Genomic DNA, 144179 nt, shown 5'->3' on the forward strand with positions numbered 1-144179 from the left:
TGTATGTGTAGTTTGGCAACATGAATGCAGTTCTTCATGGCTTATAATCTCTATTGTGCATGAAGTCCATGGTTGTGTATGTATTTGGGCAGGTTGCTCCCCCCAACGGGCCGTCAATGCCTGCTGAGGGTGTGTCTCCTGTGCGCAGCTCGGCCTTCTGTTTCCTGATCCTGTGTCAGTCATCTTTGGTGATTGTTCATCCATTTTCTCTGGGTGAGCCATGAGTAACCTGACACTCCTTCCTTTACATACGCCTGTTGCAGTTGTCCTTTCTAACATCCTTGTCTTTGTGTGCTACTTTTGGCCTAGTTTCCAGTACATGCCGCCTGCTGCTGCGCCCCTGCGGCAAGGGCCCACCAAGTTCCCGGATTCTGCAACCCACACGCCTCCAAGATGCTCCTCCCTTCCTCCCTCCACCCATTCATTAGGCTGTCATCAGCTTGTCTGTGCCACTGTTGCGCCACGCGGTGCCAAAGGCAGGACCGTCAGCGCATGCAACGTGCACATTGCATGACCCTCATGTCCTTGCATGACACACATCACACAACAGGCTCATGTTGCAGCCACCCTCCAAGCAATGTCCAACCGAAAATCAACCGCATGCTCTCAGGCATACCCTAAGCGCACACACGACACCTTCGCATGCTGAGTGTGCAACTCCAACTGCCTACACAGCGCTGCCCCCCCTTCCAGGCCCTGTCACACCAACCAGGTCATGTCCCTCCTACTCCACACCGGCTCCGTCCACCAGCACGCCATTGGACTCTGTTACCTCCTCAACACAACAGGCCCACACATCACCTTCATGACAGTGACCTGGATGAAAGCATCCTCAGCACACAACTTCTTCATTGCCATCTCAGACAGATACAAGAGCACCCGCAGGGACGGCACTAACAATACCGGAGGATGAATTGATATCTATTCCCAAGTACGCACTAAGGGTCACAAATCCGGTTTGGCACAACCCCCCTGCACACCCTCAGAGTAACACTCATCTACAGATCTCCAAGCCTACATCCACAATTCCGCAAAGCCATCAACACGTCCATCGTCACGCACGCACTCACATCCACAGGATACATGTGGCTGTGGGCCAGGAACTTCTGGCTGGATGAGAACCACACCAGCATCCATCATTGGTCCATCCACATTAGCATCCACGTCTCCGACGAGCAACACACTGCCACACACCCCGCTACCAATCCCTCATCCGCATCGTGAGTGCACTGACATCAGCTCTCCATCCAAAAGACACCCCACCCTTGCAAGGCTGAGCCAATGCCTTGCAACTTTCTACCACTGCAAGAACATGGACATACACGCAAGCCTTGGCACACAGAGGCATATTATACGCGGGACCAACCCCCCTCAGGTTTTGGACTTCCATCATCAGCAGATACGACACCCGGCTCATGTGCAACATCCCCTGGGGATCTCCATCAGGCCCCTTCCCACACAACATCTCAACCACATCATTCCCCATCCTTGTAGCCCCCGTCCAGCATGTCATGTATGTATCATTGGAGTTAGCCACATTCCATGGTAGATAGAGGCATGCAGTGACCCAGGCCCTTCTTAGACAATGGACGGCAGGAACGCTGGCTCTCAAGGAACATCACCGTGCTTCCCTAGCCAGCAAATGTCATCAGGAAGACAGTCAACGAGCAACTGACAAACTTCCTCCACGCAAGTGTGTCCCACCCGCCAGGGCACTGCACCAGCACCCAGTGGCCATGCACACAAGATGGTGTGCATCATGGACTCGTCGCTCACAATTGCCATGCAACTCACCAGCATCTGTACCTCATGCTGCAACACTCTCCGCATGATGCACATGATCCACAGATAGATCCACTCCAAGGCAAGACAGACCGTCCCCCAGGTCCATGACACCAGCTGTGTCAACTACAGCCCCGCCCTCTATGGAGCAAGTACAGCCAAACTGCACACCTCAGCTTCAACATCCCGCGCCCCAGCCACATCACCGTCCACCTGAGATAGCTGCAATGGATCACTGTCTGCTGCAGGATGACCTTCACACTCCTCACCCATACTCAGGAGACAGTCCACAACCCCAGACCCCAAACCAACCTTGGACGTCTGTCATCCAAGACCCCGTTGGGCCAACTCCATGCATCCAACCTTGCCCTGGCCACCATTCTTCACATCCACCGAACTCCAGCATGCAGGACATAGTTCTCCCACCTGGCCAAACATACCTGGGACTCCCTCCCTGGGAACCTGCACATGAGCCATGACCTCTACGCCTTAATGATACTCTTCCAAATTGGTCTGTCCGCACAGTATTGCAAGCCCCCCTCAGCAGCTTGAGGCCATCACAGGTGAGTATTGTGCTCCATGTCTGTATTGGATGATACATTGTGACCCATGTGTGTCCTGTACCAGACTCAGATCCCAGGGTATGGATGGCTGGAGTTAGTTCAACACTCAGGCATAGTTTGACATTTCCCCACACGTATGTTGTGTACTCATGCAAAATGTCTGCAACATCTAATTGAAGAAATTTAGTTTTATTCTCGGTGGGGGGGCGTGTTTTGTGGGGAAAAATAGGTGCTATACAGTGTGCCTAGAATCCAAAGTTCACTGGGGGAGATGGGATCCTTGGCATTTGAAGTCATCAGAGTCCAGAACACAGTGTTTGTCATCATTGGTCAGACTGTGACCAGCAAGTCCATGTGGCAGAGAATGTCAGTGAATAAGGTGATGCTGTTGTGCATGAAGGCCAGGTGCCAGGCCACGTGACCTGGGAGATGTGGATGGTCCGCTGCCTCTGACGGTCTTTTCCATGGACGACCCACCTTCCTCGCAGGACCCTCAGATGCAGGCCTTGACGATGTTTGGGACGAATCCTCCTCCTCCTCCCTCCCTGTGGCTGGTGGTGGTCTTCGCCTGGTGGCACAGGGAGAGTTGCCCATGTTGTCGGCGATCCGACGGAGTGAACGGCTTATGTCCGTATGCACCGCCAGGAGCTCAGACAGTCTGGCCTCCATCCGTCCTTGGTGTTCTTGTTGACTGGCATGTTGCTCGGCCTGCTGGTTCTTAATCTCTGTGAGGGTCTCCACTACCTGGCTGATGGCCCTGGTGTCACGCCGGTATGCGTCCATGATGTTGCGTATGTGTGACATACCGGTCCCTTCAGCTGGCTGGTCAGGTTCTCGCCTCCTCCTGCCTCCACTCCCACCACCCCTGCCCACACAAGCCTGGCTTGCCGTTGTGGGCACATCGGGTCTACGGGAACCCTGAGGGATGGCAGTTGCGGGGTTGTCTGCCTCCTCCTGGGTGCCCGGCAAACCTTGTCCCTCCAGGTCAGACTGGCTCAGTTGTTCAGTGCGGGCAGGGCTCCTGGGTGTCTCCTGGGATGTGGCAGGAATGGGGGTGGTGGTTGGCACAGATGTACCTGAAGCAGGTGCTGCAGGGGCTTGGACACCAGAGGGTCCAGGTGGGTTGGGGTAATCCACGGAGTGTTGAGAGGCGTTGCTGCCAGTGGGATCAGGTTCCTCCCAAGCCTGGGACTGTGATTCTTCCCCCCATTGTTGGGGGGAGATCCATGAGGTTGCCCTGTGTGTGAGAGAGAGACAATGTGAATGCTGTTTCATGCGACATCCATGTTTCATACATATTCAAGTTGGCACAGTTCCTCCAGGTAGTTGTATGTGCCTAGCATTCCCCTCAATGTTCACTTGTGGATGGGTATGTTGCGGGGGACAGATTGATATGTTCTCCTGAGTGTTTGACATGTAGATTTTTGGCTAGGATGCTTCTTTGGCTATGGATTGATCTTGTTGTGTCACATGTCCATTGTGAGAGTGGGTAAATCCATTGCCTGCCCCGGGGGTGTGTGCTTGTGTAAGGAGTGTGTGTGACAGGGCCTGCTGGTGGGTGTAGTGTGATTTGGCAGTGGGTCTCCCAGGTGATGTTTCTGTCCCCTCATGGAGCATGCTGCCATGACAGTGAGTGTGAGTTCCTGTCCTAGATATCTGAGCTTGTGGTGTTGGTGTTTGAGTTTACAGTGGTCACAGGAGGGCCTTGTGCTGCCTACAGCAGGGCCAAGTGTCAGCTACCTTGTCAGTACTTTGCCAGTCCCTGTTCATTGAGCATGGAGCATGGGTATGTACCTGGGCCATATGGGCTGAGGGCAATGGTGTCTGATTCTGAGTTAAAAATATGTGTTTTGTGAGCCCCACCCTCCCAGCATCCCGGACAACCAGTCTTGGGTTTGTGCTTCGTGTAGCCTGGGACATGGCATGGCCTTGCTTTGTGAATGGGGCATACACATGTTAGTGGCATGAGCGTTGTTTTTGAGTGTGGTTGTGGCCGGTGAGGGCTTGGGGGTAGTTGCGTGCATTTGGTGTAGTTGGGGTGTGGATGCCATTACCCCCATGTTACGTAAGTTGTTTGTGTACTCACCAGGCTCTGCAACTCCTTTGACTCCGTGTACTCCCACTGGTGGAAGCAGGGCCATCACCTTCTCCTCCCAGGGATGGTAATGTACTGGTCTGCGGGGCAGCCCACCTACTGTGATGTTGCTCTGGGCGTAGTCCTCGTTCATTTTCCGCTTGACTGCCCTCCGCAGATCGTACCACCTGGCTTGGCATTCATTCCTGGTCCTTCTGATGGGTGCAACAGCATTCACCCTATCGACGATCCTCTGCCGCAGGCGCGATTTTTCGGCTATGCTGATCTGTCTGACCAATGTTCCAAAGAGCTGTGGCTTGACTCTGATGACTTCGTTGACAAGGATGTCCAGCTCCTCCTTTGTGAACTTTGGATTCTTGTCTGTGGGCATGGTGTGGGGTGAGGGTGTGGATGGTTGTGGGTGTGTGGGTGTGAATGTGAAGGTGTGTGTGGGAATGTGAAGAGGGGGTATGTGTGAAGGAGTTTGTGTGAAGGTATATGTGTTAAGGTGTATGGGTGCAGTTGTTGGGGTGTGCTCTGTAGCTGCAGTGAGTCTGTTGCAAAGGCTCATGGTTTGTGTGTGTGGGCCCTTTTTATTGGTCCATTTGTGGGTGTGCCTGAGTTTGAAATTTTGGTGGGTGTGTTGTAAGAGGTGGTTGGGAGTTTGGGCCTCTGTTTGCCTGTTTGGATGTGCCAGGTCAGTCATTTTGATGTATTTTCTACTGTAGACGTGTTTTGTGGTGTTGTGCGAGTCGAATTGACCCTCCTTGTGCTGTTTAACAGTGTTTTCGCGTATGTAAGTACACGATTTTGTTGTACCGTGCTCGCATACGCAATGTTGTTGTAAGGTCCGTACATAAGCGATGCTGGGGTATGGTGCGTCCAAGTACGGGGCTGGGGTACGGGGCTGGGGTACGGTGCGTCCAAGTACGGGGCTGGGGTACGGTGCGTACAAGTACGGTGCTGGGGTACGGTGCTGGGGTACGGTGCATCCAAGTAAAGGGCTGGGGTACGGTGCTGGGGTACGGTGCGTCCAAGTACGGGGCCAGGGTACGGTGCAGACATGGGGGGGCTACGGTGCTGACATATTGGGGGTACAGTGCTGACATGCGGGGGTACGTGCGGACATAAGCGGGGGGGCTGTACAACTCGTATCCCGGGCACAAGTTTACCCGGGATACAAGTGGTACAGAGTTCGCTCCGTACGGGACGTTTTACATATGCTTGTGTATTTGGAAGGGCGGTACGGATCGTACTTGTGCGCTCAGACTTCAGTTTTACGATTTGTACGTAAAACTGTCTGGGTACGTCTTGTAGACCTTTTCCCGATGCGATTCGTATGTATTTTTCAAGTACGAATTGTACTTCACCGGTGGGACGGGACTTGTACGATTCGTACGTAAAAATATACGGATACGAGTCGTACCGGAATCGGCACCTTGTTAATTAAATCTGTTTATATTGTGAATAATGTTTTTTTAAATTAGTTTTTATATGTGGGGTGTGGGGATTATTGGGTTAAAGGGTGGCAAGTAATGTAATTTAATTGTAATGAATTGTTAATTATCTGTTAATTAATGCTAATTATTTAATTCATCATTAATTATGGTAATATTGTTAGCTAATTATTAATATTTTTATGAGTGGGTTGTGGAATTTATGGATGTACAGGGTTGGCAGGTATTTAACTGCAAATATATTTTTTTAACATGAATTATTTAATTGATAATTAAGTTAATTTTGTAAATTATTATTTTTGTATTTTAGGTGCGGCTTATGGGGTTTATAGAGGTATGAGGTGGGAACTAAATCAATTTCAAGTTTTAAATATTTTAAAAAAAAGAAATAATGATTTATTTTATATTTAATGTGTTAATTGTGTATTAAATGTATTAATATATTTTAGGTGTATAGTGTATATTTTGTGGAGGTATGTTGTGGAAAGTTAAATAAATGTAGATGCATATTTAATAATTTGTAATTAAATATATGATTTTTTTGCTAATACATATTTATGTTAATATTACAAAATATGCATGTTTTTTTAGTGATAGGTTTTGGTTCTAAGTTGTGTAGGGGTAGATGGTGAGAGAGAATTATAAATACATTTATTTTATAGATTTAATTTAATAATACATATTTTTTTCAGAATTCTTTTATATGTGAAATAATATTGCATTTAATTTTCAATATTGTTTGTAAGATTATTATGATGTTTTTCATTTTCAGAAATGTTTTAAATGTAATTGTTTGTTTACAGTTAATATTTTAGATTTCAAATATTTATTTTTAACATTTTTATTTTGTTTTAATATTTGTTTTTGGAGATATTTTATTTGTTTGTAAGATAGTACCATCTGTAGTGGGAATAATATATGTTTTTTTAATTTTAAAATCCAACACATTTCCTATTGTTGCACTGACTGGATTGGGAATAGTAAATTGTACCCCTCTGCAATCCAACCCTTTTCCTACTGTTGTTATGACTGGAGTGGGAATAGTACATTTTACCCCTCTGCAATCCAACACTTGCCCTCCATTTGCACTGACTGGAGTGGGAATAGTAAATTTTACCCCTCTGCAATCCAACACTTTCCCTACTTTTTGCACTGACTGGAGTGGGAATAGTAAATTTTACCGCTCCGCAATCCAACATTTTCCCTACTTTTGCAGTGACTGGAGTGGGAATAGTAAATTTTAACTCCTCAGCAATCCAACAATTTCCCTACTTTTGCACTGATTGGAGTGTGAATAGTCAATTTTACTCCTCTGCAATCCAGAACTTTCCCTATGTTTGCACTGGCTGGAGTGCGAATTGTACATTTTACCACTCTGCAATTCAACACTTTCCCTATTGTTGCATTCGGTGTAGTGGGACATTTTTGGGGGTTAAATATTTATATTATTGTTATGTTAATTGGAGTGGGAATAGTAAATTGTAGTATTGTGCACTGTTATATTTTATGCAATTTTATTTTTATTGTAGTTAGAGTTGTAAATATAATTTTTCGTGATTTAAAAAACATTTTCACTGTTGTGTTGTGTTAGGTAGGAGTACTTATTTTTATATTTATTTTGTATAAATATTTTTCATTTAATGTAGTGGGACATTTCTATATATTTATTTTAATTTTTAAATATTTTATTTAATGTTATAAATATTTTTTTGAATTATGTGTTTAATTTATTATAATAATAATATTTATAATTTACAATCTTTTTTGTTTGTATATTATATTTAATTAAATTATAAGAAACGTGTGTTGTTTAATTTTTATTCACATTTGATTTGGTTTCCTTTTTGTAATATTTTATGTTTTGGTATGTTTAAATATGTATACATATATTTTGTATAATATATTATTTATGATTTTTTTTAATATAATAATATTTAAACTATTAGTTTATTTATTTGTTTTATATTTATCTATGTATATATACATATATCTATGTGTTTACATTTTTAAAAGGAAGCTTATTTGTTGTATTTGTTAAAAAATACATTTAACTATTTTTTTCTATAGATTAATGTTTGTATTTACTATAAGTTGTTTTAATATTGTACATTATATATATTTTAAAATCGATATTTAATACAACTATATTATTGCTAACAATATTCTTTTTTCGATATTTATATACTTAGCTTTTTAAGTATAGGAAGTCAATATTTTTGCATTCTGTATTTTTCCCTTGATATTTTTTATGTCTATTTTTTTGTGGTTGATATTCTGTCAGTGAACTATGGGAATGTTCACAACCCCATATCCGACTAAACTTTCCATTTCAGGTTATGATGAAGCACATTCTGTTTGATACAAAACATCTATTTGCATATGCCAGAATATGCCTTTTATCATTTGGGTGTCCGCTCTGCTCTGCAAGGATAGCCCCTAACCTGACTAGGCCAGCGGTAACAACAACCGCTGTATGATACTTCGGATTGAAGTATGCCACTTAAGTAGCATTCTCAATGGCTTGTTTGATTTTCTTAAAACTTTTCTTACAATCATGTGAGCAATGAAATGAAACATTCCTTTTCATAAAGTCTCTCAATAGAGCACTTACAGTGGCAAAGCCTTGTATGTATCTGGAACAGTAACTGGCCATACAAAGGTAGGAACCCACTATAGAAGCATCTTGTGGGGATCAGTATTTGACAGCGCTGTACTTAAGCAGGTTGTGGTATAATTTCCTCATCAGAAAATATATGGCCAAAGAACTTTAGCTTCTTCATAGGAAACACACACTTGAATGTTTTCAAAGTTAAACCTGCTTCCGCAAGTAAACAACATACTTGTGTGAGGGCTTTGTCATGTGCCTTTTGTTTAGCTTTGAAAACAATATGTCATCGCTGAAATTGAACGCATTCATGACGGGTTGTATGATACGTCGAAGGATGTCTTGAAACAGTGCTGCAGCAGATGATACACCAATACTTAATCTTTTGGATCAAAATAAACCAACATGTGTAGAAGAGGTTGTAATGTACCTTTAACATTCTAAGTGATGATATCCTTTATTTAAATTAAGGCGAAGGAAGACCTTTGCATTATTCAATTGTGTTATCATGTCAGCAATGTGTGGACCTGGATGGCGCTCTCTTTCAATTGCCCTGTTTGCCGAATGCATGTTGACCCATATGTGTAGAGCTCCTTCACTGTTTGTTTTTAGGCACTACTTCAGTCTTTTGTTTTGGCTTACTTTTAACTCTCATGATGGATTCAATCTTGGCACCTTCAGGCCAGCATATCAGCAGCTTGTGCTCTATTTCTCTGGCAGCTGTTAACACTCGCTCCAGACTAAGGGCCTCATGTAGGTAGCTAAATACCGGTCGGTAACGGCCGAAATTCGGTAAATATCCCGTTACCGACCGGTATTTAGTCAAGTGAGATGTAGGAGGCCAAAAACCATTTTCGGTAAATATGAAGCGGTAAATACCGATTCATATTTACCGAATTCTAAAATACCACTTCATATTTACCGAATACATATTTTCCGATTCGGTAAATATGAAGTGGTAAAACGGGAAAAGATATGTAGGTAAATTTGGTAATTAAGAAATCCATGAAATTCGATAATTAAGAGTCGGTAATTAACACAGATTGAAAGCAGGTGGTAAGCATCAACAGTGCATATAAGCAATCCCAAAATGCAACAGCGTGGACAATATGGCCGCTCTGTATGTCATTGCAAGGCGCCTACGTCTACAGGCAGCAGGACTGAGGATTTGGAGACGGGAGGAACGCATTTACAGACAGCGAATCACACTCTTTCAACTGACTGACGCTGAGATACATGAAAGGTACAGGCTACACCCCCAAACCATCATGGACCTGATAAGGGACCTGCACCCACTCCTGGACCAGCCAACAAGAAGGGCGCATGCCATACCACCACATGTGCAGGTGCTCTGCAGCCTACACCTACTCGCATCTGGCAGTTACCAGGGGGTTACAGCTGCGGTGGGCGGTGTATCCCAGAGTTGCCTGTCCCGTTTCTTCAGGAAGTTCCTGGATGCCATGATGCAGAGAATGCACCACTACATCAGCTTCCCAAACACACAGGCTGAACTGCAGAAAACTAAAACTGACTTTCATCACATGGAACAGTTCCCCCATGTCATTGGCTGTATTGATGGCACACACATCCCAATCTGCCCACCAGCTGCCACTGAGCACATTTACAGGAACAGAAAGTCCACCCACTCCATCAATGCGCAGGTAATCTGCGATGCAGGGAACATCATCACTGATATTGTTGCGAAGTTCCCTGGGAGCACCCATGACTCCTACATCTTCCAGAACAGTGGGATCTACACACGACTGCTTGCGGGAGAATTTGGAGAAGGATACCTGCTAGGTAAGTAACAGTGACGCTCCATAGTACTCAGTGCAAATCATAGTGTATTGAGTCATGTGACTGATGTTTCCCTTTTACTCACCTAGGCGACAGTGCATATGCCGTGCGGTCATTCATCCTCACTCCCTACCTACACCCATCAACCCAGAGTGAGAGACAATATAATGTGGCACACAAATCTACACGCAATGTGGTGGAGCGCACGTTCGGACTATTGAAGAGCAGGTTCCGCTGCCTCCATAAAAGCGGAGGTGCACGCCAGTACACACCCATCCTCTGCTGCAAGATAATTGCCACTTGTGCAATGCTGCACAACCTTGCCACGAAGAGAGGTACAGAGGTCGAAATTACATATATTGAGGACAATGATGATGAGTCTGCACAGCCAGAGGCCAACGCAGCAGGAGTGCCAGCAGCAACAGATGGGAGAGTGAGACGGGCAGAGATCACATGCAACTATTTCTGAATGAGTAAGGGGACACAGCCAGTAGTCGGATGCCATAACGTAGTTTAATCAGGCAGCACTACGCCACGACACAAAGGGAAACCTATTCCATCAACATTAAGAAATAAACTTATGTCAGTTAAGGGTTACTTCACCCAATAGTGTCATTGTTTTTCCTGATGCATTAATGTTTGCGCCCACGTGCACCAGTGCGGGATGGCATTGAGTGAGCGTCCTCACTGGCTGGGGTACCAGTGGCACCACCTTGCCGCCTGCTGCTCCGACGTGTGTCTGGGACAGGGGGGGTTATGCTGCTCCTGCTGGTCGTGTCTTCTGTGTCACCAGCATCCAAAGCGCCAGTTGATGCAGACTGGCTGGTGAGCAGCACTTCTAGTGCACTCGTGACCCTCACCATCCCCCTGGACACATCTGTGCTGCAGTGCGCAAGGACCTCCTGCATCGCCACAGAGCACCTGCAGAGCAGAGAAGTGGCAGTCGCCAGCCGGTTCACTGCCCTTGAGGTCAGATCCTTTCTCTGATGTCCCCTGCGCCGTGCTGCCCTGTCCTCATCATACTTTGAGCACAGCAGCATGATGGACTGGGACATGTCCCGCATGCCTGCTGCCATCTCAGCCATTCCCCCTGCCATGGCGCTGATGCCCTTGTCAATGTTTACAAAAGTCTCATTGAGGCCACGCATTTGTCGCTGTACGGACACCATTGCCCTTGCCTGGATGCGTTGGATTTTCACCATGGTGGCCTCAAGCCCTGAGGAGACTCCATGGCCCAGCCCTAGGGGAGGTGGACTCTGCGGCCGAGCCCTGCGGCGCCGTCTGCCACCTGTGTGTGCTCCCTCAGAGTCGGAAGGCACACTGGCATGGGTTACATCCTGGGGTACAGTGGACGTTTCCGCCCCCCTCGAGTCTGTCACATCCAACCTGGCAGCAGGACGCCTCCTCAACCTGTGCAATGCAGGTGGTGAAGATGGTGGTGACACCTGCAGGAGTGGGGATGCTGGCTGGAGCGGCGATGCTGGCTGGGGTGGTGTGACTGCCTGTGATGCCGTTCCCTGGGCAGTACTGGTGGTGGCCTTCTCCGTGCTGTGTTTGTGGTGTGCCCTCTCTCCCTTGTCATGGGCAGTTCTGTGCGCAGTAGTGCCTGTGGACAGAAAAGCGACATCAGCTAAGTGTACCTGAAGCATTGATTTGCTGACATGACAAAACATTTTCTAAACAGTATCTCAATGTCCTCTGCCTGCTTCTCGCTACTGTGTGTCACATGCCCTGTTATTCTGTGCTAATCGTATCATGTTTGGGCTTTCAGGGACTACATCTCCCATGATGCATTGCTAGCATGCACTAACACCTGTACTGGAGTGGGATTCTCATTGCACATTTGGGGAGTTGGGATAGGGGTGGGGGGGCACATTGCTGTGCAAGCGTCTTACCTTGTTTGGAGGTGTTATGTTATGTTATGTTATTATGTTTATAAAGCGCTCAAATCACCCAGGGTCATCTCGGCGCTGCCTAGTAGACTAACAACTTTAACACAGAAAACAAACCAGCAGAGAGGACAAGAGAGGGTTCAAAACAAAAATGCTTTTAACTTTTTTTTAAAAAGTTCAAATCTAGGTGTTGCTCTCAATGCAAACGGAAGTTGGTTCCAATATTTTGGGCCTAGGTAAGAAAAAGATCTGCCTCCTGTCCGAGATAATCGGAAGCGAGGAACCTGTAGTAAACCCTGAGAGCTAGATCTAAGATGTCTTACAGGGCAATATTTAAAGAGTTTTTGTTGTAGGTAGACAGGGCCACCTTTGTTCAGAGCTAAATAAGTCAGACAGCAAATCTTGAAAAAAGCTCTTTTTTTCACCGTTAACCAGTGAAGTTCTTTGAGTAGTGGTCGAGAGGGGGTACCTGAAGGTTGATTTAAGATCATCCTTGCAGCCGTATTCTGAACTACCTGCAGCTTGGCTAGGTAGGTTTCACCTACCTCTGCCATTAGTGCATTGCCATAATCCAACCGACTGGTGACTAGGGCTTGTACCAGAGTCCTGCGATGGTGGGTAGGCATATAGGGCAACATTTTTCTCAAGAGCCGAAGGTTGTAGTAGCAGGAAGCGGAGGTAGCCATAATATGTTCTTTCATGGACAGAGCCTTGTCTATTTTTATACCCAGGTTATTAACTGAAACCTTAGGGATAGGGGCCATGCCCAATGTAGTTGGCCACCAATCACTTGACCAAACATCAGTTGCTTTTCCCAGAAGCATGATTTCTGATTTATCTGGATTAAGTTGTAGAAAATTTGCTGTCATCCAGTCGTAGATTGTCATCAAACCATTTGCAAAACGGATTTTCTCCTCCTCTACGTTACCCCTAATAGTGAACACGAGCTGCGTGTCATCCGCATAAGAGATGACCTCGAAACCCAGTTGTTCAACTATCCTTGCCAAAGGAGACATGTACATGTTGAAGAGGGTTGGGCTCAAACAAGAACCTTGCGGAACACCTCTCTTCAAGGGCATCTTTGGCGAGGCGTAGGGGCCCAAGATGACTGTTTGGGATCTGTCCACCAGGAAGTGTTTAAGCCATTTCAAGGCCATTCCCTTTATACCCCCCGAGACTAGTCTCTCCGCAAGCTTAGAATGTGAGATGGTATCAAAAGCTGCGGAGAGATCTAAAAGGATCAGTATAACTGCACCCCCTGCATCAACTGTTCGTCTTAGCGAGTCAGTTACTGCCAGCACAGCTGTTTCTGTACTGAATCCTTTCCGAAAACCCGATTGAGAGGGGTCAAGGATTCCATTTTGTTCAAGGTAGGAGCAGAGTTGTTTATTTACAGAACCTTCCAACAGTTTGCCCAAAAGAGGCAAAAGGGAGATAGGCCGATAGTTCGAGAGGACAGCTGGGTCCGCTGAGGGTTTTTTCAAAATGGGATGGACGGAGGCCTCTTTCCAGGCTGTTGGAATAATGCCTGTGATTAAGGAGGAGTTAAAGATGTCTCTAATGGCCGGGGCACAACTGCTGGCTAAAAGGGCCATAATTTTCGGAGGACATATTTCCTTGGGCGAGCCTGATTTTGCCTTGGACAGGCCCTTTATAATCTCCTCAATGGTAATTAATTCAAAGTGCTCCAGAGATTCCTTGCCCCTTGGAGCTTCAACATTCAATTCAGATAACAGATCTGAAACCAATACATTTTCTGGAGGAAAGTTATTGTAAATTGTCGAGATCTTATCCTTAAAAAACAATGCCAGAGAGTTACATAGGTCCTGAGATTCAATGAGTGGTTGGGCACAGGCTCTGGGAGAAGAAAAATCTTTAACAATGGAGAATAAGACTTTAGAAGAGTTGCTAGCTTGTTCTATCTGATTGATAGTGAAAGCGCGTCTCGCTATTTTCAGATTTATGTGATAAGTGGCCAAAGCTTGTCTAAACAAAAGTTTAGATTCATGTTCCTTATTCCCTCTCCAATTTCTCTCAAGACGCCTGCAGTTTGCCTTTTCCCTCTTTAGATCCTCAGTATACCAAGGACTAGAATTACGTCTTCTCACTGCATTCTGTTTGACTGGTATAATAGCATCGAACGCAGTAAGAAGGGCCATATTGAAGGCTTCTAATTTTTCGGCGGGCTTATTTAGATCACTATCCCCAGAAGGAAGAAAGATGTTATTGAAAGCTTCTGGCGATAGATTTCGCCATACTCTATGATGTCCCAAAGTTATTCTCTTCTGTGGATCGTCTTTTTTTTCCCGCACTATGTTAAATGTGAAGGAAATCATCGAGTGATCCGACCAAATTAAAGGGTAGGGAGGGTCACAGATCAGTTGGTCATCATTGGCAAAAACTAGGTCTAATGAGTGGCCTGCTTGATGTGTTGGGCCGGTCACCCGTTGTGTAAGACCTATTGAGTTCAAAGCGGCAAACAGTTTGTCTACCTCTGGGTTCGTGATATCTTCAGCATGATAATTAAAATCCCCTAGAAGGAGAAAAAAATTAGCTGCGAGCACATGCAGTGCAATGAGTTCGACCAAAAGGTTAGAGAAATTAGCTTTAAAACCAGGGGGTCTATACAGTAGTGCACCATACCAGGAATCCGTAGGAGACACAACAACCTTAAAAATGCCCAATTCCAGCCAGTCATTTTGTATTGAGAAAATCCAATTAACTCGCAAGTGCTTCAAAAAAGCAATGGCGATGCCGCCACCTACTTTCCCTTCCCTATTTAAATGTATGAATTGATAATCATCTGGGATTGCCAGATGAATTTGGGGAAGGTTCGTAGAATTTAACCAGGTTTCAGTAAAAAAGCATAGGTCAGGGGTATTTGAGGTGATAAGATCCCAGATTTCAAATGGGTGTTTAGCCATGGACCTGACATTACAAAGAATGCTTCTTGAAGCCACGGTGGAGGTGGTTGAAAACCCTGGAGGTAAATCCCCTATCTGACATCCCATGGAGAATAGGCAATGCTGACAGGCCGCCGGACCCTCCAAAGCCATAGGAAAGGTCTGAGTACAAATGATGAACTTATGCCTCATATCGACCCCTGTCTGCCTTATAGCCCATAAGGATTCAGCGGAATAGGTGATATGGCTTGCGCAATCACTTGCCTGGGGGGAAGCAGCATCTCCAGCCACCAGTCGCGTCAGGGCGCAGACGGGCGCAGACGGGCTTGCCTTTAGCGCGCCTTCGGCGCGCTGTCGGCGCGCCCGCTGCGCTCGTCCGCTGCGCGCACGCGCTGTCATCGCCTTATATAGCAGGGAAGACCGATGATTATCGTGCTGTGCGTGATCCCTACCCAAAATGTCAGCCGTTCCTAATGGGGGAGAGGGTGCAAATGGACCGGCACCTTACATATGCAGCAATTTATTTCATGTGACAAACGCAAGAGCATCACAGATACAAAGGCATATTAACACCAGAAAGGCAGAGTGATTTTTAAAAACACGAACAAGGTTAAAACACAAGCGATTACCACACGCTAACAGTATCCTTCTCCCGGCTTCCGCCTCAGGAGCTAGTCTACAGGAGTGCGCGCACGCGCTGTCCTCGCCTTATATAGCAGGGAAGACCGATGATTATCGTGCTGTGCGTGATCCCTACCCAAAATGTCAGCCGTTCCTAATGGGGGAGAGGGTGCAAATGGACCGGCACCTTACATATGCAGCAATTTATTTCATGTGACAAACGCGAGAGCATCACAGATACAAAGGCATATTAACACCAGAAAGGTGCCTCTGCGGGAGCTGTCAGCGTCCCCAATCCCCACGATGCTTTCTGGCTCAATGGTTGTCTCCACTAGCTCCTCCAGTTCTGTCAGGGCTGGTGCCCTGTTGCGTCCACCTCCTGTCTGGCTGGCCTCTTTTTTCAATTCTGCCACCTTCCTCTTCGTGATGATACGGATGTCGTACCACCGCTTCTTGAGGACATCGATGTCCCGGGGGGTCACTCCTATGGCATTCACCTGTGCCTGGATTCCAAGCCAGATCTTACGTTTCTCTGACTCAGGCACTTGCTGTGACAGTTTGCCAAAAAGCTTCTGGTGCTGCTTCACGACCTCCTCCACCAGTACTTGCAGCTCCTTTTGGCTGAATTTCAGCTTTCGCTTCCTCTCCCCTCCTTCCCTCTCTGTGTCCTGGCTGGCCATTGTAGCAGTTTCCAGGGCTGAATCAGGCAGTTGCTCTGTTCCTCTCCTCAGCACTCCCAGCCTCTCCAGAGTCTGCTGATTGTGTGCACCTGCCTGGGTGTGGCCACTTCCTGGTTGGGTGGGGTTTAGGTGGCACAGGATTGGCTGATTCAAGTCATGTGTTTTTGAACTACCGATTCGGTATTTACCGATTCGGTAATTACCGATTCGGTAAATACCACCTCGGTATTTACCGATTCGGAAAATACCACTTCGGTATTTACCGAATCGGTAAATTCCGATTCATGTTTACCGAATATTACCGAATCGGTAATGTTTACCGAATGTTGACCTACATATAACTTACCGATTCTTAAATACCGATTCGGTAAAATTCGGTATTTATGAATCGGTAAAAATTATTTACCTACATATGGCCCTAAGAGTTTCTCTCAGCATTCATCTTCTGAATCAATCTTATAAGCATCCGTAAATAACTGACACATAGCTTCTTCATCATTGAATACATTGAACATACAAAATCTCTAAGGAGTGTGTTGAGTCGCTCAACGAACTCATCAATAGTCCCACCAACTTTTTGGTGTTCTTGGTTGAGACTTCAGATTCAACACTTCGTTAATACAGTGATAAGTGACTTCATCAGTTTACAGCGTTTTCTTTATGACTTTTTCTATACCATCATCAGCAAGATTTTTGAGATACTTGATAATTGTGTTTAGGCCAAGGAGAAGTTTGCGTATTCTCGCTATGTGGAAACTCTGCAAAGTAGTAAAAGAACTCTGTAGTGCTGTGAAGAGTTCTGCAAGGTGGTGGAATTTGTCGCCGCACCTGTTTGCACGCTATAAGTAACACGTAGTAGTGTGTTTTCATGCCGGAAATCACGTTTGAATGCCACCAAACAGTTCACATGGGCATGACCATTTTCTTTTTGCTCTGTCTATGGTGCTCAGTCCTACTTTATGAATCCCTCTTAATCTATCTAATCCTACCTTTCTGAATTATATCTACTCCTCATTTTTATTTATTACCATACCCTGTGTCTGTGCTTTTGTATTTTATGTGTTTTCTAACTTTTCAGGTGCCGATTCCGATCCGGGTCGGAAAGCACTCCGACTGAGCAGGATCCGGAGTGTTTTCCGACCGAGCCGGAGTCCTGCACTCTGACTGAGCGAGTACGATGCGGCCGTATGCTGTCGGACTCGGTTCGGTCAGACACGCATAGAAGTCAATGGGAGACGGTCGTACGACACATACATGGGCTCCCATTTACTGACTGGGTACGTCGCGGACAAGTGCGCCCCCTACAGTGAGTACGCGTCAGTACCATCCGCACAGTACATGCCTGTGTTGGGGGGACCCTTGGGTCTCCCCCTGTGTCCGAGTCGTAGGGCTGCGGGTGACAGGGGGTCCGACGCAGACCCCCAAAGGCAACCACCCGGACGACTTGCGAGCCGGACCCTCCGGCTCGCACAGGCTGTCCGACGCTTGCATTGTACTGGCTCGGTCATGAATTGCATCCATTGCACGCCACGGTTAGCTTACGACCCAGACGTACGGAGCGGTTCGGACCCGGAAACGACTCGGCCGGTGAATTTCATGTAGCTCACATCGTACTTGCTCGCTCGTACAGCTGTATGAGTCGGGCGGAAAACACGCGTACGGCTCGTAGTTTTTTCGGCCGGATCGCGTTTGATGCCCTTCCGACCCGGATCGGAATCGGCCCCTCAGTGTTTTTGCGTGACTTTTGTAATTTTTTTATTTATCACTTTACTTTCTTATTTCCTTCCTGTTGCTACTTTCTTCTCTTCCCCCCACCCAGGTGCCATGGCAGAGCCGTGGAGCGGCAGTGTCACGCATGCCCTGAACCAGCTCCATGGAGGTGAGATAGAGGTGGCTGTGCTAGTTTTGTATGTGCAGCACCTCCTCCCCTACACCCTGGCAGCAGGCCTGGCAGTAAGTACACCCTCCTGGAACGTAGACAGTGGTGGGAGAGGGTGTGCCGGGCTATGTGCCATTGCTCAGGGGTCCGGTGCACCCAACAACAGCTTACACACCGATGGGCTGACATCCTGAGTAGGGACCAGGACCTGCTTGACATGCTGGGTGTGGAAGTTGCGGGGCTTGGTGAGTAATAACTATTTATTTGTTGAGTTCTAGCTATGCTAATAATTTTTCCCAAATAGCAAGCATGCTGCTCAAACTCAGGTAATCCAAGTTTATGTTGCAATATTATGTGATCATAGAGTAGACAGGTGCTCAGCGGCGCTACCTAATTCTACCCTCGCTTGGGCTGTTTATATAAGTAGTCATGCACAGACTCCTCTGTCCTGTCACTAAGATAGTGGTAGTCATTTGTGTTAGTGAGTTAGCACAGTCTCTCACATCCTTGCCATTATTTTTTGTAGCTTGTACAGTCCCATCCCCAAGCAATTTCCCAGTGATGTGTAGTATGCATGTATCTATCTATGCATTAAAAAAAATAATTCAGACTGAGTTGCCCGTCAAAGGGGGTAACTTGAGACTGAGAGATTGAGAATTAAATGAGAAGCAAAGATTATTTGTTGCAATTTATTAGTATTTCCAAAATGTAGTTTAAGAAATTTGGCATAGAGTTAGGTTTAAGAAATTAGGAAGAGGTCCACTAAGCTAGTAGATCTATAGGAGGAAATCTGATTTAGAAAAGTAAATTGTTACTGAGTTTGCCTTTCAGTGTCAAAATATTTTTCTGCAGATTAATATTACTGTACCTCTAATATTATTTTATGTATTTCTTGCATTATCACCCAGGGGCAAGAAGAGAGATGGGCCTGGTGGATCCAGCGAGGTTGGCAAGGATGCTGGAGGTGCCACTGCCTCCACAAGTCCCTCGGCTGATGGCTCTACTGGCCCAAGTACGTCCTCCTGTTGTTAATATTATTAGGTTTTTTCCCAATTTTTGTCCGCTCCGCATTTAAAATTATTTTTCATTTTGCTGTGCCGTCTCTTAATTTTTTTCCAACTCCTCTTGAACCTATTTGTTTGTTTTTCTGAATTCTTCTCCTCCCTGATTTATACTAATTACTTATTTTCTATAGTTCAAGTTACTGTACTTGAAATCAAACTGTCTGTACTAGTCTGTCTGTTCTGTAGCTTCTTTTCTTCTGTTTTTTCAGTAAGCTTTCCCTCTTGCCTTATATATCTTGTGGATTGGTGGTATTGTAAGAATCTGGAACCCTTTTTAGGTTAGTTACTACTACTATACTGTGAAGATTGCATGCCCAAGCAAGGTATTACACACATTTCTTTTGGGAACGCTTTATTTTTCTTGCTAATGCTCAAACAGTAAAACTAGAGAGTGCCCATGGTCATTGTGGACCCCCCCAATGTTGAACATGTATTATAATTATAGTATATCAGCAGTTGATGACAGTGCAGCATGGCTCGAAGTATGAGGACGGCCGTATTGTATTTGCCAACTCAGACCATATGACATCAGTTGATCAATTATTCCACCCTTTCACTGCGCTTTATTGCCTCAAATTCATCTCCGTTCTATCCCTCCATTACAAAAAGGTTTTTGGTGGCTTGACTACCTGGCTTTTCAAAAATTACCAACCAACAAAATATCCAGAATGATATTTTGAATTTTATACAGTAACAGAACTGTAGTGATGTACTGTAGTTGTATTTTGCTAAAAATGAAATAATGGGGGAGGTGCATTTGTTAGAAAAATAAATGATAAAGTGTGGTAGAGGGTGAGGCCAGGTAGTAAAGTGGTACTAAGTAACTTCCTTTATTTTTGTGCATGGGATAGTCTGTGACAAAAGTGTCAAATTCAGTCTATATCCCATTTTTTAATCCTTTCCCTGTACGGCAATGTCTCACTTTTTCCATCGTCTACTTATGGCAGACCGGATATCCGCATGATTGATACGTGACATGTATCAATATTCATCTGCCTTGTAGTCAGGTTAAGATTGAAAGGCATTGTGTAGCGGAGCAGGGAGATTGGAATAAGGTATTTGTTTATTACAGCTGCCCCAGCTGCAGACTGCAAAGAGTCGCAAAGTATGATTAGAGACAATGAGTACAACTAAGGTGTCTGCTGAGCTAGAATGCCTCAATTAATTTAGCACAACAAGAGAAGGAACACTTGTACTCCATTGTGCATAATGCCTTACTCATTAATGAGAGGTAATTGTTTTTTTATTTTTCCACATAAACTGTCTGTTTAGTTTCTTTTGACTTGAAAATCATCAAAAAGAAAGGGAAAAAACAGTGTTTAAAACTGGGGCTCTGTGTTTATATGCTGCCTTGATCCCTTTCAGAAAGTTAGTACATTTGCCATTTGCCTTTATTTTTATGTCACACATGTGTAGGTAATGGCTGTCACCCTAATCACCTCAAATCGAATGGCCCTAGGGGAAAGCAATAGAATACTACTGTGCCACCCACTACGTAAGTGTTTTGCACAGAGCATTGTTTACAATTTCTCTTTTTTTTTTCTAGATACTCCTGCTGTCAGTGGTGGTCATCCAAATTGGCAGGATGTAGCAGCCCAGCTGTGGCAGCAGAAGCTGGAGTGAATATAGGACAAGTGCTGATGGTCGGTGGCCCAGGAAGAGGAGGAGGCCGCTGCTCAGTGTCCTAGCCAGTCCTCAGCGCCTCCAACCTGGTAGCTGCCTGCTGGCATTCCATTGCTGCTGCCCCCCTCAATTTCTGAGCTCATCTTCCACCGCATCATGCCGGGACAAGACCTGATGGAAGCCAGGCAGATTAAGATGGAGGGGCACCTCAAAAACCTCCAGGCCTGCCATTAGTGCCCTCTTCTGCCCTTTTTTTAACTTTTGTTTTGGTGGGTGTGACTGAGTCTTGTTGAAGGTGGGATGGAAGTTGGGTTGCAGTTTGGACTTTAGTTTTACTTTTTTAGGACATTTTGATCATTGGTTGGGAACTGGGAGAATTGATGGGGGAGAGGGGTGGGACAGTTTATGGTAGAATGGTTGGGGTTATATTGTTGCTGTTAGGTTAATACATATAGTTGTTACCCTTCAAATCTTTTTTGGGGTGTTTTACTTTGCACTGCTGCCAGTTTTAGCTCAGCAGCAGCCTGTTTTTAAAATCTTCTGATGGTGTATATTAGTTATGTGGTACCCGTGTCATACTACTACTACTTTTCTAGTCACTGCAGTCTGCAACTGACCACTAAGGGGAGGTGCCTATATTGCCTACAATAATGCGCTCCATAGTTCTCTTACCTGAATAGACAAAGCTAGGGCTGCATCGTTTCCCAAGGTGTCATGGTGGTGGTAGTGGCTAGTGCACTAACAGTGAAGGAGAAGCGAGGTCCCACTCCCACCTAGGTGAACTTCAACTGTAGGATTAATCGGGAAGATTATTCATCGCATGCCACTAAATAAATTTAAATAGTAACAGAGTTAATGGGTTATATACATTTACGATATCATAGCTTTGCAAACAATTGAGACCAGACTATTATACAACAAAGAATATCTGGTAGTAAAAATATAACATGCAGTGCTAAAATATTCAGAGCAATGGTGACCTAGTATTTTAATGAAAACTAAAGCAGTAAATACTCAAATCATGAAAGGGACAAGGTTAAGCGTTTATGCAACACCATACCTGAATGGCGATGCGGATGAATGATGTTCCATATCTAAATTATCGATCACTTTTATGTGTGGGTGGGTAAGTGTGGCAGTGTGGGCTATTGTTTCGCTAATAGAAGTAGAACCAAAGATTCTCCACCGAGTTGGTGTCACTCACCATAACCACTCAAAGAAGTGTGTTATCAATTAATGGGTCCCATGCTCACTATGCCACTGGAGTCAAGCTATCTTGGCTGAAGAGGGGTGAAACCCCGAAACCTGTCCTAGGATGCTTGATTCCGGTCCAGGGAAGACATGGCTTGGCAGTTCGGGCTGGACTGTTCCCATGAGGCACAGGGTCAAGACTGATTTGCATATGGCCATGTCTGAACTGGGGTGGCGTGGTGAGCAAAATAACAATGGATTAAACCCAGATCTGTGACTGGGGGTGAATGTTTTGCCATTGTGCAACATTCCGTCCATCATCTTGTGTGTTTTGCTGTACACCCTATGTGGGAAGTGTACGCCCAGACGTGGGTCCCGTGCTCACTACGCCACTGGAGTCAAGCTACCTTGGCTGAAGAGGGGTGAAACCCCTAAACTGGTCCTAGGATGCTTGATTCCGGTCAAGGGAAGACATGGCTTGGCAGTTCAGGCTGGACTGATCCCATGAGGCACAGGGTCAAGACTGATTTGCATATGGCCATGTCTGAACTGGGGTGGAGTGGTGAGCAAAATAACAATGGATTAAACCCAGATCTGTGACTGGGGGTGAATGTTTTGCCATTGTGCAACATTCCGTCCATCATCTTGTGTGTTTTGCTGTAAATTATAAAGTCACATCTCAATAAATAACACAGCCAGGGGGAAGAGGGTTAGGAATTTGATGAATGGATGGGAAAAGGGATTTGGGGAAAGGTGTGACAAAGACAAACACTACACAAAGACAATATTCATATGGGGAATGGTCAGGCAACCATCATCAATCTGTTGAGGGAGGAGAAGGAAATGAAGGACACAGTTAACTTAAATCAATGCAGTGCAACCCAAACAGTAAGTCAGCCCCAGAGAGCCCCACATTATAATATTATTATATATATAAATATTCTGCCACCTCGGGTTGAAAAATAGTATAAATAAATTATGTAGTAGTGAGTTGAAGAAAACACACAATTCTAAAAAAGTATTATTATAGAAAAAGCATACTGTATTGCCAAATTGGGAGGTACACCTGCATTCTTCTTGCCTTGTCAATCAATCTTGGGTGCCTGGCTGATGCAGTCCTGTAAGGTAAGCATGAGTGCTATGGTGGTTTTGCCTTTTTGTGCAGGAGAAGAGAAGGCCTGTGGACTGTAAAACAAAAATCGTAATATAGAATCAAGGAGAAGGACAGAAGATAAACTTCATGAGGAGTGCATCAAGAAGAATCAGAGGCACTGGAAATGAGAAGAATAGTTTTTTTACAATCATTAATTTTATGACTGATGAGTGATCAATTAATTAGGTAAGAGCAATACAACAACAAACAATCACAGACAAGTGACCACATGTACTATTGGGCTGATCAAACTCACAACCGTCATGATCATCATCATGATAATAATAATAATAATAATAATAATAATAATAATATGTAGCCTCACACGTGCCTAATGTGATGATCACCACATGTCTGTCTCCAGTTACCTACAACAGTCCCTCAAACAATAACCACATAGTTTCAAATTTGAGCCAGCCAGCAACATACACACTCAGAAACATTGCATTTCCCAAATCAAGTCAAATCAACACACCTCTCACCACGACTCTACAAAGTTCAGTAGGCGTCCTAGAGTCATCACCAAATGTTGGTTTCTGGGAAGTTGATACCTTCCTTCTTCTGGTGGCAGTTGTTGCAGTAGTGATGTCCTAAGTACTTCCAACATCCTCCTGACTCCAAGTAATGTGTACAACTCTGTACCAACTGAGTCCCGAATCAAATGTAATTGAATCAATCTGTTGTGTAATGTTGTTGAGCAACAAGAGAAACATTGAGTCATTTTTTTGTAGACTTGATATGAGTTTGCTAAAGGGACTAGTCAGGTTTTTGAGGAGTGTGAAACAGAAAATAAAGCAGGGTGAACCCGGGAAACAAATCTCGCTAAGGGTCAGAGAGGAATGAAAAAATCACTAAGGGTGGCCATCAAATTCCGTTCCACTTGCGGAATTTGTGATATTTTGACATTTTCGTGTTCAGCGGAGAGCGCAAAAATGCAAACATTTCCGCGATTTGCAGCGTTGCGAAGATTTTTTTCATGTTCGCGCTTTGAAAATGCATTCCTGCGTGTGTGATCGCCTTACCGGGATCCCCATGTTCGCCGACGAGTTTTCCAATCTGTCCGCATGCTCCACGAGATGTTGGTAGCCGGTCGCGCTATCCCGCGAGAGTTCGCGATCACGACCACGTAATTCGCTTTGCCATCAGACACCGCGAGAGTCTGAGATCGCGAACACGTCATTTTCCACTGCGAGAGAGAGTGTGAGGTCACGAACACTCTAATCTCCACCGCGACAGAGAGCATGAGATCGCAAACACGTCATTTTGGACGCGCCATCGACATCCGGCGGAAGTGTGGTGAAGCTCGCGATCGTGAACACGCCAAATGTCCAATCTGGAGAAGAATATTATCTCTAGCAGCACAAAACCTTCTGTAAATGATGATTTGGATGAAAAAAACTCCTCAGATTGACATTTAGCTGTCCTTTTTTGTGCAAGGAGTCCTTTTGGGGGAGAGGGAGGAAGTGCCACAGAGTCTCCAACTTCCTGTTCCTGTCCAGCAGGCTCCTCCCAGTGCTTTGTCCATCTCCTGTTTATTCTGCCTTTGGATTTTGAGCTGGAAGGATCACTCTTTGCGTCTGCTGCATCATTATCATTGGATTTGAGGACTTTTGAATTTGATATTTTACAAGTAAGTTGGTGTTGTGTCTGTTTGATTGGGGGCATTGCAGTTGCTGCAACTACACTTTTGGTACTTATCACTCTTTTTTAAAAAATTGTTGGGGGTAGCCAGTAGGCCCAGAGCTAGTCATGGGTAGGTGCATGATGAAACAACTGTTCCTTTGGTGTGTGTTGAATGTTTTCAAACATCATTTAGGGCATGGATAGCATTGGATTGAGTTGGAAAATGTGTTTTTTGAGGGGTATTTCTGTTTTTGGGTGTGTGTTGAAGAAATGCCTTAGTTGTGTGTGCCTGGTGTGTTGGTGTGCACCATGCAGACCTTGTTTTGCCCTGTGGATTTTCGTTTTTGCATTTTATTGCTTTAAAAAGGCAAAGCAGTATGGTTTAGCATGCATCTTTTGCCTGGATTCTTTTATGGGCCTTTTGTCATTTCATTGTTTCCCACGCCTCCTGCTTGTTGCTTGTGATTTGTGAGTGTCCATGTGGCTGGTGGCCTTCTCTGGTGGGAGTTATTAGTGTGCTGCTTTTGCCATATAGGTCTTCATGGTTTTCCTATTGGCTTACTGCTTCCATCCATCCCCTTTGCAAGCAGCAGCTCCCTTCCATTACATTTGTATTTTGGTTGTTGTTCTTATTCTTTCCTATCCTTCCTGAGAGTGTAGTGTGTACACTGTACACAGTAAGAAGTATACCATGGCCCTTGTTGCCAAAGTCTCACAAATGGCTACACTATATCTTTTATTTGTTTGTTTGTACTAGTAGTAATTGAACCACAACAACAAATGCAACATTTCACTGATGTTCTTCTCCTGGCTTATTTGCTTTTAGGTGCACAAAAAGACAGAGGAGGAGGTAACTATCAACATCATCCGTTGTACTGCCAGACAGACGTCCTGCTGTTCACCACATCACGTCCATGTGTGACCACAGACATCTCTACAACTTGTGCACCTGCGTCCTGCCTGACATCTGAAGAAGAAGATGGCCCCAAAGAAAGGTACCAGGTTCTCCAGTACCAAGAAAGTTGCGGATGCGAAGAAGAAGGAACAGAAAAAGGAAGAGGCACTAACCACGACTGGTGTGCAGGCAAAAGTGTTTTTTGGGAGCAAAAAAATTACACCTGCAGCAGCGTTGTCCGGGAACCAAGCTGGGAGCAGCACCTCCGCACCACCGTGCCAACCCCACCAAGCTAGGGTCAAGCCCATGAGTGTCGCAGAGGTAGCCAGTCTACTAACGAGCAGCGAGATAGAAATGTCATTATCGCAAAGTTGTACAAAATCAACGCAGGCGGAAACTCAGCAGATAAGTGTGCAGCAGCAGGCGCAGCCGCAAGAACAGCAGCAGCCACAAGAACAGCAGCAGCCGCAAGAACAGCAACAGCCACAACAACAGCCACAACAGCCCACAATAGTAGTTGTTCCTCCTGAAGTAGGAGCATTTCAGGAAATCGAGCTTCCTGCACACAAAGTGGAGCAAACCACTGTTTCAGAAGATCCATTGTCTTCCAGACCCCCAGCGAGGAAAAGGAGGGTTAGTCCATTACCTTCTACTTCAAGCCCCGCTTCTGATGATCTTGATGCCACTTTGAAGCTACCTGCTCAGTCTGAGAGTGATGCACACCACAAGACAAGGCTAGTGAAAAGGAAGGTTCCAGAAAGCCTTAGAATTATGGAGGTAGAAGTACAAGAGGGGGATGATGATGATGACAAGCCAGTCATCACGGACATCACTCCTGGCCCAAAGGAGATGGAGATCAACATTATTACCCTATCCAAAATGGCTGCAAGGGATGTAGCATGGATACCACCAACACAGGTAACACTACCACGACCTTCAGCTTCCATATTTTCATTTGCAAAGGAAAGGCAGGGACATACATCCAGCTCAACCACCACCTCAGTAGGTAGTGGTAGAAGTCACAGTGTAGCTGCACAGAGTCATATCCCAAGCACACCCTCCAGTTCATCTGGTATTGAAAGTGGCACATCCAGCAGCACCAGAAAGTTCTCCTCCCCAGTTTGGGACTTCTTTTCGGTTAGCAGTAAGGAATAGAACATAACTATATGCTCAATTTGTCGACATGCTGTTAGGCGGGGTAAGCTTGGTACAAACTATGGTACCGGAGGCCAAACAAGTCATCTCAAAATACACCACACTATTGTGTGGGAGGCTCACCTACTTCGCTTAGAACAAAGTAAAACTCAATCCATTGGTGTTGGGCATGAAGAATCAGGGGACGATATTATCGCGGTGGAAGGTGAACAAGAGGGAGACATTTCTATCCCCAGTAATGCACTGGGGACAGGGATAGAACATCCTCCAACATCCTCAGCAACATCTCAGTGGCACCGCAGTAAGAGTCAGAGTCAGGCTGAGACACCAAGGTGACCGAGTAGTACTGCAATGACACACAGTGCGTAGTTGAGCCTAACTGGGTTAAAGAAAACAACTGCACGACAAAGGAAAATAATCCAGCCTACCATTGACAGCATGCTTGGGTTGGAGGGGCAGTACCAATGCAACCATCCAACGGCACGGTTGTACAATGCGAAGCTGGCTAAAATGTTAGCGCTGGACCTTCTCCCTTTTTCATTCGTGGAAGGGGTGGGTTTCCTTGAATTTGTGTCAACCATCTGCCCTAAATGGAAGGTTCCCAGCCGGTCCTATTTCGCGAGAGTTGCTGTTCTAGCACTACATCATGATGTGCTGGAATTGGTTGGACAAGCTTTGCAGCAGAGTGCTGTTCACAATATCCACCTGACAACAGACATGTGGACCAGTTGCCAAGCCACTGATTACATGTGCATCACTGCACACTCGGTCTCTTTTGTGGGGGTTAGAGATAAGCTATTGGAAGTAGGTGCTGTTGACACAGCTGAGATTTTTAAAGCTACTCGGAAACATGCAACTGTATCCATGTTTGCCATGGAGAAATCTCATACTGCTGTAAACATATTGGAAGAGTTTCACAGCAAGGTTTTTGAATGGCTGCGCCCAAGAGGGCTTAAGATTGGTTTTGTTTCCACAGATATTGGCAGTAATGTACTTAAGGCCATGGAGCTTGGTTTCTATTTCAGGGTTCCGTGTTTGGCGCACTGCATTAATATTATAGTTCAAGACTTTCTGAAAAAAGAAGCCATAGTCAGCAACTTACTGGCCGCCTGCTGAAGAATATGCACTCATTTGAGCCATTTTTTTAAAGCTCGGAAGCAGCTGAGGATCATTCAATGTGACTATAGAATGCCAGTCAAAGCACTCATCCAGGAGGTGGCAACACGTTGGAACTCAACCTATTACATGCTTGACCGTCTGTTTGAGCAGTACAGGCCAATCAATGAATATGTCATGCGAAGAGGGGATGCTACTGTGAAAGGCATGACCCTTCAGATGGACCAATGGTGCCTAGTTAAATGCCTGATTGAGATGCTTCTTTCTTTCGAGGTCTTCACACGTGAAGTCAGCAAGGAGGACTGTACTATGGGCCAAGCTATCCCATTGTTGCAAATGCTTGAGCATCAGCTGAAGGAGGTGTCTGAACCATACAAAGGTTTAGAGGAAAAAAAAGAAGCATATGAGTTGGTGGAGAGCTTAGCCCGTCGCTTAGCTGACAATAAAAGGGTGCAAAATAAGATTTTGTCACAAAAACATTACATTTGTGCCACAATTCTGGATCCACGGACATAATGGGCACTGAAGACATTAATTCCTTTTTCAGAAATGGATATTGCCCAGTACAAAACTTGGATAGCTGAGTCAGCGAGTACGTTGGAAAATGAACGGCTGCTAATTAAAAGCCCGCTAGATAAACCCACAACAAGTACTGCAGCAGGGCATCCGGCATCAAATTCAACTTCGGAGCCTGAGGGCAGTGCGTTTGGCTCAGAACACTCACCAACACTATCGACAACAGCAAGAACTGGATCATTAGGCCCAGTAAAATCGTTACAGGATTGGTATTTACAGCAAGGCATTGGTAAGTCCAGTGCTGATGCAACGAGAAATGAGCCAGAAAAAAGATTAGCACCCCTAAACATTGAGCGGATGGTCCAGGCCTATCTGGATGACCCAATAGAGGTGTACATTGATCAAAACCCAATGTGGTATTGGTATGGGAAAAGGGGACAATGGCCACTGCTCAGCAGGCTGGCGATAAGCTATCTGGCTTGCCCTGTCGCAAGTGTCTCTTCTGAACGTGTTTTCAGTGCTGCTGGTTCCATTGTAACAGTGAGAACAGGACAGGACCGACCCACTGGCAGAGGAGGCGGCATCGCAATTATAGCCCGCAAAACCCTACGCTGCCAGCTCGACAGCTCTCCCATCCTGGACAGTGAAGCAGGGAGCTTCTCTGTCAAAGTGAATAACAACTACACACTAAAGGGCATGCTTATTTACAGACCCCCAGGCCCTATAGCCAGGTTCGAGGAGAGTCTGGTTGAAGGAATCATGGAAACCGTACTGTGCAATGATAAGTTTCTGGTTCTTGGGGATCTCAATCTACATCTAGATAACCCTTCAGATAACGTCAGCAAGAATTTCGGTCAGGCACTGAGAGCCCTCCAACTGAACCAAATTGTTAAAGGCCCTACCCACCAACTGGGCCATCTGTTGGACCCCATATTTGTCAACTGGGGGGAAGTGGAAGCCCTGACCCCTACTCCCATCCCTTGGTCGGACCACTATCTGGTCCCTTTCTCCATACGAATACCCGGATGTAGACCCCCACAGCCACCAGTCATGTACCACCTTAAACGGAAATGGGCAAATTTTTCTCAGTCCAAATTCTGTGAAGAATTGACGAAAGGAGGAAGCCCAGGGGGGGAGGATGTGGACACAGCCAATACTAACTTCTGCACACGGATTAATGAGGCACTTGACTGCACAGCCCCCTTGCTAAAAACCAAATCTTGGAGCCGGGTAAACAAAACCGCCTCTTGGTTCAACGCCGAACTAAGAGTCCAGAAAACTGCTCTAAAAAGAACTGAAAGAGAATGGCGTAAGAGTTTCTCTGAAGAAACCAGAACTAAGTACCTAACCGAGAGACGAACCTACCATGGACTAATCAGAAAAACAAAAAAATCATACTTTACGTCTAGGATTAGTGAGGCGGGTAATTCAACAAAAGAGCTGTTCACACTCTATAAAACTCTTTCAGGTGGAAATTCAGCTACTATCCCTGATGACTGCTCGCCAGAATTGTGTGACAAAATCGCAGACTTCTTTTCAGAAAAAATAACAAAAATATACTTAGCATTCCCTACGCAGCCCAAAACCGGGGCAGAGTTCGCCGAAAACCCTAGGGAATGGGGAGATAAACCTATACTTACCAACTTTGTCACCCCTCCCACGGAAGATCTTCTAAAAATTTGCAGGTCGGTGAAGTCGGGCTCTCCTCGAGACCCAACCACACCCAAACGCCTAACAGATAGTCTAAGAGTACTAGAACCATACATTAGACATTTGCTCGATGTATCTTTCAGCACAAAGACAGTACCTAGGGATTGGAAAAAGGCGGTTGTTCTACCCCTTAGGAAGAAAGCCACCATCTGTTTTGAGAAACTCGACAACCTCCGCCCAATTTCACTCCTTCCCTACCTGGCTAAGGTGGCGGAAAAAACGGTCAATATACAGCTAATGGACTTCGTGGAAAAGGCTGCCCTATTACACGACACCCAATTTGGATTCCGACCTCGCCACTCTACAGAGTCTGCACTCCTAACAGCAGTAGAGACCCTACGCCAGGGGGTGGATGAGGGACATACCATGGCCCTCATCCTATTGGATTTGAGTGCAGCATTCGACACTGTAGCGCACTACAACTTGCTACAGTGTCTGAATAATGGAGGAATATCCGAAGCTGCACTCCAATGGCTACAATCCTTCCTGACAGGGAGAAGCTTCCAGGTTCGCCAAGGTGACCACTACTCGAGAGACATAGGCTTGGGACAGGGTGTTCCCCAGGGTTCGTCCCTGAGCCCAACTTTGTTTAATCTCTATGTCTCTCCAGTGGCTTCAATTGCCGTGAGTCACGGATTGAGCATCGTGTCATACGCCGATGACACGCAGCTGGCTATCTCCCTATCGCGTGCACCCGGTCTTGCGATGGACAGTTTCAGGGATTGCATGCAAGAACTTGCAACCTGGATGTCCACCAATTGCCTTAAATTAAACGGCAACAAGACCGAGGTGCTCGTGGTGGGGAGGGACCCATCTGCTTGGTCATCGACGTGGTGGCCTCCATGCCTGGGCGAGGCTCCCATACCCACCCAGGGAGTCAAAAATCTTGGCATATGGCTCGACGCTGACCTATCTTTTGGACCCCAAATAGACCGAGTTGCAGGGGTCTGTTTTGGCATCCTAAAAACCATAAGGAAGGTCCTTGACCTTCTCCCTATGTCAGCACGGAGAACACTGGTACATGCCCTGGTGACATCACGCCTAGACTATGGCAATCTACTTTACCTGGGCACCACCTGCAAAGCCATGAACCGCCTTCAGGTAATACAGAACGCGGCTGCCCGTCTCATCTTAAACATCCCAAAACGATCAGATACCAAAGCCGCTCTCAAAACCCTCCACTGGCTGCCAGTTAAAAACAGAGTGGTATTTAAAGCCCTCTGCACCTGTCACCGCATCCTGGCTAAAAAATCTCCGATCCCACTCCAGAACTTGTTGACAAGGTATACACCAGCACGTGATCTGCGCTCAGCATATGGGGGTCTACTACTGGTTCCAAGAATCAAAAAGGCCCGCATGGGCGGACGCTCCTTCCGCTATTTGGCAGCAAAGAGCTGGAACTCCCTCCCTCTCCATCTTCGCCTTGACTCATCCGAAACCAGCTTCCGCAGGAACCTAAAAACATACCTGTTCTCCAGATAAAAGATCTCCGGTCTGCAACCCTCGCAATGAGTTTTTCAGTTGTAGCGCGGGGACACGCTTCTGCGTAACCATGCGCTTTATAAGCTACCCTTATTATAGAAGGACCAGTCTCTCACCCAAAAACGTGGAGAGGTTAACCATGATCAAAATGAATCAGCACTTTATACCACCGAACTACACAATACATGAATCAAGGGACGAAGATGAGGACAGCGGCTCAGGTGACGGAAGTGGTGTGTTAGATGATTTACCTTCTTCTGGTTAAACCCCCAGAGTCTGAGGACGAACTATACTTCCCTGACAATTAGGCTTGCACTTCTTGCGGTTTCCCTTCCTTATTTTCTTTTATTTGTGTGTCTGTCTTTCTGGTTAGAAACTTCGAATCACAACAAATCCATCACCACCGTCTTCTACTCGTTTTATTGCCATATACGAGTTTCAGCTGTCTGCATTTCACAGTACACTCCTCCGAATCCTGCTCCTCCATCCTCCTGAATCTCCCTAAATCCATTGCCCTCAAGAAGACAGATGATGCAAAATAGAATAAAAAAGAAAATCTTTCCTAGTCCCTACAAAAGAAGTGGAACATGATTGATGATGACTACTATAGCTATCCTCCTTTGTGATCCGAGAGAGACTGCCCATTAACTGAAGATGAGAAGGAACAGGTAATGAATGATGCCAGGCATTGGACACTGACTGAGTGATTTTGTTGTTGTTTGTTGTGCATGAAGTGAAGTCAAAGTGTACTAGTATTTACTCTACACACTAACCGTGACTCAAGTCAATATTTCCACTCTTGTTGTTTAATAACAAAATTGTACTTCTACTGCAGGCCGATCCATTGCATTTTTGAATGTGGAATCTGAACTCACTCGGTACACTGCAGACTGAGTTGAACAACACCATCATGATGACCACAGTGACAAAGTATCTTCACAGTCACTCAGTACATGGATCGGAGATGATTGATGGAATAAGTCAGGGCGTTTCAACAAGTAAACAACAACCACAGTAGACCTAAATGTCTGTGTAGCGGTGGAGTCAAGTTTAGCGATGGTATGACTGCGGTGCATTGATTTAGTCACTTAAATTGTAAAAAGCTATGTTGCTGGATATGTGCTTTGTACAACTCTTTCAAAAAATGTACGCTAAATGGAGGATGTGCAAAGGGTGCCATCACCGTGGGTCTGCTCTGTCCTGTTGGTGTTGTAGGTTAATGCTAAAAACAGACTAGAGTAGAGATAATGCATCCATGCCTCCTCGGAAAGTGTTCTTGTTGCACTACACCATAACTTGTGCATTTTTTTCAACTTGGTTTCTCAATATACCTTTTGTTTTTCCATCTACAATTACAGGCCCGGCCTTACCCAGTGCTATACTTGGGAAAACAATGCACACTTACCTTACCAATGAATCTACATCTACCAGGCAGGCTGTGGCGTCACCCAAGATTGATGGACGAAGTATCCATGGAACGGAGGACCAAGAGGAATGCCGAGATTCAACTCCCCATTTGACCAGGATAACACAGTTTCAGTATCAACTTTCATCAACTTTTAAATATTTCGATTAATTTTTTTGTCTGCAATCATTACAACAGTGTGATCTTGTTGTTATTATTATCATTAGGTTTTCTCTCTGTTTATAATTCATCCCTACAAATATTTTAAAATGTTCTTTACTATCGGTTAAAGTAAGCCCGGGAACACTAAACACAAACTGTATGTAATCCGGGTCTCCTTATCATCATTATGCATGCATTTCCCTTTTCTCCCTTAAGATATTGATATGGATATGGTAGTCTACAAAGATTCTGTTGTTTGTTGTTTGTCCACGCGTACTGTTTTTCTTTCTCAAACCTTTCCCCAAACCCCCCTTCCCAACCATTCAACAAACCCTAACCCTCTTCCCCTGGGCTGTGTGACTTATTGTGGTGTGACTAAATTAAATGTACACCAATAATTTATCACACGCTTGCTGGGGCGGATGTGGCAAAAGCAACAGTACTTCAATTTCAAGGCAGGACAGGGATCTTCTTCTACTTGCCCACCCATGAGCAGTATATTTGTGAGGAAATCTTTTTACCAAAGGAACCTAATACATCAGCATTAATTGCCGGCATCAATTGGATTAATTGATTTGTTGTCATCCTCCTACACAGCACTAGCAGTTACGCTTGTGTCCAGTGTACTGCAGGCCTAGTCAAGTGACTCGACACAACTAGAGTTTATAACTCTGTGTACTACTAGGCTATCCCCACCACCATTATGTTTTGTTGTATTTTTGCATATTATTGTTTGGGAGTAAGTTCTGTACTGTACTTCATTCTACTACTCCTCGAAGAGTCTCTCTCAGGCTAATGACTGTCTCATTTTCTTTTTTTTGCAAATGCTGCTGCCAGTGTCTACTACTACTACTACTACCACCACAACCATGGCATTTTAGGAAAGAAAACCATCATCACCATGCAGCCATCGCTGTGCCTAAGTTAAACATCAAGCAAAGGTAAGAGAAGTTTGGGGGAGGCATAATTAATAATGGACGTTTTCATTAATTCAATTTCACACACCCCTTTGAGTCCAGTTGCAGAATGCATAGAGTAGAACTGACTGACAGTACTAGTAAGACAAGTGACTCAGTGAGGGGTGACGCATCTATCTGTTTGTGTCTTACAAAGTCAGACAATTAATAAAATCAAATACTGGATGTGGGCGGCCCTGCACCAGCAAGGAAACAGTGTGATGTAAAACAGTAACCCCACCCAGAAAACATTAACAACATTGTATGTAAAGTAGAAATATATTGTTTAATCCCCTAACAAAAATAAACTATGTAAAAAAATCCCACAACACCTGACCCACCCCTAACCCCAACCAATATCCGTAAAGAAAAAGTCCAAAATAATGTCCAATAGTCCAAAGAAAAGAGAAAACCCAACACCCGATTTCCACCCACCAAAAGAATAAATAAAAATGGGGCAATGAACAGGGTCTTATGTTCAGCGGGCTCGACTCTGGAGGACACGTACTTGCTCCTCTAGGAGGGCAACACGGCGCTTCAATGTGCGGCAGTTGCATCCACGGGGGGCAGCAGTGATTTTAAAGGAGGGGCGGCGGCGGGCTGCTGCCAAACAGTGGCGCCTTACCACTGGAGGGCGGTGGCTGGGGCCCGGGGCATTGGAGGAGGCTGCAGCTGCTGCCGCCTCCTCCTCTTCCAGAACCACCAACCAATGGTATTCACGCAGTATGGCCTCCAGCTTCCGGTGCCGGGCCTTTGCTGGCAACTCCTTCCTGTCAGGTTTCCCCTTGAAAGGAGTAGCTATATATCAAGAAGAAAAAACAAGACTATTGTAAAATATACTCTTAGCAAAGCAGTAAGAGAAATTCATTCTACACATAGTGGCACGGTAGCAATAGCAAGCACAGTACATAACATTTGTGGCATGTATCTATCCTCCCACTTTCTTGGACTTTAACATTTGTAGGAGTTTCAGGCATTCAACCAACCATCCATCTGATTCCTCTCAGCCACCTATGCATGCATGCATCCCACGTATCCTTCTCTGACAGTCATAAATATTAAATCTCCCCCGTCCTTCTTCCTTCCACTCTTCTTTCCCTTTTCGTTCAACCCATACAACAAGGTCATCTGATCTGACTTTTAGTCTTCTCCATAAAACTTTCACAGCTGAGTTGAAATCAGATAGAAGAGGCCATTGGTTACTCAACACTCCCACCGCTAATGCTTTTGCTAATGCTAAGTAAAGGGTGTCTTCAACCGTTCACAACAACTTCTTACTTAGTAAGTCTCAACTGTACAGTATACAGTACACCCTTGCAGTGAGTGTAATGTCAATAAGTAAGGATTAGGAATCTAACTTACCACCGCCCGCCACTGCTGCTGGCTCCCCCCCTGCAGTTCCTCCTGCAACTGCCCCATCCTCTGCTCTGTCAGCAGCCGTGTCGCCCTGGCTCCGGCACAGGTGGTTGGTAGTGCGCCTTGAAAAAACATTACACATTTTTTAGGTGTCATATACACCTCCCCCTATTTTTCACTAGCAAGATTGAAAAATGGGTTAATAGTAATACATACATATACAACATACATCACTAGTACAAATCAGGTAGTAGTAGAGTAGACACTAGTAGGTATATGGTCCCTAGGGTCATTCTAGTCTTTGCTTAGTTAGCCAAAGCCATGCAACCATTTTACCTTTCTGTCTTTTATTTTTGCACACGCGTCGTTACCTCGCAGCTTGTTGTATAAAGGCGCCTTTGAGCCCACATGAGCTCATACTGCTACTGTCTAAGCACTGCGTACAAGGTCAAACAAAACAAGCCACTTTGTTATGGAGTTCTGGTGTTAGTCCATATTGCTTATCCATAAAACTGCTACACTTTTTGGCACGACTGAGAATTGCTTGCAATATACTAACGCGCACCAGTTTTCTCATAACAGAAGGAAGATTCCCTTCTACGAACCAGCGCTTTGCAGAGCTTATGATATAACCTGTACTAGGATCCTCTAAGGTGAGGGGTCCACAGAATTTGCTCAGAGATCTTCATTCATAATTTTATATAAACTATATTCCTACCAAGGGGATGGTGGTGCTTCCACCACTGTTCAGTTATCATGATTTCGCATTTTTTTTCTTCGTTCTATGGACTTGTAATTGTTGTAAGTGTAACTAAGCGTAACAATGTTTATAGTTTTAATCTTATGCATTTTGCTGTTGGTGCTGCATTATAGAACAACGTACAGAGCTTGTCAGTTGCAAATAAAACTTTTTAACTTACATATAATCGGTGGTATTTGGTGTGGGTTGACTTACAAGAGTAAGCGAGTGAAAGGAAGGGTGTGCATGCGCATTGCTTCCACGACTGAGAGGTCGGGAGTGTTATGTTCGGGGTTGCTACTCATTGGGTATCTTGGTGGGGGGTTCGGAGTGCTAATAGTAATCAAACACTACTATAACTAGTCGGGCAGGAGATTGTGGTGGGTTCTGTTCTGATTGAGGTGTGAGGAAGGTCCAACCTCCACCAACTTCCTATTTTCTTGTGCAAAATCCCTACAACAGTAGGAGTATGTCCAATCCTATCAAAATAGTAAAATCTGGTTGGGCATTTTGTTGGTGGGAATTGTCGAAAAACATCTAGATTAATAAAGCCTCAAGATTAAGAAGACTAGAAGGAGTACAAGAGGACAACCCAAAGGACTGGACTCAATGGCTAGATCTACTGGTGAATCTGAGTTTTATTTAAAACCTTTTAAATAAAGAGTGGCCAACTGGGCAAGCTTAGCTACAGACAGACTAATAGTAGTAGTACAGAGAGTCATAGCAGAGGCAGTTAGAGGCAGGGATAACAAGAATTTAGAAACAGATAGTCTAGATCGAAGGATAATTGTTGGTAAAAAATATCATTAGGAAACGGAAACAATAGTTCGGAAAAAATACCGTGCAGTAAAAGTTAGTGAATAAGAATTATTAATATTAAAAAAAAGGAAGACTTACTGGGGCCAGCAGAAGAGCCTTCGTTCTGGTCCTCCTGTACTTGGTGTTGAACTGCTCACGCTGACTCTGACCCCGTCTTCTTGCCCCTGGGTGCTGATTATGAAAGATGTAAGAAAGAAAGATACAAACATTGATGATTGATGTGAAACAAATAAAATATTTTTAAAAGACGGTCAAAAAAACATTTATGTAAACAACAATTGTAATAAAAGTGACCCATCTACTCTGGTCGACAACTAGTATTGGGGGATTCGCGGACCGACTAGTTATTATTTATCAACACTAATCCAGTGTTCCATTCTGATTCTAGAATACTAACTAAGCCTAAGTAGTACGTACCACCTGACCTAGCCGACCTATTCCAGGTGTGCCAATTTTACATTAAGTAAGCATTTCCACTTCTTTTAGTCCTCAAAAATGCATAAATGGAGGACGCATGCCTACATTTTTGCATACACCAATTTGTTGGTTGGTTGATGCTGATGTTCTGCTAGTGCTAAGCCTATTACCACTCACTGAACAAACTACAAAAGGTTCTACTAAGGACTGGGGTAAGCACTAGCAGCACATGACGTAACAGAGGGGGCGTCACGCAGACCACAGAAAAATTACAAACTCATAATAAGTAACTAAACTAAACCTAAGTATCAATCCACCCCTATCTCAAAGTCACTATAGCATTACCTAACTTAAGTTCTCTAAAATAAACTCTTACATAATCACGCAAAACAAGCGCAAACGCAAAGTTGCGAATAACAAGATTAAGATTAGAAGCGCAGAGCACCTGTGTCTTTTAAACGTAATTTACCTGTAATGTAAGCAGCAGCATTCTAGCTGGTCGGAAAAAAAATATATTCGCAATATATAACACAGAGCAGAAGAACAGACACAAAGTAGTAATAATTAAATAGCTACTCACCAAGACCCAGGACCTCCATTCCTAGCAGGTCCAGCAGGTCCCGGTCCAGGATATCGGACGACCGGTGCGTCAACTGGTTCTGGCCGTGCCGGACACCAGAGCAGCGAAACACTACCCGGCGCACCTTTCCCCACTGCTGCCGACACACCCGGAGCCCGCACCCAGACCCAGGCCTGCCACCTGCTGCCAGGGTTAAGGGGAGGTGGCGCTGCACAAAAAAAACCAGTGCGGCCAACTCCACCTCGCCAAAAAAGGCCCGTGCCTGCACCCCTTGTGGGCGTCGCCTTCCCCAAGGAAGGCGATCGCGGCTCTGGCTGCGTTGATGAGCCCTGCAGTGGCCCTTTACCATGGTTCTGGGGTAGGCGGGGGGTGGAAAAGAAAAGGTAAAAATTAAAAAAGCAGGTAATAGAAAAAGAGTGAAAAAGTAGTTAATAAACCAACACACAAAAAGTAGACAAAAACGAAAAATATAGAATCAGAAAAATAGAGAGAGAGATAATAAATAAAAAAGATCAAAAAAAAGTTTTCAGAAACAAAGGATTGAAGAGATAGAGGGAGGATTGAAAAGCAGGCCCTAGAGTGATAAACAAGATGGCCGCGCCCATTGCGACCTCGGGGGCAAGTTTGCGAGATATATTCCCCCCGAGCACGCAGAAAGCGTCACGAGCATGTAATACGCGTTCCCAAACAGGAAATACTTATTGCGAACGGGCGCGAGCATGCATCGCGTGACCCGGAAAAGGAAATAGCATCACGAGCGGGCGAGATAAGTGAAAAGAAGATGGCTGAGGCCCATTAGCGACCCCATGGGCAAGTTGGCGACACATTTCCAACGCGATCACGCAAAAAACATCGCAAACAGGCAGGACAAGCATTTCCGCGTCTTCGCGATATTGCCACGTGTTTGCAGAGATTTTTTATGTTTCTGCGAAGATTTGCGTAACGTGATTACGCAAATTCCGCCCACCCCTAAAAATCACCCTCAGGAAAAAAGTGATCACCTGTTGTTAGGCCAGCAACTTTGTAAATCATCACAAACACAATTAAGCTTAATAGTTATAGTTAAACAAACTCACTGCCTGCCACCACATGATTCATCTAAACGCACTCTCCTACGGCCGATCCCAAACTCCTTCCAAGTTACCATCCAATTTCTCTCCTCCCCTATCTAGGGAAAACGTTGGTATCCAATATCAACCAACAGCTTGTCCACCATTTTGAGAGCCACAGTCTTTTGAACCCTTCACAGTCCGGTTTCAGGGCGGCACACAGTACTGAGACAGCCCTGGTCGAGGTTACTGATAACATCAGATGGGCTTTGGATAAACATCAGTCAGTTATCCTCATCCTCCTCGACCTGTCGGCTGCTTTTGACACCATCTCCCACAGCATTTTAGAACAACGGCTCTGGAAGATTGGTGTCAGAGGCAACGCCCTGAAATGGTTCAAAAGCTATCTATCTGGCCGTAAAACTATTGTTCAGATGGGAGACAGCATTTCCTGCGCAAGATCTGTTATGATGGGAGTGCCACAAGGCTCCATTTTGAGTCCTACACTCTTTAATCTGTACATGACTCCTCTGGCCCCGGTGATCAGAAAATATGGATTTGATGTCATATCGTATGCTGACGACACTCAAATCCTGATCACACTGGGTCCTGAACCTATTGAAACTAAGGCGCGTTTAAAAAACTGCATGTCCCACATTGATAGGTGGATGAAAAGTAACCACCTCCAATTGAACGGTACAAAATCAGAAATGTATGCTCTTTGGAAAAGCGCCTGAACATTGGTCACCCGATTGGTGGCCATCCGATCTGGGCACCTGCCCAACTCCCAAAGAGGAAATCCGCAATCTCAGTTTTTACATGGACAATCAATTGTCCATGAAGTTGCAAATAAATCATATTATCAGCACAAGTTTTGGAAAAATGCGCACTATGCGGAAAGTTTTCAAATGGATTTCCATCGACGCAAGAAAACCACTGATTCAGGGACTAATCATAAATCGAATGGACTATGGTAATGCTCTTCTGCTCTCCATGTGAAAACCTATTAAATAAGCTTCAGATCTTGCAGAATATTGCGGCCAGATTGGTCTTGAATCTCCCGTACAGAACTTCCTCTGCCCCATGTCTAAAAGCCCTACACTGGCTGCCGGTGAAAAAGTGAATTATCTTCAAAGTCCTCTGCTTAACGCATAACGCATAAATATCTGTTTGGAAAAGGCCCACAATACTGGACTAAAAAGCTTCACTGGTATAAGCCTCAGAGGACACTCAGGTCCAGCACTGATTCACTGCTCACTCCCTTCAGAATATACACAGCGAATCAAGGTTGCAGATCTTTCTCGTATCTTGCACCGTTATCCTGGAACAGAATGCCCATATACCTACGTTCTATTCCCGTCCACAGCTGTTTTCGGAAGAATTTGAAGTCATGGCTGTTTGACCAGTAAGATCGCGTCCTCTTGATCAGAGCCGTCTGCAAGCGCCATGAGACTCTTTTGAGTGATGTGTTGCGCTATACAAATGCCCCTGACTTGACTTGACTCTCAAATAACAATCACTCATAATATATATCAACCTTTGTGTGTGCATGCCATTTGCCTGTTCTAATTCAAGTGCTGTGATGGTGGTACACTGCCGATCCATTGGTTCATGATACACACTTTGGCCAGTCTTGTAAATCAAATATTGTGGGATAGTCTGGCTAGGGGAATGAAGGATAGTTAGGCATGGGATGGAGATAGGCACAACATCGTCTCTCTAATGTCCTTAAGGGGAATGGGAGGGAGGCTTCTTCTCTGCACACTGGTGCAACTCCAATCCGGCAATAAAATGTGTCTAATATGGTGGGGCTGCATTCATCAGTCAGACACAAACAAATAACATAAAATAATCTTAACCTAGCTATATCTTTTTTGTCGTCAAAGCAGTTCAGTGAGAGCGATAAACTTCTGTGGTTGATGGCCCAGGCCTAGTAGGGAAGTAGAGTTCATCATCAAACTCAGGTGGTTCCCCCACAATTAGGTCAGCCAATACCCTATTACCATGGCCTGAGTATGACCAATCACCCTCCTCCTGCCGTACTTCAGGTATGGTGCATAAAGTGCAGATTAATTTGGATCATGGTTAATCTCACCATGTTTTGGGGCTGAATCTGACCCTTATCACTGTGACACCTGCACCCGCTACACTGAACACACACTCAGTGGACACACAGGCTACCGGGCAAGCCAGATACTTTATTGGCAGCCTGCTGAGCACTGACCATTTGCGCCTCTTCCCATACCAATACACCAATGAGTTTTTATCAAGATAGACCTCTGTTGGGTCATCCAGGTAGTCCTGGACCATCCTCTCAATAGTCTTTGGTGCTCCACCTTTTGCCTTCACCTCTGCACTGGACTTAAGCCATACCAGTAGAAACCAATCGTTTGCAGATTTTTGGGCTAATGCTCCTGTTCATGTTGCTGCTGTTGTTCTTGTTGTTGGTTTTGGCTGTTGTGAACTAACAGCACTGACCTCCAGTGGCGGTCGGCACAGGTAAGCACAGAAGGGCAGGGCACGGCAGGAGGAGAAGCTGACAAGCGAAGGAATAGGTGTTATTTATTTATTCAATTATACCTATTCCGTCTGTCGACTTCCCATCACTCTGACCCTGCCCCACCTCACTGTGTTTACCTGTGCCAGCCTGCTGCTGCTGCCCTCAGGCTCTGAAGTTGAAGGCTGCACTGCAGAACTCGTGCCCTCGAGGAGTCGGCCTCTAATTCCCTGACGTTCTTTTTCTAGGTCACTGGCTTGCTCAGCAATCCACAGTTTGCGGTTTGAAACATCCCCATCTGAAAAAGGAATGAAAGTGGCCAGTAATGGTTTACACCGTTGATTAATAAATGTGGCACAGATGTAATGTTTGAATGACACAATGTCTCTTTGCACCCTTGTATTAACAGATAAGGGAAGGATTAAGCTCTCCACCAACTCATGCGCATCTTTTTTTTCATCCACACCTTTATACATTTCAGACACCTCTTTTAACTGTTCCTTTAGCAAATGCAAAAACCGGATAGCTTGGCCCATGGAACTATCCTCCTTGCTGGAGTGAAAACCTCAAAATGAAGCAGCCTCTCTGTCAGGCATTTGACTAGGCCTTATTGGTCCATCTCTATCATCTGTGCTGCTCAAAGTTGAGTTCCAACTAGTTGGCACCTACAGTAAGAGTGCTTTAGCTGGCATTCTATTATCATGTTGAATGACTCTCAGCTTTAAAAGAATGGCTAAAATGAGTGCTAATTCTTCTGTCGTTGGACAGTACGTTTCTGCCTCAGTCTTCTTTTTTGAGAATGTCCCGTACAATGATGCAGTACCCTGACATAGCCACAATCTGTCATGACCTTAACTATATTACTGCCATTGTCTGTGGCAAGAAATTCAACGATAAGCCCTATTGGGTGCAGTCATTCAAAGACCTTGCTGTTAAAGCTTCCAAGATGTTTGCAGAAGTATAGGACATCTCCATAGCGAACATGGCTACTGTTGCATGCTTCCGGGCGCCAATAAAAATTGTAGCAGTGTCAACACATGTAGATATAATTTCTCTAGCTCCCACGAAAGAGATCCAGTGTGCAGTGATACCCATGTAATCAGTGGCTTTGCAACTGGTCCACAAGTCTGTTGTCAAGTGGACAGTGTGAACTGCACACTGCTGCAAATCTTGTCCAAACAATTCCAGCACATCGTGATTTAGTGCTGGAACAGCAACTCTGGCAAAATAGGACCGGCTTAGAACCTTCCATTTTGTCGGATGGCTGCCACAAATTCTAGAAATGTATGACTGCTCCGCGTTGTACAGTTGTGCCGTTGGGTGGTAGTGTTCGTACTGCCTCTCCTGCCTAAACATGCCAGGAATAGTCATTGCACACACGAAACTAAGCAGCAGTTTGCCAGAAATTCACATGCACATCCATTGTATCATCAAAGTACCCTCATATTTGCAACAAAGATTCTTTTAAGAAAGTGAGGTGCTCTCAGACCAGGAATCTCCCTCTGCTTTTGGAAGAAACAACAGACCCGTAGGGAAACCACCAGGATGCTCTACTAAAGTCTACACACTAGTTACCCATCCGTCGAGGCACACATAGACAAAAGTTAAGCCACATTAAGACGATTTCCTCTGTGCATAAATATATGTTCAAAGTCCACAAAATGGTCCACAATTTTCTTTTAATTTTGTTCTTTATTGTTCCTTCTTATCATGCCCACGTTTATGTACAAAAATCAGCCGACACGTGTTTCGTCCATCAGGACTTTTTCAAGGCTACTGCATAATCAGACGGAAGTTAGCGACCTCCTTAGTCGTTTGCTCAGTCTATAGACAACTACGTCCTTCACACCTCTGTATAAATGCTATATTTGTGGACCAAGTAATCATATTTACAGGTTTCAAATTATTCCATAAAAACCGAAGTCATCAGGTCACAGTACACCTACTGCGAATTCTATCGGAAGTCATGGGCATCCTTAATTGATAGCCTATGTGTAGACACTTATGTCCTTTGGAACTCTGCATCGATCCTTACTTAGTCAGACAAAGGAACGCATCTCCCAATTTAGAGCCCACCTCCTCTGAGCCTAACATTTCCTCCAGGAGCGCCCGAGTCCCTGGAGCCCCCAACGGCCCCGTCTCGCGCGTCTGTGAAGGAGCCCCCTCTCCTGGTTCGAGGCGGAGGCACTTTATTTGAATAAAGTGCGGCCGGAACAGGCACAAGAGGGACAGTGGGGCTTACTTGTGGAATCCATCTGATTTGTCAGACGTGTCTGAGGAGAACAGTTTTACTGAAGTCGTTAAGGTGTATCACGACTTGTTGGCCATTTTTATATATATGGATGGGCTCTAAATTGGGAGATGCGTTCCTTTGTCTGACTAAGTAAGGATCAATGCAGAGTTCCAAAGGACATAAGTGTCTACACATGGGCTATCAATTAAGGATGCCCATGACTTCCGATTGAATTCGCAGTAGGTGTACTGTGACCTGATGACTTCGGTTTTTATGGAATAATTTGAAACCTGTAAATACGATTACATGGTCCACAAATAGAGCATTTATACAGAGATTCGAAGGACGTAGTTGTCTATAGACTGAGCAAACGACTAAGGAGGTCGCTAACTTCTGTCTGATTACGCAGTAGCCTTGAAAAAGTCCCGATGAACGAAACACGTGTCAGCTGATTTTTGTACATATACGTGGGCATGATAAGAAGGAACAATAAAGAACAAAATTAAAAGAAAATTGTGGAGCATTTTGTGGACTTTGAACATATATTTATGCACAGAGGAAATCGTCTTAATGTGGCTTAACTTTTGTCTATGTGTGCCATGCCAGGAATAGTAGCCTGGATTTTTTTCTTTTCAGATGCCACTGATGCAGGTAATTTCTTGAGAGCAGACATTGGTAGGCTCAATATGAGTCTCAGCAGGGCCGTCACTGTATGCTCTTGCCTTGGTGTCTTGACCTCAGTCTTGTGGCATTACAATGTTGCTGATGTGGGCGACACTACTGCACTGCTGGAGACAGGGCTAATTTGGTAAAGAAAATGTCTTCCTCTTCTTCTCTTTCCACCATGATTGGTTCGTATTCCCTGCTCAGCCTTTCACCCCCTTCACCACACTCACATGGGTTGTTTGGCCTCTGGTGCCATAGTTTATACCAAGCTTACCCCGACTAACATTTGCTTTGCAAATGAAGCAAATGGCAATGTTCGACTCCTTCGAACTAACTGTAAAGAAGTCCCAAACTGGCGAGATCCACTTTCTGACGCTGCTGCCACTGCCAATGTTGGATGAACTGGTGGTAGGTGAGCATTTTGATGTTTGCCTCTCTGCAGGACCTACTTCTACTGAGGTGGTTGCCGATGTAGGTCACTGTCGGGGCCTTTCAAATATGGCAGCTGGTGGTGGTAGTTGTGGTACCTGTGCCACATCCCTCAGAGCAGGTTAAGATGGGGTCATGTTGGTCTCTACTGTGGCTGGGCTAACATCCATGATGACTGGCTTGTTGTCATCCTCCTCTTCTACATTAATAAATCTAGAGCTTACAGAAACCTTCTTTTCCCTAGTCACTCTTGGAATGTCTCACTCTCAGAACTGAGGTGGGATCCAATTGGAGTTTTGGTCATCAGAAGGGGGGCTTGACGAAGAAGATGGTGGACTTATCCTCCTTTTTCTTGCTGGAGATCAGCAAGACAATGGATCCTTCCAGATTCAAATGAAAAGTGACCAGGAGATGGACAAAGCACTGGGAGGAGCCTGCTGGGCAGGAAAAGGAAGTTGGAAACTCTGGGGCACTAGCTTCCTGATGGGAAAAAAGAGACTCCTCGCACAATAAAAGAATGCAAATGGGCCATTAGAGGAGGTTTTATACTGCAAATCTTCATTTCGGGAAGATTCAGATGCTTCTCGAGGAGGCAATCTTGTCTAGGTTGCTGCCACAGTAGATCATGCTCATTCACGTATGTCACAAAACATCCGCTGGAAGCCGTTGGTGCAGCCTAAAGTTATGTGAGCAACAACAAAATCTTGCGGGAGCTAGCGGGCAACTAGCCCATCTTGTGGTGCTCCTGAACAGCTAGGATGTCTCGTGGGCGCTCGTGAGCAGCCAGCAAGTCACTACCATGTGCATGAAATTACACTTTAAATGCGCAAACAAATAAACCTCCACTCCATTGAGGAGTGCAGGGTTTATCGGTAACTTGCGTTCTCAGCAAAATGCAGAGTGGAGGTTGAAGTGCATCAATGAAATCATCAAATGTCTCAATCCAAGCAGTACATGTATCACCAACATGTTGCTTTTTGGCAGTATCAAACGGTGGTGGTGCTTTCAAGAAAGCGCCAGTGTTGTAGACCAGCATTGAACCTGCTGACACCGCTGTTGGATCACTAGAACTTAATTTATGTGACACTTCTGTGAGACCTTGTGATGTGCTGACCTCTGGAACATCTTTAGTGATGGCTGGAAACATGACTTTCTTTGCTGTCATTTAAAAGATTTCTCTGTTCTGATGAGATCGGACACTATGACGAGTGTCACGCACCTGTCAAACACAACCGCTGTTTTTGATCTGGGTTGCAGTGTCTGACGCTGACGTTGTAACTGCTCACTTTATGCAGGTTCTGATGAGTAAATAACTGTTTTATATGTTGGCGTCTTTTTGAGCTCTCTGTATCTTCACCACTTTCTAATGGTAACGCTATCTTGCAATATGTGATTGCCAATAGCTGCTCTTTGAAAACCTGGATGTAGCTACTTTCAGTGTTAACACTCAGTATAACATATGACTTGGTATTGCATAGCAACGCGGTACCTTTAAATACTGTCAGACCAGCAGATTCTCGGTCACCAATATGTAAATTTCTTTGCAATTCTTTCATTGTTTTCAACCTCTTTACTGCAGCTGGTGTTGCACTTTGACTACACTTGCACTAAGGTACACTTCTATACTTCAACTGGAACACACGTGGCATGCACGAGCAGTCTGGATGGACCACAGCAAACTCACAGGGAGAGCTATGTCGATATTTGGGTTATCTCGTCACCAGTTGTACTGTCCTCCTCAGCCTGGATACCCACCAATGAGTATGCCACACAAGGAGCTCAGTATTAATCATCCTTATTCGTGTGCATGTAATTGCAAACTCAACATTCTAAACCAGCCTATATTACATTTGACTCTAACACTTACATAACAGTTCAACAGAATTCATGAAGAGCCAATAGGGTTACATAATTCCTAACTCACAAGACACTACAGATAGCTACCCATAAGTGTTCAGAGAGGACGAAGATGATGAAGTCACAAATAGGTTTTGAGGGAAGCTTAAAAGTGGCAACTGATGTAGTGGACGATGAACAACGATGTGCTGGATACATGTACTGTATCAGAAATCAATCATTAGCACAATAAATAAACTTTAACAGTTCTTTATGGAAAATTTGATATAGGATGTCCCTATATTTTCCGTATTTGTTTTTACAAGGATCTCTGGCTCTTGGTCAAGGCACAGGAACAGTGCTGAACAGAACCTTATGTTTTGTTATAGTAATTTAATGCACACAAATCACCCCAGCAGGGGTATTTCGGCACAACCATAGGTCTGGGCAAAAGGGGTCAGCTAGTTAAAACAGAATTGTTTTTAGTCCCTTCCTAAAAAGAGACTAATCTGAACATGTACTGATGTGTGGTGTAGCTCATTCCAATAATGAGGGGCTATGTATGAGAAAGACCTTCCCCCAGAATGGGACTTTCTGACTCGGGGAACAGATAACAAGGCTAAGTAAATATTGTGGCATTAACACATTTAATGCCCCAGGACCACAACATGGACGTGTAACTACTTAAAAAAAAATCGTTTTTATTAGTTTAATGCAAAATGAACAAAACACCATAATATAAAATAAACTCCCCCACCGCAGTACATTGCATCCTGTATTCATAAGACACACAAAGTCCAGTTTGTCACAGTATCATCTTCAAGCATTCTGCACAGCAACATTTCTAGCCCAGGACATCCCCTGATGTCCTTACCATGTACTCCCCTACAAGGAGAACCCGGCCCATTCAATCAAGCCCAGAGATCCAAGCACCCCAAATTTTCTTAGATTTCTGTTACTAAAGTTTCCTTTTTCATTATTCTGTAGTGATTCATGCCATCCACCCAGTCTTGATGGTGAGGAAGTGTCCCTGAGTCCCATTTCATAACTATGCCCCATTTCGCCACCATTCATCCTAGTTTGACTAATAGCTTGTGATAATGCGTATGATCCACTGTATACCCAGCAGTGCCAGCCCAGGCTGAAGCTCCAGGGTATCCCTGTTGCAGCTTACAATGTTCCCCTCACTGCCTTTAATAATTCACGTTTCTAGGACAGCTCTAGAGCATATGATAAAAAGTGTCCTTTTGACCACACCCAGCATCTGCCGCTCTGCCCAACCTGTGGAGCAGCGTACGTGTGTAGTAAACACTATGTAGAATTTTTATTTGGAGGTGATACAGAATGGCCACCTCTGCCAGGGACATGAGTGCCAATCATTCATCCTCAACCAGGTCCTCACAGTCCTGTGACAAACTATCCAGTAGGCCAGAAAAAGAGGGTTATGTATTTTTCATCAAAGTCCCATATGTTAGGAAAATCAATTTTTCCCTCACTGGAAAATCCAGAAATATAATTTCCAACGGGGAGCCCTCCTGCGTCTCATCATCGGAGGTGGCACTGTGCAGAAGGTCAGCCCTCATTTGGGTGTATTTCAACCACTGCATATAAGGCATCTAGTATTCTGTTCTAAAATGAGCAAAAGGGACCCCCCATTAGCGTTCCAGACCTCGGGTTGAAATGCCGATTTTGTCCCAACCCTGAAAACCTTTCAAGGCTACCACTCTTGGAAACCTGGATCCCACCCACAATGGCCTTCTTGGGGTCTTCCTACTTTCCCATCCCATTTCCTTGATTAACTTCCTCTAAGTCGGAACCACCATTTTAGTAGCTGAACACAATGTTGAGTTCAGTTTACCACCGTACAGTCAGTGAAAATAGTTTCTGTCTCCCATAACCTGTTGATCAAAGCAAATCACTGGGTGGTTAACCACATAGATCTGCACAGCCTCATAGCATTTCTGAATATTTGGCAGAGCTATCCCCTCTTCATATTTTGACTGCTAGATGGTGCGCAGGGCCACTCTAGGAGACCTACCTGCCCACTGCAATTTGTACACCAACACGCATGCAAAGAAAGCGTCACCAAGTCTATACGCCGAATTCTGAAGGATGTAAAGGAAGTGGGGGAGGGCCAATATTTTAAGCATTGCTGCTTTCCCAAGTAGTGAGATTGGCAGAGACTGACAGTGCTTAGCATCCTGGTCAAGGCGTGCTAGCCTGTGGGCCAGGTTCACTTCATAATACAGTTCTGAGCTCTTGGTGATCCACATCCTCAAATTTTTAAATTTAGTTGTTTCCACTGTAAGGGGTGGCGCCAATGCTTGGTTCCGGTCCTAGCTGCCTATTGGAAACAAAAAGGAATTATCCCAGTTTATGACAAACCCATAAACCTCCCAGAAGACATGAAAGATGTCCTTCAGCCTATGAAACGCCAGGGGTACATGGGTCAAGCATAGTAAAATATCATCCGCAAACAGAGATATTCTTTCCTCCCACCCAGCCAGCCCCAGACCTGTGCATCCATACTGACTCATTCCCCCAGACCCTCTATCGCCAGTGAACACAGCATCAGCGACAAAGGGCCGCCTTATCTTGTGCCTTGATCAAACAAAACTCTCTGAAGGTACATCCATTAACCTTCACTCGTGCACAAACCCATTTTTTCTAGGGCTCTGAGAAGATACGGCCATTCCACAGAGTTGAAAGCCTCCGATGAAACTATTGTGCTCCCTATGAGTAGGACTGAACCACAGGAAAGCTACAATGAAGCCTGCACAGATTCAGCACGATCGAGCGACCCAGCATAAACCCATTATGATTTAAATGTAGTGGTGTCATCGCCATCCTTCTCAGTCTAGCACCCAAAAGTTTGACCAGGATTTTAAGATCCATTTATAATAAAGAGATTGGGTGGTAGGATTCTCCTTTAGGGACATGAATGATTGTTGCTGGGCGCATATCTGCTAGGACCTCACCTGTTCTAAGCACCTCCTAAAAGGCAGCACACAGAGGGGAAGCTATCCACGTATTAAGTTTATAGAAGAACTCATCTGGGAACCCATTTAGGCCAGGGATCATCCCTGCTTGCATATGACTCATAGCAAAGACACCTCCTCCTCCGATGTGCCCGCCTCTAAATCAGTCCTTGGTGTAGGTCTAGTCTTTCCACAGAGCAGTCTACTATAAAGCTTAAGATTTCGGGCGCAGGAACTGTCAGCCATGAGTCACTCCCCAGTAGTCATACACATTTCTCTAATACACATGCTTGCCTGTTCCTTCATACCTGTAATGCAAGTATCTTGCCTGCGTTGTTTCAGGCCTCATATAGGCATTTCCGTTTTGCGAGGTACATTGTCCTGACCGCGTCTTTAGCCACCAAGCAGTACTCATCCTTTTCTACTGCCCTCTTCCCCTCGAGAGCAGGGGAGGCTGCATAAACCCGCTCTAAATTTAACTGTTCACCTTCTAGCATGGTTGGTCTCTGCTGATGGTTCCTGTGGCCCCCGACCTCCCCACCAATGAGGACCCCTCTAATTGTGGCCTTACATGCCTCCAATAGGATTGGACGGCCTTGCACTGACTCCTCGGTTTCCTCAAAGTAATAATTAGAGGCCTGTTGCAGGGTCCCAACAACCTCTTTGTCCGTGAGGTACAATGTCTCTATCCTCCAACCAGCTCGGTATGTGCGCACCCCCAAGCTCAATGTTATTCTCAGGCCAAATACTCTGCCTCTCCAAAGTTAGGTAGTAAGCCGGCAGTGGTAAAAAAGTAATCCGGCTGGGAATTATTGGAAGGTGGATTAGTAGTAGGGGCAAATGTCTTTCTGCCCCTGGTAATAAGGCCTCTACAACAATATTGGGCACTGTACAGGTCTTAGAAAATTATTCCCATGCTCAACCCTTGGTAGCTTGGCTGCGAGTAGGTAGGCTTAACTTCAAAGAAAGGTATGTTAAGCAATTAAAAACACAAATTCAGTAAATATTTAAGATACAACACAAAATAAAAATCGAACAAAAATTTATAAAAGGAAATATTTTTTATCTTTGAAATGACAGCAAAATGAATAAAATCCACTGTAGGGAACCGGAGATATGATTTTTGAAAGATTTAGCACTATATAGCACATAGAAACCTTTAGCTCTTTTGGGACATCTGGTTGCGCTAGATTGGGTCAAAGTCAAAGTTTCAGGGTGACCGCGATGGAGCCCTGTGCGGCAACCCCTCGTGGTTGGTCTTGGGCAAAGTTTTTACCTTCTAACTTAGAAACTTATGGAGATTTTCTTCCTGGGGTCCCTCGAAGCTCCCGGTCCACCTTATGGAAGACCGACCTCCGGAGCTTTCCAACAGGACTAATCAGGGATTCAGGTCGGCTCACGGTTGAAGGTGGGCGGCATGGCTCTCGTGGTTGGTACTCGTCACCTTTTCTAAATTCGGACTTAGACACTTTTACAGAACTTTTTCTTCAGTGAGGGTTCGCCAACTTGGGTTTCTGCCTACTCCCGGTCAAACCCTGGAAGTCAGACCTCTTGAGCTTTTCAGCGGGAAGAACCGGAACGACAGGCAGGCTTGAAGGCCTACCCCATCAAGCGAAAGATGGTGGGCCACTAACCTACACCCTGGTAGTTCTCATCAGCTTTGGGTTTTCCCTTCTCATCTGCATGAGCCATCTGAGAACATCCCTTCTCCTCCTGTTTTTCTTTGACAACCCAGTTATCATACCCTTCAAGGTCTTGTTGAACCTGTCAAGTAGATCATTTGTTTGTGGGTAATAGGGGGTGGTGAACTAGTAGTTGACACCACAATCATCCCACATAGCAGTCAGATAGCTGACACCACCTCTTTCTCAAAACAAACTCTGGTGAACATACCAGGCAGTGCTCTAGCCAATGAAGGAGCATCAACGGTTCCAAGAGGGATTACTTCAGGGTATCTAGTGGTATGGTATACTACCACCAAGATGTACCTATTCCCTGATGCTGTAGGTGGATCCAGGGGTTCAGCAATGTCCATCAACACCCTTTTAAAAGGAACTCCAACCACTGGCAGTGGTATTAGGGGATCATTTGTCTTGCCCCTTGCCTTGCTAATGGCCTCCTTGAGGTTTCTGGCCTCAGTATAAAGCAGTCCATCTTCCCAGTAGAATCTTTGAAACCTACTGTCATACCCTGCTTCCTGCTTAGAGGCTATCCGCATCAAGCTCTTGAGGGTGTAACAGTCTCCCTCTTTCTTACTGAACTCCTCCATGGAGGGTCCACCTGCTCCTGTCAGTTCTGCCAAATCTGACACCTCTGGCAGGGTTGGAGTCCCTCCTAGAGGCCAGATCCTGGCCATCATGGTCAGATTCTTCCTGCACCTCTGGAGTTCCAAGGGCTGGCTCACCAGGCCTTGTACCCTTATCGATGGATGCTTGGCCCTTTGTTCCAGGGTCCAAGTGTCCAGCCTTTCCCTTCTGGCTGGTCTATGACCTGGAATGGCATGGTGAGCAAAAAAAATGATGCATTTAGGCCCAGATCTCTGTACTGGGGTGAATGCATGACATTTTTCTGCATTCTGTCGATCAATTGTTCTTTTGCATTTGCAGAGTGGTATTGGTATGCCCAGACGTGGGTCCTGTGCTCTCCATGCCACTGGTGTCAAGCTATCCTGGCTGATGGGGGCTGAAAGCCTGAAACCAGTCCTAGGATGCTTGTTTCCAGTCCAGGGAAGACCTGGCCGTTCAGGCTGGACTGTTCCCATGGGGCGCAGGGTCAAGACTGATTTGCATATGACTGGGTCCAAACTGGAATGGGATGGTGAGCAAAAAAAGCGATGGATTAAGGCCCAGATCTCTGTACTGGGGTGAATGTATGCCATTGTTCTGCATTCTGTCCATCAATTGTTCTTTTGCATTTGCAGAGTGGTATTGGTATGCCCAGACGTGGGTCCTGTGCTCTCCATGCCACTGGTGTCAAGCTATCCTGGCTGATGGGGGCTGAAAGCCTGAAACCAGTCCTAGGATGCTTGTTTCCAGTCCAGGGAAGACCTGGCCGTTCAGGCTGGACTGTTCCCATGGGGCGCAGGGTCAAGACTGATTTGCATATGACTGGGTCCAAACTGGAATGGGATGGTGAGCAAAAAAAGCGATGGATTAAGGCCCAGATCTCTGTACTGGGGTGAATGTATGCCATTGTTCTGCATTCTGTCCATCAATTGTTCTTTTTGCACTAGTCACAGCACATAGCCAATCAGGGAGCTCCAATATTTTCATATGGAGTCCTCTCTCACCTCTGACCACTCAGAGGCTTCAAGATAATTGCCCAGTAAACACTGAACTGGGTGCACCTTAGACACAGCTACCTTCATAGGCCCTGCCACACATCCTCATTCCAAATCTACCACAGCAATGGGATGGAGTTTGGCAGTGCTTTCTCATGGGTAACCTGGTGAAACTCACCAGGTAGCAACCTCTCCTGAGGCACCAGCTGGTCCAGGACCATAATTACACTAGCCCCTGTGTCTCTGATAGCCTCTACCTCAGTCCCATTCACTTTAGGCCTCTGCCTGTACTTGTCAATGAATGGCACTAAGGCAGCAGGGGTTGCAATATTCGCCACACCCAGGGACATGAATGTTGCTTTTCCTACCTGTCTACCCCTCTCTGGGGCACCACTCCCCACTCCATACTTACATAAGTAATCCCTGGGGTTGTCCTCTTAGAGGTAGGGGTGGGCGGAATTTGCTACGTAACGCAAAGCTCTGTGAAATGGTAACAAATCTCCAAGAGCACGCAAAAATTCCGTGAACACGCAGAATTGTTTGTTCGCGATGCTTTTTTCCTGTTCGCGAACGTTGTTTGCATGCTCGGGGGGAAATATCTCGTGGACATGCATTTTGAGAACGCAAACAAGCAAAAAATTCGGCGGAGCCGCGGAACGCAGAATTTTGGGCAATTCCACATTCGTCGCGGAATGCAAAATTACCCAAATTCCAAGAGCGGAACGGAATTTACCTCCCAGGCCTACTTAGAGGCGAGCTTCTTGGTGCAGACAGCATCTCCTTTTTTGTTCCCTGGCTGGTTACAGTCCAAGTATTTACCCACTTTTGAGGGATCAAAGAACCTACCATTCTTTCCCTGATACACCCTCTGTTTGAATTTGGGTTGACTCAGGCCCCTCCCATTGTTCAGGGGTTTGTGGATCTTTGGAGGCTCCCTAGGTTTTTGACCGTCTTTACCCTGGGCTTTCCCCTGGGGAGGGCATGTCCACCCTTATCTAGTCACCCTCCTGGTGCTGAGTGGAAAACTAGGTTCTTACCCACTTATCAGCTGCATTGACTAGGACTAGACAGCTTTGAGTCTACTAGGTACTGGCGTAACTTCTCATCAGCACAATCAGTCAAAATATGTTCCATCAAAAACAAATCATACAATCCCTCATATGTATCAACATTGTTACCAACAATCCAGCATTCTAGTGCCTTTGTGAGATTTCCAAAAAGTCTACCCATGACTTTGAACTCACTTTCTGGGTGTCTCTGAACTTCTCCCTGTACTGCTCTGGGTTAAACCAAATTTCTCAACTAGACATTGCCTTGTGTGAGTATAAGGCTTTGTTTCCTCTCCCTGCGGGGTCAGGAGCCTTTCCATTCCAGCCACTGGAATCAGTTCCCACAAGAGTGAACCCCAATGCTTGGGGCGGACTCCCCAAATCTGAAGGGCCCTTTCAAATGCAGTTAACCATTTTATCAATGTCATCTCCCTCACTGTACCTGGGTACTATACCCTTGGCAACTTTGTGATCAAATCCATGACCCCTGGACACCTCTACATCCTCATCATTTTCACAGCTACCATTTCATTTTGCAGGCTGCTCCCTTTCCCATTTCTATTCAGCCAATTCCAGCTTCTTCTGATCCAAATCTATCAACACTAATTGGGCCTCAAGCTGTCTCTCAGTCAGGGACAGCGGTGTTTCCTGAGTAGTGGACCCTGCCCTCTACTGCCATCTGGAAACCCCTAACACTGGGAAAAATGGAAGAAGCACCATCCTCACCACCCTCCTGTGTGAAGCTGGGGGGAACACAATTTATCCCCACTTGAATCTCCTCTGGTACCACAGCCCATGGCTTAAGGGACTTCAGCAACCCTGCCTTCCTAATCTTGTTGGGAACAGGAAGCCCCCTAAGCCTACACTGTACCCTAAGATCAGCCATCCTGAACCGGGACAATTTAGCCAGGTCCAGCTCCATGTGTCCCTAGTTTTGGGTCACAAAACTATCAACACAGTCTTGGAACAACTTTGGAAAAATCAAAACAATGGATTAAAAACAGTTTAGTCCCAATTCCAGTAATCAAACTCAAAAGTTTTGTTTTAAGGCAATTTAGTGGATTCTTAAAATCTTAATTCAGTTCACTGAAAGGTGTACCTTTTAAACAAATCCTCATCCACACCGCAGAGCACCAAAATGTTGGAAAGGGGGCTATTAGTAGGGGCAAATTTATTTCTGCCTCTGGGAATAAGGTCACTACCACAATAGAGGGCTCAGTACGGGTCTTAGAAAATTATTCCCATGCTCAACCCTTGGTAGCTTGGCTGCGATCAGGTAGGCTTAGCTTCAAAGACAGGTATGTAAAGCATTTAAAAACACCAATTCAGTAAATAATTACGATGCCACACAAAATAAAACTCCAACACCAATTTATAAAAATAGGAAATATGTTTATCTTTAAAATGACAGCAAAGCAAAAAAATCCAATGTGGAGATTAGGAGATATGAATTTTTAAAGATTTACCACTATATAGCACAAAGAAACCTATTGCGCCTTTTGGGACATCTGGTTTCACTAGACCGGGTCAAATTGAAAGTTTAAGGGTGACAGCGGTGGAGCCCTGCGTGGCTGCTCCTCATGGTAGGTCTTAGTCAAAGTTTTTACCTTCTAACTTAGAAACTTCTGGCGCTTTTCTTCCTGGGGTCCCTCAAAGCTCTCAGTCCAGATTCTTTGAGGGTTTGCCGGCTTTCACTGCAACGAGCTACCGGTCAACCCTATGGAAGTCCGACCTCTGGTGCTTTCCAAGGGGACTAACCAGAGATCCAGGCAGGGTCGCAGTTGAAGGTGGGCTGCTTGTCTCACGCGGTTAGTCCCTTTCACCTTTTCTACGTTCGGAATTACAAACCTCTACAGAGCTTTATCTTCAGGGGTCCCTCGCTACTCTTCACCAGGCCGGCTTCGGTGACAGTTCACCAGCTTGGTTTTCCACCTATTCCTGGTCAAACTCTAGAAGTCGGACCTCCAGAGCTTTTCCATGGGACAAACCTGGATGACAGGCTGGCTCATGGTTGAGGGTCACCGGCTTCACTGACCAGGTCGAGTCGGTCCACTTCTGGAGCTTTTTAAAAAAAGTTTCTCCAAACTTCTCCAAACTTCTGGAACTTCTTTCTGAAGTTCCTACAGAGTCTCAAAGTGTCCAAAACTTACTTGAAGTGTCTGGAATCTCCAAGATGGTCCTTGAAAGTTTGGGAATTCATTTCCCACAGTCCACTTGGACAAAACCCTTACACATCCCCTGGTAGTCCTCCAGGCTGGGGATTCTTGGTGGAGATCGTCAAGGTGAGTTCTGTTAAACTGTAGATTGCAGAGAGTCCACTCATTAGTCCTTTTGAAGCAAGGTAGTCCACGGGGCTGTAGTTTCCAGATTGTGCAACAGGTGCAATCTTCAGAGTGCAAGGCCTTGTTGGTGCAAATCAGACTCCTTAGCAGGGACCCTTCTCTCAAGTTTCGAGCAGCAGATCTGAGAGGCTATGTACATATTCTAAGTTTTCTGGGTCAAGCAGGAGGGCACTCCTGTCCAATGAGGTGCAGGGCAACACCCCAGGGTATGACCACATCCTCCAAAGTATGGCATTATTTTCTCCCAAAGAGCACAATTTTTCCAAAATACATCATGGTTGATTTTTTCCAGCAGAGGGAGCAGAACTAACGTAACCATCCTACCGGAGGGCTTCATCTGCATTGGTCCCCTCCCCTTACATCCGGGAATTCATCCTTAATCCCCCCATCTGGCTGTGGGGGAGACGGTAGAGGACTCAATGAAACTGGTTTCTTTAGCTTGTGTCCTACTTTCCTTGAAGAGCAATATTTACTACCACTCCCCCTAGCTCTGGCATTCAGATGCCCTGCAACCTCTCCTCCCAAAAAGGCTTCCTAACTCCAGGGGTCATTTATCACCTCTTCAAAGCAGCCATGCTAATCCACTTATTTTTGATCAATCAAGGCAGAGCACTAGAGGGCTGAATTTTGACTTACAGACAATAAATTCTTATAACTTCTTGTCTGTACATTTTAGAATAAATTCAACACTACCATATTGTTGGATTTATCATCACCGTTCTACTAAATCCTTTAATCCTAGTTTTATGTCTTTACTTTCTCCAGTTATTAATTAATAACCTCTTTTAATGTTAAACTATGCGCTGGGGAACTGCAATGGAAAAATTAATGGGGCAACTTCTCCGATACTAGGGCCTGTAAAAAAATGTTTTATAAGGACACTAGCACAAAAGTCGATTTTGGGAAGCACTTTAACTACAATGTGGGGGAGTGAAATGTGCAATTTCACTAACCACAGGGCATATAAAAACCTTTTTATAAGGCCTCTACTTAGAAGTACCTGCCCCCCACCCCTGGGACTCCCAGGACAGACCCTGGGTGTACCTAATATGCCCAAACATTGTAGTTGATCAGATTTTAACTGCCACAAACACAAATGTTGAGTTGAGCACAATCTGTATTTTAACAGCAGTTCTGCAACACAAGGCTGCCTTTAAACTGACCTCGGGCTTCATCAGTGCACACATGCATGTGCAGAAAGGTTACTGGCCTTTAAACTGCCATGCCCTATTATATACTAGTGACCTAAAGGCAGTTCCAATCCCCCTGCCCTATTATGTACTAGGGCCTTATAGGGGAGGCCCTATTCAACAGTGTACCCTAGTGTATGTAGGTGTTTTCACTGTATTCTAAGTCTGCCTTCAGCATTGAACTGGCCCTGGACTTGGTTAGGGAGAGTCCAGGGTCAATCAGAATCAGTTACCACCAGTACCTACCAGTCAGCCAAAACGTTAGGGGTGCCCAGTGCACAGCATGAATTTGCAACAGGAATGAACTCCATGGGAGCCAAAAAAAAAAGTAGTAGTCCCTTTCCTGCCTGTATAGAGCCCTCTATATATTGCAACGTCTCAGTGCTTGTGCATTCCTTCCATTATGCTCCTTGTCATCCCCCTTACTGGTCCGGTCTAGGTGTGTGTCCAATACTATGTTAAAATCTACTCCAACTATTGTGTATGCATGTGGTGCTTTACCTAGGACCACTTTCCATTTGCTAAATAGTAACTGTCTGAAGCTCAGGAGGTGCATAAACATTTATCAGTAACAGAGGTACTCCGTCAAATTCACCTAAAATCACTAAGTAACAACGTTGCGAGTCGGCCGATGTGCATAGTGTGTGGAACAGGAGTGATCTATGTACTTGATCCAATAAACCCATGGATCTGGATGTGTACTGCACATTACCAATTAATTTGTATTTGCCCCTTCCCATACGTCAATGCTGTGAGTCCACAAGGTGGGTTTCCTGCAAGTATACAATGTCAGGTTGGTACCAAGAACTTGCTTTATGGACCAGCCCTCTTTTAACCTTGTTGTCCAAACCATTAACATTCCATGTCACTAATGATAGCTGTGTGGGCTGTACCATTGCACATATTTATCTCCCAGCTCCCTCCTCCTTCTAGGCCCAGTGAGCGACTGTTTAGAGTGCATCCTTATACCATGGTGTAAAAATATGCAAGAAAACAATAGGAATATTAATAACCGGTCAATTCCCCCCCACCCGACCTTACCATGTTGCGATTGTAAAACTAACCAACCACACAGTATGTATAGTTCCCGAAACTGATAAACAAAACAATAGTGTGTGAGTCCAGCTCTGGGGCGAGGCCAACAGTCATTGTGGTCGGTCTGTAGCCATAGGGACTTAGGTTCCTAAATCCAGAATGTTCCGAACATCTCCCCTAGGGGGCCCATCCTGTGTCTAATGTTTCTTGTTTTGGGCTTATTCATCTTATTATGGTTCAAGGAATCTCTTTTGTGTTTGATTACTTGCACTGTTTTGACTTGTGTAGTTTTATCTGTTCCTAAGTGAAAGAGGCCTTGTTTCTTCTCCTGTTCTTTCTACGTTTATTCCCTAGTTTTTCCCAGCCATCTCCCACCTCAGCATCCAGCGATCGGCCATGGTGCAATCCTTGTGTTTCAAGCCCATTCCATGCTTCTTGAGGAGTAGCCAAAGTACGCTTTCCAATCTTATTCTACTCTCAGTTTTGCATGGTAAAGGAGCACATATGTCACGTTCAGCTGATGCATGACTCTTTTTACTGGGTCATACGCCCCTCTCTGCTTTCGGACCAAAATAGCATAGTCCAGGTATAGGTTAACCTCCTGTCCATCAATCAACAAGGGCCCGTGCTTTCTCGCTGCCTGAAGAAACACATCTCTGTCACAGAAGTTCATCAAACGCGCTACAATTGAAGAAGTGTTTGCACCTGGTGGGGGACCTCACTGGGATTCTATGTGCATGCCCCATGGAGAAGAATTTCAAGGGTGGACCCTATAAAACTGTGACAGCAGCCAGTCCTCCACGTATAGTTCCAGTGAGGGACCCTGCACTCTTTCTGGAACCTCTACAAAATGCACATTGTGACAATGTGATCTACCCTACATATCATCAAGCTTAGTAGCCAACAATTTCAATGATGTTTCTTTGACTGAGACACTCTGGTTAAGGTGTTTCACCTGTGGAACCATTGTCTCTAAAGTGTTTTCAGTCTCCTTGACAAGATCAGCAAGCTTCCTCTGGTCATTTCTCAGAAGGCTCCCTTTCCCCGCAACCGCAGCGATCGGCACTTCCAGGGGATATTTTAGTGTCCTTTATCGCCATCAGAATCATGGCCATGTGCACTGCCAAGGTCACCTACTCCTCCTCCTTGCCCGGGTGGCCCACACTAGCCGCCACATCAGCAGGGCCCTCCTCAACCGCATGTGTCTTGACCATAATCGCTTTTAGGGTCTCACCACAAAGAGAGCACATTGTTAACTCAGGTTCCCCCACAACCCCTTTAGTCATGTCTTCTCAGGTCCAAAAGAGGGTAAAGATGTCATATGGCAGAAGCAACTGGCCTGCTACCTCAAAGTAGTGAGTGTTCAGTCCTTCTTAAATCACCAATGCCAGATACACCGGCACAAGAGACAGTGCTCATTGGATCTAAGGGTGGGCGTAGTTCGCGAAGTAGCACTTCGCGAAGCTACGCAAAGTGAAGTTCGCACTACGCGAGCTACGCGTAGCACTTCGCGAACTGCGTAGTAACATTTTCGCACTGTGCAAGATGTTGTTTTCAATGATTGCACAGTGTGGACAAGCAACCGGCACTGTGCAATCATTGAAAATGGCATCTTGCACAGTGCGAGCTGTAGTTTTCTGCTGCTCGAGTAGATTTTTACTCGAGCTTCAGCTTTCTCAACGCAAACTGGTAGTTTCTCATCGCGAGCGGTCGCGAGCATACGCGACCACTCGCAATGAAAAACCTGACCTCCTCGCGTTGGGAATCTCGCCGGGAGGTTTATTTTCCATGCTCGAGATCGCCAACTTGCAGTTGCTGATCGCGAACAAGGAAAAAGTCTCGCCGGGATGTCATTTTGCTTGCTCGCGGTCGCCAACTTGACGTTGAGGTCCGCGAGCAAGCAAAAAATGACCGCAGCACTATGCAACACTACGCTACGCGTGTTCGCACTATGCTAAGTGCAGTTCGCGTAGTGCGAAGGAGCGCGAACTTCGCAAACTACGCGAGCGTAGCGTAGTGCTTCGCCCAGGCCTAATTGGATCCCTGCCATTGGTCTCCTTCATTACATGGTATATGGGACCTAAGATTCCAATGCCAGTCAGTCAGATTGTGGACGAAGGAGCATGGAGAATTGAAAACAGCAAAAAAAAAGGCCAAGAGGCATACTGGCACATGCATCAAGAAAAGCTTTTGCGAGTCCTTAATTGCGAATATTAAGGACTCGCAATTAAGGACTCGCAAAAGCCTATGCATGTAGGAATCGCTATTAAAATAGCGATTCCTTAACATTCATTAATTGCGACTCACAAATTGCGAGTCGCAATTAATGAATGGCTTCCCATTCATTCCTATGGGCCTCCAGGCCCATAGGAATGCATTGGAGATTGCGGGAGCAATTTGCGAGTACCAGTAGGTATTCGCAAATTGCTCCCGCAATTGCTAGGGTGCAAGGGTGTTAAAATGACACCCTATTGCACCCATGTATTTGAACTCTGCACACATGTTGCATACACACATGCTCTAAGGGCATGTGTGTGTGCAACGTGAAACTTAGAAAAATGCAAATAAGTGCATTTTTCTAAGTTTTAGCAAATTACCATGAAGTCCAGCTTCATGGTAATTTGCTCCCGCTAGTAGCGAAATCGCTATTTTTTCAAATTTCATGCATTGCATTTAAGGAATCTCAATTAGGGATTCCTTAAATGCAATCGCTATTTAAGGAATCGCTATTTTGAGATTCCTTCAATAGCGATTTTTGCATTTGGGATGATGCATCCCAAATGCAAAAATACCGGTCGCAAAGGGGCAGATTCTGAGAATCTGCCCGTTCGCGACCGGTATTGTGGTTGATGCATGTGCCTGATAGTTTGTAGAGCCAGAGCCCAGATTAAGTAATAAACAAATTGAGGGGGAGAGGCTGGGGAAAGGTTTCCCAAAGTGCTTGTCAGATGCAGTCCGGAACTCGGGCCTCACTCCAGTGTACTGAGGATAAAGGTAAGGCATATGGGGTGGAGGGCCCCAAATACATAACAGGCCTCCAGCATCTCTCCTCCTTCATCAGCCCGTCCCACAGATGTCACCTCCTAAAATCATTGTCCCTCTGGCTCCAGCAGGCAGCCAGTCTCAGTTGCTTTCAACCATTTCTGGTAATCCATACTGTCATCAGTGTCTGCACCATTGGAGAAGTTCTGGGCCACCCTTCAATCATCATCCTCCCTTTTTCGAAGGTGAAACTCTTAGGCCCAAAACAGGAGGAGGGGGATCACGATTCCAGTGGCAATTAATATTAATACCTGCCGGGCCTCAAACCATGGGACCCCTACCCTGGCCCAGCATCACTTTGTCCATGGGCACGCTGTTTTTATGATCATATATGCTGGGCTCACATAGATGTCCAATGGCCCCAGCAGAAAGCCACCTCACTCACCTCCTGTCAATATTTAAAGTACAACGTGCTTCTGATGTTAATTCACGGCAGGAATGAGCTACTGCACCGTCTGCATCCTCAGGTGTAGACCCAGCAGCTGCTGTGGTACTTCAAGTGGCCACCATCCTTCCCTCCTTCCTTTGCTCTTACTGTGGGCTGACCTGCCCACTGCTAGCACTGAAGTAGGACAATCGGGAGAGGGAGGGAGTCCTAACACCATTGTCCCCGCAGGTCATGCAGCCGTGTGCCGGGCATCATGTACCGGCGCAGCGGCACCACAAGGTTGTTTCTGCACTCACGGTCACACAGACTCTGCCTCCCGTGTCTCCCAGGGCCTCGTCGGAAGCAGGATCTTCAGCAGTCGGCCTCCAACCCTGCTGCTCCTGACGACGCCGGTCTCAGGACCTGGAGCCTTGAGCACAGCTAAAAACAACTGCCACTTACTTAGCGCACCGGCTTAGTTCTGTAGGCTGCGGCTGCTCTAGTGGTGCCAATCAACCCTCATTTTACCCATTTTGCCTGGGCAAGAGCTTCAGACTAAACATCCGACTCCATTGCCATGTTTGCCTACTTTCAATGTGCCTTAGACACTTTGGTATTAACTTCAGGAACCTCTTCTGTAAAACAGATTGTGCCAAAGCTACATGTGCACTATCATGATCTTCCAGAAGGTTATATTGTTTGCATTGTCACATGGCCCCATCCAAATGAGGAAACATTTTGCTTCTACTCTTGTGCCATATGATAGGGGTGGGAGCAGTGGCAAAGGAGCTGTCAGGTGGCACACTTACTGTGCTCCACCCAAGGGTGATCCAGGAAAAGGAGGCAAGAGGGTCCAATGGACCTCCCAAACAATCCTCTGCAGGTGGTAGAAATCACTTACCACAAACACTTCCATAGTGATCTCTTTCCCCTTTCGACTATCATGATGAAAAGAGAACTGGCTGTGTCTCACAGCCATGTTTCCTTTCACCAATGCCCTGTCCCAAGGGCAAGAACAAGTTCACTTCTCTCATGGGAGCAGCACATTATCTGTAATTGGGGCACTGACCCTGTATAAACCTGAAGCATCTAGTTAAAGGTGCTCCATGTTGCAGACCAGAAAAGTGCGCCCTTTATATAATGCAGCCTTGTAGTCACCAAATGACAAAGGATTCTCATTTAGAAAGAGGAAGAAGTAGGGTTTCTGCTGCAAATGCACAGATGCTCTGTACGCCCCCTAACAGTTCCCTCAACCATCTAACAGGATGGGGGTCTGCTTCCTTTCTGATGCCAGAGACTGAGCTGGCTTCTCTGCTTGATACCCTTGCCAACAGGACAATAAGCTGTATCTGGGTTGGGATAGAACTCTACCCACTGTGATAAAATACCCCATTTTTCATGGTCACCCCCCTTTTTAAGATGAATCAGACCACTGCTGCCAGTGTGTGTGCTGTAAGTCGTAAACATGTAGAAATTAGCTAATGCCTGATTAGCTTATTTTACCTTCTTAAAAATACAGTCTATGGTATAGATAATATGCATATGGCATAGAAAGCTAAATGTCACCTGTGGACTGCAGTACTAACTGTGCCTAGCAGCCAGCCAGCTGCAATTTAAACCTGCAGTCTGGGCTGTCAAAATAACCCCTTTGACAGGGTACAAAACCTTCTGTTTTACATGCATATACGCCACCCCTATGTAGGCTTTGTAGGCTGCAAGTTATGGTGCTATGGGATATGTAAAAATCTAATGTTACCATGTCCCTACAGTCACTGTGGAAGGACATAGATGTCCCTATAATTACACAATTTGAGTTTGGGACCAGCTAGAAAACAAAATCAACATCTCTTTCGAATAGTCAATAAAAGTCCAATTGAATTGTGCCATTAGATTTTTAATAACTATTCAGGAAAGGTAACCTTTGGAAAGCCACCTTTTCCTTGGATGAATCTTTTGGAGGCAAATCTTTTGCATATTCAATAAAAGTCCCATTGAATGGTGCCATTAGATTTTGAATGCCTTCATGTAAATCTACATCAGCTCTCCATCACCTGCCAATCAAGTGCTTGACCCAAATGAAGAGCTACACAATAGACAACAGGTTGACCTGAATGCGCAGGGATTATTCCTCTGTGTTCAGCTGGACCTTTATGGTGGGGCTACTTCCCCTTTATTTTGCATGCTAGTCTAAAATCCTGCCTGACCAGTCTGTCCTAGTGTAAAACATTTGGGCCCTTGAAAGTGTTCAAACAGGACCAGACATTTCACAAATATTGTATATCCCAGTATGGTTGCTGAAGGAACCTGCTTTTGTCAACCCGAGCCTTCTGTCTTCTGTTTTTTTGTGGGTCGAACGCCTGTGAAACTGTGTTAGATGTAGGAGGGCACCCTCTCATGCACACACCCAGCTCTCAGAGCCAAGTTTGGTGTGGCTCAATACTTCAGCCCTTTTGGCATTGCTCTTCCACATGACATTTTGGGCCTGTTTGCAATAAGACACACCAGAACTACTGCAAAAGTGGGTACAAATGTTTATCCCATTGATTAGAGAAGTTCCATATGTCATCCTCACCCACTAACTAGTGTCAGCCATTAATGTGGCACCTCAAGGCACCCTACATAGAACACCCTCTAGTCAGTTGGAAGAAAAGAAGAAGGACTGTACCTGATGTTTGAGACCTGTGAGTAGACCTGAAGGACTGCACCTGCTCACACATTTTTCCAGGACAAAGTAGTAGACTCTGAGAGTCAGATGTCTCACCTCCTTTGTGGCTATAGGGACATAACAAGTAGCAAGAGGCATTTTTTTCCTTAAGTGCCCAGCCTATGTCTGACATGCTTAAAGTATTGAAGTGCCTTCACTGAGGTCATGTGGTCCTGTGGTTGTTTAGGCACCAGTAGAAAGTTTAAAACATTGAAAACTTTTATCCGAAGATTGAGAGCTTCAGAGGGATTCGCTGGAAAAATGAAATGGATCAGCAGTTCCAGTGCATCAGATTGAATTTCAGACTTCTCTGCTAAAAGAACTCTGCCCTTCAGAAAAGAGGGCTGAGTTCCATTCTACGTTGAAACTTACAACATTTTCAGCAAGAAATATTCCAAGCTCCAGAGCTTTTGCAGGATCAGGCTGCTTCTTGTATACAGCCGTTGGTTCCACAGCAGTGGCTACAGATTCAGCAGCGACCAGTTTGGGGAGTATTTTTCGACACAAAAAGTGACGTAGTCCCTTTCCACCTGGGAACTTAGAAAGAAATTCCACATTTTTCTTCTAGAGGGTGACAAAGTCACTTTCTGAGGTGGGATTTAGAGACTTTTTGACATCCGGACATTCACTGTGGCCTGTCCACTTGTATCTGTCCCAAGTGCCATTGAGGTCTGCCTGAAATTACTTTCTTCCTGGTCTTCCATGATCATAGACTTACATTGGGCGTTTTATTTTTCTTGACTATATTTCCACTCAAACCTTTTAAATATGGTGTATCTTGTTTCCCTTATTGGATTTTTGTTGTTTTGTTTTCATTTTCCTTATTACGTTTTCTCTCTTTCTATAAATTGGTTTTGGGATTTTTGTGTTGTGTCTTTGACTTTAACTGTTTTGGGTCTTCTACATGCTTTACATATTTGTAGGGCTGATTGCTCTATGCAATAGGAACCAGGGATTGAGCTCAGGTTTAAATATTGAAACCTTCGAATAGACTGAATAATAATTTACTTTCTTCACCTCGGCTGACCTTAAAATGAAGCTAATGTAGTTAACATACTAAAATTGTGTTTGACTCGAGTGTCAACAACTCGTCCTGGGTGAATTACAGTGCAACAGTTATGTCATTTGGTCTGGTTTTATCATGCAACCTACTTTAGAAAGCAACAGTCGATGCCCAACTAATATCCAACATGTTCAATGCACCAGTATGCTATGAATGACTAACGACCAGTGTGCAATGAATAACTAACGAGGGAAGGCCGAACTCCAACTGCTTCCAGATTACCAAGGGCCCGATTCACAGAATTAACTTAAAACAAAATCCTAAACTTACTACTTTTGGTATTCACAGAATGCACTTACTACTTTTGGAATTCACAGAATGCACTTACTACTTTTGGTATTCACAGAATGGATTTACGACTACTAACTTTACGTCCGCACTCGAGCCGGAAATTCCGGCCCGGAGGCGGAGCTTCCGGCCCAGAGGTGGGGCTTCCGGTCCGGAGGCGGATCTTCCGGCCCGGAAGTGGAGATTTTGGCCATGGCTAAATCTCTGCCACTGGTCGGAATCCCTGCCTCCGAGCCGGAAGCTCCGCCTCTGGGCCGGAAGCTCCGCCTCCGGGCCGGAATTTCCGGCCCGAGTGCAGACGTAAAGTTAGTAGTCGTAAATCCATTCTGTGAATACCATAAGTAGTAAGTGCATTCTGTGAATACCAAAAGTAGTAAGTGCATTCTGTGAATACCAAAAGTAGTAAGTTTAGGATTTTGTCTTAAGTGAATTCTGTGAATCGGGCCCCAAGTGTTTATGATCTATCTAAGCTACACTTCCTTTTCCAACACTGTCAAGGCCCCACTACCAAAAACTTGGCACCGATACTTTTTAACCAAAAAGCCAAACCTGAAATTTGGGACCCAGCTCAGAATAAAACTGATATATGTAAAGTGTCTCTCATTATTGTACAGCACAGCTGTACGTAGCTATTATCGATATGTGATATCAAATGGCTGAAATCACCATTCTGGTTCTATTAAGGTCAACACAACAAAAAATAAATATTCGCTACAAAGACAAATATTTTTATTTGATGTCTCGATCTACCTTGTAAATCACCCTTAGCCTCCTGTCTATGTTTTTGTAGGAGTTGTTCAAACTTCTGCTGCAGCAATCTGGGTAATAGGTTGTTTTTTCGTTGCAATGGCTTGCCAGTTTTGTGTCGTGTCCCATTAAGTAATATTTGCAGGAACATCTCGGAATTCTAAGAAGCACATTACTGCTCAGAAAAGCAATACTCCCATTTGAAATGAAAGTGTGGGTCAAGAGTACAGAGTGGGCACTCCATTGAATACACATTCGAAATTGCTTTTATTTCACTGCTGCTTTAAAGTACCTATAAAAATGAAAGTTCTGAGCATTACTGCTTTCCAAAGTAAATATGCTTTTAAAATGCTGTCAGCTGCATGAAGAAAACATGAATAGGTTTTTTCCATTTTATGGTACCATTTTTCTTAACTTCTAAATAGTATGCGTGTTCGCTTTGCAGTTGTCTGCAGGCTTCAATTGATGCACTTAAGATTTTAGTCATATTTACTGTAGTGTTAACATCAGAACTGCTGTGGAAAAAACTATACCTTAAAGCTCATTAGTGCAGTACATTTCGCAATAAAAATAATACGCTAAAGTGCTCTTTTTGCTCTTTTTGAATTATGCAGGAACCATCATTTATTATATTTGCACTCACAGATATCAATACTCCAGCGTTTCCTAATTCCGGGATGCAGAATTTTTGCAGTATTATAGCTTGTCCCCTCTGGAATGGGGAATTACTACAAAAATGTTTGTTTCTCTACTAATTTCTGCACGGTATTCTTAAATTCCAGACTGGTTTTTGTGGGCATGCTGTCATCTTTTATCTGGTGAATATGAGTTCGGAAAACATCATGGCCCAGATTATTTAATCCTTTGCATTGTACTAGGCAACGCAAAAACAATGCAAAGTCTCCAGTAAGATTTACAAAGTCTCGCAAGGGGTGATTTGCACAGGCTTGTATGGTGTTGTAAAGAAATGTACAGCGAGGCAGCTGCGTGTGCTGCATTACGTTACATTATGGTGCCGATTCCGATCCTGTAAAACCCGGGTACGAATGGTCGTAAGGAGCGTTTTCTCCGTACGACTCGTACCCGGGAAATCCTCCTTACAAACCAGCAAGTACGAATCGTACAGAAATACCATTTCCGTACGATTCGTACAAAAGTACGTGCGGCGAAAAAATACCCACAATTCCGATCCGGGACATCACGTACGTGACGTCCGGACGGAGTCAGGCAGCGTTTTACGGACCAGCAAGTATGATTCTAGCCTATGACCTGGTGCACAGAAACCCACACAGACGCCGCAGAAGGTCAGAACAACACCCAGGGGCAAGGGAGGGGGGGGGCAGGGGCAGGAAACATAACCCCCACCCAAGTTAAATTGTAAATATGTCCTGTACATACATGACCTCCTGGCTCTGGTCACTTCGGGAGGGGCGTGTCCACCACTCCCTACGTACCGTCACAACGGAAGTGGACGTGGACGCGTACCCGTCACCACGACAATGGTGGTATGAACCGTACCCACGCAGTGGGGGCGTGGGTACGGCCTGTACCACCATTGGAGTGGTGATGGAGGTGTACGTGCCGTACCCACGCCCTCAGAGCGTGGGTACGCCCCATACCACCATTGGAGTGGTGATGGAGGGGTACGCGCCGTACCCACGCCCTCAGAGCGTGGGTACGGCGCGTACACCTCCATCACCACTCCAATGGTGGTACGGGCCGTACCCATGCCCCCACAGCGTGGGTACGGCGCGTACACCTCCATCACCACAACATTGGTGGTACGGGCCGTACCCACGCCCCCACAGCGTGGGTACGGCTCGTACCACCATTGGAGTGGTAATAGAGGGGTACGCGCCATACCCACGCCCTCAGAGCGTGGGTACGGCCCGTACCACCATTGGAGTGGTGATGGAGGTGTACGCGCCGTACCCATGCTGTGGGGGCGTGGGTACGGCCCGTACCACCATTGGAGTGGTGATGGAGGGGTACGCGCCGTACCCACGCCCTCAGAGCGTGGGTACGGCACGTACACCCTATGAATTCGGGGTTAGGGTCCGTCCCACCTGTACCCCTACGGCACCAGTACAGAATGGATACAAGGCGTACACACGCCACGAATGTTGGCATAGGGCCTGGTGCAGCATATAAGCAGTATATTGGTGTGTGTGTATGCACAGGACAGCAGTGTACTGCGCCAAGGGGGCGGGTGGGATGGTGGGTGGGTGGCTGCAGAGGACTCCCAGCAGTGGACAGAGACATGGGGGTGGGTGTCCAGGACTCCCAGCAGTGCCCAGACATATGAGAGGTGGGTGCAGAGGACTCCCAGCAGTGGCCAGACATATGAGGGGTGGGTGCATATCACTCCCAGCAGTGCCCAGACATATGAGGGGTGGGTGCATATCACTCCCAGCAGTGCCCAGACATATGAGGGGTGGGTGCATATCACTCCCAGCAGTGCCCAGACATATGAGGGGTGGGTGCATATCACTCCCAGCAGTGCCCAGATTATGAGGGGTGGGTGCAGAGGCCTCCTAGCAGTGCCCAGACATATGAGGGGTGGGTGCATATCACTCCCAGCGTGCCCAGACATATGAGGGGTGGGTGCAGAGGCCTCACAGCAGTGCCCAGACATATGAGGGGTGGGTGCAGAGGCCTCCCAGTAGTGCCCAGACATATGAGGGATGGGTGCATATCACTCCCAGCAGTGCCCAGACATATGAGGGGTGGGTGCATATCACTCCCAGCAGTGCCCAGACATATGAGGGGTGTGTGCATCATCCTCAGATGACCACAACTCCATGGGTCCATGAACGCATTCCCAATGTGCGACTATGTTGAGAGTGCCATAACAACACATCACTGACAGCAGTGTCCCACTCCCATGAGGATGGATGTCATTCCCCCACTGCATGACACACCACATGTGGGTGCGATGACAAATGACACATGCATACCCACCCCTGGAGGATGCAGCACAATACACACACTGAGATCATGTCACAAGACTGTATAGTTATGTGAAACCCACTAAAGTAAGACAGCCAAAGGGAACACACACTGTCACGCACATTGCAGGACTGATAGGAATGTACAGGTGCTGGCACAGCCACCAAGTTGTTGTCTCCCATGGAAGGAATAGGGTGGACTTCCCACAGATACAATGCCCACAATTGTCAGTCAGGTGGCCAAATACCCTGCAGAACAAGTACCATATGTGTGCTAGGCTGGGAGTACACACATGCATAGTGTGGAAAAGGGACCATTTCCCCATGGAGGCATGGCAACATACTCCATACACAAGTACAGTGACTACCAAGGATGGCACAGACGATGCAGCCGCACACATTGCTGAGCAGGCATGGACATATTTGAAGGGATCCATCAGCCACCAAGGGAATGTAGACACAGGTCAGCACAACAATGGTGCAACTCCCTGCAGGGAAGATGTCAGGTGCCACAGAGGAAGGAACACTCCTTGGGACAATGTCTCAAAACACAAAGAGCATACACGACCAAAGAATCATTGCAGAGACCGTGTGATGCCACGCAGATACCAGGGTCCACCCCATCAGCAGCAGACTACTACATTTCCCAGATACCCAACACATGATCACCACCCCAACTCATGGAGCATCAGCACCAACATCAAACCTGAAAAGCAATCGTGTGCAAGGTAAAAACAAAATGCTTTATTCAGCATGAAAACAAAAAGTAGAAAAGAACACTATTTACAAAGGCCATAGGCCAGTCCAGACACAAAGTCCTGGGGGGGGGGGGGGGGGGACACATGGCCACGCGTCTCCCCTAGCTTGCCTGCACATTAGATACCTCTGGTTGATCGACTGGGTTGGGGGCATCATGTGGGGAATGACCAGGCACCGCAGGGACAGGAGGGGGTAGGGCAGGTGTTGGGGGTGCAGGGATGGACGACTCCACCACAGGGGGTGGGGCAGCGCCAAAGGTGGAGGTCAGTATTGCGCTGCACACGTCTGCAAGCTCTTGCAGCATCTCCCCTGCACCCGAAGGAACCACAGGCCCCAAGGAGGGGGGGGTCGGAGGGATGGGTTGCAGCGCTACTGGGGGAGGTGGTGGACAGGGGGGGGACTCAACTCCCCTACCCGTGGAATGCCTTGCCCGTTTGTGCGCAGGTGAAACAGTGGGGCTGAGGCCCAGCACAGCCAAGTAGGTCTCCTTCTCAGACTGTGGAGCAGGAGAGCTGAGGGGAGTGACATTGGAGGGACTGGGAAGTGAGGCATGCGGACTCCCACTGTGGCTGCGTGTCTGCCTGTGTGCCCTAGACCCAGTGGGTGTGCCTTCTTCACCCCAAGTGTGTGTGACAGGAGGTGTGCGCTTGCCCTTCCCTGTTGGTGTGCTGCCTGTGTCTGGTGTGGTGCCTGCCTGGGAAGGTGTGTGTGTGCTTGGGACAGGAATGGGAGTGGGAAGTGTGGATGGCACAGGGGTAGGTGGGGGGACAAAGCACTGCAGGAGACTCACTGCTGCCGTCAGTGACGAGTCCATGGACCTCAGCAACATCCGTTGGTCAGACATCGCTGATGACATGCCCTCCATGTACGACACCATCTGTGTCAGCAGTCTGGTGTGGCCATGGAGGACAGTCAGGATCGATGTCTGCCCAACCTGCAACTGCAGCTGAATGTCCACAGACTCGGCAGTGAGGGCAGCAGGGGAGACAGGGGCAGGGGGTGCGGTGCCTGGCACGAAGGAGACACGTTGTTGCCCTACACGGACAGAAGGGACCCGAGCAACTGGGACGGTGGTGATGGGAATGGAGGGGGCGGTGACAGTTGTAGTGCTGCTGCCAGCTGTTGGAGCAGCCTCCTCCCCAGCAGGGAGTTCAGCCTCGGACCTGTCTGCGTCGTAGTCGGTGATGGTACTACCCAGGTCCTCCGCCGCACTCCCCTCGCCCTCCGTGCCACTTGATGCTGCTGACTCGCCAGGAGTGGCACTGGTGCTAGATCCCTCCTCCACGTCCGTGCAGGTGTCTCCCTCGATGTCCCCCGATGATGCTGTGGGCAAGGTGAGGAGACAGGAAATAATCAGTCACCTGTGTACATCTGACACATGAGTCCAAACTAAATAGGTCACAGTGCATATCATGAAAAGCATCATGAGGAACATCTAGAATACCCAGCACATATGTAAGCCCTGCACTCCCCAGTTGGTTCACCCAACATGCCCCCTGAAAATCAGGACACCACAGCAAATAACTGGATATCCAATTATACAGAGAAGCTAGTGTCTGTGAACAGTGGAGCACAGGCAGACCATGACGGCATGCCACCTCTTGGTCACTGTGAACGAAATAGTATTGGTGCACCCAATTGCAAATAACAGACGCCAATGCTGAAGGGGTCCCCACACTCATAGACCTGTGAGTACTATAGAAAAGCACAAGTAATACTATCTGATCCATTGGAAAGCGCAAAACTTTACACAATTGACATATTTGGAATGCGTGAATGTCCCACCTGTGGAACAGAACACACATGTGCATGAATATCAGAAGTCACACAAGGAGGTGCACACAAAACTACATTTACACAGTCATTGTATGAGCTGGCCGCCTAATGCCAAGAAGCCAATGTTAAGAAGAAATGTGGTATCAGGAAGCACATATACATGGCACCACGGTGGTCGGGATGACTTGACACCGGTAAGTTGGCATCAGCAACAACCAAGGACTAACCCAAATGCTAACACACTGTGGGAACATGGATATGTATAATTCCCCCAAAAAATTTGGACAGAAATGTGCCCATGTTCTAATTGTGCCAGCGTGTTCCACAAAAGTGTAAAAGTGGTACTTGTGCACTCCCTTGGGAGACATCTGTCATGCAGGCACATCATTGTCCTTCACAAAAATCAAAGTGAAGCATATAAACTATTGGGACATGTTGACAAGTGTAGTGAGTGCCAGGGCACATGACTTCTTGAATAACAACTTAAAACATGCCACCTGTCACATGGCCATCCGTACCATGATGACATAGTTGGCAACACATCTGACACACTACCTGTCATGTGGAGTGGCACACATGTCCAGACACAGGACAATGCATTAGCAAATGGCCCTGAAATTGTGTTGGAATAAGGAGCACCGGCACTGAGGAGACACCCTGATGTGAAAGAAGAATGCCCACACAGATGTCAGCACACACAGACCAAACCACATTGCATCTGGAGCACACACCCGTGCCAATAATGGATGAGCAGGAAACATGTTTTTTAACTTGTGACACATGCTGCAAAGCACAAACATGACACCCTGCACAACATGCCTGGGTCACTGCACTTTGAGTGCCTGTCCAGACAATCATCACACACTGGTCAGACCTGGCAAGGAGACATAAGGTTTGGACATGTAGTCCCTGCCCGCAAAAACACCCCATACCTGAGACAATGTGATTGAGACAGTTCAAGAAGGGACACCTCTCAATCTGGGTTTAATAAAAAGTGCATCAGGAAATCCTAAATGTACTCCACATCACCTCTTGAGGCTGCCAACACATATTTGTGACCAAAAACCTCAACAGATTGTTGTACATAGACACACAGGCACTGGCCAGTGTGAGGATGCAGAAGCAAAATGGGGTCAGCCTGTACAATGGGCACATGTAGCACACTTTAGATAAATACAAATGAGGCCAGGGAACAATGCCACAGAGGCAAAACTATGCTGAACACATTGAGAATGGGCACAGTGTTGGATGACACACATTATACCAAGGCAAGGGTGTCTTAGGGTACTGTAGTGGGCACACTGCTCCATGGTCCTGGAATTATCTGACTGTAACATGAGCTACCGTCCCGGCACTATGCATATCTCCCACTCATGCACATCATGTCTGAGGCCACAACATCAGTCATGCATGCTGCAAGTCTGTTCATTTGAACACTCACACTCCTATGTTGAGACTCAGCATCAGTGCCAACTGATATGGACCCCCAAATGACTGAACAGGACAAGGCACAGGCAAGGTAACAACACATGTCTCCGACCCCACCCCCACATGATGCAGACAGCAATGTGCACTTGGATTAACTGCCAGCCTAGATGACCATGTGCAATAGTGATTACACAGAGACCAGGGAACACATGTCAAGGAGGAAGAACAGCAGCGGATGACTTTGGGGAACAGAAAATGCAATGCACATATTAACCCTGGCAGTATATCCATGCAACTGAGCACTTCCCAAAGCTGGTGACACATAACAACCACACATGTACCTACCCCCTTGCTGCTGCTGCTTCACCTGTAACCGCCTATCCATGTCAGGGAAGACCACTGCCAGGACACGCTTCATTTGGTGGGTCAGGCGCCGGCGCCCGCGGTTCTTGCCTTCTGGTGAGTCCCCGAGCAGGACCCGGGCGATCCTCCTGTTCCAGCACCGGATGTCCTGCCAGCGTTTCCTCACCTGGGCCAGGCGCCGACTGCGACCCTCCACGGAGATCACGGCCCTGACGGCCCGCTTCCATATCTTCCCCTTCTCGTAGGCGGTTACCTGTGAGGATGCCAAAGTGAGAATAGATCACTACACCTGCTCCATGTCACAGAGACACACATTAGAACATCTTTGATTTGTTGAACAGGGCATAGTATGCTGCAAAATAATAGCACCTTTGTCATAGGGACATTGGCCTCTGTGTAAGGCCCAATGCATTATATGGCATTGGAAGTACACAGGTGGCATGAGGGGTGCGACACACTCCCTGATCATGGCACACACTGTACATAACAAGCAACACAAAGCTGATGGCCAGCACCTCCAAGCAGTCACATGCCCCAGACCACTGACCCAACATCAGCAGACTACACAGACACACACAGGCACAGATCATTCACCTGCCAGTGGCAACAGCCGATACAAACCTCACTCTGCACATGTGCCACTTGCCTGGGGGGGTGTCACAGGCGTGGGGCTAGCCCAGCAAGTCAGACACACAGCACGGATCACTTCTCACATCAGATGGGTAGAGCTGTTGCCTCCTCCATGCAGCTGTGGTGCAACACTCCACATAGACACTCACCCACACGACAAGGAACATTCACACACATCAATGTCCAGATCATTTGAACACTCTCACCACAGCTCCACTCAACTCACACACATCTGTGGGTACAGTCACCTGTCGCACGGGGGGAACACTGAATCACCTCAGGACTATAGAACAAGAAGGGCCAAGAGGATTAGCTATGCTGAATGTGCCATGCAGCATGCAGTGAATGTCACAGTAAGCACAATGCAAGTGAGGAGTGCACATATGAACCACATCATGCTCTGCATGACAGACATGAGCCACCCCCCCCCCCCCCCCGGAACCCACTCTAAACAACATATCATGTCTGTCACACCTGGACACAATGCCTGAAGTGCCAGTCACAAAAAGAAGGGGCACAGTCAAAGGTAGCGGAGTCAGCACTCACCTGCTCCCCTGGTCTCCCATACAGGCTGGGGAACTGTGGGAGGATGACGTCCAGCAACGCCTCATTCTCTTCCTGTGTGAATGGCTGGGCCCTCTCCACAGTCCGCGACGTGGTGCAAGAGGAATCACAAGCAGCAGCAGTGGTGTTGAATCAAAGGTTGTGCAGGCAAGTGCCCTCTCATGGGTTCTGGCTGACTTATATCTGCCTTGCTGGCCTATTTCAGTAACAGAGTGATTGGTCAGACTCATTTGCATCCTACGTTTCCTCCAATCCCTTTAAACATACACCAGTGACAGCATTAGCATTTTTTCTAATTTGCAGCATCATGTCAAGTCAACAACCACTTTGCAACAATGTATAATGTGGCCAACTGCTTTTTCCAGGCCACATGATGGAAAAATGTGATCTTTAAACTGGGTATCCATGACAACCAGCATGCATGTAGGCCCTAACACTTGTCCCTTATGTGTCCCCACTGTAATTTTCAAATCCCCACACAGGTACGGTGTGTTTCACACGTACCCCTAGGGCACCACTACTCTAGTGATACGGCCCGTACCCGCGTGTGTGCGGCCTGTAGCACTATGGTAGTGTTGGCGTAGGCGTACGCCATAGTGCTACAGGCCGTATCCGCGTGTGTACGGACCGTAGCACTATGGTAGTGTTTGCGTAGGCGTACGCCATAGTGCTACGGGCCGTACCCGCATGTGTACGGCCTGTAGCACTATGGCGTACGCCTACGCCAACACTACCATAGTGCTACGGGCCGTACCCTCGTGAGTACGGCCCGTAGCACTATGGCGTACACCTACGCCAACACTACCATAGTGCTACGGGCCGTACGCACGCGGGTACGGCCCGTAGCACTATGGCGTATGCCTACGCCAACACTACCATGGTGCTACGGGCCGTACACACGCGGGTACGGCCCGTAGCACTATGGCGTACGCCTACGCCAACACTTCGATAGTGCTACGGGCCGTACACACTCGGGTACGGCCCGTAGCACTATGGCGTACGCCTACGCCAACACTACCATAGTGCTACGGGCCGTACCCACGCGGGTACGGCTCGTAGCACTATGGCGTACGCCTACGCCAACACTACCATAGTGCTACGGGCCCTACACACGCGTGCACGGGCCGTATCTCTATGGCATACGCCTACGGCGACACTCCCATAGGGATAGGACCAGTGTGTACACGTACGTGTGTACGGTCCGTACACACACGCGTACTCCTACCCAAACCCCATATAGTGATACGACCGTACACAAGCCCTCAGAGCGTGTGTACGGTGCATTTCACAGCTTACACTGGTGATAGGAGGCGCACAGGAAAGGAATGGAGGTGTCTGACTCGCACAAGGATGGACATCAAGTCATTGTCAGTGCAGTCCTTCATGTGTAGGGCCTAGGTGTGTCAGGCAGTGAAGTGGCACATGTCTCCTCATGTTTTAACCCAAAAGTTGTGTGATGACCTGTGTACACATGTCATGTGTGATGGGGCACTATGTGGCGCAATTCCCCTTCACACCTTTTACATGTGTGCATGTAGTTCAAACTTGTCAAGCACTGCATCACTGGCATGGCACAGTCACCAACCCCCGCAACTGTCCCCTGATGCCAGGTACACGGATGATGACACCTGACATCTCACTACCAGCGTGCCACGATGTGACTATGTCATGTGTGTGTCATGTGTTCCCATGATCTTGCTGTTGGTGTTCCGTCAACGGCATCTGCTGTAGCTGCATCCAACAGTAAGCACAATGCAAGTGAGGAGTGCACACATGAACCACATCATGCTCTGCATGACAGACATGAGCCACCCCCCCCCCCCCGGGACCCACTCTAAACAACATATCATGTCTGTCACACCTGGACACAATGCCTGAAGTGCCAGTCACAAAAAGAAGGGGCACAGTCAAAGGTAGCGGAGTCAGCACTCACCTGCTCCCCTGGTCTCCCATACAGGCTGGGGAACTGTGGGAGGATGACGTCCAGCAACGCCTCATTCTCTTCCTGTGTGAATGGCTGGGCCCTCTCCACAGTCCGCGACGTGGTGCCAGAGGAATCACAAGCAGCAGCAGTGGTGTTGAATCAAAGGTTGTGCAGGCAAGTGCCCTCTCATGGGTTCTGGCTGACTTATATCTGCCTTGCTGGCCTATTTCAGTAACAGAGTGATTGGTCAGACTCATTTGCATCCTACGTTTCCTCCAATCCCTTTAAACATACACCAGTGACAGCATTAGCATTTTTTCTAATTTGCAGCATCATGTCAAGTCAACAACCACTTTGCAACAATGTATAATGTGGCCAACTTCTTTTTCCAGGCCACATGATGGAAAAATGTGATCTTTAAACTGGGTATCCATGACAACCAGCATGCATGTAGGCCCTAACACTTGTCCCTTATGTGTCCCCACTGTAATTTTCAAATCCCCACACAGGTACGGTGCGTTTCACACGTACCCCTAGGGCACCACTACTCTAGTGATACGGCCCGTACCCGCGTGTGTGCGGCCTGTAGCACTATGGTAGTGTTGGCGTAGGCGTACGCCATAGTGCTACAGGCCGTATCCGCCTGTGTACGGCCCGTAGCACTATGGTAGTGTTTGCGTAGGCGTACGCCATAGTGCTACGGGCCGTACCCGCATGTGTACGGCCTGTAGCACTATGGCGTACGCCTACGCCAACACTACCATAGTGCTACGGGCCGTACCCTCGTGAGTACGGCCCGTAGCACTATGGCGTACACCTACGCCAACACTACGATAGTGCTACGGGCCGTACACAAGCGGGTACGGCCCGTAGCACTATGGCGTACGCCTACGCCAACACTACGATAGTGCTACGGGCCGTACACACTCGGGTACGGCCCGTAACACTATGGCGTACGCCTACGCCAACACTACCATAGTGCTACGGGCCGTACCCACGCGGGTACGGCCCGTAGCACTATGGCGTACGCCTACGCCAACACTACCATAGTGCTACGGGCCCTACACACGCGTGTACGGGCCGTATCTCTATGGCATACGCCTACGGCGACACTCCCATAGGGATAGGACCAGTGTGTACACGTACGTGTGTACGGTCCGTACACACACGCGTACTCCTACCCAAACCCCATATAGTGATACGACCGTACACAAGCCCTCAGAGCGTGTGTACGGTGCATTTCACAGCTTACACTGGTGATAGGAGGCGCACAGGAAAGGAATGGAGGTGTCTGACTCGCACAAGGATGGACATCAAGTCATTGTCAGTGCAGTCCTTCATGTGTAGGGCCTAGGTGTGTCAGGCAGTGAAGTGGCACATGTCTCCTCATGTTTTAACCCAAAAGTTGTGTGATGACCTGTGTACACATGTCATGTGTGATGGGGCACTATGTGGCGCAATTCCCCTTCACACCTTTTACATGTGTGCATGTAGTTCAAACTTGTCAAGCACTGCATCACTGGCATGGCACAGTCACCAACACCCGCAACTGTCCCCTGATGCCAGGTACACGGATGATGACACCTGACATCTCACTACCAGAGTGCCACGATGTGACTATGTCATGTGTGTGTCATGTGTTCCCATGATCTTGCTGTTGGTGTTCCGTCAACGGCATCTGCTGTAGCTGCATCCAACATGTGTCTGTGTGTAGATGCCCATGTCACACTATTACGCACACCAGGACACATGTGGAATAACACGTAACGTGTGTCTGTATGCATCGAACAGGGACTTGCGAGCTTAGGACATATCTGCGTAGTCTCAATGTCTGTGTGATCATTTTTGACATGTACCCCTTCATGGCAAGGTGTGTGGTCTGTCCTTTTTCCATGACATGTGACCTGTGCGTCTAGCTTGCCGGCAGCTGTCTGCATGAGACAACATCCTTCAAATGCACATATGTGGATGTATGTCACTCCTATAATGTGTCTGGCTGTTCACTCACACTGGCCCACAGCTACTTTCATGGCATGTCATGTAGACCTTGACAATCCACGTTTGTAGCTGGCTCTTGGTAGGAGTATCACCTGGCTGGCATACGTGTGCAGGATGTATTGCACAGGCCAGACTCTGTATGTAGCATATGTGTATTAGCTGTTGAACATGTGCTCAGTTTATTGACATTGGTGTAGTAATGTACTCAATCTTGGTTATTCCTTCCAAATTTCTGCAGGGCACCGCCTCTCCCCCGACCAATGCCAGACTTGGCTGCCATGAGGGAACGTGACTACATACGCTGCTACAGATTCCCCCAACAGTTAATTGAGGACCTGACAAACAGGCTGGCACCACACCTCCAACCTCGACACAGTTATCCGACTGCGCTGACCCCCAAGATGAAGGTGATGTTAGCCCTACATTTCTTTGCCACCGGTACGTTTCAATTCACCATAGCTGATGTGGGTGGCATGTCCCAGACCATGTTCAGCCGTGTCCTGCATGATGTTTTAAAAGCCATGTTGGGGCACCTGGATGAATTCATCCATTTTCCAACTCGTGAGCAGTTGACAGGTATCATGGGTGAGTTCTATGCCCTGGGAGGGATGCCCCATGTAATTGGGTCCATTGATGGGACACATGTGGCTTTGGTACCACCACAGGCACAGGAGGTAGCCTATCGCAACCATAAACATTACCACTCCATTAATGCCCTTGTGGTGTGTCTTGCTAACATGCTGATTTCCCATGTCTGTGCACGTTTTCCAGGGTCAGCACACAATGCCTACATCATGAGGCGTAGCAGGGTGCCAGAAATTATGCTGCAGCTGCACAACGAACAAGCATGTCTTGTTGGTGGGTAGACTCTGTTTGTCCAGTATTCAGCGGTATCTTAGTATGTGACGGCATCTCCTGACCCACTTCTTTACATGATGTTTCCATGTAGGGGACTCTGGCTATCCCAACATGCCATGGCTGGTGACGCCTCTCAGCAACCAGAGAACAGCTGCAGATCACCGTTACAACAACTCCCATGGGCAGACCAGGCGAGTGATTGAGAGGACGTTTGGCCTCCTGAAGAGCCGATTCCGTTGCCTCCACAAGACCGGCGGGTCCCTCCCATATGCACCGGTGAAGGTCTGCAAAATCTTCCTCGTGTGCTGCATGCTGCACAACATGGCAGTGGAGAAAGCTGTTTGTTAACAAAACAGTTTAGGAACAATAATTAAAATGACATGGACCTGCAGAGTGAACAAGATAAATAAATGTATGTACCAATGAATACAAAAAATATAAAGTTTACTTTATTTTTATGACATTAGTTGTAAACTATGGAGTGATTATGTAGATGTAATCACTCCATAGTTTACAACTAATGTCATAAAAATAAAGTAAATTTTATATTTTTTGTATTCATTGGTACATACATTTATTTATCTTGTTCGCTCTGCAGGTCCATGTCATTTTAATTATTGTTCCTAAACTGTTTTGTTAACAAATATTACAAGCACCCTGATTTAGGAATTTCAGGGGCACCCCCTTTTTTCTCAAATAGTGGAGAAAGCTGTGCCACTCATCCTGGATCCCGATGAGCAGGAACATCCACCCGTGGAGGATGACGGCCTTGGTCACGAGGCAAGTGAGGAGGAGGAGGAAGAGGAGGAGGAGGAGGACATCCGGAGTCAGCTCATACGCAACTTCTTCTCATAATGGTGAGTCCCTGGGTCTGATTGTGCACGCTTGGAGCCTTGTGTGGCATGTGTTGCAATGTGTGTGTCCAGCTGACTGTATGCTAAGTGACTTTGAGGTGTGTGCTGATGTGTCACTCGAGTGCAGATGTCATTCCACACATTTTGGCTGACACACTCAATTGACAACTAGCATGGTGTCAATCTTATTCATGTAGAGTACATGACCATGCTTGCGGATGACTATGTTTTTCCTGACTTCTTGTGTGTCTCTCATCCCCAGGTAGTTGCGCATGCTGTCTGCTCGTGGCATCGTTGTGCTCCTGCTATTCCTCATGAGTAATGCAACATGTGCCGAATCAGCGTTACATGCACGGACATGGTGAAAAGTCTCCTTTGGGTAAGGATTGCAGCAAGGCTTTTTGGGTGTGGTAGGGGTTTGTAATGTGTGGGCACTGCTCCTGTGCAGGTTTTGTTACTATGCATACATGTCGACTCACCATGGGGCACATGACATGTAGCATGACTCACATGAATTGATAGTCACACTTCGTGACAGTCATCTGTTATGGGATTTTGGTTTTTGATGAAGGCATCAATCTGTGGACAACTTCCCTCGGAAACATACGGGAGGCTACGGGTGGACATACTGTGAGACATCCCCATAAGAGGCTCTATGGGGAATTGCAGCCTCTCCGTGTGCAGCAGGGGATGTTTGGCTCACCCCCTTCACTTGTGTGCCACTCCCATAGATTCACAGCATCTGTGGTGCAAAAGGGGTGTCCAGTGTAGGTCCCACATGTTAATCCAAAAGACCTGTGAGTCTGTTAAGATTGATGCATTTCCATAAGTGTGAGCCTGAGTAATAAAGGTGTTCCTCAGCCTCCAAGGTGCCTGATCTCTGTCAATGCAGGTCTCTTGCCACTGTGCATGCACCATCTCTGGCATGGTTGTCAAGGAATGTGCATATGAGTCTATGTGTAGATTAGCAACCTGCATGCTGTTCTACATGTATTTGATTCTCTATTGTGCATGAAGTCCATGGCTGTGTATGTGTTTTGGTATGTTGGTCCCCACAACGGGCCGTCAACATCTTCTGGGCGTGTTTCCTGTGCGCAGCTTGGCCTTCAGTTTCATGATCCGGTGTCAGTCATCTTTGGGGATTGTGCATCCTTTGTCTCTGGGTGTGCCATTGAAAACCGGTCACTCCTTCCTTGACATACACCTGTTGCAGTAGTCCTTTCTGACATCCTAGTCTTTGTATGGATATTGTGGCATAGTTCCCAGGACATGCCGCCTGCTGTTGCAGCCACTGCAGCAAGGGCACACGACGTTTCCTGATTTGGCAACACACACACATCAAAGGTGCTCCTCCCTTCCTCCCTCAACCCATTCATTTGGCTGTCATCAGCTTGTCTGTGCCACAGTTGAGGCCACGCCGTCCTAAAGGCTGGACCATCTGCACATGCAACGTGCACATTGCACGAGCCTCATGTCCTTGCATGACCCACATCACACTACAGTCTGATGTTGCAGCCACCCTCCAAGCAATGTCCATCCACACATCTGCCGCCAGCTCTCAGGCATACACTAAGCGCACACACAACACCTTTGCATGATGAGTGTGCAACTCTGACTGCCTACACAGTGCTGCCAGGCCTTCCAGGCCCTGTCACACCCATCAGGTCTTGTCCCTCCTACTCCCCACCAGCTCTGTACCCCGGCAAGGCCATGGGAGTGGGACTCAAGGCTTCTGCATGTAGTATGCTGTCGTTGTGAGGCACATAGCACAGGTATCATCTCTCAGCGTGTCAATCTACAAAGTGTCCAGGACCCCCCTCTCCACCATCACATGCGCACACAACCTCATCATCAACTTGTATGCCATTGACAGCCAGGTGCTCCTCACCCTCACCAAGGACGCAGACATTGCCAGTTCCAATATTCTAGATTGCATGAGATCCATTGATGAATGGCCGAACAGCAGCCACCTGAGGCTGGACTTGTACAGGACTGAGGTCAACATCTGAGGATTGTCCCCTTACAGCTGGGTCAACTGCTTGTGTCCCACCCGCAGAAACCCAGCACAAGCACCCAGTGTCCATGCACACAAGATGGTGTGCATCATGGATTGCTTGCTCACATTTGCCATGGTAATCACCAGCATCTGTGCCTCAGACTGCAACACCCTCTGCATTATGCACACGATCTCCAGATAGATCCACTCCAAGGAAAGACGGACCATCCCCCAGGTCCACGACAACATCCGTGTCAAATACTGCCATGCCCTCTATGGGGCAGCCACATCCAAACTCCCAGGACACTTGTCCACATCCAGGCTGCATCCGCACACCTCAGCTGCAACATCCCGCGCCCCAGCCACATTACCGTCCAGCAGAGATAGCTGCAATGGATCACTGTGTGCTGCAGGATGACCTTCAGACTCCCCACCCACACTCAGGAGGCAGGCCACAACCCCGAACCAACACCAACCTTGTACCACTGTCATCCGAGAACCCGTAGTGCCATCTCCGTGCATCCAACCTTGACTTGGCCACCATTCTTCAGATCCACCTTACTCCAGCATGCAGGACATAGTTCTCCCACCTGGGAACACATACCTGGGACTCCCTCCCCGGGAACATCCAAATGAGGCATGACCTCTACGCCTTAATGATACTCTTCCAAATAGATCTGTCCGCACAGTATTGCAAGCAACCCCTCAGCAGCTTGAGGCCATCACAGGTGAGTATTGTGCTCCATGTCTGCATTGACTGATAAATTGTGACCCATGTGTGTCCTGTACCAGACTCAGATCCCAGGGTATGGATGGCTGGAGTTAGTTCAACACTCAGGCATAGTTTGACATTTACACACACATATGTTGTGGACTAATGCCAAATGACAGCAACATCTCATGAAAATGTTTATTTTTGGTGGGGTAAGTCTTTTGGTAGAGATGTACCAGGTGCATAGAATCCAATGTTCACAGGGGGAGATGGCATCCTTGTCAGCTGGAGTCATCAGAGTCCAGACCACAGTGTTGGTCATCATTGGTCAGACTGTGACCAGCATGTGGCAGAGAATGTCATTGGGTGAGGTGCTGCTGTTGCGCCAGTGGGCCAGGTGCCAGGCCAGGTGACCTGGGAGATGTGGATGGTCCGCTGATTCTCACGGTCTTTTCCGTGGACGACCCACCTTCCTTGCGGGACCCTCAGATGCAGGCCTTGACGATGCTTGGGACACTCCGTCGGATGAATCCTCCTCCTCCTCCCTCCCTGTGGCTGGTGCTGGTCTTCGCCTGGTGGCACAGGGAGGGTTGCCCATGTTGTCGGCGATCCGACGGAGTGAACGGCTCATGTCCATTTGCACCGCCAGGAGCTCAGCCAGTCTTGCCTCCATCCGTCCTTGGTGTTGTTGTTGACTGGCATGTTGCTCGGCCTGCAGGTCCTTCATCTCGTCGAGGGTCTCCTTCATCTCTGTGAGGCTCGACACTACCTGGCTGATACCCCTGGTGTCACGCTGGTATGTGTCCAGGATGTGGCGTATGTGTGACATACCGGTTCCCTCAGCTGGCTGGCCAGGTTCTCGCCTCTGCCTGCCTCCACTCCCACCACCCCTGCCCACACGAGCCTGGCCTGCCGTTGTGGGCACATCGGGTCTACGGGACCCCTGATGGATGGCATTATCTGGGTTGTCTGCCTCCTCCTGGGTGCCCGGAGACCCTTGTCCCTCCTGGTCAGACTGGCTGTGTTGTTCAGTGCGAGCAGGGCTCCTGGGTGTCTCCTGGGATGTGGCAGGAATGGGGGTGGGGGTTGGCACAGATGTACCTGACGCAGGTGCTGCAGGGGCTTGGGCACCAGAGGGGCCAGGTTGGTCGGGGTCATCCACAGAGTGGTGAGAGTCGTCGCTGCCGGTGGGATCATCTTCACGCTGAGCCTGGGACTGTGATTGTTCCCCCCATTGTTGGGGGGAGGTCGATGACGTTGCCCTGTGTGTGAGAGAGAGACAATGTTAATGCTGTTTCATGCCACATCCATGTTTCATACATATTCAAGCTGTCACAGATCCTCCAGGTAGTTGGATGTGCCTAGCATTCCTCTCAATGTACACTTGGGGATGGGTATGTTGCGGGGCACAGATTGGTATGTTCTCCTGAGTGTTTGACCAGTAGAAATTTGGCTAGGATGCTTATTTTGCGATGTATTGGTCTTGTTGTGTCACATGTCCATTGTGAGAGTGGGCAAATCCGTTGGTGTGTGCTTGTGTGAGGGAGGGTGTGTGACCGGGCCTGCTGTTGGGTGTAGTGTGATTTGTCATTGGGTCTCCCAGGTGATGTGTCTGTCTCCTCATGGTGCATGCTGGCATGACAGTGAGGTTGAGTCCCTGTGCTAGATATCTGAGCTTGTGTAGCTGGTGTTTGAGTGTACAGTGGTCAGAGAAGGACCTTGTGCTGCATACAGCAGGGCCAAGTGTCAGCCACCTTGTCAGTACTTTGCCAGTCCCTGTGCATTGGGCATGGTGCATGGGTATGTACGTAGGCCATATGGGCTGAGGGCATTGGTGTCTGCTTCGGAGTTGCACAATGTGTTGTGCGATCCCCACACTCCCAGCATCCCGGACATCCAGTCTTGTGTTTGTGGTTGTGGTTGGTGTGGCCTGGGACATGGCATTGCCTTTATTTGTGAATGGGGCATGGAGACATTAGTGGCATGAGTGTGGTTTTTGAGTGTGGTTGTGTGCGGTGAGGGCTTGGGGGAAGTTGCGTGCATTTTGTGTATTTGTGGTGTGGATGGCATTCCCCCCAGGTTACGTGAGTTGTTTGTGTACTCACCAGGCTCTGCGACTCCTTCAACTCCGTGTACTCCCACCGGCAGAAGCATGGCCATCACCTTCTCCTCCCAGGGATGGTAATGTACGGGTCTGCGGGGCAGCCCGCCTCCAGTGATGTTACTCTGGGCGTATTCCTCGTTCATTTTCCTCTCGACTGCCCTGCGCAGATCGTACCACCTGGCTTGGCATTCATGCCTGGTCCTTCGGATGGGCGCAACAGCATTCACCTTATCGATGATCCTCTGCAACAGGCTTGTTTTTTGGGCTATGCTGGTCTATCTGACCAATGTTCCAAACAGCTGTGGCTCGACTCTGATGACTTCGTTGACGAGGAGGTCCAGCTCCGCCCTTGTGAACTTTGGATTCTTGTCTGTGGGCATGGTGTGGGGTGTGGGTGTGGGTGTGGATGGTTGTGGGTGTGTGGGTGTGAATGTGACGGTGTATGTGTGAATGTGAAGAGGGGGTGTTTGTGAATGAGGTTGTGTGAAGGTGTGTAAGTTAAGGTGTAGTTAAGGTGTAAGTAAGGTGCAGTTGTTTGTCTGTGGGGTCTGTCAGCAGTGGGTCTGTTGCAAAGGCTCATGGGTTGTGGGTGTGGGCCCTTTTTATTGGTCCATTTGTGGAAGTGGCTGGGTTTGAATTTGTGGTGGGTGTGTATAAGAGGTGCCTCTGTTTGCCTGTTTGGATGTGCCAGGTCAGTCATAGAGATGTATTTTGTCATGTTGATGTGTTTTGTGGTGTTGTGCGAGTCAAATTGACCGTCCTTGTGCTGTTTTACAGTGTCCTGGTTCTGTACAAGTATTTTTCGCGTCGGTACGGTCCGTACATACGCGATGCTGGGTGAGGTTGCTGGGGCACGATGTTGGGGTATGGTGCGTACAGGTACGGGGCTGGGGTACGAGCCTGGGGTGCATCACGTACAGGTGGGGGGCTGTGCTACGGTGTTGGGGTACGGTGCGTACAGGTGCGGGGCTGTGCTACGGTGTTGGGGTACGGTGCGTACAGGTGCGGGGCTGTGCTATGGTGTTGGGGTATGATGCGTACTGGTGCGGGGATGTGCTACGGTGTTGGGGTACAGTGCGTACAGGTGCAGGGATGTGCTAGGATGTTGGGGTACAATGCGTACAGGTGCGGGGCTGTGCTACGGTGTTGGGGTATGGTGCGTACAGGCGCGGGGCTGTGCTACGGTGTTGGGGTACGGTGCGTACAGGTACGGGGCTGGGCTACGGAGTTGGGGTACGGTGCATACAGGTACGGGTCTGGGATATGGTGTTGGGGTATGGTGTGTACAGGTATGGACTGGGAGACGGGCCTGGGGTGTGGCGCGTACAGGTGGAGGGCTGGGGTACATTCCTGGGGTATGGGGCGTACAGGTGCGGGGCTGGGAGACGGGCCTGGTGTGCGGCGCGTACAGGTGGGGGGCTGGGTACGGTCCTGGGGTACGGGGTGTACAGGTGCGGGGCTGGGAGACGGGCCTGGGGTGCGGCATGTACAGGTGGGGGGTGGGGGGCTGCGGTACGGTCCTGGGGTACGGAGCGTACAGGTGCGGGGCTGGGAGATGGGCCTGGGGTGCGGCACGTAGAGGTGCGGGGCTGTGCTACGGTGTTGGGGTACGGTGCGGGGGGGTACAGTGCTGACATACGGGGGTACGGTGCTGACATGTGCGGCGTGAGGGGGGGCTGTACGACTCGTATCCAGGCACAAGTTTATCCGTGTACATGTTTGCTACAGCGTTCGCTCCGTACGGGGCCTTTTACATGCGGTTGTGTACTCGGACGGGCGGTACGGATCGTACTTGCGCGCTCGGACTTCTGTTTTACGATTTGCACGTAAAAATGTCCGGCTCCCTATCGGACACTTTTCCCGACGCTATTCGGTTGTAAAAATGTATGGCTCCCTCTCGGACCATTTTCCCGACGCAATTTGTATGTATTTTTCACGTACGAATCGTACTTCGCAGTCTGTACGGTGCTTGTATGATCCGTACGTGAAAATATACGGATACGAGTCGCACGCAAATTTTTTTACCCGGATCGGAATCGGCACCTATGTGTTGGTAGGTGTGAGAAACTAGGTTGTTGATTGACACGGGTGGAACCTTACTGTAGCATCAGTCACACTCCAAGTCAGTGTGAAGCACAAAAAGTCACTAAATTAAGCTGGGCTTAAACCTCTAGTAGCTTTGCAGAAAAACAGTCCAGCTTAACATAGAGGCAAAGTGTAAAGTATTTATGTAGCACACAAATAATAATCAAGTGAAAAAATACCACACAATTCAGAAAAATGGAGTAAAATTGATACCTTATGTGACACTAAATGATAGAAATCCATTCAGTAGATCCAGACATATGCAATTTCAAAGATTTCAGGTAAGTATAGTGCCAAAAACCTCAAAGCGCCACTTAACTTATCTAGTCGTGCAAGACTAGGTGAAAATCACAAGTTCAGGCTGACTGAGATGGAGCATGGGGCGCATACAGGGACCAGGTTAGTCCCACTGAAAATGTTGCCTTTCTAAGTCTGTCATGAGAATATAGTCTGCTGTGGAGGAAGCCACGAGGAGCAGGGAGAGTGTCACGAATGGTTGTCACTGTAGCATGAAGAGCAGACCGAGCATCGTTGATGGTCGTTTCTATGGTGTGAGGATCCTGTCTGTCGTCGTGTACAGTCGTAACTTGAAGTGCAGATTCATGTTGCCGGTTATTGCTGGCAGTCTCCGTTGCATAGAGTCTGGTTCACCAGCGCTTTGCATTGGCGGTTGTCATTGGTGGTAAGATCTTGGCAAAAACTGACTTATTTATGGTTGTGAAGAGCCCACAACTTCAGGACATCTCCTTTTCTTCTGGGAGGAGCTCAACTGATGCCACACCAAGGGTCCAGGACCTGAGCGGCACCTCGTGGGGATCATGAACTGACTCCCCTGTAGCTAAACATCTGTATGAGCAGTTTATAATTGCACCTCTAAATGGGACAACACAGGCTCCTCTTCAGCACATTGTCCCTTCGGTCCACAGAAAAAAAAAAATGGAAGACCTCTTACTCCTATTTTGTCCTATATACACTCTGCCGTGTACAAAATGGATAATTGCAGTATGCACAGGGGGCATAATGCACTTCTGGGGCACTAAGAATTTCAAAACGTGATCTGAAGACAACCATTGTCTTTGCGGTGGTGCGCTACTTACAGCGGGCTTGGGATGTTAGATCGAAAGGGCTGTCTGCAGGCAATCTAAAACCTCCCATGATTTAGAGAATGTATAAATTCTAAAAGGGCACACAATAAAATCTCTCGCCACTGGTGGGATAGATGGAAGATTATAGTGCTTTCCAACCCAGAAATCTTTTGTCCTATAGAATAATTGTAGCAGGACTTAAAAATTCGAACTTGTATCCTTCTATTGCTGCTATGTGTATGTTTCAAAAATGGGGGGCTACTAAGTGCTTCTTGACATCTGCAGAGTAGACTAGAATTGCTTATGTTTCATAGTGGTCATTTTGATTTTACTCCAGATATTTGTTATGCCGTTTGATGTTTTGTATGCATTTTATTTGGTTTTAATTAATTGATTGTGAACCTTATGACACTGATATGAGTCATAGGATCCTGAAAACCACCTACTGGCAGGGACTTTCCAGACAACACAACGGATCCTTTTTAGCCCACTTTTTGGACTTTTAAACGTTTTTGTTGTTAATGGTTTTACCTGTCTAAGCAGGAGGATGCTGAGTTACTTAGGACCCCATTTCTATAAATGTGACATTGTTCTTTGTATACCGACCCCACAGGGCGGCTTCACAAAACGGGCATAGAGCATCCTGCGATTTGGCACACCAAGGCAAAAAAGAGAAATGTGAAGCCCAACTTGGTACATCACTGGCTTTAATGCTTCTCATAAATGGCAGGACATCAAACCCTACACGTTTCTGCCGTTGGTCATGGCCTTGTTCACAAGTGAGGTGCCTCAAATTCAATCAACTCTCATTGTTTAAAACACATTGTTCATGTGACCCGGTGCTATACTGCCAATCCCATAAGACACCTGGGTAGTTGCTGTAAACTGCGATAGATGTAGAATAATACTGACTAACGTCTTAGTGCCGCAGTTAGAATAAAATCATTGCCCAGTGCTCTCTACTGAGATATGATTGTCGCCAGATCCACTGACCTGAAGTGATGCCCAGTCCACGGGAACGAAGAGAGCTCTCCACACTCCCCAAAGACAGCCCCCCTGATACGGAAAAGAGATTCTCTCATACAGGAAGGCTAGCCCAGGGAGATGCGGGGAATGATATCCAACCCAGGTAGCCTCTTCTGAATCCCCAAAAGGTTGAAGGAAAGCGAATTCAAAATCAGTGTCCTAGGAGAGAAAACAAGAAATACCCCAAATGAAATTCTATCCCCTTATGTAAATCTCAAAAACTTCATAAGGATATTATGCCTGTCCCGCAGAGACAGTCATTCCACTTACCAGACAGATTTGATAAGCAACGTATGAACTGTGTGAGTGATTCGAAGAACAAGGTAAATCAGGCACATCAGTTATTTCCTTCACAGTCCGTAGAAGATCCGAAGAAGAGGCAGATGAATCCAAAAAGGTTTGCTTTCAATGTCCAAACATGTTTAAAGGCGTAAGTTCCACAAAAAGTCTGACTTTACAAATTCGTAGGCCTCTTAAGAGCATTCACAGTCTATTACTGAGAACATATGGAGATTTCCAAACATAGGGACTTTGGCACAAAATAAAAAGCTATAGTATGGTTCAATTTCCCAAAAGGCCTTTTATTTCGGGGGTGTTTATTCAGCCCAATGTTGCCACTTGATATTGGGGGCCAGGAATGTTCATGAAGTGACGCTTAAGCCAAAAAAAAAGGATCAGAGAGGTGCTACTGTAATAAACATGGTCGTGCATTAGATATATACACGACCGCGGTTGCAGCGAGAAAAAGGATGCGGCCGCGAATTACCTTCAAACGCAGCTGCAGGCTCACACACTGCTCAAATAAAAAAAATAGGTGCTGCTCATTAAATGCCTTTAGCGCTACTGCGCAATAACAGGCAAACGCTCCATCCACAAAAAGAATCAGGGAGCAGTAGCGTGCCAGCTGGCAAAAGAAAAGGAACAAAAAGGATTGGCAGCCAAGAAGAAATAGGATTTAATACCTCCACAGAAAAACAGGTTTCAGCCACAGCACGGATGATCTCCACGAAGGAACAGGAAGTGGGCGTGGTCTCAAGGGTGAAGGGATGAGTGTATGAGTAGTGCTTGAGTGGAAGGATGGGTTCAAGAGTAATACCTGTGTGATTGGATGAGTGTATAGGTAGTGCCTGAGTGAATGAATGTGAATGAATGAGTGCATGGGTAATGCCTTAGTGAATGGTTGAGTGGAAGAGTAGTGCCTGAGTGATTGCATTGGTAGGGCCTGGGTGATTGCATGTGTGCAGTGGCAGTGCCTGGGAGATTAGGTGAGTGTATGGGTAGTACCTGAGTGGAAGGATGAATGCAAGGCTAATGCATGGGTCATTGAAAGAGTGCATGAATAGTGCTTGAGAGAGCGGATGAGTGGATAGATAGTACCTGAGTGAATAGTTGAATGCAGAAGTAGTGCCTGAGTGATTGCATGAGTGGATAGGTAGTGTCTGCATAATTGCATGAGTGCAGTGGTTTTGCCTGGGTCATTGGATGAGTGCATGAATAGTACCTGAGTAAAAGGATGGATGCAAGGTACTGCCCGGGTCTTTGATGAGTGCATAGGTAGTGCCTGAGTGAATAGATGAGTGCGTAGGTACTGCCTAAGTGAATGGCTGAGTGCAACAGTAGTGCTTGGTTGATTGCATAAGTATATGGGTAGTGCCTGGGTGATTATATAAGTGCAGGAGTAGAGCAGGGGTAGTACCTGGGTGAATGCATGAGTGCATGAGAAGTGCCTGAGTGAAAGTATGAGTGCAAAAACACCCCAAAAATAAAAAATGTTTGAAAATAAAAAAAAAATCTCAAAATAGTTTAAAAAAGGTTCTTACGGAACCAGCTCTCCTGGTTAAAAATAGAAAAACTTTATGTCGTAAAACTGATTGCTTGGATAAATGTGTGTGCGGATGAATCTATGGATAGTGTATGGATTACTGGATGAGGGCATGGGTAGTGCCTGAGTAAATGGTTGATGTACAATTAGTGCCTGAGTGATTGAATGATTGCATAGGTAGTGCATATGTGATTGCATGAGTGCATTGGAACTGCCTGGGTGATTGCATGAGTGCATGGGTAGTACCTGAGTAAATGTATGAGTGCATGGGTAGCACTTGAGTGGAAGGATTGGTGCAAGAGTAATGCTTTGGTCATTGGATGAGTGTATAGGTAGTGCCTGAGTGAATTGCTGAGTGCAAGCGTAGTGACTGAATGATTTTGTGAGTGCATGGGTAGTGCGTGGGTGATTCCATGAGTGCACGGGTACTGCCTGACTGATTAGATGAGTGTATGAATAGTGCTTGAGTGGAAGGATGTCTGCAAGAGTAATGCTTAGGTTTTTGGAGGAGTGCAAGGGTAGTGCCTGAGAGAATGGATGAGTGCATGGGTTGCACCTGAGTCAATGGTTGAGTGACATAGTAGTGTCTGAATGATAGCATGAGTGCCTGGGTAGTGCCTGAGTGAATGCATAAGTACAGCGGTACTGTCTGGGTAATTGGATGAGTGCATGAGTAGTGCCTGAGTGAAAGAATGAGTACAACATTAATGCCGGAGTCACTGGATGATTGCATAGATGGTGTCCGAGAGAATGGATGAGTGTATGGGTTGTGCCCCGAGTGAATGTTTGAGTGCAACAGTAGTACCTGAGTGATTGCATAAGTACATGGGTAGTGCCTGGGTGATTGCATGAGTGCAGGTGTAGTTCTTGGGTCATTGCATGAGTGCAGGGGTACTGTCTGTGTGATTGGAGGAGTGATTGGAGGAGTGCGTGGGTAGTGCTTGAGTGAATGAATTAAGGCAAGGTTAATGCCTAAGTTATTGGATGAGTATATGGGTAGTGCCTGAGTGAATAGTTGAGTTCAACACCAGTGCCTTAGTGATTGCATGCGTACATGCAAAGTGGGTGGGTGATTCCATGAACCCAGGAGTAGTGCCTGGGTGATTGAGTGAGTGCATGGGAAGTACTTTGGCAAAAGTATAAGTGCAAGGGTAATGTGTTGTTCATTGGATGAGTGCATGGGTAGTATTTGAAGAAATAGATGAGTGATTGGGTGGTGCCTGAGTGAATAGATGAGTGTATGATTAGTACCTGGGTGATTGTATGAGTACATGGGGAGTAAATTAGTGATTGCATAAGAGCAGGGCTAGTGTCTGGGTGATTGCATGAGTGCATGGGTTTTGCCTCTGTGAAATTAAAAATGCAAGGATTATGTCTCGCCGGGATGTCATTTTGCTTGCTCGCGGTCGCCAACTTGACGTTGAGGACCGCAAGCAAGCAAAAAATGACCGCAGCACTACGCAACACTACGCTACGCATTTTGGCACTGTGCTACGTACAATTCGCGTAGTGCGAAGTGGCGCAAACTTCGCAAACTACGCGAGCGTAGCGTAGTGCTTTGCCCAGGCTTACTATTAGTGCCAAACCTGTGCTAGAGAGATTAGATGACAGCATGGATAGTGTTTGTGAGAAAGGAGAACTACCTGGCTGATGACATCAACAACATGATGAAAGTTTTTAAATGGTGTAAAGGATAACCATTATTTTCATTAGAAAAAAATAACATATACGAGAACTTTAAACAATGTTTCACCTTATCATGCACATTATGTTATGTATTCTTACCTTTTTAAAGTAATTTAGATACATAACTCTATTGGACTATTTTAGAATAGTAATGTCATAAACAGCATTAAAATTATTTTTGCACGTCACCATTAGATACTGTAAACAAGAAGAAGAAAAACTGTAATATAATGTATTACTGAAATTATAAAATATTTTTAAGAACATAATATAATTTTAGAATGACATAACATTTTCAGTTTCCCTTTTTTGTTGTTCTCAGATTCTACTGAACTTCACCATACACAGTGATTTCAACATAGTATCATGATTGAACAGCAGGGAAAAAAACAATCAACAAGATTGTATAAAAAAAAACAAATTAGTACAGAGCATTATTGTCAATATGTGTAGCTACGTGTTTACCTATCTACAGTTTCTTAATTATGTCCTTCTTGTACATTAAGTCCATCATTTTTCTCAACTACATTTGCTGAAATGTACACTCTCATTTACATCTGGTACAATATAAACAACAAATATATAAACTATTTGCCTATAAGCACAATTTTCCAAATGCAATATCAATTAGCACAAATAATAATCCAAACACTAATTATAAATAGTAATTGTTTCAATGCTGTCTACTTTCTGTTCACTTCTTCCCAATAGGTCGAATGATGTATTCAAAACCTTAGCTTAAAAATTGAATTGGGTGATTCACAAGGCAATCTACGTTTGAATTCCAAGTGGGCATCATGGCAATGTGTCTATCCTTTATTACACTTTATATACACAGTATAGTGTCCAGATGTCATAGTAGGTCCATCATGGAAAATAATAGCCACTGCAATAAAAGTTCTTCCTGAAATAAATATTTGACTTGCAATTAAATGTTACATTTTTTGTTTCCAACTTTCTTTCATTTGCTCTACAATGTTGAAACATTAAAATTAGATACTTTCCAAATCTTTCTTTATGTAATGTAGACAACATCTCTGATCTACAATGTGAACATTTCATGTTCTGATTGGCTTTTTTAATCAATTTGTTAAAAGGTACTGATTTGCAGTCTGGTATCGTCAAGTATAATAATTGTTCTGTTTGTATTTCAGTGATGGTAGTAATGAAAACTCTTTACATTTATGATCCCATCTGTAACTTAGTCCAAATAAGTTTTCAATCTGTATTTCTTCATGCATAAGCATTAGAAATTCTTGTGCATCTTATTGAACATTCAGAGTAAATTAGGCCTGGGCGAAGCACTACGATACGCTCGCGTAGTTTGCGAAGTTCGTGCTACTTCGCACTACGCGAACTGCACATAGCACAGTGCGAACACGCGTAGCGTAGTGTTGCGTAGTGCTGCGGTCATTTTTTGCTTGCTCGCGGTCCTCAACGTCAAGTTGGCGATCGCGAGCATGGAAAATAAACCTACCGGCGAGATTCCCAACGCGAGGTTTCTCATTGCGAGGGGTCGCGTATTGTCGCGACCGCTCGCGATGAGAAACTACCAGTTCTCGTTGAGAAAGCTGCCGCTCGAGTAAAAATCTACTCGAGCAGCAGACAACTACAGCTCGCACTGTGCAAGATGCCATTTTCAATGATTGCACAGTGCCGGTTGCTTGTCCGCACTGTGCAATCATTGAAAACATCTTGCACAGTGCGAACATGTTACTACGCAGTTCGCGAAGTGGTACGCGTAGATCGTGTAGTGCGAACTTCACTTTGCGTAGCTTCGCGAAGTGCTACTTCGCGAACTACGCCCACCCTTAGAGTAAATGTCAATGAACCAGCACATATATCCAAAGTTGCCGAACTCCAGAATTTACTTCTGTCAGTTACCAACTGTTGAAATACATGATGTAATAAAGAACAGAATCTTTTTTCATGATTTCCCATGATTTCACAATAAAGATCTTCTAGATAAAACACAACATTCAGAATCACATTAGCATAGCAGTTGATACCTGAATTATTTTCCAACTGGTATCATACAATCTAATCTACAGTTTGGGGGCGTGGCTTGGCGCTCGGCAAGATGGCCGCACTGTAGTGAAGCTCCGCCTGCCACCGACATTTTCCTTTGTCAAGCCTGTTTCCCTACAGCCATCCGAGTCGCCAAAGTTGTGGCGCCTCTCGTACACACCCTGCTAGAAATATTGACGGTGTTTGCTGGCAGTTAATCAGCCTAGACAGACAGAAGAGGCGAATTCGGCTGGGACCCGGAGCTCGGCTGAACTTTGTTCTTCACAATGAAATGTCACATAATGTATGTGCAGCATACTCGAGTCCTCACGATGTGCTGCCCATAATGTCACCATATCTTAGCACCCAGTGCCAGTTAGTCCAAAGTCCATAAGAGGAGACATCCCTCCTCTTGTACTTGTACTTCCACTTGTACTTGGAAGAGGCAAAATGGGATGGGACCCGGAGCTCAGAGCTCGTCCGAACTGCCCTGACTCTCCTCGGCTTCCGAAGTTGGGAAGTCTCATCAGCGCCAATTAGATCGGAGTAGGAGTACCTGTGCCGGCGGTCCCGGGACAACCCTCTATGTGGGAACGCTGACTGTGAGGCCTACAGCTGCGGAGTGGTGAGCAGTGAAGAGTGCGTGCAGTTGCACTTGCCCAGGCGCTGTGTGGTCTATGTCGGCGGCGGGGCATTTGCACCACAGACTCTTGCACAATGAATCCCGCCTTCACAGCAGCCCAAAGTGCGAGATTTGGAGAGGTGCTGAACATAGGCAAACAGCAGCAACTTGAGATCTGATGCCGAGGTGAGGCCTGCTGTGGGGGGGAGAGCTGTAGAACCGCATCATATTGTGCCCAGAAGGCGATCGTGCAATGACGACCGTGTGAGGACACAGTGCTGAGTGGAAGAGGCAGAGGGTGCTGAAAACAAAAGGAGAGCTGCTGATTGTGGTCCAGAGTGACAGTGGCACCTGCCGAGATAAGTGCGAGTTGCGGGACCGCAGTGCACACGGCCCCAGTGTCTGATTTTGCTGAAGTGTTCTGGTGTGGCCACATTGCTGCGGGGGGCCCGAGACCTTTGCTACCAAGATGCGCAGAGTGGTAGGAGAATGGTGGCGCATACTATAACGCTGACGGGCTGGCCAGAGGTGAGCCCCTGGGGCGCGCTGGCGCCGGAGTCAGCAGGACACGCAAGCTGAACTGCAGAGGGGGTTGTGAGAATGATTTACTGCGTTATTGGAGATAGAGCTACCTCTGCCTGCTCTAATAGTTGCTCCCATACCGAACTGCTTTCCCGAACCGGCTGCTGTGCGGCAACTGAGCCTCAGATGGCTTATAGGCCGTAGTCCCGGTGGACCCTCTGCATATCTGGGTACTTGAACACGTTACGAGCATTGTGGCTACAGGTCTGAGGGCAGACCTGGTGCTGCCCTGCGATGCAGGGAGTCGGAGCCTACACAGTACGCCTCACATGTATTTAATGACTTTATAAGTTGCTATCAGAGCTCGAAGAGGGGGCTTGTAACGTGGCGTCCTCTGATGGGTTTGGGGGCCTGGGTGAAAGAACTGACCATATAAACGGTGTGTGAACCTCGAAGTGAATAGCGGTGCACACCGATCTCTCCAGCTCTCTGGCAGGTCAAAGTGAGTGGAGGGCCAGCCGTAGTGGGGCAACACGCGCCGACCTGAACTTACCAATCTGGGGCATGTGCTTTAAAGATCCGAATAGCAGCAAATATGGGCAAGCCTGACAGGAATCAACCGCATCTTAATTTTGAGTTGCGTAAGTCTGGCAAATCACAACAAACTGCTGCATCAGATTATGAGCTGGACAACACCACCGTGGCCTCAACTGCTCTGGGGAAAACCCTTGCAGCTATCCAAACGAACCTGCAATCGATCAATGACAATATGGAAGCTCTCAATAGGAGCATGGACCATATATCAGCCAAACTTGACAGACAGGGGGTGCAAATCCATGAGGCAGAGCAACGCATTTCAAATACTGAGGATGGTCTGCAACAAGTGTTATGAAAACATCTGACATGGATAAACTCCTTGCGGTCATTCAGGCTAAAAATGAAGACCTTGAAGCGGCATCCCAGCGCAACAACATATGCATTTTGGGTCTGCCAGAATCCACAAATGTAGGGAGCTTGGAAACTTACGTCAAAAACCTGTTTCAAGACATGTGTGGCACTGACAATCTCTCTGACATGTTCATTGTGGAGCGGGCTCATCATTCCTTGGTGGTGCGGCCGCCCCTGGAGGACCCACCCAGGACAATCTTCGCCCGACTGCTTAATTTCAGGGATAGGGATGTGGTGCTCCACATTTCAAGGCAAGAAGGCAATATTACTTATCAAGGCAACACTCTGTCCTTTTACCCAGACTTCACGGCGATGGTACAGGTGGCTCGGAAGGAGTTTCAACCAGCCAAAAAGATTTTGCTCGCAGAAAACGTTCAGTATGCCATGCTCTATCCAGTCCTGCTGCACCTAGGTACCGACGACAAGGCCAAGATTTTCACCAACCCCAAGGGGCCATGGAATTTGCCAAGCTCCTCTGGCGCAAAAAGAAAATGTCTCCTAACGCATTGGATACCGAGGACTGATAAACATGTCTCTCTACACACTGAATATTCCACAGCACTGGTGCAATAAGGGACTCCGATATCAACGGCTCACTGCAAAACACAGTTTAGAGCTACTGCTACACTGGATCATCTGTTTCCACTGACTGGAATGGTGATGGATTTAATTGTGCTGTGGTCCATATATCCTTTGTTGTGTGCTGCTCTTTGTCACTGATCTAATTATTGTTATAGAATCTGCTAGAACTTGACAGGCTCACTACAATTTTAAGACACAGAATTATCGATCTTGGTAGCACACTCTTGTTAATCGGGGGCCACCTCCCTAGTCCAATGGGGAGTTGAAAGTGCTGTGAAGTCCCCCCAAATTGGTGTTCCCCACATCTATTTATCTACCTTCATTCACATGTTGGGGTATTTTCTGTTAATTTTGGTATGGCTTTGGCATTTTGGGGCTGCTAAATTGGGTGGGGGTGGGGGGATCAGATGTTGTTATTACGGGACTTGTTTACTGTGATTGTATTGACACTAGGAATGGGGATTGTATTCTCTTTGCGTTATACTGTGACTGCCAGTTGACTGCTCCACCTGTGGTAAAAGTTGTTGCGGGTGTCAATGGGGGATGGTTACAGGTGTCTAACGTGGAACATCCGAGGGCTGAATTCCTCTCCCAAACATCCGCCAAGTCTTTGCACATTTGGACCGACACAGCACTCAGGTTGCTCTTTTACAAGAGACACACTTGACCAAGATTACCAAAGCGAAAATTTCACTCAAATGGGCTGGGTTTAAGCTAGCCTCTTCATACTCCTCTTATGCCAGGGTGGTTATCATTTTTATTAAAAAAGGCATCCCATTTACACCACTTAAAACTCACATAGATGATGAGGGACGGTGCGCTATGGTTCATGGTAAGCTTGGAAATTCATTGATTACTCTCATAAATGTGTACGGTCCTATAGCAAATGAACCTGAAGTGTTTCAGCGAATGTATGGCGCACTAAGAGAATGCCCCGAAATGGCCACTGTGTGGGGGGGATCTAAATACTTACCTAGACCCCAATCTAGACAAATCCAGCCCGCAAGGCATTCGTACGCCCAAAGTGGCCCAAAGTGTTAATAATGCTATGATGGACTTTGGGTTGGTCGATGTTTGGAGGCTTCACAACGGTGCAGCGAGAGAGAGTACACACTCCACGCCAGCACATAACAGTTGGTCTAGGTTGGATTACTGGCTCCTGAGCGAGTGGGCAACTGAATGGGTCACTGGCGTCACTACTCTTCCACGCACCCTCTCTGACCACAACCCGGTGCAACTGGTTATTAATATTCCAACCATAATTTACCGTCCGTTCACATGGCGCTTTCGATCAGAGGCTTTTTTGGCACCCCATTTATGCTGACACCATTCGAAAAGCAATAGAACAATATTTTGAGGTGAATGTAGGCACAGTTGACAGTGCTGTCACCCTGGGGGAGGCCTTTAAGGTTACAATTCGGGGGGGTCTGCATCAGCACCACAGCCGGTATCCTAAAAGATATTAGAGCCCAACTCACTAAGATAGAGACCACACTAACGGCCCTAGAGAGTGACTACACACTTAACCCATGCCATGACACGCTCTCTCGTATCCACGAGTTAGTTCTGGAATATGACACATTAGCAGAATCCGGAATCCGCTCTATCTCACGCAGACGTGTAGCCAGGAGAGTGTGGTAGACCAGGCCTCAATCTAGCTGCGAAAATCAAAAGTCGTGCAGAACACCATCACATAGATAAAATAACTGACTCTCAGGGAGTGGAATATTACAATCCTCTGGAAATAGTGGAACAATTACGAGGCTACTATGCTAAAATGTACACGTCACAGGGGACAATGACGGACTCAGATATAGCAGAGTATCTGGAGGACATTGTCTGTGCATGGTTAGCGGACGGTCACCGTGATTATTTGAATCAACCAATTGATGAGGCGGACATAAAAGCGGCAATATGTGCCTTACCTAATACAAAGGCGCTGGGGCCAGATGGCCTTACAATCGAATTTTATAAAGAATATGCAGATTTCATCACACCTTACCTGTTAGAAATGTACGCTGAAGCGCACTAATCCGGTACTTTGCCTCCGTCCCTCCGTCAGGCTTTAATGAGCACCCCTTTAAAAAAGGACAAACCCTCTGACCTATGCGACTCATATCGGCCTTTATCCCTGATTAACCTTGATGCTAAAATACTCACCAAACTTCAGCCTTTGATGCCTTGCTTGGTCCTGCCGGACCAATCTGGCTTCACCCCAGAACGATCAACGTCTTACAATCTCAGGACCATCTTTACAATGATGCATGTCCTCGACCTGAATATGCACGCTGCTGCTGTAATGCTGGACGCGGATAAAGCGTTCAACTCCATACCATGGAGCTACATGTTCCGAATACTGCAGCGGATGGGATTTCCACCAATGTTTCTGGGCTGGGTGAAAATGCTATATGCCGACCCATCGTCACGGGGCCGGTTGGGAGGTCTGACATCCGAGCCATTCTCAATCAAACACGGCACCCGTCAAGGATGCCCCTTATCACCATTGCTGTTAGCTATTCCACTTGTGCCCCTAGCGTGTGTGATACGTCAGAGACATAGAGAGACGGCTCTAAATTTCAATCATCAGCCGGTCGGCATTTCTCTCTATGATCATGACATGGTTAGAGAACCTGCTAGTTATCTGGCGCAGGTGCTGAGAGAGTATATCAGGTTTGGGCTATTTTCTGGTCTCACTATTAACTGAGACAAGTCAGTTATCACACCTCTGACAGCAATCACCCCTCCACCGACTATGGAATATCCCATAGTTTGGACCACATACTCTGTTAAATACCTGGGGGATTGGATCCATTAAGACCCCGACGTTGCTCTAAGAGAAAACTATGGACGAGCATGTGTCAAATTAGATCAACAAGTCAACAGATGGAATGCACTGCTGTTGTCCCTAGCTGACCCCATTGCAATTATATAAATGGTTGTATTGCTGCGATTATTATATCTATTCTCCAATATTCCAATAAAACTGACACAACACCTTTTCAATACCTTGCGAACATCTCTGATCAGGCTAATTTGGGGAGTGTTAGACCTGGCATCATTGGCATGAGTCTCTCCTCCATTTTTTTCTGTTTGCCTCCTCTGTTTACGATGTTTTTGCTGGATTATTGCTTTGGGCACTGTGCCACTGCTGATCAGTGCCACAGTGCAAGTGCTCCCTATGTTAAATTGTTACATTGATTGGTGTTACCATGATTGGCTTGGTTGACTTACTGTTCAGACCCTAGTCTAGTGCACTGCGTGTGCCAAGGGCGTGTAAGTTAACTGCTGCTGGTGGGCTTGCAGCACTGGTTGTGCCACCCACAGAAGCAGCGTGTAAAATGTGTCTCAGGCCTGCCACCGCAGCGCCTGCGTGCAGTCCCTGACTGCCATGTCGACTTGGTAAGGAAACCTACTTACCAGTCTCTAAACCTTCACTTTGCCACATTTCAGACACCTCTATGGTAGGCCCTAGGGCAGGGTGCATTGTGGTAAAAGGTAGGTCATGCCCTGATGTGTGTGGCATGACCTAATAGTGAATTACAGCCATTTTTCGTGTTTCACTATTGAAGGGCTACCTGCCTCCAATAGGCCAGACTGGGCAGACTGATTATTAACTCCATTATAATCTATCTGACTCAGGGAGCATGGTAGCATGTCGAGTTTAGTATCCCTGAACTCAGAATTTAATAACACACCCTTTAGGATGGATGGTTTTTAAATTCTATGTTTGAAAATAGCACTTTTAGAAAGTGGCTATTTTCTTGTCCAACTATCTACCGGTCTCTGCTGGTTTGGTGTGTGTGTCAGGGGCTGGGTGGCTCCAGAGGTCTGAGTGAGTCAGTGTGGGGTGAATGGGGCGTTTACACATAGAGTGAGGGAAGAGTAGCCTGCCCTGCCTGACACAATACTGGCTCCGCCTCCTGCTGGGCGACTGATAGCCCTGCTCCTGCCAGTGACAATACTGGCTCCGCCTCCTGCTGGGCGGCTGAGGACCCTGCCCTGCTCAGTGAATAGGCCAGGTGCCTCTGCCTGGCAACACCCACAACAAACCTGAGATGGTGGGAATCTCCCTGCTTGGACAAAGGGAACAAAGGGAAAAAGGGGTATAAGAGAAGGACCCCTGAACCAAGAACTCAGATCACTTCTGACAAGGAAACCTGTACCAAGGACAAGAAGCCTGCTGATCTAAGGACTTGCCTCCCCTTTCTGCCAGAGTGCTGTTTTGCTGTGGAGGAACCTGAAAGCTGCTTCTTTATTTTTGCCAAGGAACAAGGAGAGAGGAACTTGGTGTGTACTCTCTGAACACTTGCTAGGAAATCTCCAAGGACTGGAAGAGTGCCAGTCTCCTGTTGAAGTCACAGGGCCAAAGGACTTCACCATCTACTGAATTGCTGAATTGCTGGAAAGTGTTGTTTCCAGTACACAAGGGAAAATCTGCAGTCTCGACGCCAGCAGCCACGCCAGTGAGCAGTGGGTATCGGCCCCGGCTCCAAGTGACCCCGTCTCGACGCCGGTACCAACGCCAGTGAGGAGTGAGTATCGGCTCCACCTCCAAGCGACCCCGTCCCGACGCCGCTGCTGATCGCATCGACTCGACGCCCTTCTCGACGCCGTGAGCGCTGCTCCGGCCCGACATCCCTCGGCGCCGCTGCGGATTGACCCGACTCCGAGGCACGATCGACGCCGACCTCGACATCTCGACGCCGTGGATCATCATTTTCTTCGTTTCTCAAGGTACTGTACTTGTGGGGTCTGTTGCAACTCCAGGCTCGACGTAGCGCTCCTCGCGGTCGACGCCGAACCTTGGGAATCTTGTAGACTCGACGTCGTGTGACTCCTGTGGGGGTTACATTGTTGCCAAAGACCTGTTCTCAGAAGAATACTTTGCTAAAGAACTATTTGCCAAAAAGAAACCTTACTTGAACTATTATTTTTCCTTCCAAAGAGTATTTATTAAGACTGTGGTATATTTTTGTCGTTATTTGGTCTTGTGCTAAGCCTTATATAAAAATCCTATTTTTATAATAACTTCTGTGTCGTGTCCATCTGTAGTGTATTCACTTTATTACTGTATGTGGTCATAAATGCTTAACACACTGCCTCTGAGATAAGCCTGTCTGCTCTGCCAAGCTACCACGGGGGTAGCAGGGGTTATCTGAGTGTGTAATTCCCTTTCCCTGACTAGAGTTGGTAGGTCCCTATTTGTCAGAAGTGTATACCTCTGCCAACTAGAGACCGCCGGTTCTAACATTGGTGGTCAGCGGTGAGGATTTGAACTTTGCATTTATGACTCATGTGCAGTGATTAGTGTACGCTACATAGTGAAAGCAGACCATAACGCAGCCACAGTCTGTTTGGTAGGATCTTCTATTTTTGTTCTCCGCTTTTCTGGAGCTTATTTTTTTAAACACTGCCAGTTTTGACCATGGAGAATGCCGGAGCTACTACACCTGTGGAGATTGTTGTGGGGGAATTTGATAAGGAGAAGATAGATTCCTACACGCTAAAAGATCTAAAAGGATTTTGCAAGCAGTTTAAAGTTCCTACCACAGGTGTCTCAAAGAAAGAGGGCTTCCTCAAAGCGCTGAAGGCCTGGTTAGAGGCCAGAAATCCCTCTGATCCGGTGGGGGTACCGGAAGAGGAAGAAGAAGAGGAGGAAGAGGAAGAGCCCACAGGTGGGCCAGTGTCATCTCCAGGCAGTAGTGCGTCCTCTAGGAGCCTTTCCCCCGAAGAATTAGAAGACAGGGAGAAGGAGAGGGGGTACAAGTTAGAAATGGCAAAACTTAAATTAGGAGGGCAGTTGGAATTAGAGAATGCGAGAAGCAAGAGAGAAGCTGAAATGGAGAGCAAAAGATTAGATTTTGAGAGAGAGAAATTAGCGTTTGAACGTGAGAAGATGGTGAGGGAGATGGAGCTTAAAACTAAGAGTTTAGAGTTGAATCCCTCTGGTGGCAGCACTCCATCTGTGCCTGCAGAAAGTAGGTTTTATTTTCCTAAAGATGTGATCAAAGATTACAGTAAGAATGAAGATATTAGCCAATGGTTTAAAGCATATGAGTTAGCGTTATTGGCCCACCGGGTCCCTGAGAAAGATTGGGGAACGGGGTTGTGGAGCCGCTTTACAAATGAAGGGAGAGATACCTTGTTGAGCCTTCCTGCTGAGGATAGGATGTCTTATACTCATATGAAAGATGCTTTAATGCTGAGATATGGCTTAACTCCAGAAAAGTACAGACAAACCTTTAGAGAATGTAAGAAGTTGCCTGGTACTACGTGGGTTGAATATGTGTCTTTTTTCTGCAGAACCATGGATGGTTGGATAAAGGGTAGCAAGGTTGATAGTTATGATGCTCTTTATGATTTGTTTGCTTGGGAGCACTTGTCTAATAACTGTTTTCCAGAGCTACGCCAGCACCTTGTTGATAGCAAGCTATCTAACCCTAGAAAACTTGCTGAGGAGGCGGACCGCTGGGTCAGTACCAGGGTCCACAAGGGTCCAGTGGGAGACTCAGCCAAAGGTGGGCAGGGTCCCCAGCAGAAGAGTGGGGGGGACAGGGGTAAACAGAGGGAGTTTCAGAAAGGGCCCCAAAGTAGTCCCCAAGGGAACCAAGGGAAGGGTTCCCAGCCTCCCCCTGTAAAGAAGCCAGAGGCCCCGACAGGTAAACCTGTTCACAGGGGCCCCATGACCTGCTATGCCTGTAAGCAGGTGGGACACCGTTATTATGATCCTCAGTGTCTCATGAAGGATTCGAATGCACCGCCGCGTGCACCCCCTCGTCAGGTAGCGAGTGTAGCCCTGGGAGGGGATGAGATGGGTGCCCCCGGTGGGTGGGGTCCCGCAGAAATGTCCCTGGTCTCTTTAGGAGACGTGGAAATGGTCCCTCCAACCCCTCTGCCTAGTAACACTAAGAAATATAGGCAGTGGGTGACCATTAATGGCCATAGGGTGGAAGCTCTCAGAGACACCGGAACGAGTGTGACAGCTGTCAAGTGTCACTTGGTGTCCAGAGAGCAGGTGGTCCCTCATGCATTCTACCACGTTGTAGCTGCTGACAACTCACAGAGTCAGTGTGAGGTAGCTCAAGTTCCCTTTGAGTGGGGGGGGTCTCAGGTACTCTTCAGGTTGCTGTGAGGCCCGCCATGCCTGTTGATTGTCTCCTGGGCAATGATTTGGAGGACTCCCCTTGGGCTAAGGTGGAGAGAAAAGCGCATCTGGAAATGTTGGGTCTGCCTGAGTGGGTGTGTGCGACCACCCGGTCCATGTCAGTCAGTAAGGGTGTTGATGGGGGCCCGGAGCCTGAAAGTATGGCCCGGGTCCCAACCGTGAAGAGAAGAGGCAGGGGGCGCGGGAAACCGTCCCCCATCATTCCCGCGGTCCAGGAGGGAGCAGACCCTGAGGGGGATGCCCTGGAACCGACAGGAGAACAAGTGGCCGAACTGGGAGACCTGCCCGAGCTGACCCATTGGCAGCAGGATGGTGGTCCCTCCAGGGAGGAATTTTGTGCTGAGCAGAAAGTGTGCCCTTCTCTTGTGGGTATGAGGCAGCAGGCCTCAGCCCAAACGACAGGTGATCAGTCAGGATCACATTGGGTCTACTGGGAGAACGACCTCCTGTATAGCGAGCCTAAGGCTGCTGAACCTGGGTCAGCCCGTGTGCTGGTGGTACCCCAGCGCTTCAGAGCCTTCCTACTGGGGTTGGCTCATGACGTTCCGTTAGCTGGACATCTGGGGCAGGACAAGACCTATGACAGGCTTGTCACCCATTTTTATTGGCCCCAGATGAGAAGGGATTCAGATATCCATTGTAGGACCTGTCAAACTTGCCAGGCAAGTGGGAAAAGTGGGCGGAAGCAGAAGGCTCCCCTCCAACCTTTTCCCGTCATCAGTACCCCCTTTGAGCGAGTGGGAATTGACATTGTGGGGCCACTGGACCCCAAGACAGCCATGGGCAACAGGTTTATCCTGGTCTTTGTGGACCATGCCACCCGGTACCCGGAAGCCATCCCTCTCCGAACAGTGACGGCCCCCGTGGTGGGACGGGCACTGATGGGTGTTTTCTCCCGCATGGGGTTCCCCAGAGAGGTGGTGTCAGACCGGGGCACCAACTTCATTTCGAATTATATGAAGTCTCTGTGGAAGGAGTGTGGGGTAACCTACAAGTTTACCACTCCTTACCACCCTCAAGGTAATGGGCTGGTTGAGAGATTCAACCGGACCCTAAAAGGCATGATCATGGGTCTTGAAGAACCAATGAGGCGTAAATGGGACGTCCTCTTGCCATGCCTGCTGTTTGCTTACCGTGAGGTGCCACAGAAGTCTCTAGGGTTCAGCCCCTTTGAGCTTTTGTATGGTCACCCGGTAAGAGGACCTTTGAGTCTGGTTAAAGAAGGCTGGGAGCAATCTCCCAGGAAAACTCCCCAGGATGTATATAGTTACATGCTGGCCTTTAGGAACCAGACTCGGCGCTTCAGAGATCTTGCTCAGGCAAATCTGGAGGCCAGCCAGGAAGAGATGAAGCGGTGGTACGATCAGAATGCCACTCTGGTTGAGCTTCAACCTGGTCAGAAAGTTTGGGTCATGGCCCCTGTGGAACCTTGTGCGCTCAAGGACAGGTGGACCGGACCATTTGAGGTTGTGGAGAAAAAGAGCGATGTCACCTACTTGGTGGACTTGAAGTCTCCCAGGAACCCCTTAAGGGTCCTGCATATCAACCGGTTAAAGCCCCACTTAGAAAGGTCCGAAGTGGGCATGCTCCTTGCCACAGATGCTGGGATGGAGGAGGAGAGTGAGCCTCTTCCTGACCTCCTGTGTGCAAAAGAAAAAGATGGGTCAGTGGATGGTGTTGTCCTCTCTGACACACTGACCCCTGAGCAGCAGCAAGATTGTCGCCATCTGTTGGTACAATTCCCTGATCTGTTCTCCTTAATCCCTGGTGTCACTCAGTGGTGTGTCCATGATGTGGACACTGGGGACAGCACTCCTGTGAGGCACAAGGCCTACAGGGTGACTGAAAAGGTCAGAGCATATATCAAGGAGGAGGTCTCCAAGATGTTTGCCTTAGGGGTGGTTGAGTCCTCTAGCAGTCCTTGGGCCAGCCCAGTGGTCTTGGTCCCGAAGGCTGCGGCGCCTGGTGCTTCACCAGAACTTCGGTTCTGTGTAGATTACCGAGGACTCAATTCGGTCACCAAGACTGACGCGCACCCCATCCCCAGAGCTGATGAGCTCATCGATCGGTTGGGGGCTGCCCGGTACCTTAGTACGTTTGATCTAACGTCTGGGTACTGGCAGATCGCCTTGACTGATGGGGCAAAAGAGAGGTCTGCATTCTCCACACCAGATGGGCACTACCAGTTCCGTGTGATGCCCTTTGGGATGAAGAATGCCCCTGCCACATTCCAGAGGTTGGTTAACCAGGTATTGGCCAGGCTGGAAGATTTCAGCGCCGCCTACCTAGACGATATAGCAGTGTTCAGCGCCAGCTGGGAGGAACACTTGCGCCACCTCCAGGAAGTGTTGTTGGCCCTGCGCAGAGCAGGCCTCACAATCAAGGCTAGTAAGTGCCAGATTGGGCAGGGTTCAGTGGTGTACTTGGGGCACCAAGTAGGGAGCGGCAAGGTGGCCCCCCTGCAACCCAAGATAGATACCATCCTGGCTTGGGAACCGCCCAAAACCCAGACTCAGGTGAGAGCCTTCTTGGGTCTCACGGGTTACTACAGGAGGTTTGTCAAGGGGTATGGCAACATTGTGCACCCCCTGACCTCGCTGACTTCCAGGAAGCAGCCGAGACTTGTGATCTGGACTGACGCCTGTCAGAACGCCTTTGACACCCTGAAAACTGCAATGTGTACAGCACCGGTCCTCCAGGCACCCGACTTTTCAAAAGAATTCATTGTCCAGACAGACGCTTCAGAGCATGGTGTGGGGGCTGTTCTAGCACAGATGAATGAGGAGGGCCGAGACTTACCTGTAGCCTTCATCAGCCGGAGGTTACTTCCCAGGGAACAAAGGTGGAGTGCGATAGAGCGTGAGGCATTTGCTGTGGTCTGGGCGCTGAAGAAGCTAAGACCCTACCTGTTTGGGACTCACTTCCGGGTTCAGACAGACCACAGGCCCCTCAGATGGTTAATGCAGATGAGGGGTGAGAACCCAAAGCTGTTGAGGTGGTCCATTTCCCTACAGGGGATGGACTTTACGGTGGAACACCGCCCTGGTACAGATCACGCCAATGCTGATGGTCTGTCCAGATTTTTCCGCCTTAGTGATGAGGACTCCCTGGGTGAAGGGTAGTTCTCCCCACATTTCAGCTGGAGGGGACACGTGTTAGACCTGGCATCATTGGCATGAGTCTCTCCTCCATTTTTTTCTGTTTGCCTCCTCTGTTTACGATGTTTTTGCTGGATTATTGCTTTGGGCACTGTGCCACTGCTGATCAGTGCAAGTGCTCCCTATGTTAAATTGTTACATTGATTGGTGTTACCATGATTGGCTTGGTTGACTTACTGTTCAGACCCTAGTCTAGTGCACTGCGTGTGCCAAGGGCGTGTAAGTTAACTGCTGCTGGTGGGCTTGCAGCACTGGTTGTGCCACCCACAGAAGCAGCGTGTAAAATGTGTCTCAGGCCTGCCACCGCAGCGCCTGCGTGCAGTCCCTGACTGCCATGTCGACTTGGTAAGGAAACCTACTTACCAGTCTCTAAACCTTCACTTTGCCACATTTCAGACACCTCTATGGTAGGCCCTAGGGCAGGGTGCATTGTGGTAAAAGGTAGGTCATGCCCTGATGTGTGTGGCATGACCTAATAGTGAATTACAGCCATTTTTCGTGTTTCACTATTGAAGGGCTACCTGCCTCCAATAGGCCAGACTGGGCAGACTGATTATTAACTCCATTATAATCTATCTGACTCAGGGAGCATGGTAGCATGTCGAGTTTAGTATCCCTGAACTCAGAATTTAATAACACACCCTTTAGGATGGATGGTTTTTAAATTCTATGTTTGAAAATAGCACTTTTAGAAAGTGGCTATTTTCTTGTCCAACTATCTACCGGTCTCTGCTGGTTTGGTGTGTGTGTCAGGGGCTGGGTGAATGGGGCGTTTACACATAGAGTGAGGGAAGAGTAGCCTGCCCTGCCTGACACAATACTGGCTCCGCCTCCTGCTGGGCGACTGATAGCCCTGCTCCTGCCAGTGACAATACTGGCTCCGCCTCCTGCTGGGCGGCTGAGGACCCTGCCCTGCTCAGTGAATAGGCCAGGTGCCTCTGCCTGGCAACACCCACAACAAACCTGAGATGGTGGGAATCTCCCTGCTTGGACAAAGGGAACAAAGGGAAAAAGGGGTATAAGAGAAGGACCCCTGAACCAAGAACTCAGATCACTTCTGACAAGGAAACCTGTACCAAGGACAAGAAGCCTGCTGATCTAAGGACTTGCCTCCCCTTTCTGCCAGAGTGCTGTTTTGCTGTGGAGGAACCTGAAAGCTGCTTCTTTATTTTTGCCAAGGAACAAGGAGAGAGGAACTTGGTGTGTACTCTCTGAACACTTGCTAGGAAATCTCCAAGGACTGGAAGAGTGCCAGTCTCCTGTTGAAGTCACAGGGCCAAAGGACTTCACCATCTACTGAATTGCTGAATTGCTGGAAAGTGTTGTTTCCAGTACACAAGGGAAAATCTGCAGTCTCGACGCCAGCAGACACGCCAGTGAGCAGTGGGTATCGGCCCCGGCTCCAAGTGACCCCGTCTCGACGCCGGTACCAACGCCAGTGAGGAGTGAGTATCGGCTCCACCTCCAAGCGACCCCGTCCCGACGCCGCTGCTGATCGCATCGACTCGACGCCCTTCTCGACGCCGTGAGCACTGCTCCGGCCCGACATCCCTCGGCGCCGCTGCGGATTGACCCGAGGCACGATCGACGCCGACCTCGACGCCGACATCTCGACGCCGTGGATCATCATTTTCTTCGTTTCTCAAGGTACTGTACTTGTGGGGTCTGTTGCAACTCCAGGCTCGACGTAGCGCTCCTCGCGGTCGACGCCGAACCTTGGGAATCTTGTAGACTCGACGTCGTGTGACTCCTGTGGGGGTTACATTGTTGCCAAAGACCTGTGCTCAGAAGAATACTTTGCTAAAGAACTATTTGCCAAGAAGAAACCTTACTTGAACTATTATTTTTCCTTCCAAAGAGTATTTATTAAGACTGTGGTATATTTTTGTCGTTATTTGGTCTTGTGCTAAGCCTTATATAAAAATCCTATTTTTATAATAACTTCTGTGTCGTGTCCATCTGTAGTGTATTCACTTTATTACTGTATGTGGTCATAAATGCTTAACACACTGCCTCTGAGATAAGCCTGTCTGCTCTGCCAAGCTACCACGGGGGTAGCAGGGGTTATCTGAGTGTGTAATTCCCTTTCCCTGACTAGAGTTGGTAGGTCCCTATTTGTCAGAAGTGTATACCTCTGCCAACTAGAGACCGCCGGTTCTAACAGGGAGGCAAACAGGCTAGTGTGGGATGGGCTACACTTACACTCGACTATGCTAGAGGGGGATTCAGTACGCAGGACCCAAGCACAATTTGCATATTTCTGGTTTAATCCACATGCCTACACTCCTCATGTGGCAGTTGAAGACAGCGATGCTCATCCGACCCCCCTATATAGTTTCATTACTCACACACAATGAGATACCCCAAAGGCCAAAATTAACAAATTAGACACAACAATTGCAGCGTGGCAATCCATAGGGCAGCTAGCCAAGAAACTTCCTATATATGCCCCAAAGCTACCACTGGCACATCATGCCGCGTTTTCGGTGACTCAAGAGGCCGGCTCAGAGCGATCGCTTAGGGAGGCAGGCATAGGTACTATGCAGGACCTTTATCCAGATGGCACTTTCATCACCTCTGAAGATCTCCAGTATATTGCTAATCCTACATTGCTTTTCCAATTCACTGTCCATAGACTTAGGCAAACTCAAACTATTAAATTGCAATATGCTACATAACCGGCCAAACCACCCGTTCTACAATCCTTACAGTTACTATTAACTACTCCTACATGGAGAAAGTTAGTCACTAAACTATATAGGGCAATACGAGAAAACCAGCGAACCAGATAGGAACCTTGCTCGGTGGAATGACAAGCTGACCCCCCCCGACGCTTTCGGAATGGTAACATATCTGCAACCTCACAAGCCAACTCACACCTAATGGCAACCTCCGAATCATACATTTTAAGTACATCCATCAGATATATCACACACCCCTTCGACTACACAGATATGGCTTGTGGGATTCTAGCAGATGTAAACACTGTGGAAGCTGATTTTTTTGCACCTTGCTTGGGATTGTGGCAGGGTGGCACAAATTTGGGAGCAGGTGGTGCATCATATATAGGAAATGTCTGGGTTTTAACTACAATGTACACCGTTGGTGTGTTTCTTATGTTATCTTCCTCATGTGAAAGGGACTCTGGGAAAATTTATACGCATTGCCTTGCTCATGGCCAAATGTCGGGTTGCTATGATGTGGGTAGGGACACTCATACACCGTAGGTTGAACACTGGCTTAAAGACATGGTGTATTGCAAAGAAAATCTGGAACTATATACGGAAGAACTCCCGACGTCGTCTAAACCCAAAGACATTTGGGAACCACTACGCCAATTTCTCCAGCAATAAGTCACGGCCAGATCTCCAACTGGGACCGATTGATGCACTGTACGACCATGTCCTGTCACTCGTGGCGTTAACTAAGGTCATTGATTTGATATATAATGGACATGCCCTTCCGTGTTGATCAAACACAGATTGTTTATGTTAGTTCTGTGTTGGAGCTACCTTGCATGGTAGCGCTGCTGCCTATTTCTTTTTGAAATGCATTAAAAAGAGTTTAAAAAAATAAAATAAATCTCATCAACAGTTTCCCTTTTCTTTTTCTTTATGCCTTCAAGTTTCTCTTCATTTCTTTTCTTTATTTCAACCTAAATTCCATCTTTGACATATTTCCATTTTGAACAGACTATACATTTCTCATATATGGGATATTCACCTAAATCAGGAGCACAAAGTATCCTTAAACGATTATACTCTCTTACAAAATTTGCATTAGCACTAAACTTTTCCTCATTGAAATCTATCAAATACAAACCAGATAATGTTCTTACTTGGGATAAAGAAGCTTATACCATTCCCTCTCTGAACACTGTACTTCTGATATTTACAAAAGCACTGTCTATACTTAAACCTTGAGATTTATGAATAAATGCTGCATATGGGAAGGACAGAGGAAACTGTTTTCTGCAAACATACAAGTCTTTTACATGCAAAAAACGTACAACATAACTTCCAATCTGTCTTTCCTCTTTAATCTGATCGCATTTTATCTTCAAAATTCTATTCCATCTCTTTTCTGAAAATTAACAAAATCAACAACTTTTCCCATTGCTCCATTTACTAAACCTTCTTCTACATTCAAATTACGGTGTAGCATTACCTGACAATTTATACATACATGTAAAGTCTTTTCTAAACCTGCCGTTTTAGATACAGACTTTTCCAAAGAATCCAATTTCGACTATAGTTTTTTTGTGAGAATAGTCACTCCTTGGTGTTTAATTTTATCAATAGCTTCAATTCCCACTATATGTTGTTTTTTCAGTTTTAAAACATCTTCATTAAATGTAGAACACTCTTGCAGTGTAGGCATTAGGCAAACTATAGACCCCTTTTCTTCAAGCTTATTGTACATTATTTCAGCTGCTGTGTGTCCAGTTGTAAACAAGTTAGTAGTCGACTTTCTAAAGCTTGTTTACCATGTTTTGTCAATACACCAATTCTTATATCTTGAAGAATATTTCCATATTGTTCATCACTTCCTTGTTGCATATTCTTAATACGTTGTTTATATTGAAAATCTGACCACATGTTCACATTTTCAATATTTCCCAAAGACTTCTTAGTGTCTTCATGGACAAGTGTTTTAAAAACAGGTTGCCCTCTTACAGGAGTAAGTTGTAGTATATCTCTGAATACAATATGTTTTTCTTCAAACAGAACATCGTAATCTATTTTTAAAATATGTTGCATTCGCAAGTGTACAAAGGCAAGGGTTACGTTTGAGACCATGCTCACCTCATCAATGATTAGAAGTTTCATTTTCTTCAGTACTCTTGACACTTCATAACAATCTTCTCCAGAGAGCTTCTGATATTCCAATTTATTATCATTTTTAACTGGTAGCATAAGTAATCGATGTAAAGTAATCCATTTAATATTGTGTGCTGCTAATCCAGTTGCAGCTGTTACAACACAATATAAATGTGATTCTGAAGTTTTGTATAGATAACTGGTCAAAACGTTAGTTAAAAAACATTTCCTGTTCCAGCTTGACCACTGATGTACATTAGAATAGGTTTAAATGATGAACATTGGCATTGCTTTTTTTTCAAGCAGCAAACCATATTGTATCTGTTGTGTTACTTGTTCATATATTTCTTTTTGCTCGATGTTTAGTTGTTCTAAGTTTTCCAACTGGATAATATCCTGTTGTGTTTGTTGCATTACAGTTTCTACTTCATTCATGTCTATTGCTGCTTCATTTTCGATAATTGGTTGTCCTAGTGGATTTTGACTTAGTGCAGCTGAACTTTGACTATCTTGAGAACTGTCTCTGGCTATTTCACCTGCAATAGTAGTTTCTTGTTCAATCTCATCATTTAACATTTGTAAATAAGTAGGGAAAATTGTGCATTGAATGCTATCTTTACATGCATTAAAAGAATCTTGATAGCAGTCAAAATATACAAGTAATTCCTTTCCACTACGCCAAGGCATGAACAGTTGTAGAAGTGTTAAATAGAAAAATTCCCTCTTATCAGGACTTTCGCAACTCAGTTGTCTGTGGTTAATAAGATTTCCTTTGGCATGTTTAACTAAACATCTGTCACATACAATTACTGAATATTTTTCTTCATTTATATTTTCTGTAACATTTCTTTCAAAGCTGTAATGTTGAAGTATTTCATAGAGATATAGGTTTTCCAGACGTGGACTACTTTTGGGATAGTATGTATCCAACATATTAGTTTTAATAGTATCTGTACTTTCTGGTTCATTCATTGTTAAGTATTTGATATCTTGTAAAGTTTTCCATACTCTATTTCATGTGCAGGCAATACCTAAATTCACCTAAATGATTCCTCTTGACTTTGAATATGAACTGGCAGAGCTCAACCGATCCGAACATTCATAGGATACAATCTCTCGGTAAGAAAGCATTTTTTAAGCTAAAGCTGTACAATTTCTTGCTAATCAATCAATCAATGACACTTATAAAGCGCGCTACATACCCGTAGGGTCTCAAGGCGCTGGGGGGGGGGGGGGCGGGGGTGCCGCTACTGCTCGAACAGCCAGGTCTTCAGCTTCTTCCTGAAGGAGAGGAGGTCTTGGGTCAGGCGCAGGTCGGTCGGGAGGGAGTTCCAGGTCTTGGCGGCCAGGTAGGAGAAGGACCTTCCTCCTGTAGTCGCTCTTCGGATGCGGGGGACGGCGGCGAGGGAGTGGTTGGCTGATCGGAGGTGGCGTTTGGGAGCGTAGAAGTTGACTCGGCTGTTGAGGTAGCTCGGGCCTTGGTCGTGTAGGGCTTTGTGTGCGTGGGTGAGGAGGCGGAAGGTGATTCTTTTGTTGACGGGGAGCCAGTGAAGGTCTCTCAGATGTCCGGAGATGTGGCTGGTTCGTGGGATGTCGAGGATGAGTCTGGCTGAGGCGTTCTGGATCCGCTGGAGTCTCTTCTGGAGCTTGGCGGTGGTACCGGCGTAGAGGGCGTTGCCGTAGTCCAGTCGGCTGGTGACGAGGGCCTGGGTGACGGTTTTCCTGGTCTCGGTGGGGATCATTCCGTAGCATGCGTAGGATGTTGAAGCAGGCCGAGGAGACGTTGTTGACTTGCCTGGTCATGGAGAGGGAGGAGTCCAGGATGAAGCCCAGGTTGCGTGCATGGTCTGTCGGTTTGGGTGCGGTGCCCAGGGCGGGAGGCCACCAGGAGTCGTCCCAGGCGGAGGGTGAGGGGCCCAGGATGAGGACCTCCGTCTTGTCCGAGTTCAGTTTCAGGCGGCTGGTCGTCATCCACTCGGCTACCTCTTTCATCCCTTCGTGCAGGTTGGCTCTGGCGGCGGTGGGGTCATTGGTCAGGGAGAGGATCAGCTGGGTGTCGTCGGCGTAGGAGATTATGCTGAGGTTGTGTTTGCGTACGATGGCCGCGAGGGGGCTCATGTAGACGTTGAAGAGGGTGGGGCTCAGAGATGATCCTTGAGGCACGCCGCAGATGACTTCGGAGGCCTCTGACTTGTACGGTGGTAGGCGGACTCTCTGTGTTCTTCCGTCGAGGAAGGAGATGATCCATTCCAGCGCCTTGTCCTGGATTCCGATGTTGCTGAGGCGCCGTACTAGGGTGCGGTGGCAGACCGTGTCGAATGCCGCGGAGAGGTCTAGGAGGATGAGGGCCGCTGTTTCTCCATTGTCCATCAGGGCTCGGATGTCATCGGTGGCGGCGATGAGGGCGGTCTCGGTGCTGTGATTGGCTCGGAAGCCGGACTGTGAGGGGTCGAGGGATCCGTTCGTCTCGAGGAAGGCGGCCATCTGCTTGTTGACGGTCTTCTCGATGACTTTGGCTGGAAACGGGAGGAGCGAGATGGGGCGGTAGTTCTTGAGGTCGGTGGGGTCCGCTGTTGGTTTCTTGAGTAGAGCGCTGAGTTCGGCGTGTTTCCAGCTCTCAGGGAAGATGGTGGTGTCGAAGGATGTGTTGATGATGTCTCGCAGGTGGGGTGCGATGACAGCGTCGGCCTTGTTGAAGACGTGGTGAGGGCAGGGGTCGGTCGGTGATCCGGAGTGGATGGAGTTCATCGTGCGGATGGTGTCTTTGGTGCTGATCGGGGTCCAGGCGTGGAGGGTGGTGGTGGGGGGTGGTTGTTCCGTCATGGTGTGCGTTGGTTGGTTGTAGAAGCTGTTGTGTATGTCCGCGATCTTGTTGTGGAAGTATGAAGCGAGGGAGTTGCAGAGGTCTTGCGATGGGGTGATGTCGTTGTTTCCTGCGCTGGGGTTGGAAAGCTCTTTCACGATGTTGAAGAGTTCCTTGCAGTTGTGTGCGTTGTTGTCCAACCGGTCCTTGTATGCTGTTTTCTTGGCGGCGCGGATCAGCTGGTGGTGTTTCCGGGTGGCAAGTATGAAGGAGGTCCTGTTGTCCGGTGTCGGTTCCTTTCTCCAGACTTTCGAGGGCTCGGCAGTTCTTCTTGGAGCTCTTGAGTTCGTCGGTGAACCATGGAGCCTTCTTGCTGCCGGGTCTGCTAGGCGGGGTCCTCAGTGGGGCGAGTTCGTCCGTGCAGTTGCTGATCCACTTCGTGAGGTTGTCGGCGGCCTGGCTGGGGTTCGCTGAGCTGGCAGGAGGGTGCTGGCTCAGGGAGGTGGCGAGCTGGTCTGCTGTGATCTTGTTCCAGCTTCTGTGGGCGGCCTGTTGCTGGTGTTGGTGGGTCGTCGTTCTCTTGAAGGTGAAGTGGACGCAGCTGTGGTCCGTCCATTGAAGCTCTGTGGCGTGGCTGAAGTCGATGTCTGTGCTGGAAGAGAAGACTGCGTCGAGTGTGTGTCCGGCGAGGTGGGTGGGGGTGGACACCAGATGCTTGAGTCCCAGGTTGGCGAGGTTGTCGAGCAGGGTGCTGGTGTTGCGGTCGTTGTTGTTCTCTAGATGGAAGTTGAGGTCTCCCAGGAGGATGTAGTCAGCGGAGGGGAGGGCATGCGGGCTGACGAAGTCGGCGATGTCCTCGCTGAATTGTGTGCGTGGTCCAGGGGGTCGGTAGATCAGGGTGCCTCTGAGGGTGGTGTTCGGGTTGGTGTGGATCTGGAAATGCAGGTGTTCGGCGCTGGTCAGGGTGTTGTCGGTGCTGGTCGTGAGACGGATGGTGTTCCTGTGGATGATGGCGATGCCTCCTCCCATCTGGTTGGCGTTTCGGTCCCTCCGGACGATCTTGTAGCCCTCTGGGATAGCGATGGCGATGTCGGGAGCTGAAGAGGCGTTCATCCAGGTCTCCGTGAGGAAGGCAACGTCAGGGGCTGTGGCGTCTAGAAGGTTCCAGAGTTCGATGGCGTGTCTGTGGACGGAGCGGGTGTTGAGCAGGATGCACTTGAGGTGGGTGCTGGTGCGAGGCTGGTCCGGATGCAGGAGAACTTGCAGGCGTGGCAGCTGAAAGGTCCGTGGGTACGTCGTGGAGTGGCTTGATGGCATTCTGGGAGTCGGCCGGTGTTGAGTGCGGTGAGGGTGGCGGCGGAGTACGTCAGGCGGGTCGGTCGGGGTCTTCGGGGGCCAGGGGTCCTGGCGCTGGACGCGATCCGGTCGCGGACGGGCGCAGACGGGCTTACCTTTGGCGCGCCTTCGGCGCACAATCGGCGCGCCCGCTGCGCGTGACCGCTGCGCGTTCGCACGGTCGCCATTTAAAGGCGAAGTGCGCGGGTGGGCGGAGCAGCTGGGAGGCGGGAGCGGGGAGGGAACAGAAGAGAAAGGGGCAGGGCTAATGGCGGTGGCGGGAAGCAGGAGCGGGGAGGGAGAGCGGAGACTCTTTTCCTTTGAAATTTCTTCCCACATTTCTTTCATCGCTGTATTTTCAGATTTGGTTATATAGGATGTAACATAGCGAGCAACAGCAATTGAATTATCTGCAACATACTGAATATCCATGTTTGCATTCCACATTGTCAAAATCACTTGTTTGTAGTAATAATACACTTTGAATCTTCATTTTTTTTTAAATTGTATGTATTCTTCTGAGAATTTCGTATTATTGTACGCCTTACTACTGACATAAAACTATTTACTCTTCCTTTTGAAATTATTGGACGTAGGAATCCAAAACGACACTTTGTATAAAAGTTTCCCTTAGACTTGTATTTTCTTCTACAGTGTTTCCCACATCGATGACTCTGGAACCATAAAACTTGTTGTCTCAAGCTGTTTTCTCCTCCTTCTTTTGGAATGGCACAGGTAACACATTGTTTGATGAAAGATAAAGCACTTTCATCAGTATCAGTTCCACATTTTGGTGCATTCTTGATCCATAATAGCATGTGTATATGAGGAGCACCTCTGGCTTGTTACTATTTTTGCCAAAAGAAACCAGCAACTTTTCCAAGAGGGGTAATATTTTTATTGCAGATAAATGACACCATACTTTGAAACCTATGGTTAAAATACTAGCACACATTTACAGGATCCAAGGAATAGAGTTAGCCATGTGTCTTCAATTCAATATTTTTAACATTTGAATTTGCTTCTTGTAGAAATTCAAATAAATCATCCCATGCATATTCAGCACAGCTAAGTGTCACAAACCATGTAGGAGTACCTAAGTTTAACATACATTTAAGTCCTCCATGATGACGATACCAATACTCAATGTACCATGTTGACACACCATCAAATTAATTAACTCAGATTATAAATGTTCATCTCTTTATTGAACTTTGTCCATTAATTCTTTTGCAGAAACATGTTGAAAATTAACTCCCGTTTTTAATATGTTTTTCACTGCATATGGAAGTACAGACATATCACTTTCAAGCAGAAGATGAAAAATATATGGAATGCACTGTTGAAATCTTGGATCTTCTGAGTACAATCTTGTCGAGCGGTATTTTGAAGCTGGAATCCGTACTGCTCGTTCATCATATCGTCTACCTTCTCCAGTGGGGAACAGCTGTGGAAAACAACGTGCTTCTAGATTTTTTCCCATACACTCATGGGAGTTCCCTTTGCTTCCTTCATTTGAAATAATTCAATACTGTTTCCTATCACTTCTTTTGAATGTAGAGGATGTATACTGCAAGGTTCATAAATCTCTTAACTCCTGGACTTGTCCACTTTTTCTATTTAGCCTCTGGAAAGTTCTGTTTCATCTTCTGCACATATTTCCTGTTCAACCAAATGTACATTCTTATAATAAATATTATTCTGTACCAGATATAATGTAGCCTTTTGAAGTTTTCTAACATCTACAAACTCATGCCATACTTTTTAACTCTTTCTTGGTACACCATTAACTCGAATAAACACAGGCTCACTTTCCTCCTTGTCTATACCAACAGCTTCAATATTTTTCTTAAAATCTAAAGGTAAATACACGACTCTTTCTTTACGACCTCTTTGTGAACCTGTTGGAGGCAGTTTACCTGTTTAAAGCTCCATACGAACTGAAGCCTGAAATGGGTGCACAAATTGTGTAAGAATGGACTCAAGGTATTTAGATCTGCCAGTTCCGGAGGAATAGCTGCCATCTCTAAGTTGTTATGTAGAGCTCTAGCTGGCATTTTGATCTCTTCTAATATGTTTTTTGTGCATCAGCCAGAGACACACTACAGAGGTCCCGCTCTGCAAGTTGGCTTGAACATCACTGGACCTGCTCTTGTACCTGTTTTTTCTTTTCCGAGGTATTGGATTGGTTCAGGCCCGCCTCTAAAGCAGAACTCCACAAGGGCGGCTGCCTTGCAGTTTGTGACTGCACGAAGGACTTTGGCACATTGCTACCATTGTCCCTGCCCTGTTGACATTTGGGTGGTGAGGTTGGAGCATAATGGGGATGTCATGAGTGATGTCACTGACCATGTCATGAGTGATGTAATATGTGACGTCATCAGCCGTGCATTGCGGGCATGCGAGTTATAGTTAGCTGAGCTAACTATAACGGGGGAATTTCTATGATTTTGTATGAGTGAAATGTCAAACTAACTATAACGCCCCTGAAACCTATGTTTTTTTCAGTGAATTTCTAAGGTTTTTTAAATGCTAATTTCTAACTATAACGTGCCTAAAACCTATGGTTTTTTCAGTGAATATATATATATATTTATTATACTATGTTTACATGTGAAAATGTCTCGGTCCGCCTGTTTGCCTCGGTGGCACAGAAAAAATGAGTGGAATTGACGTTAGCACGCCAACGAGGTCCTCTTATTGCTCCGATGGCGTTATACGGTGTCGAGAGTGGAGCTGTGCTATTATGACATCCTCGTCGACATGGGAGAGCTAGGAAATAATTTCTGTGGAATGCTGGTGCAGAGGATATTCACCTAAGTGTTCAGGCTAGTCCTTTGGGAGCCACTGTTTATGTTGCCACTCCAGAAACTGAAACCAGTGATCCGAGGGCAGAGGCCCTGCAGATGTCACATGAGGTGGGGTGCCCAGTCATGTGCACTGGCGGGGCAGCGAAGTGACAAGCACCACAACCCACAAAAAAGGTAACGAGGGCACTGAATAACACAGGATCTTCTCTTTGAATCTGGCACGAACAACAAAGTTAAAATGCCCTAGTACCAAAATGTAGAATTAGTGTTACAACGGTCTTAAAGAGGACCTGAGATGCCGCTTCTGCCTCCCGTACCCTGGAGGCGGCATTTGGGTCACGTGGTATGGTCATACTGCGGTGGGACGCACACTTATTGACCTCTCATGGCACTGCTCCACACTTCAGGGAGGACGCTTTCCATTAGCTATGTTTTCTGATGACGTATCGTGCCGGCTCTGTCCAACAACAGAACTCCTTTAGATCCAAACAGACTCTTCCACTTTCTCACCGGAAGTGAAACCAGGCCACGCGGACACTTTCACAATACAACAGCTGGGAATGCATTTTTCGGTAAAAAAAAACACATTCCTTCCTCCTAATTAATCAAATAAACGTCTCACTGAAGAACAGGGGCCAGCTTCGATCGGTAAACAGCCGTTACAACAACTTTTTTACTTTGCGATACCATTACAACGCATGCATTACCAAGCATGCATTGACCATCACAAAGTCATTACTACACATTTTTTTAGAATGCATGGTCATTTACCACACATGCCTTTACAACAAATTTTGTTGCAAAGGTATGTATGGTAAATGACCATGCATTCTAAAAAACATGTAGACGATCCACGTTGTTGTAAGGAAACAGAGGCTGTTCCGTTTCCTCACAACGGCGTGCACTGCCCCTCAGACGACGTGAAGCAGGAACCACGAGGAGAGAGGAACCACAAGGAGTGAGAGGTAAGGGGGATTGGGCATGGGGAGTTTATTTTTCCCCTAGGGTTTAGGGTAGTGCAGTGGTGTTTGGGTAGTGTAGGGGGTCATACTGGGCTAGTGTTTTAGGGTTTAGGGTAGTGCAGTAGTGTAGAGGGTCATGCTGGGGGTAGTGTTTTAGGGTTTAGGGTAGTGCAGTGGTGTTTGTGTAGTGTTAAGGGTCGTGCTGGGGGTAGTGTTTTATGGTTTAGGGTGGTGCAGTGGTGTTTGGGCTGTGTAGGGGGTTGTGCTGGGGGTAGATTTAGGGTTTAGGGTAGTGCAGTGGTGTTTGTGTAGTGTAGGGGCTTGTGCTGAGGGTAGTGTTTTTGGGTTTATGGTAGTGCAGTGGTGTTTGGGTAGTATAGGGGTAGTGCTGGGGTAGTGTTTTAGAGTTTAGGGTAGTGCAGTGGTGTTTGTGTAGTGTACGGGGTAGTGTTGGGGTAGTGTTTTAGGGTTTAGGGTAGTGCAGTGGTGTCTGCATAGTGTAGGGGGTAGTGTTTTAGGGTTTAGGGTAGTGCAGTGGTGTTTGTGTACTGTAGGGGGTCGTGCTGGGTTCTAGTGTTTTAGGGTTTAGGGTCGTGCAGTGGTGTTTGGGTAGTGAAGGGGGTCGTGCTGGGGTAGTGTTTTAGGGTTGTGCAGTTGTGTTTAGGTAGTGAAGGGGGTCGTGCTGGGGTAGTGTTTTAGGGTTGTGCAGTTGTGTTTAGGTAGTGAAGGGGGTCGTGCTGGGGGTAGTGTTTTAGTGTTTAGGGTAGTGCAGTGGTGTTTGTGTAGTATAGGGGGTCATGCTGGGGGTAGATTTAGTGTTTAGGGTAGTGCAGTGGTGTTTGGGTAGTGTAGGGAGTCATGCTGGTGGTAGTGTTTTAGGGTTTAGGGTAGTGCAGTTATGTTTGGGAAGTGTAGGGAGTCATGCTGGGGGTAGTGTTTTAGGGTTTAGGGTAGTGCAGTGGTTTTTGGGTAGTGGAGGGGGTAGTGTTTTAGGGTTTAGGGTAGTGCGCCCAACCAGCCACAATATCCGTGGACAAAAGGTATCCTGACTCTTTTGAACGCTCCGTCAATTGAATAATTTGGGTCAAGGGCCCTACCACGTCCAAGACCTATCAGTTCCTTTCTTGGGATCCCTCATATACTTGGAGAAAAAGGTTAATAGTTTCTCATCAATTTCAGGCGTGCGTGCCACCTTCCCCTTCAGTGAGAGCTTGGGGCATTCTCCCCTTATCCTATTTCTAATCTCCCTTTCAAGGGGTTGATGGATTTTCCCCACCACATACTCTGCCACTTTGGTGTCAGGGGTCCACTCCGCCAACCTAGGATGGTAAATTTGGGTAGGCTCGAACATATCCGAGTGGACCCCGTCCCCAACCCGGGTTTGAGAGGAGTGGGACTTTGGGTGCCAGGGACGCCCGAGTCCTTATCCTCATTGGAGGAGAACTCATCCTCCGATACACCCTCTCCCTCTAAGGGAAATCGCCATTGGGGTCTACAATAGTGGTGACATCGTCGCAATTTTCTCCAGACTCCTCCTCCTCCTGGCAGGGTGCATGTTTTAGCATTTGCGCACTCTTGAGGAAGGTCTCCGTAAGTTTATCAAATCTTTCCAAGTGCCCTGCGTTATTCGTAACAGCCCTTTTATTCCCCATCTGGGAGCTACTGGGACCCGCCACCACCAGATCTGGGTCACAGGGATGCTTTTCGTCAGCTTATCAACCTGATCCCTAAGAGGAGCCAGCGCCGTAGAAATAGCCAGAGAGAGGGCTTGGTCCACTGCTGGAGGGAGAAGTTGGGGGCCATTCCTCCTCCACTTCCTGGTAGGAGGAGTATAAATAGTCTTCTGGAGAAGACATGATAGCAGACGGTGTGAGCACAAAACAAATGCCCTTAAAATCCTTAAGGCAGCCCCCTCGCCGGTGCTCCAACAGCTGGGCTTTCCCCGAAGCCGTTATAAGACTAGACTGAGGCGCAATACCAATAACCACCAGGTGGCGCTGGTCACTAACGTGGCCGTGTGGGGAAATCACCGCGTAGCGGTGTCAAAATTAGGTGAGGGTTTGTCGGGAATCAAGCGGACACTAAAGGTGTGACCGGATTCCCAAATGCGCGTAAAGATCAGCGGGAGTGCTCGACGGAGCTGCCTCGCTCGGACCAGACGCGCCTGACAGGATCTCACCATGCGCAGAGCGCACAGCGAGAGAAACTGTGAGGGGTAGAACACTCTAGGGCAAGAGCCTGCTGTGCAGGGAATATTAAACAACACCAAGGCAATAATGCTAATAACGTGCACAAGAAACCGCTCTACAAACTGCAACATAATTTTTAAAAACAATCTCGACTGTAGTTTAGAGAAGGCTGCATTACCCTACTGTGAGGTTGGTTTTTTTACGATTGGCATCAACCCTCAAACCACGATCAATGGCTTTCTTCTGTACCGGCCTCCCGGTAAGCCTGGTCAATTCAATTCCCAACTTGCAGAGCTTATAACCCCTCCTGCTCTGCGCTATAAGAAATTTCTTATTTTGGGCGACCTCAATCTTCATTTTGAAGAAACTAATAGTAGTGAGGCACAGGAAGTAGTAACTACACTTCAATCCCTTGCACTTCAACTTCAATCCTCTTCCCCATCTCATCAACTAGGCCACCTCTTAGACCCGGTTTTTGCTAACTGGGAAGGGGTGACAGTTGCTAACCCTATTCAAATACCGTGGTCTGACCATTTTGTAATTCCCATAGAAGTAGCTTTAGCCCAAAGTAAAAATTTAGTAACTAACTCCAAGCCCCTAAAGCGTAGGGACTGGAGAAAGTTCACGCCGGAGGATTTTCAAGCCGCTTTACTTGCGGATCCTCCTCCAGGGAGCAAAACTTTGCTTACGGCGTGGAATACCTATGAGAAATGGATGTCTAGGGCCTTGGATTCGGTTGCTCCATGGACAACCAAACCTCCTGCCAGAAAATCCAAGACAGCACCCTGGTTTACCAAAGATCTTATGGTAGCAAAAGCCAAATGCAAAAATTTGGAACGTGGTTGGAGAAAACACTATTCTCCCGAAGACTTGTTGAAATATAAAAATGAATTAAAAATATATCATAAATCGATAAGAGCTGCTAGAGGCGCCTTCTTTAAGGGACGCATTGAACTTGCTAAGAATCCCACCAAAGAACTGTTCTCTATCTATAAAGAACTCACCACTCCAAGCAGATTGGTGGCTCAAGACACCTACTCTAATGAGCTATGTGACGACATTGCGGATTTCTTTACGGAAAAGGTTGACATGATTCATGCCACCTTTGTGGGAAATCCGTCCATTAGTCACAATGGTGCGCAATACATCGACCATGCTTCTACACCTTCCCTGACATGTTTCTTAGTTCCGGAAAGACAGGAGCTGCTCACCATTATGAATAGCATCCGGTCTGGCTCCCCACTGGATGTCACATCTCCTAAGCATTGCAAGGGAGCCATTGAAAGCACAATTGAGCAGATTGATCACCTCATCACTCTCTCTTTCCAGGAGTGTTACGTGCCTGATGCTTGGAAAAGGGCTCAAGTTATTCCTCTTAAGAAAAAACCTTCAATACACATTTCCCAGCTGCAAAACTTGCGCCCGGTCTCCCTCCTTCCTTTCTGTGCAAAAGTAGTAGAAAAGGTAGTGAACATTCAAATCATGAAATTTGTGGAGGATAATTCTCTTCTCCACCCTACTCAGTCAGGATTCAGAGCGGGCCACTCCACAGAATCTGCGGTCCTTTTTTCTACAGAGTGCCTGAGACAACTTGTGGACGAGGGGCAGACGGCAGCGTTGGTTTTACTTGATCTAAGTGCAGCTTTTGATACGGTACTGCACTCCACGCTGCTGTCTCTCCTCTCGGAAAGGGGAGTGACGGGATCTGCACTGGAATGGATTAAATCCTTTTTAGCTAACAGAAGTTTCCAGGTGCATTGCCCACCTTACAAATCCTCCCTCAGAAAGCTTAAACATGGAGTCCCTCAGGGCTCCAGTTTAAGCCCTACTCTGTTTAATCTTTACATGGAGCCTCTAGCTCGTATTGTGGAAGCTTTCGGAGTGGATATCGTCACGTATGCGGACGATACCTAATTAATAATCAAACTCACCGATAGCCAGTCAGACGGGGCCACAAATTTTTCCAACTGTATGCTCTCCGTAGCTGGGTGGATGGACAACAACTGTCTACGCCTTAATGGCGACAAAACTGAAATTCTTGTTGTTGGCAAATCCCCCTCTGCGTGGTCGCAAGCCTGGTGGCCAACACAACTGGGAGACACTCCCCAGCCGGTTCAGTCTGTTAGAAACCTGGGGATCATGATGGACACGGAGTTTTCTTTTAAGCAACACATCAGTAAAGTCACGAGCAAATGCTTTGGCATACTTAAAACTCTTCGGAAAATCCTTGAGCTACTCCCCATAAGTGCCAGAAAGACACTCATTCATGCCTTAGTCACACCTCACCTGGACTATGGCAATGCTCTCCTTTTGGGGCTCAGCAAAAAAGGTATTCATCAACTCCAGCGTGTGCAAAATGCCGCCGCACGTATGGTGCTCAACCTCCCTCGTAGAGCATCAGGAAAAAAGGCCCTTTATGAACTTCACTGGCTCCCCATTGAGGAGCGCATCAGGTTCAAGGCTCTCTGCTTAGCCCACCGCATAGCTCAGGGTAAAGGCCCTGGGTATTTGCGTAATCTTCTTACCATGCATCGCCCTGTCCGCCACCTCAGGTCTGCGGGAGCGATGAGGTTCCAGCTCCCCCGGGTTCGTAAGACCAGGATCGGAGGTGCTTCTTTTAGGTTCTTGGCCTGCAAACACTGGAATAGACTCCCTCTTGCTCTCCGTATGGAGCCTTCTGAAGCAAGATTTCGTTTAAAATTGAAAACCCACCTATTCCCGGGTACAAACTAATTTCTCCGTTTCGAGGATTGGGGTTTTGATCCCGGTCTCTGATTTTAGGGGAGCAGCAGCAGCATTTGTTAGCGCGGGGACACACTATGTTAGTGTAACCAGGCGCTTTAAAAATGGTTTTATTATTATTTATTATTACAAACTGCAACAACTTCAGATTAAGCCAAGAATGTAAGGAATGCACTTAACTGACGAGCAGTGAAGAAAGAGGAAGCAGAAGGGACGTCACGATATTATATACGATGGACTGTGATATGATTGGACTATAGTTGCCTTGGAGATTACCCCACTAATGGTTCATGGGTTGTGTAGTCTTTTGTTTAATGATTGTTGTGTTACGTTTTCTTTGAACTGCTATGCAAATAAAGTGAGGAAAGATATGCATAACCCTCGCCTCCGTCCTGCCATAGAATTCATTAAACTTTATTCGATCTGATTTAGAAACATACATCAGGCATGTGTGCCACCTTCCCCTTCAGTGAGGGCCTGGGGCATTCTCCCCTCATCCTATTCCTGACCTCCCTTTCAAGGGGTTGATGGATTTTCCCCACCACATACTCTGCCACTTTGGTGTCAGGGTTCCACTCAGCTAACCTAGGATGGTAAATTTGGGTAGGCTCGAACACGTCCGAGTGAACCCCGTCCCCAACCCGGGACTGAGAGGAGTGGAACTCTGGATGCCAGGGACACCCCGAGTCCTTATCCTCATCGGAGAGAAATTGTCCCCCGAAACACCCTCTGCCTCTAAGGGAAACTCGCCGTTGGGGTCTACAATAGTGGTGACAGAGTTGCAATTTTCTCCGGTCTCCTCCTCCTCCTGCCAGGGTGCATGTTTTAGCATTCGCACACTCTTGAGGAAGGTCTCCGTAAGTTTATCAAATCCTTCCAAGTGCCCCGCGTTATGCTTAACGGCCCTTTTATTCCCCATCTGGCAGCTACTGGAACCCGCCACCACCAGATCTGCGTCACTGAACACCCCAGGGATGCTTTTCGCCAGCTTATCAACCTGATCCCTAAGAGGAGCCAGCGCCCAAGAAATAGCCAGAGAAAGGGCTTGGTCCACTGCTGGAGGGAGAAGTTGGGGGGCCATTCCTCCTCCACTTCCTGGTAGGAGGAGTAACAATGGTCTTCTGGAGAAGACATGATAGCAGAGTGTGTGAGCACAGAACAAATGCCCTTAAAATCCTTAAGGCAGCCCCCTCGCCGGTTCTCCAACAGCTGGGCTTTCCCCGAAGCTGTTAAAAGAAAAGACTGAAGCGCAATACCAATTACCACCACCAGGTGGCGCCGGTCACTAGCGTGGCCGTGTGGGGAAATCACCGTGTAGCAGTGTCAAAATTAGGCGAGGGTTGGTTGGGAATCAAGCGGACAATAAAGGAGTGACAGGATTCCCAAACGCGCGTAGAGACCAGCGGGAGCGCTCGACGGAGCTGCCTCGCTCGGACCAGGTGGGCCTGACAAGATCTCACCGCACGCAGAGCACACAGCGGGAGAAACTGCAAGGGGGGAATGCTCTCCGGCAAGAGCCTGCTGCGCAGGGAATATGAAACAATACCAAGGCAATAATGCTAATAACGTGCACAAGAAACCGCTATACAAACAGCAACAACGTCAGATTAAGCCAAGAATGTAAGGACTGACGAGCAGTGAAGAAAGAGGAAGCAGAAGGGACGTCACTGTATTATATACGATGGACTGTGATGTGATTGGACTATAGTTGCCTTGGAGACTACCCCCCCTATTGGTTCATGGGTTGTGTAGTCTTTTGTTTAATGATTGTTGTGTTACGTTTTCTTTGAACTGCTACGCAAATAAAGTGAGGAAAGATATGCATAATCCTCGCCTCCTTCCTGCCATAGAATTTATTAAACTTTATTCGATCTGATTTAGAAACATAGATCATAAAAGTGTAAATAAAAACAGTAAATCCTCTTTCCTAATACAATACAGTGAGAATTAATTAAAACCAGTAGGTAAAAAAGGGTGTTACAAAACCCGGTTCAGAGCAACTTCAGGTTAACAGAATCGTAAAGTTCAATGTTTCGCAAGATCAATCTCATGTACTTCATGCAAAATACGCAATAAGAGGTCAAAGTAAGATGTAACGCTCCAATACCTGACCAGTCTGCACTATATAAAACTGCACAAAAACTAAAAATAAAAAGTGTGTTGCACACTTCTGTCATTGGGCTATATATGGGCTACATCTGGGTGATATTTGTGCTACATTTGGGCTCTTTTTTCTCTGGTGGCCATCTTGGAAGACTTATTTGTTATGAAGTTTCCTAATTTCCTCATTTACTGCAGTCTCCTCAGTAGGAAATGATTTCAGTTTTTTACTTTGATTCCATCAAGGCATTCAGATGTTTCACACATTTGCCATAAATTCAGAATGTTAGCACTCTAGTTGTTCATTAGATCACTGTAGTAAAGCTACTGCTCACCAGGAAGTTAACTGGAAGTCTACTGCTGGTATTGAAAGTTATTGTTTCAGTCTGCATGTCAGAATTTTCTAATGAAATAGAAGAGGATTTAAGATCGCACTTAGAACATGCCCAACATTTTCCTCCTGCAGCAGTAACCATAATTTCTATGGCAAAATGAAACCCCTCATTTTGTTCCTTTTTAAATTAAATGATGTCTTCAAGTGTGCCATAATTTTGTCATAATTAAGACTGTTAGCTCTCTCGCAGTTCTTTAGAACACTCTGGGAGGCTGCAGTAGAACACAAAGGCATCAACTGACATGCTGCTCCTGTTGAAATATAACTAGAAGATATTTGAGATCTCACTTAAAACAAGTCCTAATTTTTCTTTCTACAGCACTAACCATAATTTCTATGGCAAAACGAAACCCCTCATTTTGTTCTTTTTTAAATTAAATGTTTTAAGAGTTACCAGTTTATTCCAATCAAGATGGCTTCAGGTGTGCCATACGTTTGTCATAAGTAGGACTGTTAGCGCTCTAGGTGTTCTTTAGAACACTCTGGGAAGCTGCAGTAGAACACAAAGGAATAAACTGACGGTCTCTGCCCTTGTTGGATGTACATGATTTACTGAGAATGACAGACTTCATTCTCACATGACCGATAAAGATAATGTGAATTTACAGAAAATATGCTCTCATTTTAGCTTCAGTTTTCTCTCAAACATGATTCATGATATCCCAGCAGAATGTTTTTCACAGGGTAAAATCACCTTAGAAAACACCACAATTCCTGAAATTAGTAAAGTACCATCAACAAATGAATTCTAATGTAACTAAAGTCTGTTATCACCCTATATAGTTCTCCCTTTGGTAACCCTCAAAATCTTCGATTCACTACAATGCATTTCAATGGGGTACTGTCATGTATATTGGTCCCAAGATGGCTGCCAGCAATTCCAGGATGAAGTGCTGACAGCCAATCAGATCTCATGATGAGATGCGTCGTTAGGGTCCGCACAGATATTGAATTTTTTTTTCTAATTTCTCATGAACTACTGAATGGATTAACACCATTTAACAAAAAGGGATCTTTCTGTACTAAAGGCTACCTTTTCACCAAATTTGGTGTAATTCCGTTCAGCCGTGTATAAAGTTTCCTATGGGAATTAACATGGAGAAAATAAGTTTTGGGACCCCCCTTTTTTCTCGGCCACCGCTTGCCGAATCACCCTGAAACTTTTAAGATAGGAGCTGACCGGAGCGCACCACGAGTTTTGAAAATGTTATGAAGATACATCAACTGACACCAAAGTCATTGGGAAAAGAATGTTACGATTTTCCTATGGATAATAGGTCCTAACTATAACTACCTACTGGCAACCGCCAGTCGGTAATATATACATCTACATACATATATATATATATACATGTATATATATATACACACACGTGTCCCCTTTCATATATTACCTACTAGCGGTCGCCAGTAGGTAGTTCTAGTTAGGACCTATTTTCCATAGGAAATCCGCAACATTCTATTCCCAATAGGTCTGGCGCCGGTTGACAAATCTTCGCGAAATTTTCCAAACTTTTGGCCAGCTAGGGTCCGCTCCTATCCTGAAAGTTTTGTGGTGATTCGTCAAGCGGGGGCCGAGAAAAAAGGGGGGTCCCAAAATGTGTTTTCCCCATGAAATTTCCCATAGGACCTGTTGACGCAGCTACAGCCCGAACTGCTGAACGGAATTACACCAAATTTGGCAAAGAGGTAGTCCTCAGTTCAGACTTGTGCCTTTTGCATAAATGGTGTAAATCTGTTAAGTAGTTCCTGAGAAAATTAGAGTTAAAAAGATGGATATATCTATGGCCTCAGAGGATCCGCGCACCCTATGTGCACCCTGAGCGCACCCTCTGCGAACCGAGCGTGCACCCTCCCGATCATGCACTGAATGCTAATTGACTGTCAAGTGTCTGTCTACATTCGAAACCAGGAACTGTTGGCAGCCATTTTGTGCCTCGGTAGAAGCGAGGCTGATTAAGTAAGGGAAATAAGTGTGTGAAAGATGTAAAGGAGGCAGGGTAGAAATACTCTGACCCTCTAGTGTTGCTTAGTGGGTCACAGAAGGACCCCCTGGGGCCCCCTTTTTTTTTTAAATGGCTAAATGCGCGCAGGGTGCGCGGATCCGGCCAGAAAAATAAAAACTCGAAGCGCGGGCTTCCGCGCTTCCTTAATAATTAGCCCCCGGGGGCCAAATCCCGGGGGCAAAATCTGTAAAAATAAATGGGGGGTCCGGGGGGGGGGCCCCCAGCCCCAGGGTCCGCTACCCCCGGGCTAGAAAATAGACAGGGTGGGGGGCTGAACGGCCCCCCCAAGCCCCAGGAACCACCACCCCCCGGGGCTTTATTGTTTGAGGGAGGGGGGCTGCGTGGCCCCCATCCTGGAGCCCTTGAGGGCCCTGGGGACCGCCACCCCCCAGGGCCGGCTCCTACAGTGTCCTGGGGTGCTCACCCTCAGGACACTGTTTGCTATGAGAGGGCGGGAGTCTCCCGCCCTCCCATAGCAAACTTTGTTTGGATTTTGAAAGAGCGAGCAGGGAAACCTGCTCTCTTTCAAAATCCAAACGATATTGCTTTTCCACACGGGGAGCTGCATATCAGCAGCTCCCCATGTGGAAAAGCAATGCCGGCACCCAAAGGACGCAGGGAGCCGGCTTGGACCGTGGGGGTGTTGGGGCTCCCCCCACAGTCCCCAACATTTTTAAATAAACCCTGGGGGGGATGGGGTCCCTGGGGATAATAAAAATTAGTGATAGGGGCTATTTTTTTTTTAATGATAAAATTAGGAGTCGCACATCCTAACGCGTTGGGTGCACAATTTCTCTCGCGTAGGGTGCGCGGTTCCTAGCGCGTTGGGTGCGCGGATCCAAGGAAAAAAAAAATGAATTTTTTGGGAGATCATCAAGCTTAAAACTACACTACAATTGTAAAATGGCGACTATGTTCCACGCAGGGATCGAGAAAAGTGCGCATAGGGTGCGCAAATCCTCCAAATAAAAAAATAAAAAAAATAACAAAGTATTAAAAATATAGTTTCAAAAATATAAAAAAACATAACAAATAGTTAAAAAAATTAACAATTTTTTTAAATCAGTAAAAAAAAATGTTTTTGTTTTTTAAAAGAATTAATTGCAATAAATCTTTAAATAATGGGGAAAAACAATTTAAAAAAAACATAATTAAAGGAATTGACACTGAAATATAAAGATTTATAAATCCTATGAAAATCATTAAACATCATAGCTTTAGAGATAAGTTATAGACAGGAATTAGCATTTCAAAAACCTTTGAAATTCACTGAAAAAACCATAGGTTTCATACACGTTATAGTTAGGAATTAGCATTTAAAAAAACTTTGAAATTCACTGAAAAAACCATAGGTTTCATACACGTTATAGTTAGGAATTAGCATTTAAAAAACCTTAGAAATTCACTGAAAAAACCCTAGGTATCAGGTGCGTTATATTTAGCTGGACATTTCCCTCGTTCAAAACCCTAGAAATTCCCCTATTATAGTTAGTTCAGCTAACTATAACTCGCGCCCCCGCAATGCACTGCTGATGACGTCACATATTACATCACTCATGACATGGTCAGTGACATCACTGATGACATCACTGATGACATCTCAAATGATATATATTTATATCTATATCTATATCTATATCTATATATATGTGTGTATATATGTAGGTATATATATATATATATATATATATATATATATATATATATATATATATATATAGATATCTTTCCCTTCATTTGAATTCCAGTCCTATGGACGAAAGGACACAAACGCCGATAAGATTTGTGCTAAGTTCTTTCAGTGTAATTCTGCACAGTCCGCGTTACGGTCAAGCCTGGCTTTGATCACATATCCATCATATATATATATATATATGTTTAGCTACGTGGCAACTATGCACATGGGCGCCCCACCCTACAAGTAGCGAGGCAGCGAAAGTGGCAATTTTTTGGATTATTTTAATGGACTTGAAACGCTGCTTCGCCGCCGCTTCTTTACCTGGACTCCATTTCGGGACTTCCCTAGGAGCTTTGAAGCGGCAGGGTGATGGATTGTGGGGCCGGCAGAGAGTTGCCCAAGACATGGGTGCAGGAGGTGGAAAGGAGAGCGCAACCCACATGGGGGAGTGTACCTACCATGAGTGCTCAAATCCCCACAACGTGCACCTGGTCGCTGAGCCTATCATAGCAAAGCAGGCATCTTTTTAAATTGGAGCACTTGTTAGTCGGGAAAAGGCATCTGACGAAGGAATGACTCCGAAATGCATCATGCCATTTCCAATAAATCTGCTGGTTAGCAAACGATCCTGAGTGTGTGCCCGGTTCTTCCTGTTGTGAGGGGCCTTGGTTTTGATACATATATATATATATATATATATATATATATATATATATATATTTTTTTTTTTGTTTTTCTTTTTTTTCAGCAATGTGATCCCTTCACTCGGCGCGCTCAACAGCTGGTGCTCCACGTAGGGGTCGGATCCAGACCCAGTATTAATTGGATATATATATATATATATCTATATATATATATATATATATATATATATATATAGATATATATATATATAGATATATATAATATTTTTTTTTTTTAAATATATATATGTATATATGTAGAAATATATATATATATATAAAATAAAACCGAGATTCCCTTGCTAATCCAATCCTTTTGGAAAAAATGGAACGGACCACCAAATTGTGCTTTCGGGTGTTGTATTTCAGGACGCAAGTCTTGCCACAACGCGTTTCAGCCCACCACAGGCCTAGATCACATGACAAGAGGTACTCATCACCGCCTTACTTTTAAAGTGAAAAGTGCTCAAATTAAAATCACATGTGCAAATAAAGCCATAGACATAGAAAAGATATTGTAATCATATCGTCATTTTTCAGGACGCGGCAGTTAGTACATCCCGCATTCAGGGTCAATTCATTTGCTGTATCTGTAAATTGTATAATGACAATTGTTCTAAGATCTGTTGATTAACAATTGAAGAATAAATATAATTCAAGAGTTAAAAGCTGGAATAAAATGCATTTCCAAAAAGAAAATCTCTTCATATTAGAAATCTCAATCACGTCATTTGTAATACCGCAAATATGCGTACCCAGACCCTACTGTATTAAATATACAAGTAGTTATGTCATTCTAAAATACAGATCACAGTAATAGTACGCTTGTGTGTTCTGAATAATTTGTGTATTCCTCAATGGCTATTAAATTGCTAGTGCTCGTATGTTAGTGCAAAAAATATATGAAAATGCAAATAAAATAGTGAAAATGTTTGCAAATTTAAAATGCTTAATGCAAATTTGCGACTCGTCAGCCCCAAAGAGATTAACTGAGTTTGATAGGATTTAGAGCCCTAAATCCATACTGTGTAAGTAGGTCCTTTATAGTCTTGGTTTCAATACCTGATTGCGCCTAGTGTAGCTGGTCAAACATGAGTGGGATGCTCAGACATTGTTGTACAAATACATATATATAGATCCAATGAATACAGTATTAAATAAATAAATAGACCATTGAAGTAAATAAATAAACAAGTAAGCATCTATGTACATATCTGAATTTTGTACTATATATATATCATAAATAAATACATAAATATGTATTTATAAAAAGTATGTAAAAAATTATCATCACAGTTAATACCCATATAGATGAAAAAGAGTTTAAAATTCATAAGGTGCATACATAAAAACCATTCATAAATACTTCAAATTGCAAAAAATTAAGATATTAGATCATTGGATATATAAAATCATATATCTATATGTATATAAAAGAGAGCATGCGGTAGCCGGATGTACTAGAATATACCCTCCGTACGACATGGTGCAACTGCCCAAGCTCAAAATGTACTAACAGGCTTCTAATAAAGGCAAGTGTGGAGATCTTCTGTGATATTGAGGCCTCCCAGATGCTCGGTGTTAGACCTGTCAGCCCTTTGGGTGGTCCCTCCTCATCATTATTTATTTTGTCCCACTTTTGCCTCAAACCCTGTTTGAATTTTTCCTTTTTGGGAACCACCAGACTTTTTCGTGTGGCTGCGGATTCAGGGAGCCATTTTATCTACCCCTGAAACTGCTGTCTGAGGGCCTGGAGCACAAAATGGTGGCCACCTGTGACATCACCAGCATCCACTGGAACCTACCAGCACCTTCCAGAACATTCCAGAACCCTGTGACCGTTGGAGGCGGTTTAGAATGTTGGGAAGCTAAGACAGAGAGTTGGCAGTTGGAGCTGGCAGTTGGCACCTGACTGGTGAAGAGTGAGCAGCAGAAACCTGAAGGAGGAAGGAGTGAGGCAGCAGGGGTGGAAACTTGTGCCTGGAGTGGGGTCCATAAACCCACCCTTGATACTAGTCCCTACTGACTGAGCCCAGCCTGGAGCCCTGTGTGGGAAGAAGCAAGAAAAACCATCTTAAGGACCTGGACAGCAGGAACAGGCCTTAGGAACCAAGAACAGCAAGATCCTGACCTGGATACTGGTTTCCCTGGAGCCGGACGTCGAGTAGCCTGGAGACCTGGAGCCTGAGGTGGAGAAGCGGCGCTGACTGGAAAAGCAGACGTCATGCCCAGAGCCGCCAGAGATCGTGAGAGGGCGCCGACGGAGGACGTGAGGTGTACCAGAGGTCGATGAGGTAGTTAACCAAGGTCGAGTGAGCGGTGTCAACGGGGGAGTGAAGTCCGCCCTCCGGAGTCGCCGGAGACCGAGGTGAAGTGTACCGGAGGTCAGGAGTGGAGATCGCACTCCGGAGTCGCCGGAACCTGAGAGAATCATGCCGGAGGTCGGGAGTGGAGGTCGCACTCCGGAGTCGCCGGAAACCTGAGGAGAGGACCACCGGAGGTCGGGAGTGAGGATCGCACTCCGGAGCCGCCGGAAGTCGACATCGAGTCAAGGCCGGCCGACGTCATCGAAGCTGAGGTCGCCATCGGACCGGAGCCGCCCGAAGTCGACATAGAGTCAAGTCTGCCCGACGCCATCGAATCGGAGGTCGAGATCGAGCCGAGGCCGCCGACATCGAGCCGGAGCCGCCTACCGGCGTCGTCAGGAACTGACATTGTGCCAAGGCCGCCGACATCGAACCGGATCCGCCTCACGGCGTCGACACGACTCCAGCGGCGTCGGAACTTCAGAAAAAGGGCAGTAAGTGGAATAGAGGGCGCCAAAGGCCCTGTGGAATCCTAAGAGACTACTCTAGGGGTTAGAGAGGTGCTGGAACCAGCTGGACTGTGCCAGGGGTGAGCTGAGACTAATTTAGAGGGGTTGTGTAGAGTGAGAGAGCCAGGTCTCTGGTATTCCCCCCTTGATCTACCTCAGTTTAGGCCTCAGCCTTTTCCAAGCCAGGGAGTAGACACCCTCAAGCCTTCCACATCCCCACAAGCTGGGCCTGGGCCAAAGTAGCCCATAGTAATCTCAAATGTGATCTGATTCTATGAGTGTCACTGCCAGCTTTTAATTATTTATTGGAGGCACTGTATTTATTGTATTTAACCTATTTATTGCTTCACTGTATTTATTGGTCCACAGTATTTATTGATGCACAATATTTATTGGTTTACAGTATTTATTGCCTCAGAATATTTAATTGCCTGTATGTATTGCACTTATATTTATACCTTCCTTATTTATGATCACCCCTATTTATTGAATCATTAAGCCAGTATTTATTTGACCTGCACTATTTAAAAAGTTTGTATATTGTGATTGTGTTATTATTTATCTAATCAGCAACTAAGAGAAAAAAGATAAAGAAAGATATTTTTCATAATTTTTACGGTGTAGTCGTTTTTGGAACGGATGCACGCATGGTTATTGTATGGGTATGTCGTATGCTTAGCACGGTGCCTGTTTCCTGACCACTCGAGCCAAGCTACCACGGTATGTCCTGAAAAATACTCCGTTACCACCAACCCTTACCGGTGTGGGTACCGTGTGGCATGATCCACCAGAACCAGGATAAACCTGTGACCAGCTGTAGTCGGCGGATCTAATGGACCCACAATGTCGATGCCCACCCTTTCAAAGGGGGTGCTAACGACAGGAAGTGGTTCCAGGGGAGCTTTCAGCTTCACCCCTGTTTTCCCACTGGCTTGGCAAGACACACATGTCCGGCAGTAGGTATCGGACGACACTTTCATCTGAGGCCAATAAAAGTGTGGGACAAGACGGGCGAAGGTCTTGTCTTGCCCCAGGTGTCCTGCCAATGGTATCTCGTGAGCCAACTCCAGAAGGAAGGCTCGATAACGTTGAGGGACTACCAAGGCTCGTGACGATCCGTGTAGGGGTGCCTTGGGTTCACTGTAGAGGAGGCCATCCTCCCAGTAAACACTGTAGTTCCCTTCAACGTTCCCTGCTGCCTGGGCTTCGGCCTGTCGCCTCAGCCCCTCAAGGGTAGGGCACTCCCTCTGGCCCTGGCAGAATTCCTCCCTGGACGGGCCTCCCTCCACGTGCCACTCGACCGGGATGGGTAGGTCCTCCAGGTTGATAACGTCCCCCACCGCAGACTCCTGGTCCACCACCTCCGGTGGCCTATCCGTCCTACGGGGTGTGGACGCCGAGGCAGGCTCCTCCTGTCCTCGGTTCTTCCCTTGACTGGCAGCTGGCTGGGCCTTTGTTCCAGGCTCCAGCCGAAACGAACTCCCTCTCCGGGTAGTCGCGGACCTTGTGCTAACACAGGCCCAATCAGGTGTACCCAGCATCTCAGTGTGAGTCCGGTATTCCACCTCCTTCCAAGCGTTGTGCTCCATGTCATTCCCCAGCAGACAATCGACTGGCACGGCAGGGCTTACGGCAACTCGAAGTGAACCTGCAACCCCCCCCCATTCAAAGGGAACCTCGGCCACTGGATAGTGGCCTGTTCTGCCGTCAGCCATCGCGGCTGGGTGGAGTACATCGGGAATTAGCTGCTCTGGAGACACCAGTTGGCTACGCACCATAGTCATACTGGCTCCTGTGTCTCTCAGAGCCTCCCCTCTTTGGCCGTTGCACCTGGATCTTAGGAACCATCTCCCGTTCTCCCAGGGACACTAAAGTGACACCCGCCCACTCCCTTCCCTTAATTAAAGGCATCTCCTCCCCGAGCACTACACTAGCTACTCCGGGGGTCTTTCCTCCAATGGGAGGGGGTGGTCGTTTCAGGCACTTCGGATCTCCTTTATAGTGTCCAACGCCACCGCACTCGTAGCAATGGACAACCCTTGGCTGCTGACTCTGGCCAGGATTAGGGTTTCTGGGTGGGTTAGCCCTAGGGGTGAATCCTGTTCCCTTCCCTTGGAAGTTATTTTGGGGGCCTTTGGAGAACTCCTTTTTCTTTTCCCCTCCCTCTTTCTTCTGGGGGGCGCCCTGTCCGGCCTTTTGAGTATCCCCTCCAGTCCCCCTTGTGGACACCCGGGTACTAGCCCAAATGTCCGCCTCCTCAGCAAGCTTCCGGGGACTGGTCAGCTTGCTATCCACCAGGTGTTGCCGCAGTTCAGGGAAACATTTCTCGAGCAGGTGTTCCTTCAGTACTAGGTCAAACAGCCCCTCGTAGTTCCTTACTTCACTGCCCTGAATCCAACACTCCAGTGCCTTCTTTGCATAGTCCAGAAAGTCCACCCAATTCTGTGTGCCCAGTTTGTGACTACCCCTGAACTTCTGTCTGTACTTTTCGGGTGTTAGTCCAAACTTCCTTATGAGCGCCAGTTTCATGGTGGGGTAGTGGGTCTGCTCATCCTCTTCGAGGGCCAATAAAGCATCCCTACCGGCTGGAGGCATGTACTTGTACAATCCCCCTCCCCAGTGCTTCTCTGGAACCCCATGGGCCCTTAACGAGACCTCATAGGCCGCTAGCCACTTGGCGATAACCTCACCCACCCCATAGCTAGCTACTATGTCCTTTGGCAGGTAGGGTTTGGGTTCCCTGGTGTACTCTCGTTCTTCGCTGCCACCGTTAGGTACAGGGTGTGCCCCGATTCTCAGGATCTGAAGATCTATCTCTTTCAGCCTTATCTCATGAGCCATCCTCTGTTCCTCTTTCTCCTTCTCCAGCCTTGCTAAGTCCCATGTGAGCTGCCTTTTCTCCCTCCGGTCTGTTAACTCCACTTCAGACAAGCCACCGCTAGAGGCACTGCTGCCCTTCCTGGAAAGTGTCCTGGGCCCCGCTGACAGGTTCCCCACCTCAGGTTGGTACAAACCAGCTCCCTCACTGTCTGGCTCTCTATCCCTGTCCTCCTCAGCCTTGCTTTCTCGGCGTGCCTCCCCCCAAGCCCTTAAGCTGGTTTGGAGTGCACCCTTCTTTGCTCCTGGGGGACAATACACCCCCTCCCGCTGACAAAACTCCCTGAGTTGGGCCACAGTGTACGTTTCTAAATTCTCCAGTACAAACTCCATCTTGCCCACTCAGGTCAGAGGACAGTTATTTGCAGTAACAATGCAGGGGGGTACCTTTAATAATACCTCCTCCCACCACCAGAGTAAATTTGGAAAAAACAAAAACCCACAATTAGGAAGGCCGCTTTGAGAAAACTCCCGGTGTAGGCCTATGGACTACCCACAGTTATTGTTGAGTATACGTAGGCACAGCTCTATCCCACCACTGAACACCAATTATGTTAGAAATCTACTCCGCTCCCACACCGGTAAGGGTTGGTGGTAACGGAGTATTTTTCAGGACATACCGTGGTAGCTTGGCTCGAGTGGTCAGGAAACAGGCACCGTGCTAAGCATACGACATACCCATACAATAACCATGCGTGCATCCGTTCCAAAAACGACTACACCGTAAAAATTATGAAAAATATCTTTCTTTATCTTCTTTTTCTCTTAGTTGCTGATTAGATAAATAATAACACAATCACAATATACAAACTTTTTAAATAGTGCAGGTCAAATAAATACTGGCTTAATGATTCAATAAATAGGGGTGATCATAAATAAGGAAGGTATAAATATAAGTGCAATACATACAGGCAATTAAATATTCTGAGGCAATAAATACTGTAAACCAATAAATATTGTGCATCAATAAATACTGTGGACCAATAAATACAGTGAAGCAATAAATAGGTTAAATACAATAAATACAGTGCCTCCAATAAATAATTAAAAGCTGGCAGTGACACTCATAGAATCAGATCACATTTGAGATTACTATGGGCTACTTTGGCCCAGGCACAGCTTGTGGGGATGTGGAAGGCTTGAGGGTGTCTACTCCCTGGCTTGGACAAGGCTGAGGCCTAAACTGAGGTAGATCAAGGGGGGAATACCAGAGACCTGGCTCTCTCACTCTACACAACCCCTCTAAATTAGTCTCAGCTCACCCCTGGCACAGTCCAGCTGGTTCCAGCACCTCTCTAACCCCTAGAGTAGTCTCTTAGGATTCCACAGGGTCTTTGGCGCCCTCTATTCCACTTACTGCCCTTTTTCTGAAGTTCCGACGCCGCTGGAGTCGTGTCGACGCCGTGAGGCGGATCCGGTTCGATGTCGGCGGCCTCGGCACAATGTCAGTTCCTGACGACGCCGGTAGGCGGCTCCGGCTCGATGTCGGCGGCCTCGGCTCGATCTCGACCTCCGATTCGATGGCGACGGGCAGACTTGACTCGATGTCGACTTCGGGCGGCTCCGGTCCGATGGCGACCTCAGCTTCGATGACGTCGGCCGGCCTTGACTCGATGTCGACTTCTGGCGGCTCCGGAGTGCGATCCTCACTCCCGACCTCCGGTGCTCCTCTCCTCAGGTTTCCGGCGACTCCGGAGTGCGACCTCCACTCCCGACCTCCGGTACACTTCACCTCGGTCTCCGGCGACTCCGGAGGGCGGACTTCACTCCCCCGTTGACACCGCTCACTCGACCTTGGTTAACTTCCTCCTCGACCTCTGGTACACCTCACGTCCTCCGTCGGCGCCCTCTCACGATCTCTGGCGGCTCTGGGCACGACGTCTGCTTTTCCAGTCAGCGCCGCTTCTCCACCTCAGGCTTCAGGTCTCCAGGCTACTCGACGTCCGGCTCCAGGGAAACCAGTATCCAGGTCAGGATCTTGCTGTTCTTGGTTCCTAAGGCCTGTTCCTGCTGTCCAGGTCCTTAAGATGGTTTTTCTTGCTTCTTCCCACACAGGGCTCCAGGCTGGGCTCAGTCAGTAGGGACTAGTATCAAGGGTGGGTTTATGGACCCCACTCCAGGCACAAGTTTCCACCCCTGCTGCCTCACTCCTTCCTCCTTCAGGTTTCTGCTGCTCACTCTTCACCAGTCAGGTGCCAACTGCCAGCTCCAACTGCCAACTCTCTGTCTTAGCTTCCCAACATTCTAAACCGCCTCCAACGGTCACAGGGTTCTGGAATGTTCTGGAAGGTGCTGGTAGGTTCCAGTGGATGCTGGTGATGTCACAGGTGGCCACCATTTTGTGCTCCAGGCCCTCAGACAGAAGTTTCAGGGGTAGATAAAATGGCTCCCTGAATCCGCAGCCACACGAAAAAGTCTGGTGGTTCCCAAAAAGGAAAAATTCAAACAGGGTTTGAGGCAAAAGTGGGACAAAATAAATAATGATGAGGAGGGACCACCCAAAGGGCTGACAGGTCTAACAGGTACCCTTCCAAATAACAAGCAAATCATCTATGTATCTCAGCCTTAATTTAACATTCCTCACGATACATAGTGTATGTTGTTTTTTTAGGACCAGCTCTTCCCACCATCCCATTAACAAACAGGCATAACTGGGGGAAAAGCTGGCCCCCATGGAAACTCCTCTTGATTGCTGATAAAGCATGTTAATAAACATGAAGATATTATTTGACAGACAAAACATAACCATTTCAGGTAGCATTTCATTGTGAGTGTCCAGATTTTTCGTTCTGTTCTCCAAAATAAATCAGTGCATTTACCCCATCCTCATGTCTTATGCTAGTGTAGAGCGAGCAGACATCCATAGCAATTAGATCATAATCCTGTTCCCATTCAAATTTAGACAATTTCATGAGAAAGTCACTAGTGTCTCTTACATACAAAGGTAAAGCTTTCACTAGTCCTTGAAGAAAGTAGTCGATGTATTGCGACATATATTCTAAGATACTGCCAATTGCTGATATAATCGGTCTGCCCAGAGGTTTCACCGGGTCTTTGTGCACTTTTGGAATAAAAGTAAATGGTGGGAACCACCGGGTTATTCGTCTTTAAAAAATCATGTTCCTCTTGTGTTAACAAGCCCTTTCCTCCTTGTTAGATTTTAATAATTTGTGTATGTTTCCTTCAAGGTCTATGTATTGCATCTCATATAGCATGACCAATCTTTGAGTTGGGAGTAAGCTTCCTTTAAATAACTGTCCTTTAAAAAATGACAATGTTACCCCCTTTGTCCGAATTACGTATTATCACATCCTTATTTGCTTGTAATTTAGTAATGAGTGCCCGATATGTTCTATTTTGTATCAAATATCCAGCATTCTCGTTTTGCATTTTGAGGTTGAGTTTTTTCATTTGGTTAACCACATTTTCATGAAAAATGTCAATTGAGTCTCTCAGTAATATAGGGTTAAAGGTGGATTTCAGTTTGAATGTAGTCGGGGTTACTATTGTCATCCTGGGAGACCTTTCTGCCATATTCTCTTGGCCGGACCCAATTGGATTTGCATTTTCCTGATTTGCATCATTAGCACCGTCTTCCCTGAAATCCTGTATTTCATTGATCGGATTCAAATCGGTTTGAGTTAGAGTGGGTGTCTGATCCTCCAATACGATTTCACGATTAGATTCATTGTTACCATAAGTTATTTTGCGGTTCAGGATGATATATTTCTTCAATTTTAGTTTTCGCAATGCCTTGTGTATATCAAGTCTTGTTTTGGGGTTGTTGAAGTTCTTGACCGGACAAGAAGACAGGCCCAAACTAAGGATTTTTTTGTCATCACCGCTCAATTCGACATTTGTCAAGTTCCTGATTGTATTATTATTGTTGACATTGGGAACACTCCTTATCTTCTCTTTCGCCAGCCCTGATTAATTATATATATATATATATATATATATATATATATATATATCAGCTCCCACAAAAAGTAGAAACGGCCAGCACTCGCATTACTGTAAATCTATTATACATTTATTGGGCGAAAAATAATAAACACCAAACGCGCTTCGTCAATCCTGCCTTTGTCAATGTCGGCGGCCCCATCGTCATAGCGACATTTGAACACATGATTCTAACAGTGATTCAAAAACGGACAATTCATGAAACAAATCATTGGGCGCCATCTTTGAACGTGTTTTGGGACATAATGTTGAACTCTATAAAACTCCATAGTTCATTTGAAAAGGTTACAGATCCTTATTCAAATCATGAATATAATCAAATCAGAGATTATAAGTTCAATTAAATTAAAGTTGATTCAAATTCATCCTGTGTTTGGCATTCACATTCTATACACATGTTGCAATATTGCTATGTACATATATACATGGTAATTGTTTGTGGAGACAATACAAATCAATATTTTAATGCTAAATGCAAATCCTTATACCCTATTAGTGGATCACACGTTTGAATTTCGCCCTGTATGGGCATATCAATAAGTAGTACTAGTACAATTAATAAGATCCACTAGTTAGTCTTGTATATATATGTAACAACACCTTTGTTCCCAGTGATAAGGAAACACCAGGACACCTCTGGGATGCTAGAGTTGTTTATTCAAATATGTACTGCCTAATTTTTTAATAAATGATTCTAGCACCCTGGAGGAGTCCTGGTGTTTCCTTATTGGAGGGGATGAAGTTGTTGTGATATTGGGCTTCCCGAACTCGACCAGGACCGTTGCGACACTCAGTCCCAGGTCTCCATCTGCTCACATATATATTCATAGATAGATATATACGACCTACTTTTAGATATAAAACTGGGGACGTGAAAGGTTTGCTACCCCTTCTGATCTCTTGCTGTGATCGGATTGCCTGCCAACACTTTAAACAGGAAGTGTTGGCAGCCATCTTGTGACTCGGCTTGAGCCAAGTCACAGAAAAAAATGTTTAAAAAAGAAGAGGGTAGGGTAGAAACACCCTGACCCTTTAGGCCTCTTAGGGGGTGTCCACTGGGCCAACAGTGGCAATTAAAAAAAACATTCAGCTGATCTGCCTGAAAATGTTTTAACAAATGAAGCGTGGACTCCTGTGCTTCATTAGTTAATGGCCCCCAGGTGGGCCAGGTCCCGTGTGAATTGTGATGATAATTGAGGTGGTGCTTATTACTCTGGAGACAACCACCTCTCTGGGTCTTATTTATTAATTAACAGGGTGCCTCATGGACCACCCCAAGGCCCGGAAGAGCACCACCTCCCCGGGCCACATGCACAACTTAAATTGGGGGTAACTCTTGGACGCCCCGTGCACCACAACCTCCCTGGGTC

Source organism: Triturus cristatus, chromosome 2_1, assembly GCF_964204655.1.
Source record: "Triturus cristatus chromosome 2_1, aTriCri1.1, whole genome shotgun sequence".
Lineage (NCBI taxonomy): Eukaryota > Metazoa > Chordata > Amphibia > Caudata > Salamandridae > Triturus > Triturus cristatus.